The sequence below is a fragment of the Copadichromis virginalis genome, linkage group LG13 (assembly GCF_057382275.1).
Source record: "Copadichromis virginalis isolate Kocher_CV1m ecotype Utaka linkage group LG13, C_Virginalis_male_GT1.1, whole genome shotgun sequence".
NCBI lineage: Eukaryota > Metazoa > Chordata > Actinopteri > Cichliformes > Cichlidae > Copadichromis > Copadichromis virginalis.
This window is the reverse complement of record NC_140630.1, coordinates 30,266,916-30,411,094: the sequence shown is the minus strand read 5'-3', so window position 1 is coordinate 30,411,094 and position 144,179 is coordinate 30,266,916. Positions and strand designations below refer to the sequence as shown.

At 41.4% G+C, this 144,179-nt stretch overlaps 2 protein-coding genes across 16 annotated transcripts in view; both read right to left on the bottom strand.

The window, feature by feature from the left end:
• Positions 1 to 55,615: 55,615 nt before the first annotated feature.
• bcl11aa (BCL11 transcription factor A a) lies at positions 55,616 to 109,160 on the bottom strand. Of its 2 annotated transcripts, none has more exons than XM_085478454.1 (3): positions 108,791 to 109,160; positions 104,272 to 104,721; positions 55,616 to 61,459 (listed from the first exon to the last, which is right to left on the bottom strand). In XM_085478454.1, exons 1-3 carry the CDS (start codon positions 108,843 to 108,845, stop codon positions 59,217 to 59,219), a joined length of 2,748 nt encoding a protein of 915 aa, XP_085334580.1. In that variant the 5' UTR covers positions 108,846 to 109,160; the 3' UTR covers positions 55,616 to 59,216. The 2 variants fall into 2 exon arrangements, with proteins under 2 accessions (XP_085334580.1, XP_085334581.1); XM_085478455.1 differs by having other exon boundaries at positions 104,272 to 104,718.
• A 10,366-nt stretch (positions 109,161 to 119,526) lies between these two features.
• Positions 119,527 to 144,179, bottom strand: part of rims1a (regulating synaptic membrane exocytosis 1a) — a 117,996-nt gene continuing 93,343 nt past the window's right edge. For 5 of the 14 annotated variants that reach the window (XM_085478439.1, XM_085478437.1, XM_085478442.1 and 2 more), the window contains 21 exons: positions 144,138 to 144,179; positions 143,814 to 143,961; positions 143,519 to 143,575; positions 140,587 to 140,752; positions 140,038 to 140,142; positions 139,531 to 139,590; positions 137,440 to 137,517; positions 135,446 to 135,535; positions 134,199 to 134,282; positions 132,546 to 132,602; positions 132,174 to 132,239; positions 128,359 to 128,468; positions 128,150 to 128,268; positions 126,667 to 126,827; positions 126,255 to 126,469; positions 125,425 to 125,457; positions 124,281 to 124,446; positions 123,735 to 123,847; positions 123,540 to 123,641; positions 123,261 to 123,400; positions 119,527 to 121,921 (listed from right to left, as the gene is read on the bottom strand). The exon at positions 144,138 to 144,179 is cut by the window's right edge and continues 130 nt beyond it. In XM_085478439.1, coding sequence (XP_085334565.1) covers positions 121,703 to 121,921; positions 123,261 to 123,400; positions 123,540 to 123,641; positions 123,735 to 123,847; positions 124,281 to 124,446; positions 125,425 to 125,457; positions 126,255 to 126,469; positions 126,667 to 126,827; positions 128,150 to 128,268; positions 128,359 to 128,468; positions 132,174 to 132,239; positions 132,546 to 132,602; positions 134,199 to 134,282; positions 135,446 to 135,535; positions 137,440 to 137,517; positions 139,531 to 139,590; positions 140,038 to 140,142; positions 140,587 to 140,752; positions 143,519 to 143,575; positions 143,814 to 143,961; positions 144,138 to 144,179 — 2,331 coding nt within the window. In that variant the 3' untranslated portion in view covers positions 119,527 to 121,702. The remainder of the gene's footprint in view (positions 121,922 to 123,260; positions 123,401 to 123,539; positions 123,642 to 123,734; positions 123,848 to 124,280; positions 124,447 to 125,424; positions 125,458 to 126,254; positions 126,470 to 126,666; positions 126,828 to 128,149; positions 128,269 to 128,358; positions 128,469 to 132,173; positions 132,240 to 132,545; positions 132,603 to 134,198; positions 134,283 to 135,445; positions 135,536 to 137,439; positions 137,518 to 139,530; positions 139,591 to 140,037; positions 140,143 to 140,586; positions 140,753 to 143,518; positions 143,576 to 143,813; positions 143,962 to 144,137) is intronic. The other 9 variants (XM_085478438.1, XM_085478446.1, XM_085478444.1 and 6 more) reach the window with 9 other exon arrangements.

The following is a 144,179-nucleotide window of genomic DNA, read 5'->3' as shown; positions in this document are numbered from 1 at the left end:
AAACACATCAGCATTGGTAAGAATTTGCTGTCGCACTTGCATCTGATTGTCAAATGGGGGTGTTGCACGTGTCAGCCTCATAGACTGTGTAGGAAAGATAAGCATAGCAACCATGATGTCACTGATTGGCCAACTCCCTGTTATTCATGGCAGCCCAGAGCACCAGTATTTGGAATGTGAATCTAAAGGTGCAGCTTGGTTGTCAGATTGATGCAGAGATTCAGATAAATGATATTCAGTCTTAAATAAAGAACTATTAAAATGCTATGATTTTACTGACCACAATTATTATTGTAGGGTCTACCTTACAATAAAAAGCACACTGAGGCAATTGTTGTTGTGATTTGGCGCTGTATGAATAAAATTGAATCAAAATTGAATTCAAACCACTTGAATAACATGTATCACACAGCAAACTCACTGGTTACTTCAATGGGTAAGTCTCCTTCCACCAAATCACAAAAGTTGGATTAAATCCTGGTGATCATGGAGGTCAGCACAATAACTCAGTGTCATATTCAAGAGCCCAGTTTGATATCATTTGAGCTATTTGACATGGTGTTACCCTGCTGGATGGACACGGTAAGCATCAATACTTAAGTTGTGGTGCTCTCAGGAGCCATACCAGGTGTGGTCATCTGCTGCTGCAGCCCATCTGCTTCAAGGTTCAGCAAGATGCTCTTCTGCATTGCTGGGTTGTAACACGTGGTTATTTCTGCTTCACTTTTCAGCCCCATTGTTTGCCATTTAGTTAGTGTGTGTTAATAGATATATGTGATGTTTTATGTAGTGTAATGTAACTGTATAAATAAAAAAATCTTCATTTTTGGATGTAAAGTTTACAAAGGATTTTCTTTGTGATGACAAAGAGTTAGCATCATTTCTGCTCCGAACACATCTTGTGCATATCTCCAGTTCTAACAACAGCAGTGCTTAAATGAGAACAGGTTTTCCTGATCCCAGGCAGATGGTGACCATCTCTTCAGAAAAGAAAAAGTTGTTTCAATTTACATAAACCAATGCTTCAATCTAGATTTCAAAAGTTGACCTCAGTGTCTTGTTTGCATCCATGGGAAAATACTTACTCCTTGGATTTTGTTGTCCTGAAATTGCCTAAAGATGGGAAACTTACAGGACAGAACATCAGCTCCAACCCAGCAATGTTGGTACTGGGCTTCAAAAAGCCACATTAGTCAAAGAGAACTGGTAGTTTACCACAAATTTACTGTAACTATGTAATCATAATGACCTTGAAGGCATATATTAGCGTGTACACGCCTATGTCCCCCTCCACACACAGTACCCTAAACACACACATAAACAGGAATACACATGCTAGCGATCATTATGGTCTTATATTTTGTCAAACCTCAGATTGGGCCTGTTTGCCTCTAGCTGACAACTGTGTGAGGGGAGTTGTTTTTTTTTGCCTCATTTTTGGCAAATGATCAGACAAGAAGCACAGTGGTGTATTAAAATGTCAGCTTAAACTGAAAATAAACAACTTAGGGGAGGAAAAAGGTTTGGCAATACAGCTAATATCAACCCCACCCCCAGACAGACTTGGTATGGCCCTAGGGCAGAGTGGAGATTGACAGGTGGGGAAGCTGGATCTCACAGCCGCAGGGGGGTTTCCCTGTTTGAACGGCAGGAGCTTTAGGTCTTTAGTAAAAGACTCTGGAAATAAACAGCGATAAGGCGCAAACTTTATTCAGCCGAACACATACAACCTATATATTACATGAACATAAATATATTCTTTATTTGTTGCAGCATAAATGTAAACACGCAGAAACATAAAAACCAGAGCATCAAAGGTATCCTAAAACGATATTTGACACTCTTTCTGCTTTTCTGTGTAAAACTGTCAGTTTGCTTCAAAAGATGGCCTTACTGCATCACCATACGTTGGTTCTGACTTTAGAACTGGGGCAGTGGGTATTTATTCCTTGATCTGCAATGTCTGTGCTACATCTGCTTCTCAGTCAGGGGGGTTTCCAAAACTTGGTGGTGTGTTGGAGCTCAGGAAATGTGAATATTTAATCAGAATTTAATACATCACCACTTTGCTGTCTTCTGTCTGAAGGATATTTGTTTCTGGGAAATTCATGCAGAAAATATTGGTAACAATTTGCATGCACATTCTACTGCCCAGTTAAAGATGGCACTGTGGTTATGTAAAAGTAATCATACTGCTTAAGTAATTGTACAAATGTCGCAACTTGTGTTGGGTGTAACGTGTTATTGTAATCACATTACACTTTTAGAGTAACACTGTACTATGTTCAGCAATCACATTACAGTCACAGTTATATATACATTGCATTGCAGGTGCGACAACCGAAAAAGAGGACTAAAACTAAATAGATTTTTTCAGTTCTGTCACTAGTTAGCTAACAAACTAATGTAAGCCTGTTAACCGCAGCCAACCAACCTGGTGACATTGCGTTCTGTGCTAGTACAAGATGGCACTAAACATGTCCTAAAAACGTTAAACATGTATTTCAGTAGTAAATCTATGTCAGTTTTGAGAGCAGGGATCCACAGTGTAAATTAGCCTTTATAGATATAATGTTTCATGTCCACTTTAAAAGGCATCCACATGTGGATGTGACTCGCAGTGACGACACAACCACTGTGTGTCAAACAGTTAAGCAACAAGTACAAGCCACCGATCGTGGCTCAAGAGTTGGGAGTTCGCCTTGTACTCGGAAGGTTGCCGGTTCGAGCCCCGGCTTGGACAGTCTCGGTCGTTGTGTCCTTGGGCAAGACACTTCACCCACTACCTACTGGTGGTGGTCAGAGGGCCCGGTGGCGCCAGTGTCCGGCAGCCTCGCCTCTGTCCGTGCGCCCCAGGGTGGCTGTGGCTACAATGTAGCTGCCATCACCAGTGTGTGAATGTGTGTGTGAATGGGTGGATGACTGGATATGTAAAGCGCTTTGGGGTCCTTAGGGACTAGTAAAGCGCTATATAAATACAGGCCATTTACCATTTACCTGAAAAACAACTATTCCATGGCTCGTTTCCATCACACAACCAAAGACTCAAAGCTGAATAAACACGCTGCCTCCAACGTTCTGTCATGCACTCCCAGCTGGACATTTTCAGAATAACACCTGTTATTTTTTAACTGGCAAAAAATGGCTTCTCACAGCAAATGAAAGCTAACCCGTACAGTAGGCAAATGTGTTTTTGTACCTATAACAGAGCAGACAAAGCAAAATATGGTTATCAGATTACTGCAATAATTTTTTTTAAATATAACAACAAGAAAAAATTAGGACATTTACTGCTAGTCTTATTAAACATTTTTAATATTTTTTCCGTTTTTTGAAGATCAATGTAAAGTTTATTTAACAATTTGAAATCTGCTAATGGCTCTGGTAACCAATTTCATACTTTGTCATTATATCATGTTGTCCATCCACAGCCTCACTTTGTCCACTTTCAAATTGTACATCCTATCCTATTAGTACATGTGGTGCCTGCTCGCTCTACCCTGAATTTTTCCCTTTGCCTCCTATTGTATAAATATACAATTAACTAAAAAAAGACATCATTTGTTTGGCTCGGTGCGGTCCCCGAGCGTGTTGTTTTGGCCTCGTGTACAACACGGAGAGTGTTTGTTGGCGTTAACTAGCACATGTGTCGAAAATAAACACCTCGCTCGACAATGCTCCATTAATAACACGCCTTCGCTTTGTTGCCCGCTTGTTTCTGCTGCTGCTGCGTTTTGTTACTTTGCTGTCTTACTTTCACTGTCTTTTGTAGTGCCTGTGTGCGTGTGCGGGTGTGTGTACAGTAGCTTCTTTGTGCATGGGTGTGTGTACAGGAGTGTATTTGTTGTACATTGCTTGAAGTATGAATACAGAGATGTGAACAGATAGGAACAAAAACATGTTGAGAGTAATCAAAAGATGATCAGATTTTTAACTTGAACTGCGGAAAAAAATAGAGTGTGTGTGTGTGTGTGTGTGTGTGTGTGTGTGTGTGTGTGTGTGTGTGTGTGTGTGTGTGTGTGTGTGTGTGTGTGCGCGGCCTCTTGCTTGGTTGTGGCTTGAGCAGAGAATCACCGTAGCTTCTATATGTAGATTATGCGTCTGTAGAGGTGTAGCAGGACCAAGTGTCAGCTCTGAAGTTCATAAAAGGAAAGTCTTGCAGAACAGAGGTTTGCATCATTGCACATGTAAACTGTGAACTCGTACATATATATGTTTGTATTACTTGGATTATTTTGTGTAGTTGGCATTCAGGAAAAAACACCCAGAATGTCACAAGAAACCAATAACTCACCCCCCTGCAACCACAGAAGCATATGAAACAAAAAACCCACAAAAAATAGAGAGAGAAAACCTTTCCTCATGAATATGCAAATATATCACAGAGGAGTCGGCACTTGTTTGAAGAACTGCTGCATTTGTTTCCAGCATTTAATGGTGCAAACAACTATCCTCCCTCTCTCGCTGTGTCTGTCTCTCCGCTTCTGTCTATCTGTCTATCTCACCCAGTCTGTGAGTGTGGTAAGCAGAGAGGATACAACTCACTCCGCACCCAGGTTCCCCAGATGGATTGAGATTAGCAATGGAAATGGAAAATACATAATGCAATAATAATAATTCCAGTCAGACTGACAGATTTTGAATAACCAACTTTTTAAAAAATGGAAAAAAAAAATGGTCAACTTTTGAATTGCTGATAACTCCCGCAGTCTTCAAAGATCTCTTCCTAAACCATGGTAAGTTAAGAAACTTTAAGAAAGTTCAAACTTAGAAAGTTGTTCAGTTGCAGTATGGCAGGGCAGTGTGCATTGTGTAGTACGATACGATACAAGTACTAGTTCATTTGCCATGTACATGACATACTTTTACAGAGTTAACCATCATAACATGATGCCCAAAGAAACGCCCAGGCTGACAAGACTGCTCAATGTTCGTCGTATCATCAAATGTCAAAGGTAATCAAACCTTTTATATTTCAGGTCAAAAGTATGTGTACCGAATTTAACTGCAATTAATCTGAAAGCTTTTGGGACACTTAGGCTACGTTCACACTGCAGGTGAAAGCGCATCAAATCCGACTTTTTTGACCCTATGCGACCCATATCCGATCATGGAATGACAGTTTGAACAGCACAAATCTGATATTTTCAAATCTGACCTAAGTCAGTTTCATGGTACTGAATTCGATACATATCTGATGTTTTAGAAAGCGACTGCTGTTCAAATGGTCTGTCGCATTAAATCCGTCTTTTACGTCACTGACACAAGACAGACGGCACCGGAGAAGACAAACGAGAAAGCATGGCAGCGGAAGCGAGTCAGTGGACAGAAACTGAGGTTTTGGACTTGATTAGCATATGTAGAGAATTGATAGACTGCTGTAACAACACCTACTAGCTCTGTAGCCGCCATTTTTACTTCCATAAACAGAGCGCGTTGCGGGCCGCTTTGAGGACTTTGAGGACTTGAACCGTTTGCTGAAGCGCGTATGCTGTCACATTTTATTTGAAGTGTGAACAACCAGACAAAAAAAATCGGATTTGATCAAAAATCAGAATTGAGCATTAAGACCTGCAGTGTGAACGTAGCCTTAAATCATCCAGTTTTTCTCTAATAGTTGATTCTGATCAACACAGATACAGAGAAATGAGTCATTACCATTCAGATGACAAATACTTGTGTAGCTATAGCTAATCAGAAGGTGCAACGTGGTGGGTTTGTTTAGCTAGCCAGAGTTATACAGAGAAAAGCACATTAGCATGTTCATCACATCATACTGGTAACTAGATACAACCAAAAGTCTTCAATGCATCTTAGCACCATTATTTAATCAGAATTTACATTTCAGCCGCAGAGTCATAATGTATGTATCCTTCCGCAATTTCTTTCTGATAAACTCTAGCTGAACCTCGGTTCCCCCTGGTTTAGACACCTCAATCCTCATATTTCTACAGAGGTGGACGAGGACAAGCCCTGTCACATTTCATGAGTTGCTGTGTGCTGAGAGAAGAGGGCATCTGTCCACCCAGCACAGGCTATTCCTCAAATATTAATAATGATAATGAGGCAGGGGCCGACCAGGGCCCGGGGTCCACAACTACCATCCTCTTATTAGAATAACCCCTGCAACTCTCTCTCACACACAGACTCACACATGCACTCAAGTGAATATGTACATGAACTTGTGCACATGACAATATGATGGGCAATATGCACATATATGCACACGCAAATGCATTCAAGCCAACAAAGACATGTTATTCAAAAGATGGATAATGTGAGAGCATGCAAACACACATAAATGGGACAGACATGCAAATGAGCACCCACTGGGACCGAGGAGAGGATTCCCCTCTGGCCAGAGAGCTCATACTCTCAATCACCCCACCCCGCTCCAGCTCTACCCTCCTGACCCATGTCACACACAATCAGCCTCCCAGTCCAACACACGCACACTTAAATTCTCGCTATCTCTTTCCAACGCACCACATCATCTCCCTATACACACTGTCTGCGTCTCTCCCGCACACACACAGACACACAGACATGGCAGGTGCCCTACCTCACCCCTGGACCCCGTTGGTCATTAGTATGGAGGCCTGTCTGTGTTTGTTTGGCTTCTAATGGACCATTTAAATGCAGAATATTCACAGCAGACAGGGCCATCCTCGGGGACAGCGCACACTGAGGCCTGAATATGCTTCGGCTCCATTATCCTGGAGGAAGTTATCCTTATTATCATCACACAACCCCACACTGACTGGCAATGAGTTAGAGCGCTCTGGCCCTCAGCTGCCTCTGTCTGCTCTTCATGTGTTGCTGAGAATGGAGGGCTATGTTTGACCACCAAAACCCACGGCGCCTGCAACACCACACGCGTTTCATATTGTTATCTGGACCGTAGTAAATGGTGTTAAGATTGCCTTCAGTGTTCCTGTTGTACTATTTTGCATTTATGGATTCTTCCTTTGATATCACAGATTTACATCACACAAAGGGGATTTTACTGCTTTTATTCCTTTTTTCCACACAAGTAATTTGAACTTTACTTTTCTAAAACATTAGCTTTGATTTTAATGTTTTTCGGGGAAATCATTCTTAAAACATCTAACATTTTGCTTACTGAAAATACCATGACATTTATAAAAAGATCAGCATTTGACCCACTTATTTGGAAGAGGAAAGGAGAAGACTCAAATAACTATTCACTTGGTTCTTCATTAGTCAAAACATTATGACCACCCTTGTCTCATGGGGCTACTGCAACGGCTCTGTCCAACTGAAACACAGATTTCATAGAAGTGTCCTGTTGAATCTGGGTACTAAGAGCAGATGGGTTCTTTAATACCTGTAAACTGCCTGTGGAAATACAATAGTATTCTATATAGTATATGTGTGCAATAATAATAAGCAATAACTAGTAATTCAATTTGATTCCAATCAAATGTATTTATATAGTGCTAAATAACAACAACAGTCACCTCAAGGCACTTTATAATGTAAGGTAAAGACCCTACAATGATACAAAGAAAAGAGTCAAACAGCTCCCTATGGGGAAGCACTTGGTAACAGTGGGAAGGAAAAAATCTCTTTTAACAGGAAGAACCAGGCTCAGGGAGGTTCAGCCATCTGCTGTGACTGGTTGGGGGTGAGGGCATATTTATACTAATAAGAACAAGGCTATAATATTAAACTTCATGTAAGAAAGCACAATACTAAGATTGAGAGTAACATACTGTATTAACTCACTGGATCTCAAGAAGTAAAAGCATATCATAAAGCATTAACATTATTGGTGTCTAATTATGTTTTTATTGTGCATCCTATTGGGCTTCTGTTCTATTTTAATAGAAGGAGCACCAGTCCATTTGACCATGCTGGCCTGTTTGGTTTTGCAAGACTCAAACCAACTTCCAAGGCTGAACGATACGACTCCTTTTCCAGAGGCAGGAAGAGATTCCCACTGAGCAGAGTGAGTCTCAGCAGTCTCAGCTGAACAAACCGAGAGTGTTACAATTTTCCCCTGTTACAACTGGGGACTGCTGCTACCCTGGGGGTCTCATGGTTTTGTAGTTCCCTTACCCCAGTCAGGATTTAAGTTGTCAAACATGCTCAGATCTTTGTATCTGCTTATTTCTGTATTTCAGGAGCATCAACTTAACTGTCCATGTATCATCGAATATACTGCTCAGAAAAATTAAGGAAACAATTTTTAATCTAAGTATAGCATCAAGACAGTCAAACTTCTGGTCAGTTAAGTAGTAAAGTAATGCTTTTACAGGTGGAGGCCACTGATATTTTCCCCTCTCATCTTTTCTGACTGTTTTTTCACCAGTTTTGTATTTGGCTGGGGTCACTGTCACTACCGGTAGCATGAGGCGATACCTGGACCTGCTGCGGTTGCACAGGTGGTCTAACTCCCCCAAGATGACACATCAATATGTGCTATTGCCGGAAGGTTTGCTGTGTCTCCCAGCACAGTCTCAAGAGCATGGAGGAGATTCCAGGAGAGAGGCAGTTACTCTAGGAGAGCTGGGCAGATCGTTAACGGATCAGCAGAGGAACAGGAGTAACATAGGATGACTATACAAAAATATTCATGCCAACTTTCATGGAATTTGGCTCACGGCATGACAAAAGAAACATATTCAGCTCTTACAAGACGTTGGTCTTCTAGACTTATCCTGCTATTCTTTTCTTTTCAATAACCCTCTCAATTCAGATATCTTTATTCTCCTTTTATCTAAAGTTTCAGTGTTTCCCAAGAATTCCAGGCTCATTCATCAAGGAACCAAAAGAGGAATAAATTCTAGGGGGAAAAAAATCTGAATTTTTGTCATTTATCAAATCTTTCCAACCTCATGGATTGATGCATGGATGTTCTTATTTCACGTCAGCTCACTTTCTCTCCTCTTCTCTCAGCTTCACTGTGTTCTCCCTGAGCAGACATACCTTTAGTGCAAGAAAAGTTTCACAAGAGATATAAATCCATCTGAAATGCCTGGAAAGATTCAAGAAAGAAGCTTACGGGGAAACACACCATGAAACCGTAGCTTTGTCCAAATTCATGGGCTGCATCCTCCTGAGAACCCGGCCTTCGCAGTCTATGTGGGCCGGTGTTCTGGGAATCCATCCTACCTGAAAACACATCCTACCCAATGTTTCTGCGCAGACGTGGCACATGCGCACAAAACCAACGCCGAATTAACTTCTTTTTTTCTCACCCATCCAGAATACTTCTTAAGGTTATGGTTAGGGTTAGGGTTATGGTTAGGGGTAGGGTTAGGTTTAGTCGCAAGTCACCGTCAAATTATAATACGGGTAGGAAGTTTTGTCAAAGTAGGATGGTTTTTCAGAACACCGAGTCTCAGGAGGTGGGGTAGGCCGGAAGTAAACGGCTGGGGAAATTGGACGGTCTAGCCTTCTGGTTAGCGTCACCGCTGTCTCGGTGGAGTTTAATAAACTCGGCCGTCTGCTCCTTGCTATCTAAAATATAACAGGACACTGGCGTAAATTCTCGACCGTCTCACACTTCTGTTTAATCAGTTTTCTGTTTGACCTTTATTCAGCTGTGTGAAAACCAAGGAGGAACCCACCCGGGGGATTAATAAAGTTTTATTTTATCTAATAACTTTAATCTCAGCCAAACCGATTTACTCACGAACAAATAAAACACTGAAAAAAGCCCAACAATAACATTTTTAGGTTGTCTAAGTGATATGTCTGTGAAGGTTCTCAGTCATCCAGGTCATCGTAGTCAAAGGAGTTTGCAAAGAAAAGCGTCTGGACTTTGAGATCCCTCACCAGACTTTGAGATCCCTTCCCAGACGCCTTAACGCCCACTCACATCCTGGGCCATCTGATCTCAGGAATTCGCATGATAAGGTGGGGCCGGGTTTCACAATGAACTCACCCGAAACTCTGGCTGATTGGGACCCACACCCAGTTTCACACCTTGGCTCAGGCGATTAGAGGATCATCAGGGGGTCCTTTTGTCCCTCTATGGGGGGAAACTCCCACTAGGTTTATATCTGGGACTCTCCACCATTTGACCTTAGAACTGAAGAAGCTTCTCGGATGAGAGGTGAAACGTCTTCAAGCAACTTAAAGAAGTCCAGACGCTTTTCTTTGCAAGCTCCGTTGTCTAAGTGACTTATATATTACGTTTAACCTGAGTAGCGAAAGTCTGCGGTGATCTGAAAATGATGTGCCGGGAGTTGTGCCGTTCTCTGCGGCTTCAGTGACCCTCGAGCTCCCGGCTAGCTATCGAGCTGGTGGGTAACAGACGTCTCCGAAAACGTCGAAGCACTTTTGCAAATATGCAATATCTTGATAAACCGACCAGATATTTGAAGTTTACACACCCACATTCTCGCCTAAAAATATGTTAAAAGTTTATTTTGTGACCCAGAAAGATTAGTAAGAGTAATTTTAAAACTTAGTAGCGGCCGCCATTGCCGGAAACTGGAGTTTGGCTGGGCCGCGCTATGAATTCTGGGATATGGTGGGCCACGAAGGACACACCCAACCCATCCTTCAAATTCGGGGAAAAGGAGGACGCATTTGTCGGCTGCATTCGGAGGAGTCTACGAATTTTTTAACTTTGGAAAAAACTTGAACATTCAGGGTTATGAGATAAAGTATACCAAGGCAAAAGGAATCACAGAGTCTGTGAGATTAGGTTACATGCAAAAAGAGAAGAAGTTTTTTAGTTACTTTACTGATATGTTTTGATTATGGCCTTCAAAACCCAAACATCACTCTGCACCAAAACATAAGCTGAATACTTCAATTTTAATTATTCTTTGCTACATGGAAAGATGTCTGTGGATCCCGGACATGACCTACAACCTGGATGTTTGACTCAACTGTTTGGATGTAATATGAATTTGTATTACTGGACGTGTCTGTATGTTTCGCAGCGTCCAGTTAACTTCTCTTATTGCAGCATTTGTCTCTCACGTTCTCTTCTTTCTCCTGGTTAATCTTATAAAAATGAAAGGTACTTTGGCATGAGGCTGAGCAGAGTGCAATCCTCTGCCGCCGGCTGTAGATTAGCATAATGTTTTAGAGTTTAATGTGTGTGCCTCTCGGTCGTGTGTCTGAGTCATATAGGTATGGATATGCGTGCATGTGTATCTCAGCACATGCATGTCATTTTAAAATGTGTTTGTGCGTGCAAATTAGGCGTTTAAGACCACGCACATGCACATTTTCCTGTCAGGGTGTGCATTTATGCTCAGTACTCTCTAGGGAGTGGTGGTGGAGGAGGAGGAGGGCTGGAGGCTGCTGGCCCAGTGGGAGGCTCCAGATGTGGGGCTACTGAGCTGACAGGCCTGGGCCCCTCTGGGCGTATGTATGCCAACCACAACCTCTCTGACTGAGCAGCAGCCCCTTCTGTGGTCTGGTTTTGGTGTATGGACAGAGAATAGAGCAAGAGAGCGAGAGATACTGGACCATAAAAATGAGAAAAATAAAAAGGGCGAAGAACAAGAAGGGATGGCGGGAAAAAGGAAATAAGAGAGAAATGGTGTCTTAATGCCCTGGCTGATATTTGCGTCTTTAGAAGCATTCAGAATAAAAATGTAGAGAATGTGTTTTATTTGCTTTATACCTGGATGGCTCGAATCCCTAGGAGCTGACACAAGTACATCACATTGCTTTTCTGTTGCTCAGTACATCTTCAACAAAGCTGCCCTTCAACAAATCCAAAACCTTCACACTTACATGTGCTGTGTATTTAAATACTTTGACATTTTAGCAAATGTACAGTACTATTCAATTCCTAACACATTCTATAAATCAAAAGACAGAAATTGCACTATTTAACCACATTTGTAACATTTTCTGAAGTTTTGTTTGGTTGAAGCAATTTTTTTTCAGATGGTAAAAAAAAAGGATTCTTTGCTAAGTTTGAGGAAAACTTCAAGGTCTCAAAAGCATTTAGTTACAACGTGGAATAATAATGGCGACACGAAAAAGTCACTCACCCTAAACAACCAAACAAGTTGCCTGTTGGTTCCCTGTATAGCAAAATGAATGTTAATAAAGGGTTAATAATCACAGTTTAACAATAACAATATGATGTGGCAAATGTGGTAAATGTTTGGCTTACTTTAGAAAAAGTTCAGGTGTTCATCTGAATCAAGGTTTAGGTTTAAACATATACTTTATCAGCATTAAAAAGACTTCAGTTGTTACCATAATTAAAAAACTGTGGTTATGGTTCAAGGTAGGTCATGGACAAAGTCAACTCATTGGTGCCATCTACTCACTCTGACTTTCTCCATATATATATATATATATATATATATATATATATATATATATATATATATATATATATATATATAACTATGAGAGAGCACTGTTATTAGCATGTGGGGGCATAAGTAGCTTTTGGAGCATTTGTTGAGAAGGCTGATGCTGGAACACTTTTTAATGACCGTTTGACATTTTCTTGAAAGATGAAAGTAATGTATTTTTTAAAGAAGCTTGCTTTCTGCAATAGGAATGAAACCCAGCGACACAAATGAAAGTCTACGAACGACTTGTGCGTACATTTTGGAGTTTTTTCTTGGTAGGCTAAGAAGACAGAACATCCCAATAAATCATTTTCAGTGTAGGCGGACGCACTGAAAAAGATGAGTCTTCAAGCTCAAAAAACGTGTTTTTTTGAGGTTTGTTATAATGAATCATTTTGGAAAATGTGCTTGGTATATTCTGAATGTACCATAGTTTTCGGGTCATAAGCCGCTACTTTTTTCCCACACTGTGAACACCGCGGCTTATACTGACGTGCGGCTCATGCATTTTTATTTTTTTTACTTCACACACAAAGTACACTTTGTACTTTGGGGTCATTTTTGTCCACGAGGACCACAGGAGTTATAAAATCCAATAAAAACCCCATAAATAAATCAAATTACTTAAAACCTATTTCAATCATGCATAGCATAGTAATGAATAACTTCTGTTATTTTCAGACCATTTGATGTATAAAAAACACTTTTTTGATAGCAAAAGATTTCTTTAGAGGACAAAAATGACCCAAGGACAACACAAGGGTCAAGCTCCTGCTTGACCAATTTCCACTCAAAGACACTACTAAATTAAAAATACAACCATTTACCCCGTCACAGAATAAAAGTAATCCAAGTATTGTGCCCTACACTTTAATATAGTAAGAGCGCATTTTCCCTTTGCACAGTTAATCAAATGCTCCTGCTTTTCCAAAGAGAATTTTTCTGCGACAAAGCTGTTTTTTCTGAATCCACACCAGCAGAGAAGTGTAATGCCAATGACAGCTGAGGGAATGCGAGCTGGAAAAGTGAGTGCATACTCCGGCTCTTAAGCAGAGCCCGTTAAGCAAGGTACTGAACCCCTAACCCTTCCAAAATACTTGCTCCATCATCACCAGTACAGGCTGCGGCTTTACTGGGCAAGTCCAAAAAGTTTAAAAGAATGCAAAGTAGAAACGAGCCAGTGTTGAAGAAGCGTGTGCTGCTTATTTAAAATTCCCCTGGAAAAAGAAAACGAGAAGAAGAAGTAAAAAACAATAATAAAAGAAACACACTCAAAGCGATTTATGGACCGACTCCTCCATTGCAGAAGTGCTGGACTGCTTTATTGAATCACGAGAGTGAAGGCGAATCAACAGCACACACAAAGGAGTTCTTTAAAAGTTTTTTTTAACGGTAATAACTCATAATCTTCTGCAAAGATGCACGCTCACACCCATGTGTAACAACAAAAACAAATTGCTCCCAGACACACAGATGCATGCAATTTAAGGGACTGTATATTCACGCACAAACAAATACAAAAAAATGCATCTATGAAACACACACAGCTTTGTGAGGTGTGTGTTGCGTGGAGTGCTGTGTCAAGCCTGCAGCAGCTCTTCCAGTGAATGTTATCTGCTCTTATCTGTATGTGTGACTGGCCGGGTAACACTGTGCCTGCTCCATACGCCTTATCGCTGGGACAGGCAGCAACCCTCTCTCACACACACACAAGCACACTCACACATGCATACACACAAATATATATGCACGTACCATATACAGCCAAATGTGCAGCACATAGAGGATATGGCCATCTTGAGTTCATGCTTTAAAGAATGGTAAAGTGCTGATGAAGGTTTCTTGACTGAAAAGGTTAGCTGCACTTTGCGTCTGTTAGCAGGAAAAAAATGGGTCCATATCTCACATTTTGTAGGCAGCCGTCACGTCAGAGTGGCTTCCTTGCAGCACTATCAGAGGTGCAGTGTGAATACGTGCATGAACTGTGCTCTCCGACCGGTGAAAATAAGCAGCATCTTTAGGACAAATCACCAGCAGCTTTTCCCCCCCTCTCACTTCCTCAAAATGTTATATATACATATTAAGAAGTGATTAAAATTTCTGATTTTTACACTTTAATCCAAATGTTTACTCCATTTTTTGCAGGACAACAACATTTTAGAAAAACATTAAAGTACCAGTCTACTTCAATTAGACCCAACCTATGCCTTACTTCACAGCAACCACAGCCCATCTCATTCTACGCACTGAGATTTTGAAACTTCAAAGTTCTTCCTACCTTTTTTAAATCCACAAGGTCACCTGCAACATGTGTAGGGTTAGGGTAGGTTTTGTTTTAGTCACATGGTAAAAAGAAAAAATGAATAGATGTTAAAACAGTTTCTGGTTTTCTGTCTTAAAACTTGTTTAAGTTTTCCAAATGTTCCAAAATTCTGTTATTCTGGATAATTCTGCATTTTTTACAGCAATGGGGTCGGGGTGGGGGGGTTAATGGATCCACTTATTTTTATCATTCCTATATGATAAACGCTGTTTCCTTTATCTATCACAGATTTTGTACAATGTTCCAATGTAATCAACTACAGCTTTCAATGATGTTTGTTAGTCTCAAGGCTTTTCTTGCAGTAATTCTTGTTCCAGCACAGTATTGATTAGCCACTACTTTCCAAGCAGTGATATTTTCATTCTCATGTATGACCCCTCACAACTTACAGTATCCTTGCTTTACCAGTGGGCCAAAATGAGAAATGACAAGTTTTAAGAAAAGAAGAGTTTTTAAAGCGCTCATAGATGTGTTTAGTTGTGCTGTTTTCTAAATACAGGCAAATTGCAAATTGGAAAAACATTTTACTATCAAGATTAAAAAAAAAATACACATGCTTTGTTTTTTTACAGCACAGCTAGCAGTAAATTGCATGTCACGAATAGTGAGTTAGTAAATCAGTTTGTCCACATGACTGAAATATTCTCATTTCATACTTATACTGACTTGAAGCTAAGGTACTTGAACACAAACCCAAAGCCTACCCGGAGTCATCAGTAGTAATGATCCAAACCAAGCAGAAGGCAAAGTGGACCACCTGCTGACGGTCCTCTTTGATTGGTTGGATCAGAGGGAATGACATGCAACATGCAAATTAGCAGCCAATTTAACTGAACACATGTAACAGACAGATATCTAATACAATTAAAAGCATTGCCATACAAAACTGCACGTATCAGCATGGCCATATTTGAGCATTTACCTCTTTCTCTTGACTCTTCCTGTCAGATGGCAAAGCACAAAATTAAAGTGCATTCTTCTTCACATAAGCAGAAATGTTGGTTGATAATCAGATTCTTCAAAGCAACAGTCTGATGAAATTACAAAATACTTTAATTTATGTGATATATTGTCCACTATGGCTACTAATTCCAGAATGAACCTTAGTGCTTTTTATATGGCAGGCCTTTACGTTGCCTGAAACAGAAGAGAAATTAAGTGGATGAGTAGGCTTTGAGAAACTTGTCTGGTCAACCCAAAACTACTTTGTTCCCTTTTCTTCACTTTCACCCACATTATGAACTTGAGCGTGCACGCAGACACACGTTTAGCACGCTTGGTTGCCCCTTGGTGTGCTGGAGGCAGGTTGGGTAAGGGCAGGGAGTTGGGTGAGGGGGGCAGTGCCTGGGGCCATATGGCAGAGACACACACATTTACATAATGTCATATTTTATTTAATTAGCCATTCTAAATGCAATCAAAAGCTGATGAGGGCTCCGAGCTGCTTTGCTGATTGGCAACATGATAGCGCTCTGACCCCATACGCAGACGTGCCGCATCCCAATGATGCAATATTGAAACCATCCCCGTGCTCCTACACAAACCCAACACACAACTCTAGATGCAAGTCAGAGAGAGAAGGAGAGAGAGACACAGAGGGCAAGTGGGTGTCTCTGTGTGAGTTCATTGTTTTTGCTATTGCGCTCTCATAAAATGTGGAAGTAACTTCATCATTTAGTCATTGAGAAGGGGTGGGGGTAAAAAGAAAAACAAAGTTGTGGTAAAGTGATAAAGAAAAAAGAAAGGAACACATGCGTGGAGGACAGGTGTGAAAGAAGGATTCGGTCAGCCAGTGTGTGTCACATGGTTTAGGTTATATTTGGGGAATTTGCCTGGCATCATGATGCAGGTGTGTTTCTGAGAATCAGGAACTACACTGATAGACTACTCCTCTAGGACCACCCTGCTCAGCCAAGTGTCAAGCACGAGTACAGACAACACACACACACAGACACACAGGCTGAAACTGTCATCCCAGAGGAGTGAAGCGTTGGTGGCTAAAGGTACCCAGTTCACTTGAACAGGAAGGAAGGAAGCAAGGCCTAATGCCAGTGTGAACACACACAGACACCAACACGGCAGAATGACTGCACAAGCTTGAATGCACATGTATAAACGTATCAAAGCGCAAACACACACATACACACACAAGTACAACTGGGTGTTCATGCACGCGTTCTGCCTCCACACTCGCAGCAATTCTCTCAGCAGCAAGTCAAATAAACAGTTTGAACAGGGCGGTCAGGTACTGCATGGTTTAACAGGGTTAAAAGTGTTTTAAAGAGCCTGCTGAAAGGCGCTCGATAGGGAATGAGATATTTTTTTCGGAATAGGTTTTTGTGCTCATCTGCTCGCAAATCCCCTGCGATAAAACCAAGTTAAACCAGAATGTATCATGTAGAATTTGTCCCGATGCTGTCACTGCTGCGTTGTGAAAGCATTTACTCTTTTTCTTTTTGTGGAATAGAATTTTCGTGTGTTTGGAGCACATAAGTTTAAAATCTTTGAACACGTTAATTGCAATAGCAAAACATCTGACGCCCCGTTTACTCCACGAATGAGGTCACATTTTCATGTACATCATTCTTGCTGTCTCTAAACATGATAGCTCAATGAACTCTGGCAAAACTTTGTAGGGTGTAGAGTGGGGTCACGTTAACGATCCGTTTAAATTTAGCCTATGCCAACCAAAGTCTTCGAGGTAAATCTTAACAATTTATTGACCGAAAACAGCTTTACAGCCTCAAACCTATGAGTCGTACAAATGTGGTGTGCAGTGTCAACATATAGAAAGCACCGTATAAATATTTAAAATATCCTGTCATACACCTCTGACCTGCCCTTCAAGGGTAATAGGTTGAGCTGAAGGACAAAAAGATAATAGTGCTGTATAACATTCATCTTTAAAGACAGATATAAGAATAAATCCACATAAATAAAAAATAATTGTAATCAAAATTATGTCCACTATATTGAAACAAGTGTCACTAGGCCATAAAACCAACACCTGCACTTTGGTTGGTTTTTATTGCACTACAGACTTTTTTAGCTCATAGTTTAAGTGTATTTAACAGTAACAAAGAAAGCAAAAGTAATAACAGAAAAGCAATACTTTTCCCTTTAAAGGAAACACTGAGCGAGCTGCCTCGGTGGAGGTTTGCACTCTCCATATTTTGCATGTATCTAAAGACCCAGTCTTAAAGGGTTGCCAGTAAAATTGAGGGTGGTGATTAAGCCCTTATTAATCCTTCTTCACAGCTTTGACCTTATGACATTTTCTATTATAGCCAAGAAAAAGTTAGGAAAAGACAAGCGAGTTACTTTTTTTGACTTTTTGATTGCAACCACAACAGGGTCAAAGGATGTCTTATCTTATTTTGTGACTTACTTACTTTGACCTAGAATTTATCTTTCTAACTCTTAGGCTTCTTTCATTCAAACCTATTTTATGTACTTCTTAGACATACAGTAGTTATGTGGTCGGGTGGGGGGTTCTTACATACAGCATTTCCATCTGTGAGAGGAGCAAGCACTTATTGGAGATTATGCATCGACCACGCCTCCAAACACGCTCCTTCCGGTTGTCATCTATATAGGTTCCCCCACTTCTGCAAGCTGTTCATTCTCGTTTACGTGCCCCACCCTCCCTGCCTCCTTGTTCTCAATTCTTTAAATTCTTCATTTCTATTTAGTACATGGGGATCTGCCAGGCCCGGGAGCCATCGCCAGTCCCCTTCGAGGCCTTCCCCAAACCGCAGCTCAATTCACGTCAAAGCATTCACTTTTACCTACTAAAACGCTGTCAAACCTAAAATGAGGACGTGGGCCCAGCTAGTGAATAAAGGGTACAAATGCCTGCCCTCCTCGTCATTTCTGTGACTTCACCTTTCAAAAAACATGCCGAATTTTGCATAAGTGCAAGTGCAATTGTGACAACACACATTATTTTCCTTCCATCCACCTTCTGCTTATTTAATCAGCATGGGGGCTGGAGCCTATCCCAGCTGTCATAGGGCAAGAGACAGGGGTACACCCTGGACACTTCACCAGTCTTTTGCAGGTAGGTACTAATGGCAAAAGGAAAAAAAATAAGATAAGATAAGATAAGATAACCTTTAAAAAAGCAAAACCCGGTATGGAAGTTTAGAGATGAAAAACATAACAATATTTTATTTGAATGCCATAAATATTTAAGACCACAGAAAAAGTTACTGAACCTAGGCTATAAAGGAGACAGTATTCAATTATGTCCATGTGCTTCGTGTTAACTCTAGCCAGAGTGTGAAAAAGCACTGAATCACGGGACACTAAAACCAGACAGATGAAATAGTTGTAGGTGCTTCAGCACCTTTTTAGCACAGGGTGAGAGAGTCTTTGCTTAAGTTTTCTACTGTGTTATGTAATATCCTCCCACACCACCACACTGGACTGATTTGTCAGACATCTAATGAAAGAAGCAGACTTCTGCAGACTGTAAGTACTTATGGTGGGTTTATTAAATATATGATGCTTTCAGTCAGACAACCTTGCATCTATATAGATCATCTTTTCTTATTATTATTTCATTTGTTCATTTGAAAAGGGTTTCATCTTTGCACTTGGGGTCATCACCAATGACGACTTAGACCTCAGAGGGTTAAATTCAGTCTGAACTAAACCACTTCACTGATGCAGCTCTCTCAGAAAGGGTCAAATATAACTCCTGCTAACAATAAACAAACTTAGGGGAAACAGCCTGTTCTAACACTGGAATTTAATAGAATAAGATTTTGCCTCTATTTGGGATCACTTTTCCAAATCTTTTAATAAAACTGTCACTTTTGGTTTGGTGAAACTGCTGTACATGCTGGCCTCACTGATTTGCAAACCATTGAGTTAACAGAGTGAGTTTGGTGGCATCATAAAGGTTCTTGGGGCAGACCTCCAGTTAAAGTTGCTTCATTTCAAAATGCGTTAATTCACTAGAAATTAGTGCCTGAGGACGTTTTTCCATCATACACATCCTTCCTCCTTTATTAAACAGTGTTGAATGTGGTCATAAATATTGTGGTAAGGTCAGTTCCCATAGACTCCGCATTTAAATGCCCAACTTTACAGTATTTAATAAAAGAAGTTCACACCTTCCCTATAAAAAGAAAATGTTATTTATGTCATACCCAAAACTGAAATCTTATAAGAACTGCAAAATGCCTAAAATACATGACTAGATGTGAAAAGTAACATCTTCAACTTTCTTATCTGTGGTTTAGCAAATGATGCTTTGAATGCAAGACTTTTCTCACTTTCCCTTTAACGTTATAATTTCTGAAACTTTCAGTCAAGCAGAATTCACAGTGACCACAGAAGATAAACAGCTGCGAATACGCAACATTTCTTCCATCTAGAGTTCTTTATGTTGTGACACCACCCCGTCAATCTGTGTTAAATATTATCAATCTCTGGCCTGGTTCTACCAGAGGTTTCTTCCTGTTAAATGAGAGTTTTTCCTTCCCACTGTCACCAAATGTTGTTGATATTTGGTGCTGTAAAATAAAACTCTCTGAAGTATGCCATAATCAGTGATTATGTGATTTTTTTGGGGAGGCATCCTCTCAAGTCTTGGCAGCCATGGAAGAAAGAAAATAAAGATTCTGACATTTATTAAAATGTATTTACTTTTTTTTTCTTAAAAAGTACTATTTTCCTGTCTCCAAAAAAACAAAGGATGAGAGTTTTGGGGAAGCACTGGGACTGACAATGTCTACATCTCGGAGGGTTATTGCTGTCCATTTTGACTAATGTGAGACAATAAGACAGGCCCGTCATCATTTGAGACCCTAATTTCTCTTTAATTTCTAATATATTATATGAATCGCTTTCACTGATCTCAGTTTGTGAAATCTCCCATATAAATAAACGTACTTTTCCTTTTCTTACCTTGACCGGCGCCAACAGTACATCACCGTCCATTTGGGTTTAAAGTGTAAGGAAATGTGCCTCCTTACACCTTTTTCCCTTTCACACAGCCATACTGACACACACTCAGTCTTTTCAGGTTCTTGAGGCCCCTCCTATTGTTCACAGAACCAACAGCGGTCTGGTCATTGTGTGTGGGGAGTGAGTGGCGGTGTGGCGGGTTTCTGTCTGGTTAGGCATTGATTCAGTCTGGGACTTGGGTGGAAGGTCGCAGCCTTGACGGTGACCCCACCACCAGCCAAGGCGTTAAATGTCTGTGAACCTGTGTGTGGGTTCTTATTCTTATCATTATTTTTTAAATGGAAATATATGAAAAAAATGTACTTTTGGTTTTTAAGAAGTCTGCTGCGTTTTCACCGTTTTAAAAATGTTTAAAATGCCCTTACGTTTCAGAGAGCGTATGTGTGTTATCCCCATGACAAGCTGTGTCTCATTAGGTCCCGGAGGAGGTGCAGGGTCGCTCCAAAGGTAGAGGAGATCGATCGGGAAGGATATACCCCTCCGACACCCCGCTATGCCCATCACCTGCTGTACGCACAGCTAACAGAAACATAAAGACACAGTTCCATCAAATCCCAGAAAACACTTTATTGTTGAAGCAATTTTAACACAGTTTCTTACCTTCAGCTTTCACTTCCCTGCACACTCACACACGGACACTGTTAGCAGCCACTGTTTAGTCCGCTACTGTCGGTTTCTCTGCATTGACACGTGACAGACAGGCGCATTAACAAGTAAATGAATACAAAAGAGATGTAGGCACACAGTGAAGGACAAACGCAGTGCAAAATGACCTCAACACACACACACACACAAACACAAACACATTCCAATCTAAATTACGGGTGCAAATTGGGTGAAGGGGGAGACGCAGGAGGGGGTTGGAGGCAACTGAAATGGAAGAGCCGGACTGATCAATACTGCTGGAGATTTTCCTCCCTCCACTCTCCTCTCAATTGTCATGCTCCCTCAAAGCAATTAAAGGCACTCTGTCTCTCTTTCTCAATCTGCCCTCTTTCTTTCTTTCTTTCTTTCTTTCTTTTCCTGTCTACATGTATCTCCCTGTCACTTCTTTCTTTCACATTTTCCTTCCGTGTCTTTCTCAGTCCTTCATCACCACACTTTCACGCCCTTCTTTAAGCGCACTTATCTTGTGGTAAAAGCATTGTACATTGTCCTGTGCCACATATATATCTTATGCCTAAGTAGGTTAAAAATAAAGGCTTAAAAAAGACCTGACCCAGTCCAGCATTCTGCTGTGTTTGTTTGCCCAACACCTGCACTTAACAAGGTAGCTCTATTTAAGACAAAAAGGGAAAAAAGAAAAGCATTGAGCGTATACGACATTGTAATAATATGAGATTTATGGGTTTGCTTAATAAATGTTCCAATTACGTATTACACTAATCCAACATCACTTTTTTAACATAATCTTTGTTTGTTAGTATTAGTGTGATGTGTTCAGTGTTATTTGTAGCAGTGTGTATGATTTCATCTTTGCCCAAAAGACTTTGGTGCCTTTTGTATGTCTTTGTAGTCTGCAGTACACGTTTTCAGATATTTTCTCAACTAAAAGGCATTCATAGTTTGCACTCATGTTTCACTCAGAGGTGTAGGAAAAGCTTTAGATACAACCACACATCTAGCCAATCGCTGTGCACTCTGGGTGTCATTGTTTGCTATGTGATGAGTAGAAAAGGGTTCAGGGTTAGCGAAAGCAGCATTTACACTCACAAAGTTTGCAAAATGTATTTTTGATGTTTGATAACTAGAATTTGATGTAAGTAAATAACTGCAGGATATACTGCAAAACTATGTTAAAATATGGCAATCTCTCTCCTTTTGTTTTCTTTTTTTTTCCGCCTGTCCCGTTTGGTTCTTTTGCCATCAGAATTATTGTCTAAAGGCAAAGAAAGATGCCCAATGGATTTACTTTACCAAATGTTCTGGCAATATCTAATTCTCTTTAAGAGTTTTCTGGACTTGGTTAGATGCTCTGAAGCTGTTTTTCAAACCAACTTTCTTTTTTAATTTCCGCCCTCATGGATTTTAGTCATCTTCTGCAGTCTTTCAGGACACTGTTGCTGAGCCACCCAGTGCATGCAATTTTTTTAACAATGAACCAGATTGTTGCTATTATGTCTGCTTGATTTATCATGAAATGACAAAAGAGCAGTTTCACCTGACCATGAAACTGCTTCTCAGTCAATCGTCCCATTAAGTGTGAACCTCAGAAAATGGTGTGTATAAAAATGGCCCTAATTTTTAAATGCTTAATGTAAAAACAATTTAAAACCCCTTGAATTAAAGCTGAAAGTTTACACTTCGGTCACATGGAGTTCATTTGATTTATAACCTATTGTGGTGGTGTACGAAAGGAAAAACGACAAAAATTGTGTCTTTCTGCCTGATATTACTGAAGGCACTATATGACTCTTGAAGAAAGGACCTTTTATCCAACATAGCCTATAAATTTGCGATGGTGCATGAGCTGAAATTACAATTAGATCACAGCAACAACTGTCTTTCTGATTATAGCCTTGTAGATCAAAAAAACATAGAGAAAAACAAATGTATGAGAGTATGTATTAAATGCAATACAATAGCATGAAGAAGTCAGTGCATCAATTTCATGTCTAACAAGCCTAACTCTTGTCCACTACCCCAATGACAATGAAAGTTCTGAGAAGGGAACTGTTCAGACATTTTTGGGGTAAATGTTATGTTTTCCATCACTATTGCAAAAAAATACTTATGACCTGTGGATTTCCTCCATGTCCACCAGCTACAGAGATCCAACACAGAAGTGTGACGAGCTTTGATCAGCTGCTCTGCTGGTTATCCACGTATCCATTTGAGCCTGGCTAAACTGCTCCATGAATGCAGTAAATGAGAAATGTGTGAAAAATCATAGTCTACACATAGAAGAATGTCTTTGAAGGAGAAAATTAAACTGTATATTTGTGCCAATTTTCACATGCTTGGCACTATTTATTTCTTTATTTATTACATGCTTTGAGGTCAACTCTGCATTAATATCATGATTTCATTCCTGTTCCATCTGTGACCTTGCTGTGAAATGGGAGAGATTGCCCAGTGTGTATTTGAGACACACAAACACATTTATACACTAACATTTACAGGCCAGTGTCTATTTGCACACACACACACACACACACACACACACACACACACACACACACACACACACACAGCAGGTGGCCACAAACAGAAGCATACAGATGCTAGGTCAGGCTGTACACAGCAGGTCAGTGTTGGCTTTGTGTAACTCAGCATGGTACCAACATAGATTAGCACCAGTGTGTTGAGGTAACACTTGGCTAAAGAGCCGGTACATGGGTATTTTAATTAGTCATCGACCTTAGCATACACCAAAGCCAAAGCATAAATATGCGTACTACCGTGTGGTTGTTATAAGAAAACTTCTTGATAGCACTTTCTGTTTCAGCTGAGTGATAAAGGGATAATAGTAGGGTAACAAGGGAAAACATGTTATTACCATGCAATAACCAAAGTAATAACCACTTAATATCCAAATAATTTCATGGTAGCAACCGTGGTTCTAGTTGAGTAACGTTTATGTAACTTAATAATTTATGTAACTGAATAATAAGGGCCCCTAACTGAGAAATGACCCCATTACAGTCTTGTTACCCTATTATTACCCCTTTTATTACCGGTTGTTGGGGTGGATGGGTGTACCCTTTCATGCACTGTCCCATTTATAATTATTTTAGATGGCAAAACCTCAGTGCTAAAGATTTTTGGGAGAACTAGAGTGGGCTTTCTGCTGCTTTCTAGAAAACTTTACAAAAAATGTCTTTTTCAATCTTTTTAATGTATTTTTTGAGAAATCCAGAACACATAAGCTATTCATTTAGAAAGAAAAAAAAATAACTTGTCTCGGAAAAATGCACAATAGTTTCTTTACTGACTTGCAAAACAACTTTTTGTTTCCCACGTTTCCCTGATTGAACCGCAGATTGTGACATAACAGCCAAACTGATGGGAAATAGCAGACACCAGGTTCAAATATAAAGGACCTACTGCTTGAGGTTAAAAACAGAGCATGGCCTTTAATAAATGTGTCTGGGTCTTATCCCTGTCAAACCAGAAGCATGAAATAATTTCCAGAAAATGTAAATTTATAAAAATTAGAGAAAATGTTAAATTTGTATCATTTTTTTGTGCAATGCATTGATTAATATTTTATTTTGCAGTTTAATTAGGTTTTTCAGGGAAAAAATCACAGTGATGTGTTCGAGGTCTCAAGAACTTGGACATTTCATGTATCAAATATGATACACTTTGCGTTACATGGTTAAGTAACAGCTGCCTTTTTTTGAATTAAACCACACCATGGCTGTTCACTATCTTTAACCAAGAGCTGCAACATGCCTTCACTTAACCATTACAAATGTTCTGCTTAAATCCACTCCCAAATGTACACCCCCACATCTTTTAAAATATACCATTTTTGCATTATTGCCAAAAATACCATTGTAGCAGTAACTTAACTGGCATTAGTCTTGCAACGGTAGTGATAACAGCATTGTCTGTAGTGGTTGTAATAATATCAGTTACACTGTGTTGCTGTTGGTGGTGAACTTAAGTGTCTTCCCATTCTTTATCCCAGTAGAAGAGTCTCTGTGTCACTCGGGCTCCCTTAGGTGTTTGGCGTGGGGGTGCAATGTCACTAAGAGAGAGCAAGAATTGCATTGTGGTGCTCTGAGTGTGACGCTTCGCCTTCACAGACAAATCGATTAGAGACAGTTCACCGCCGTGGATGCTTGAGGCATTTCACATAGAGGAAGAAAGGGAGAGGCAGAGGAGGGAGGGAGCAACGGTGAGCGCTGAAGTTGGCCCTCCCCCAACTCATTTTAAGGCAAGCGGGTCCTGCCAAAAACTGAATGCATAGACACGTGACAACAATACATTGTATATTGTTTTGCCTCTAGACTCATACAACATTTGATGTGACATGACATGGTAACAACATTGTTTGGCTTAAAAACATATGTTTTTCTCCTTTATGAGAACATTTTAAATATGGAAGGGATTTAGGATTTTTTTTAACCCAGCTAACCCCTTATTATGTGTGTAGGTTGGAAATACAGACCCAGATCCCTGCTTGTATTATTTCACACTGTCCTAGAATCCACAAGCCTCTAAGGCCCAGAGTTTGTTTAACTTTTAATATAAACCGTTTCATCACAAGGTCTATTAAGTTGAGGATAATCTCCAAGCCTTTCAGAATTTTCACAACAACTGGGGAAATTAATTTGATCAAAAGCTCCAGAACAGCTGTTTTACATAAAGTTAGCTTTGGGTTTCCTTGTAGCCACGCACAACATTTAGAAAACTAGAAACAATACTACTTGTTGGCATCAGTGTTTCTCAGTAAAATGTTTTTCATTTGGTTCCTAACAGGAAAAAATCTCTAACATTAATGGACCTGGTCTGTAAATAACTTTCTTTGCTACCCATCTACAAGAATACACTTTCAGTCTTGAACTGAATTTGGATGAAAATATTTGAAAGTGCTTAAAAGGTCACAAATGAAGCATACATAAGAAGACCTTCTGCTCAGATAAAGGAAAATTTGGAAATTCCTCCGTCTGTTAAACTTTTATCCCTCTGAGGTCTGAGTCGTCTCCGAAGATAACTCTTACTCTAGGGCTGGGTTTATCACCGATGATGACCTAGAGTCTCAAAGATCAAGGAATGTCCATGTTACTTTCTGCTCTGTTGATGCATCTGCTGGCAACTGATCTGTAATTGCAAAACCTGGTTGCACAGACAGATATTTCATGTTGCTTTTACATATATATGGTGGCCAAAGGTCAAATGCACGGCAACAGAAAGAAAGAAAGTGTTGCAAAAGTACACAAGACACCAGTAGTCTAATAAAAGACAATTGAAATAGAAAAAAAAACCACAAAGGAAGTAAATATCCGAAAATATCCGAAACACAACGGAAGACATGAATATGGCAGAACAGCTGTGGAAGAGACGGAACTCTAAACATACAAAGGCTCGCACTGAGACACAAAAAAGAGAGGATTCAATGGTGTTGTAAGGGGGAGAAAAAGATGCAAGGTAACGTGTTTTAACTGCATGATTCATGAAGTACTTTAGATAAATTTCCTATTAGCTGTTTACTGTTAGCTTGTCACTTCTACAGCTGTTCCATCTCATTATTGTCTCCCCAAAACACTTCTGCTGTTGCAGCCCCCTCCATTTATGTTGTGTTTTATTTAACTTTCATTTTGTTTTCTGTGCTTTTTTTACTATTTGCTAGTGTTTTCTTATGTTGCAGTGAACTGGACCTGTCAGGTTCACCATACACATTTTTAATATATTGCACTTAAGTTACAATCACAGTGTGCAATTCATGAAAACCAAGCTCTGCCAAAACGTACACAAAGACAAATAGTGGAATCATCTTTCTGTTGTCATTTTTTGTATGATAGTAGTTAACTTTGTATTGACAGGATTTCTTCACATTGAGTTGGGTTTAATGCATTATACTGAAAACTACCTATACAAGTATGTGTTTTAGGTGAAATTATTCTTTAGGATAACATCTTTTAACAAAGGTCCTATATTCCCTTTTATGCTCTGAATATTAAAAAGTTAATTTATTATAAACACATGCAGACACCTTCCTTGTCTCCCCCATCGCACACACACACACACACACACACACACACCACAAATCGCGCCTCCCCTTTGCCCTGTCTGGGCTGAAAGGTCAGAGTGTCTGGGAAAGCCTTCCTGGGATCCCCTTAAGTCATTAAAGGTCACTTGCATTGAGAGCAGACATATAGGCAAATATATAGACACTAGCTACACTTATAGCCACACGTTTAAACATGGAGATGAGCTGCGTAGAAACGCTCGTAAAATGAAAAATGGCTGTCCCATGTGTAAATTAAAGGACACCACACTTTCAAATGAGCCTGTCAACATGCTCTATAATAGCCTGAGTTTAGACAATAATGGTGAAGGATATTCAAAAGTGATACTGACTGAAGCCACACAGTGTGAGCTTCAAGTACTGGTGAATGGCAGCATTTTCATTGATGAAGTTTGATTTTCCTTAAATGAAGTCAGCTCATTTCAAATTAGTGCCACCACTGACATGACAGGTGAGAAACTTCTATTGTGATAAAAAGTATAAAAGTGGTGACAACGGTAACACTATTTAAGAAGAGAAGTGTGTAAGACTGAAATGACACCTGTCATGAACATGGTAGAGTCTTTATCAACGTTAATTACTGCTCTCATTAATTGTCCTTCCATAATAATTTCAGCCAGACTGAACTCAGAGATGACTTTTGTAATGACAGCTTGACACCAGAATTATTAGAGTTCGCTAAAATTCAACTGAAAAATAAATGTAGGTGTGAGACAATGTTATGTACTTTCAAAACCAAGTAAAATATAGAAAAAACACACAGAAAATCTCTTTATTTTAGTCTTTGTCAGTTTAGTTGAAATTTCAACACAAGTGACCTAGTGGATGCTGAGAGGTCAAAGAAACTGGTATGTTTCTATTTGTGTATTACCAGCACATTTAATATCGTGAGACTCATTTAAATGTGTTACGAATATTCTTTAAGCTCAACTACAGTTGTTAAACTGATTAAAACTAGTCATTGCTTGGTTGGTGTTGATCTCTCAAACTAAGTCAAACCTTTAAAATAAAGACACATGAATGTCTGAAATACCACCTAAAGGCAGTAAATAAACAGTAATAAAATCCCCCCAATGGTGTTGTGAAGTTTTAGATCAGTTCAGCTTTGATGCAAGTAAAACTGTGAAGCAACTTGAGGTGACTGCCATGGTAAAGACCCTGTCATATCACTCCTATGCATACATTTATTTATGTAGCATCAAATCACAACAGGCGTTGCCTCAAGGAACTTTATTATCAGAATCAGAATCAGAAGACTTTATTTATCCCCAAGGGGCAATTAACAAACATTATTGTAAGGAAAAGACCCTACAATGACACAGAGAACAATACAACAATACAGAGACAAGCACTTGGTGACAGTGGGAAGGAAAAACTCCCTTATAACAGGAAGAAACCTCCCACGGAACCAGGTTCAGAGAGGGGCAGAGACAGAACAAAAAAAGCCTGTGAAGAGACCCAGAGAATACATATTGATTAAATGCTGAGTGGTGGAATAGCACATAGCAGTATCGATGGTTAGCTAATAAGGATGGAGGATTTGTACATCCTGTGAAGTATGCTGTTGTCCTGCATTTATGTTCACTTTGCCTGAATGTAATACATGTAGTAATGTAAACTGAGACCATATAGTTACAGAAAGTAATCCTGCAGTGTAATGTGCACCCACTCCTGTCTCCCTCTCATAAAGAGTCCTTGATTTAACTGATTGCAGACCAGGGGCAAGAGCCATGCTTGCCGATTATGATAATGGCAGTCTGTGTTAACAAGAGGCCTGATCTGAAGTCTGAGAACGGACTGTGGTGATCCAAAAACTGACCCCAGTTTAGCATGACAATGGAGTTGAGGCCTTGTTGTGTTCGTCTTTCTCTCTTTCTGTCTACTTCTCCTTTGTTCATTTGTCTGCAGCTTGGAGTAGGATGGGAACATATAGAGTATTTTTAGACTGGCCTGTTGGTCAGCGATGGAACCACTCACTCCAAAGTCACGCCAGTGGATCAGCTGCTATTTAAGTTCTCCACGGTAACACATTAATGGTTACATGATGTGTCATTCAACTGACATTTAACCTTTTATGAAAAGAAACTGCTTGTTGTTTGATTATATATAGGACCATAAGTACTTGATCTTTAGAAACCGGTGAGCATGAAACATCTATGATATACAGTTAGGGTGCTCAAAACCATAAACCTAATACTGGGTTGATCAATAAAGAGCTTGTATGTGTTAATATGTCTACAAAATACATTGATATTTTGAAGCTGGTAATTTTCTGAGTAGTTTTAGGCTAACGTGCAGCATAGTTATAGACAGTGAGCTGCATGAGTCAGAAAATAAAATGCTAATTCTTAGTATCATCTACCAAGATCATTGTTTTACCCAGCGACTGCTGGATTTCAATGCTTCTGCTATTGGTTGCACTTGAACTGTTTAAACTAGTGAGGTCAAGTCTATGCAGGTTTTTCCCTAAAAGTATAAAATATAAAGGAGATCTATACTGGGTGACCTATGACCTGGGTTAGGTTTGGTTTGCATTAATGTCAGCTTCATCATATACAATTTTAATTTTCACCTGTTAGGAACACCACAATGGAAAAGAGAAAAAATTATATTTTGTGCAAAAAGTTGTTGCGGTTGATGAAAATAACTAATCATAAATGACGAGATTGTTCTAACAGCTAACCTCTGAAAAGAAGAAGACGGGCAATTTATTATTTTTTACCTAAAATCACTGTCACACACTTGAGTACTCACACAGACCATCACACTAAACTGTCTGGGGATTATTCGAATAATTATGAATAATACATGAGTGTTTCCCCTCCCCCTGGCTCCCACTGCTGCCTCTTATTGGCTTTGGCACACTGCCACTCATTCACTACTGTCGGCCAGTCGGTATGTCTGTCTATCTAGCTGTGGGACCTCGACACAAGACACGCTTCCAACAATCAGACCTCATTTTCCCTCATAAAAAGAAGATCAGTGCTGCCCATGACCACAGCAATCACATTAGCAAAACCCTTTCTTATGAAAACAGGCCAAGTTTATGGAGCAGGGTAAAATATGGGGTAGCGCTCAATCACCAAAACAGAAACATATTGTTCCCAGTTTTTGTCGGTATGAGCTTTTAAAGGCTGTAATATTTTAGAATGTAGCTGCCTACAGGGAAGAATTTGTGCCAGTATATACTTTTAACAGCATCAGTGTTACAATAAACCATTTCTTTCTTTTGAGGTTTTGTTTTCACTAAATTGTCACATTTGGGTCTTTACACCTGTAAATTTCTTTGACATCTGGCAAGCTGACTACAAGAAACGACTTCCTTTTTGCCATCAAATATATTCTAAACCTTGATATCCAAAGATATAAGACATTCGCTGTTAGTCTGCAGTTGATTAATCAGGGTCAGTTTGCCAAATGAAACAAGGTCTGATTGTGGACTGCTTATCAAGTTGGTCTAAGAGGCAATATCTAAAATACTCACATTTTGACTTTCAGTTTTTCATTTTCATATATATCCGCAACAAATAGGCATAAGATTGTGACATCTAAAAAGCTCATTCCTCCCTCGTTGTGTGTTAATTGTGAACTTTGTTGTCATTGTTGATGCAGTCTCAAGAAAAATTTGAAAAAAGCACATTTTTAACTAATATTTACAAGAAAGCATCTAGAAATCTGTGTAGATTTAGTAAAGAGATATTTACCACACAAATGTCACTACCTTTGAAACAAATGGGTTTATTCCACTTGTACAACATGTGAAGCTTTTTCTAATAATTGAAAATCAAAATTTACCATTTCCAATTTCTCTTTCATTTGGCACAAATTGTTTTAAAAGCCAAACAGATGACATTTGAACAGAATACTACTTTTTGATAAGTGCACAAAAATCTGAGTGCTAAAAGAGCATCATTGCTCTTTTTTTGCCCAGCAAAAAGCTTGTGTGTGATCGCCTGGCCGTGTTGCAAACAAGCAGGAAAGATGAAAGGTTGGAGGGGAAATCAATAGCTCCTCTGAGGACATCGCCTGACACAACCTTGTCAGACCGGGGCAAGGATATTCTAGGACACAGAGAAGTAAGGAAGGAAGTTCACTGCCAAATGTAAATACAAACACAATTCACAATGTTGAGATTGAAATAGTTTATCTTTTACAAACTGCTAAAGGGGAAAAGTCTCTCCTACAAAGACTACATTACCCATTAATACTGTAGGGTCCTTTCACAAAGAAAGATTTATGCCTCATCGAGGAAAAAAAAAGCCCTTTGTCTTTCTACCATCTGCTGTTGCCTAAAATACTCCAAGTTTTAGTTGCGTTTCTGTGGTTCGGCTGTTAAACATGCACCACATTTCTTCCAATCCATCGTGGCTGCATGAAATTTTCAATATGGTCAAGTAATGTTTGCGTTCTGTATCTGACAACTGTTGGATAAAGGAACCATTAAACCTTGATCCCTGAGACCTACTATCCGTTAATCGCCTGGACATCACTGTAATTCCTCCCATTCCTTCGTCACATACGATAATAACATTACGGTGAACTGACACAATGTGCAGTGATGTTGGGCAGGGATGTGCTAGGACTCACGCAATTCACTGGCTCAGACAGTACCACATGGGGGATTTGTTCCAAAATCTCTATTAAGGTGAAAGGTGAGCTGGGGTCACCAGACTGCTTCTGTGCCATCTAAAAGAGTGTATGCTGGCGTATTGGGAACAGTACAAGCTTGTGTACAAGTATGCTCACCCTTAGACAGTTGATTCTGAGGCTTTAAGAAGGCGAATCAGGTCATCAGTGTAACCTGGGGACAACCACCAGTCTGCTGTCTGCATAGAAACGCACACACACACGAACACACACACACCTCTTGTCCTCCTTTTTCCGTTCTTTTTTCCTTTATACCTACAACCCTTGTAAGAGAACATCATTATACTGCAGGATCTATCTTATGCGTTGACAGGACCATGTAAAATACATGGAGCTTGTCTTGGCTTAATGTATTGCTATGGAAGCAGAGGAGACCAGCCTAATGACCACATGGGTTCATTATTTCAAATATTAATGTAATTTCCCTCCTTTGTGTTTCCTGCACATTATAAAGCAGACCACCATCATGGCAGACCCACTGTAGGATGTAGAAAAAGAAGGCCATTTAATGTGCATAATCCACATTTTATCTGTTCAACACTGTCAAATACTACAACCATTGAGACAAAAAATAAACCAGTGATTATTCTGATTTAATCAATAGAAAAAGCATACTGGTATTAACAGCCAGTTAATACCAGTATTAACTGGCTGTGGGTCCTCATGCCCACAGCCAGTTAATACTGGTACTTCCTACCATATATTCGTTTTAATACATTTAAGTCCTGCATTATTGCTTATTCTTAAGTCAACACTAGTCAAAAAAACAGAATTTCTTTAAATGATGTGTTTATAAATTAAAGTTTATTATGCTGTAAAAAATATATATCTATATATCTATAGATAGATAGATAGATAGATAGATAGATAGATAGATAGATAGATAGATAGATAGATAGATAGATAGATAGATAGATAGATAGATAGATAGATAGATAGATATTTCTAAAATATAGGTCTGAAAGTTATGATGCTGACCCAAATTGAAATATTAATATAAACAAATAAAGAACAATAATTAAAGCTAAATATGCTGGAGCAGCGGACACTTCACTGCAACTTAGCTAGCTAGTATATTAGGCTAGCTGTAGGTACAAGCAATTCAATTCAATTTTATTTATACAGCGCCAAATCACAACAACAGTTGCCTCAAGGTGCTTTATATTGTAAGGTAGACCCAACAATAATACATACAGACAAAGCCCAATAATTATATGACCCTCTATAAGCAAGCACTGGCGACTGTGGGAAGGAAAAACTCCCTTTTAACAGGAAGTAACATCCAGCAGAACCAGGCTCAGGGAGGGGCTTGTGGTATTTTATAAAATACATGGATGAATATAAAGTTTTACATATATAAATATTAGGGGTGCAACGATATTCGTATCGATATTGAACCATTCGATACAGTGCTTTCGGTTCGGTACGCATATGTATCGAACAATACAACATTTGTAATTTATTTTATCAACTTTCCTTCTGACGATGCTGTCTGTGTGGAGCGCTCAGTGAATCTGCGTTCGACTACTCCGCCTAGGCTGCACTGTCGAGCGCAGATCCACTGAGCGCTCCACACAGACAGCATAGACAGAAGGAAGAGCACAGGGCACCTCCCCCACCCTCATTCAGATCTGGCGTTTGGAATTATTTTGGTTTTCATGTGACTTATGACCCTGAAGGTAAGCGCGTCATGGACTAAAGTAAAACAGTATGTTGGATGTGCCATGCAATGCTCAATTACATGGGTGGGAACTAGTGTGTTAGCGCAGTTAGCTCGTTAACGTGTTGGCCGTCTAGCCCCATGCACGGGGCGATCGGCGGTAGCTCGTTAACGGAGATTTGCCGTGTTGTGGCGTTAAGGTCATTTCAACGAGATTAACCTGAAAGCACTAGTGGGAACACAACGAATATGACTGCACATTTACGCCGACATCATCCTAGTGCAAAAACAAAAACAACAAGCATGCTACTAACTTTAGCCGAGTCATTTAGACAGCTGTTAGCACATGATTCTCCTTATATGTTTAATATGCTGCTGAGAATATAGCCCAGAAGAAGCGGATAGTATAGCTTTTATTTTGGAAAGAGACATTTCTCTGTAATAAACTCTCTTTTCCAAAGATGAGTGATTCCTCAATCAGATACAGGGCTTGCAATATCGCTAGCCCGACGTCCCGGAGCTAGCGATTTTTTCAGTCGGGCTACCAAAATCTATCTCTTCCCTGCCCGTCGGGCTATTGTAGGAAAAATATATGTCAATGCTTTTGCATTCTTTCAGAAATGTAGCTGGGTAATTATGTCATTGGCATCGGTGAGCCACTGTCAATATGTGACATATTGAAATCGCGTTTGAATTTGCGCTTGTTTTTTTGCTTTCACTTTGCAATCGTGCGAACTGTGTATAGAGAGCGACAGCACTGATCTGTGAGTGATGATAATTTGCGCACCAATTCCTCTGACATCATCTTATTAATTGTTAGCTTACTATGCAAACATGACAAGTGAAATCTCCCGCAGCAAGCTTAAACATGTGAGAGGTTGGTCGCGCAGAGAATCGCTGAGCTTATGTGAGTCCGTGTGTAAAAGCAGCAGGATATATATTTGACTACGATGACCTGGATGACTGAGAACCTTCACAGACAGATATATATTTTAGTTCTGCTGAGCCAAATAAGACAGGTCAGGGTGAAGAAGTGACAGCCAAAGAAAAGCTTACCACAAAACGGAGAAGTTATGACAAATCAGACTATAAGGCAAAAAGAAAGTGCAGCTTTATGGTTTCATGGACAAAAGAATTTCTGTGGCTGCAATATGATGAGCTAAATAACCAGGGCTGCACATAAGTGGTCCGCAGGTGCGCATTCGCTGTCAAAATAAAAAACACGCACAAGGGTTAGGGTTAAATTTAAAAACTGTACTTTTGAGTTAAAATATATATTTATAATTTTAATAAATGACAAATTAAAAAGGCATGAACATTTTTTTTGTATCGAAAAAATATCGAACCGTGACACCAAAGTATCGAACCGAACCGTGAATTTTGTGTATCGTTGCACCCCTAATAAATATATATATAAATAAAATTGAAATGAACTTAATCAACTATCTTCAGTTTTTTCTTCCAACTCTTGTTTTCTTCCTCTTGTCAATCTTCAACCTCTCCTGCCATTCATAATTAGACTGATACAAATCCTTTCTTGATCTTTTCTCATTTCAGCTTCACATATCCGTTGCATACCTTTCTTTCTTCTTTGTTTCTTTCGCTTTTTTCTTTTGCTTTTCCTTCAATCTTTATTCTCCTTCTCCTACATGTACTGATGCCTCTATTATTTTTTCTTTTCACCTCCACTTCTCCATTCATTCATTCTTCCTTCCTTTCCTTCTTCCTGCTCTTCTCACAGATCGCGACCTTCTGCCATTTTTCTTTTTCTCCTCATTTCCTCCCCTTTGCCAGAGAATCAATTTCTGCCCTGGGCATGGTCGACATCCCTTTTCGCTGCCACACACACACACACACACGCACACACACACACACACACACACACACACACACACACACACACACAACTTTTCGCAAGGCAAATAGGAATATGAATTACACACATCCACACACACACACCCTTGGTGTGGTCAGGCGACTTGGGCTGACCTTTTCACCGATTCCCATTATTAGAGAAACTGACATTCAAACCTCCTCAGCCCCCAGGACACTGAGACCACTCCTGTACCACACAAACACACATATACTTTCCCTACACTTTTTTGGTCTCGGAACCTGACCGTTCCATCTCTCAAAATTCAACCGGCCGGCTTTCAAACATCCATCTGTAGCTGCTGGTATAAGGTTCCTTCATTAAAACCAACAGGAGTGCCAGAAAAGTCCAAGTCCATCTAAATCCAGGAAAGGAAAACTGATCCCTCTGTGGGGTATGCTGATCAATATGTGTGGTTTGAAAAAAAAATGTCTTAGCGTGTAAAACAGTTTTACCACTTTTACATTCCACTGCCAAAAGATTTATAATCCTATATTGTTTATGATCCACTAAGTAAGTCAGGCAACAACTCAACATTTTCAACTCTAAATTAGTTTCATTAAAACATCATCACATGTTCTGTGTGCTTGATTTGTAGGCTGATTGCAGGCATGTTGAGACTTCAGATGAAATACTCACCACATCACAGATAGTCCACTGATTGAGATGATTTGTATGCACTGTTCTGGCAGCACAAGGCAAAGCAAGCATGGAGTCTAAGCACTTTTTTTAAAGGGGAACTCCAACGATTTATGCATGAAGGTCAATTTTCCGCTCTTGGGGAGTACCCCTGGGAAAGGTAGCCTGTAAACATATCTGAATATCCAAGGCTACATCCCCAGTGATGTCATGCAAAACTAATGTCTTGAAAGCCCTTTAGTTAAGTCCGTTAAGTCACTGGTCTGCACCTCAAGCACCTCTGCTTTGAGAGCCTGTAGAGTTTGCAGATCGCAGTATGCATGTTGTAACTGTGTACTGTCACCTGAGGGCACTGTCAAAAATAGGTGGAGCAGCTAGTAATGTGGGCTACTCTTGTTTATGTTTTTTCCTTTTGATTTGATTTGATTTGATTTGATTTGATTTGATATACCTTTATTAGTCCCACAAGGGGAAATTTTGCTGGTTCTTTAGCTTAGCCCCAGCAGCAAGAAATACAGAAGTCTTATTACACAAGGACTTCCTTTGTAGTCAAGTAAAACCAAGTGTTAAAAACAATAAAAACTCTCCATGGATGGCATTATATGTGCTTTTCATGCTTCTTTTTAATGTTTTTGTGCTTCTCCTTCCTCTGGTTCAAGCCATCTTTTCAACTAGCCGTCACTTTATCTTCAAAATGTGCCATAGCAGTGGTTCTCAAGAAGAAACATATGATGATTTATTTTATTAACGGACAAAGGATATCCATGCTTACATGGCTCTGTGAGAAAAGGATCTCACAGCATTTCATAAAGAGAACATCATACCAACAGTTAAACATGGTGGTGGTAGTGTGATGATCTGGGGCTACTTTGCTGCTTCAGGACCTGGACGGCTTGCCGTAAATGATGGAACGATGAATTCTCCTCTATTTTAGAATATTCTAAAGAAGAATGTCCAAGTGCATTTGCGTTATGCACCAGGACAATAATCCAAAAACACACCGGCCAGTCCACCTTTGAATTGTTACAAAAACCAAAATGAATCCAATTGAGATACTTTGGCGTGACCTTAAAGTGCCGGTTGAAGTTTGAAAAACCTCCAACGTGGCTGAATTAAAACAATCCTGCAAAGAAGAGTGGGTCAGAATCCCTCTAGTGATGTGAAAGACTCAATGTCAGTTATCACAAATGCTTCATTACAGTTCTTTCTGTCAAAGATAGCAAAAGCAGTTATTAGGATTTGAGGGCACTTACTTTTTCATTAAGTTCCAGGTTTGAATACCTTTTTAAGTTAAATAATGAAGTCATTATGCAAAAGACAGTATTAGGGCCACTGCACACTGACATGTTGTGAAAACACAAACTGAAATTCAAAATTTTTTAGATTTGAATTTAATATGTATATACCAGACACGTGATGCAGGGGAAAAAGTTAAGTTAACATCAAATGATGATGACAAACAAGAAAAGGAAGAAACCGAGATTTTGGATTCACCCCATTCCCATGAGAAGGCATCAGTCAGGAGATCCAGAAGTTGAAATTGTATTTCAGGGTGTCAATGCCTCAGTCTGAGCTCTTGTTAGCAGAGTTGGGACCCAAATGGATTTATTTTACTATTTCTGTTTCCAATACTGGTGCACATTTTGAGCTACAGCACACTTGCTGGCAAATGCAGTGGTCTGACTGGTCAGATCTTTTTATTTAGATCTGAAAAGCTGAAACAATAATCCTGGTTAAAAAAAAAACAACTCAAAATTGTCCAGATTTCACAGTCATTGTGAATGGCTGCATTAGAACTGACGAGTCCTAAAAATACTTTTAACACAGGAACTATTGACACAGATTTTACCTTTAGGCTTGATTTTTGTTTTGGCTACTAACAAGATCTAGACTGGTGCCTGTTTTAACCAGTATCAGCTAATTTCCAAAAACTAGAAGCCTTTACCTTATAAATGATTTCTGATACATTGTTTTCCCATCTTGGTGTTCCAAATATTCAAAGAGTCTATGCAAAAAGTTGACGTTAAACTGATCCATGCCCTATTCCTTACCCTAGATAACGTACCAGTGGCCTGGTGGATGTTAAGAAGTTGAAAGAAGTTGAAAGAAGACTCGACCAACCCAGAGTAGAGAAGGCATTATTCTAATGTGTCAATCTAATGTGATTATCACAACAGCTTGTCATTTGTCATTTATTATTGCATCTTACTTCTGAGGTGCCAATTCTATGCATTACAATTATGAATAGATTTCTTTATTAATCTTTTTTTAATAAATGAAGTCTTCCCAATCTTTACATTTGTCCAGACTGGTGAAAAGCATTAATGTACAGGAATTAAGTACATACACATGTAGGCATTTATTTGTGCATGACCTAACTACAGGCAGTAATTGAGCATAACAATACCCTCACTTTGGTCTTATTTAAAATGGGCTGAACTGATTACTGTTATTACAGTGAAATGGTGCCTAGTTTACTGGAGCTGGCCTCAGCTCATTTCAAGTACACACACTCACATACACATGGATGGAAAATAAACACAATCAGCTCAGCCTGTGATCAATCTATCATTACTTTGTTACTGTTTTAATAGGCCCAATGGGTGGATGAATGGAAAGAAGAGATGAAAGCAGGGAAATGTTCACATATTGTCTGTGTGTGTGAGTGTGTGTCTGTATGTGTGCGTGCGCACACCTCTGTCTACAGTTTGATAATCCTAACAAGTTCCAACATGTGGGCCCTTAGCAGCATAATGGACTCGGATTAAAGCCATCAATCACCTGAAAACTGATTGCACCTAGCAACTACAATAACCTCACACACACAAACCGGTCGTGGAATGACAGTAATGCACAAATCTGCTTGACCGATCCTGTGTGGACGAGTGGCAAGCTATGAGCAGTTCTTTGGTCATTTTAAAAACACTGAATGTCTATGTGAGATGCACATGAATGCGCATGTTTGCTTTAGCAGACAGCCTCCCTGCAGTTTCACTCAGCACTTCTTACCTGTGGGTGTGGCTGATAACAGGTGTGTGTGTACCTGTGTGATCTTGTGTGTGTACAAAGGTGTGGATGGGCCAGTAGAACAGGTCAATCATATGACCGGTGCTTAGGGGCATGGAGTGCGTGGGTGTGTGTGTGAGAGAGACAGAGAGACAGAAAGTAAAAAGGAAAGAGAGTTTCTTTGTGACAGTTTCTGGGAAAACAAAGAGATGACTGGCATAGAGCCAGCTGTGTATGTTCAGCTGTGTGTGTGTGTGTGTGTGTTGAGGTGGAGGGGGTTATTCTGAACTACACCAGCCGGAGGCGATGGGACAGATAGGATACTGTACATGTACACCTCTTTTCTTTCTTTCACTTATCACCACTTTGCCTTTTACACTTTTTTGGCCCAATAATTTGATCGTCTTTGCATTCAAATATGTTTCAAAACATGAAGAGAGTGATTAGTGTTCCAAAATGTCAATGTCTAAGGTCTTCTTAGAGAAATAGTTCATTATTTATGGCAATCTATAACTCTCCCATGTCCATAGACCTGATAGCTTTAAAGAAAGAATACAAAGAAGAGGACTGATTAACCTGCTTGAGGATTTGGTTGATTCATATATTCTGCTACTGCAGCTGTCACCTCCTTGGACTTTCTTAGGCCTTCAAGCAGCCATACTTGGTATTTTGGTTGATAGCATAGCTGGACTGGCCATCGGGCTGATGGTGATTTTTCGTTTTTATGGGCCAATGGTTTTTTGTTTTGTTTTATTTTGTTTTGTGAGGGTTTGTAACGGTATAAACAATGAAAGGTTGTGGATTGGCCAGATGCTGGCAGATGTGTAAAAATAACTCAGTTGTTTGGTGGTGGCAATGGCGGAGCTTCCACAGAGTCCAGCACGTGGATGAGGGAAAGGGGAGGCAGGAGGAGGAGAGACCCGAGGCGGCCGCCGGTGCGAGTGTCAGGTGAACTGAAGTTCAGGTAAGAAGTTATGAGCTGCAGTCTATCTGGGTCAGATATAAACCAAGTTTAGGTGGAGTTTATTTTCATTGTCCTGACTTTTTACAGTCAGTTACAATAACTGGTACTGTGTACTAGCTAGCATGACGGAGTTTCTACACAGCTGGGCGGGTGCTATGATGTTACTGCTAGTGAACTTTATTTTATTCATAAGGTTAGTGAGTAGAGTTGCCAACCGTCCTGTAAAAAACGGAATCGTCCCTCATTCAGAGAAAATATTACGCGTTTCGTATTGAGATGAGAAGGAACACAGTTTGTCCCGGACTTCAGCTAGAATGAAAAAAAGACACAAAGCTGGAGTTATTCTGGTCTTTATGCTGTCAGCTGCTTCTTCTTCTCTCATTCTCTCCCCCTACCTCTAATGTTGACTTCAGTCATGAAACTGATCAATAATCAGCTAATCGGCTTTTCTGTCGCAGGTCCCGTCTCGCTTGTTTGCTTATCGCGCACTTTGCGCCAGAAAGAGGAAACCAGCGGAGGACGCGCTAAACAAGAGCAGCACGTTTAAGCTCAATCAGCCGTTGGTAGAATTTATTTAATATTAATTTCTAGTATCAGCTGATTTTTGCTGGAGCCACAGCTGTAAAAGCTGCTGGTCATGATATGGTTTGGTTATGTGGTGAGAGGGAAACATGAAGATGAAACCAGGAGATGTCCTTACTGAATCAACAGAGCTGATGGAGAAACAGGTTTACCTTTAGGTGACATGAATGAGTTGAAGGGAAGTTATGATCTGTTTCTGAGAGACAAATAACACCAGGATCCTTTTCTAAGTAGCTGACAGCTGGTAACTGTGCAGGGGCGGGTCTAGCAAAGTTTTGCCAGGGGGGCACGTTGGGCCAGGTAGGGCATTAACAGGGAGAGGGGGGCACAAAGAAATACTTTTCTTTGTTATTCTCATTTAAAATGTCTAGCTTTTATTAAATAATTATCTGAATCTTACAACCAAAGTTTTTATTTGACGTACAACATATAGAAATATATATATATATATATATATACACCATATACCAACAAGACAGTGTACATCACTGTCACAACCAGTGTTGGTCAAGTTACTTGAAAAAAGTAATCAGTAACTAATTACTGATTACTTCCCCAAAAAAGTAATCCTGTTACTTTACTGATTACTTATTTTCAAAAGTAATTAATTACTTAGTTACTTAGTTACTTAGTTACTTTTTAAAAACACGATTTACAACCTGAAGAGGTGATAAAGCGATAGATCTTTCAGCCCAATTCTACTTTTTCTGCATAATCCATCATACAATGGAATCAAATGGAAAAGTCTCTTTTTTTAACTTGTTTTATCAGTTTTAATCTTTTAACTTTATGCATCAAGTAAAAATTAAACTATAAGCAACATTCTCTGACTTGAATAAATTAGTTTAACATTTAAACCTATTTTCTGCACATTCCAGCACATAAAATAAAATATTTTTTGTGTGTGTGTTTACACTCACTCTTTCAAATAGATGCAAGTAAAACACAGCAGAAAATAAATAAAGTCAAAGACTCAGCGTTCCTGTTGCTCTAATTTCACCTGTAAAGCAGGACTGAGGTAGGCGGAGGTTTACCCTGGTGCAGGTGTGCCGCGGTCAATGGAAGAATCCGCGAGTTTCTCTGTGAATTTCCCATTACGTCATAGCGCACTCGGTGCTTGTTTAGGGGTTTTTTTCGCTGTAAAAAGAAGTTTTCTTCCCACGCACGATGGACGCTAATGTTTTTGTCACTTTTTATGGAATCAAACTCAAAATAAGGTCAGTACTTCCACGCTTTAAACGCTGCACGCTCATGCTCTCTCCCGCACTCGATATGTGATCCACTGTTGATCTGCACACAGCTGTTGTCACTAACGGCGCACTCGCTTACGTCACTGTCGTGAGACATTCTCGCAAAAAAATCACGGTTTTAGTAACACAGTAACGCAGCGTTCCTACGGGAAAGTAACGGTAATCTAATTACCGTTTTTGCAATAGTAATCCCTTACTTTACTCGTTACTTGAAAAAAGTAATCAGATTACAGTAACGCGTTACAAGTAACGCGTTACTGCCCATCTCTGGTCACAACAGCGTCGGTTTTCATTCAAAGGCTTCATGGCTTTTACTATAATACCTGGTGGGCCGGTCTCTAGTCAAATGTGCACCAGTCCAGGCCTGGATGATAGTATGTGTCTGAAGAATAATGAGCTAATACTAGGTGTTTAATTAGCTTTTAACTCACCTGAGTACAAACTTCTTGGGTGGTCTATTAATATTTAAACCCTCAAATCCGAATATTTGTCATATAAATAAAGTTTTTCCCTTTTTCTTTTAGCTTCCTTATTTAATGCAGTAGGATTTGCAAAGACAACAGAGCCAGGAGTCTTCATTGGCCTCCCACCACCAAATTACAGTAAAGCACAACTTAAAAGGAGGTTCCACAACCACTAACAGGGTGATGGGAAATGTATCTACTTCTGTCAGTGCTGCTTCTCAGTCCAGCTGTCCATTGACAGCTTTTATTAGTCTCTATGAATTTTTGATTCAACAGAATTACTGTAAGAACTTTATCATACCAGAATCCCATACTGGCTGTAGAATGCCTAGATAATTTCATGGAACTTTTTTTGTGTACATCACTCCCTCTCTCTCTTTCTCTCTCTAGCTCAATCTCTCTCCCTTTGTCTTTTTGTTTCTCCTCAGTGACCCAGAAAGAGAAAAAGCCAACTCATCAGGTTCACCCTCCACCTGTAAGTCAGAAATAGAGCTGGTTGAAGAGACAAATACACTTTCTGTTCCAGGAAAAAAGGAAGTAGTGTAAGATACAAGTAACTTTAGTCAGTGTCAGTGGATTTTAGAATTTCCCAAGCCAGCTTGACCCCATTTCTGAGCAGTGCAAAAAGTTGGAAGTATAGAAAACACCAATGATGACAACTTGACCACCAAACCTGTTTAGGCTGCTGTCTGTCTGGTTTCATTTGTCACTCATGAATGCTTGAGAGATAATTTTACTTGTGTGAAAGTCTGGAAAGTTAGTGATGAAGCTGTTAATGAAGGCGAGCAGTACTTCCACAAAGTTTCTTTTGTTTGTTTGTTACCTGTTGAAATTAGTTTTTCATTTACTTTAACAGACCCGACAATAACAGTGTACGTTTGTATATAAGTAATTCAAAAAAAAAAATTTTTTCCTTGTCTGATTTGTACATTTTTTTACTAGTCTTTACAGACCTGCAAGGGTTTATTCAAAAACTTTGGTGGGAAAAAATTATATGAAATTACAGGCAATTCCAAAGGCTTGCTTCAGGCTTTGTGAGCTATTTCTTAGGACACTGGTAAAATCTAGCATCAGGGTCCTCAAATGTCCACAGTAATAATGTTTCCATAAGGATGTTTAGTGGCCATAATACCTATCATGTTTACCATTTCAATACAGCATACAGACAAGCTAATATTTGCTCATTTTAATTTTTTAAAAACACCAAAGCTGATGCCTTTGGCAAGGACTGGATCATGAGAGTTAACATCTGGAGGGGAACATGATTATGTGTAACAAATTCCATAGCGTTGCATCCAAATCTTGATGAGGCATTTCAATCAAAGCTATAAATGTTAGGGGATTTCCAAAGTTGTTTTGATCTTTATGAAATACAGATCTACCAAATTCAGTCAGTTCACAGAATACCGTAACTGGACCAAAGAGGTGGACCAAGCAACCTACGGACCAATACTGGCATCATACAATGACTAAAAGATAATTAATATATATATATGTTTTAGAAACTTTTCTTTGCCTTTAAATAACTTCTCTTTAAGATTTAGGCAGCAAGTGGAGTCAAAAACAGGACATAAATCTGTAAGCAGTTGAAAGGTTTTACTGAAAGAAAAATAAAGAGTCAACAAAAAGGTGGAATCTGAGGCTGGTTCTTATATAGCGCTTTTCTATTCTGTCTGAGCACTCAAAGCGCTTTATACAACTAATTCATTCACCCAATTACACCCATTCACACAAGCACGTTTTCTAAGTTGTTAAGTGTCTAACATTCATACGCATTCAGACTTCAATGGATGAGCAACATGGGGTTAGTATCTTGCCCAAGGATATTTGGTATGCAGACTGGAGGAGCCTGGGATCAAACCACCATAGCGGTATGTAAATGGTTCTTTCTAAGTAAGACACACAACTACAACACGGGAAAAGACCAGGGAAACTGAGTTAACAATGAAAACCCTGAAAACCATCAATTTCACACACCGCCCGGCACCAAACGACTCATGGACCAGTACCAGTCCGTGGCCCAGGCTTTGGGGACCGCTGTATTAGACTATAACTGTGGTTGATGGAACAGTCTGATAGAGTGGCTGGAGAGGCTGGGATATACATGTAAAGTGTGGTGAGATGATAGGGTGTTGGTGTTTTACAACATAACACATACAGAGTTGATGGTAATTAAGATGATTGCTTGGGTCAAGGTATCCTTTAGTGGCAGAACTTGGTACACTATGGCAATTTCAATAATCTTGCCATTATCCAACAAGCTTGGTTGTAAATCGCAGTATTTTAACCCAACTCAGTCACATAGACATATACTGTGCCTCCAATAGTGGACATTGTAAGTTTTGTATGTAAAACTTTATATTGAGCCATGTATTTTAAAATTACCGGTGCTTCTTTGCCCATTACTTAAAAAAAAAAAAAGAAGATTATTTTTGATGCTCCCTGTTTTATGTCCCAGGACCAAAATTAATTAATTAATTAAAGTTGGAGTTGACGTTTTGATGATTCTAGTTTTGATTCCAGCTTTTGAAATAAAGATACTAATTCCCCCTAATTTTTTTTTTAAACCACTCCTTTAAACAGCTTTGTGATTGTCATGGAATATTAAAACAGTAAACCGGTGTAAAAGAAACTCTTTCCATGGAAAGGAGTACCTGAAGGCAGGGTGAGGCTGGTTTCACTGCAGGTTTTACCAACTGACACCTCTTGCAGCTGTTGGGAGTCTGTATGTAAGTCCGTTGTGTGTATTGTGCTTGTGAGGCGTTCACACGCTTCCATGCAGTCCCGTGGTTTTAAGCAGACACTGAAACCTGGACCTGGGTGAAGAGGTGGGGCTGGAAGCTGTGTGAACGTTAACTAGACGCAACACACTAGATACACCCCCACCGCTTCTAAGTGTACCCACACATGTTTAGTCTTCCTCCTGCAACCAGCAACAAAGGTGTTTAGTCATGTGAAACCCAAGCCTCAAACCCACAGGTTGAACTTTGACCTTTCACACACACAAATGAACGCGCAGGAGGAAAATGAGTGGAAGAGATTAAAGGACAGAATGGCTGTGTGTGTGTGTGTGTGTGTGTGTGTGTGTGTGTGTGTGTGTGTGTGTGTGTGTGTGTGTGGAGCTGGGTTATAGATGTGTTGTATATATCCACACAGGTTCCAGACATAACATCGCAATATTTTTTTTCTTTTCCAACAAAGGTGACTGCCCCCCACCCCTCTCATCTGTGTAGCTGCAATTAACCTCCATAACCTCGGTGTGTATGCGTGCATGTTGGAGATTTTGTGTCCTAGACTTGGTTACACAAGATGGGCATGAGTCTCCAGGGTCATCACACACACACAGACACACAAACACACATATTCACACTGATAATCCATGCCTTTCCTGGACATCCTTTTATCCAGCTCAGGCCTCAGGGATTTTCCGTTAGCCCAGCCAGGCCGAGAGGCCTCTTTCTAGGGTCAGAGATCAGAGACAGTCCTTAATGACCCTGGAGGATCCGAACCCAGTGTAGCCCTTGCTGCCTACTGCTGCACTGTGAGGTCGAGAGGGGGGGTTAGAGTACAATCGGGGAGGATGATATAACGGAGAACATTATCAAGTGCAGTCAATGAGTGAGCTTATTCTTTTCATCTTTCAGCCACACTGCAAAAGGGTTATTTGGTGTTTATTGGCCTTTACTGTTTTACAATATGAAATCCCTGAAAAATAACCAGCATTTTAAACTGTCTCTGAAGTGGCACTCATAACATATTAGAAAGGATCATAAATGCTTTATAAGCATTGCAGTTGTTTCGTAATTTTTCTAACTGGAGAATGAAGCCATAAATACAAGCAAATGATTTAAAGTGTACATCATCTGTCTGACACGTTTAAAGTTAATGATGTGGGTCCTGATTTGTTGTTTGTCACAAACAGCTCATTTTAATATCCAGTTATATTTAAGGAAAATTGGAAAATGCTTTTCCTTTGCTAGCCCCACATTGACACATGTTGCTCTGTTTCCTCTCTGACCCTCCCCCACCCCTTCATTCATTCACTCATTCATTCTTTCATTCATTCACTTTGACAATGAATTTGAACTTCAGACTGGGTTCGAGGGGTGGGGTGAAAGAATGAAAAGAGGAGAAAAGGGAGGGAGGGTTCTCTCTTTTCTTCCGCTAAGCCTGCTCTCTCACCTTGCGACCCTGCAAAGGGCCAGACGCCCTTCCCCCTTTCCCCCAGTTTCCTCAACCCTTGGCATTCTCAGTTACACCCTCAGCATATGCAGTTTTTGAAGTGAGTACGGCAATGTTGGAGGGGAGACAAGGGGAACGCAGATCAACACACCTGCTGTTTGATTTGTCTTTTCTCCACCTTGCATTCCTTCACTGAAAGGCTATCAATAGACTTTGACCTCTCATGGCTCAGCTTAGCTTTGTGTGTAAGCATGTGTGCACTTGTGTAGGCTGGGGGTTGACTAACTGCTACACCTAAAACTGATTCAAATAGCACTGTATAATATTATCAGCAAGCAGTGACAAAGGAGCCACACATTTCTTACTAAATCAAGAAATTTGCAAATAATCTTCTCTTCTAGGAACGTATCAGAAACACAGTCAAAGCATGGGCAGTGGGGGCATGATTATAAGGCTCGACATGAGATTAAGTAACTTCGAACGCCGCTGTGTTTTCCATGGTGTTCTTTGAATAGTCTCAACAATTCCAGCAGCTACACCAAGGACAGGTTTTGAAAAGTAAAGCATTCAACACAGTTTTATTTGTGGGAATAAAAACCTTTTGGTGCTCATGAAACACAAAAATCCTCTCGTAAGAATCAATAATCTCATCAAAACAAGGCACACGGTAATGACACAAGTTGGTGAAATCACAGCGTTTTAACAGCGGAGCTTAAGATGCTGTTGTTTTGTGAGTGAGATACACAGATGTACCTGCTTGCTTTTGTCTGTCGGTTGATTTATCACAAATGCAAAAGGAATCTGACACCTACAACTATGTGAGTGGATTAAAATGGAACATTTACCTGTGACATAGACATTGTGCCCTGTGACTTTATCATCAAAGCCAATGCATAACGACAGTTTCTTAAAATAAATGTGTGTGTGTGTGTGTGTGTGGGGGGGGGGGGGGGGGGGGGGGGGGTTCAAAATCAAATGGTTCATAAAGTATTTGTTATAAATTAAACTACCCACTGATTATTGTTTGCAGTGGTTATAATGTTGAAGTCCCACTCTTCTTGGAACTGACGATAAATCATAAAGACACCACACTTCACTATTATTACCACAATTAGCATTATTGTTTTCTAATCATGCATTTAAGCTTTTATTTCTAAACATTTTTACAGTGCAGTATTAGCATTTTTCTTCCTGCACTGCCTCCACCAAATTTTTGCTCTGTTAACACAAAATAGGGGTACCAACACAAAGGAATAGTTGAAGAAAACATGGGGTTTGTCCAGCAGTCTGCTGAGCAGTTTTTCCTAATGTTTGACAATCAAAAGCCGCATATATGCGCATGCAGTTTGTACTGTGGCCCAGGGAGGTCAAACACACTCCAACTTGAGAAAATGGAAAAACACAGGTTTGCACTTAGACACAAGAAGTGGAAGATTCTTCAGTGTTGTAAGGGAGAAACAAATACAAATTTTAATCATGTGATACATATAATACTGTTGATAGAAACGTTTGCGATTAACTTTTGCAGTGTTTGCATCACTTTTGCAGAATCAGTGCTCTTTGTCATTGAATCTGTTATGGACAGAATTTCTAGGCATAGTCAAGTGGCAAAGCCAAGCAGTGGAAGGCTTCATCCATTGTGGCCTCAGTAAAGCAATTTGCAGCTGAGTGTGAAGAATGAGGATGAGAATTAGCATCTCCAAGTCCGAGGCCATGGTCCTCAGTTGGAAAAGGCAAGGCAAGTTTATTTGTATAGCACAATTAAACAACAAGGCGATTCAAAGTGCTTTACAGAGACATTAGAAACACAAACAAATAAAAATCATGATTTAAAATTGATTAAAACAAGCAAATAAACAAACTAACTAATTAACAAACAAACAAACAACAGTATATAAAATCAAAACAGATAAAATCAGAACAGTAGATAAAATCAGTAGTTAAATGTAAGTTTTGAAATTTAAGCTTAAAGTGTGGATTTGATGTTTTATTCAAATGCAGCTGAGAACAGGTGAGTCTTCAACCTGGATTTAAATAAACTGAGTGTTTCAGCTGATCTGAGGCTTTCTGGGAGTTTGTTCCAGATATAAGGAGCATAAAAGCTGAATGCAGCTTCTCCGTGTCTGGTTCTGACTCTGGGAACTGATAAAAGACCGGATCCAGATGACCTGAGGGATCTGGATGGTTCATACTGGGTCAGGAGGTCACTGATGTATTTTGGTCCTAAACCATTCAGAGCTTTATAGGCCAGCATCAGAACTTTAAAGTCTATCCTCTGACGGACAGGCAGCCAGTGTAAAGACCTCAGAGCTGGACTGATGTGGTCCACTTTTTTGGTCTTAGTGAGGACTCGAGCAGCAGTGGAATACCCACTCCAGGCAAGGGAGCATTTGGCGCCTCAAGTAGAGGAGCTTAAGTAGCTCAGGGTCTTGTTAAGAAGTGAGGGAAGCTGTAGACTGAGAGATGGATTGGGGCTGGAATGCAATGATGTGGACACTGCATCAGTTCATCATGGTTAAGAGAGAGAAGAATATAAAAGCAAGGTTGTCGATTTACAGGTCGATGTAAGTCCCCAACCTCACCCACAGCCATGAGCTCTGGGTAGTGACTGAAAGAATAAGATCCCAGATACAAACAGTGGAAATGTCTAGTCTCCGAAGGGTGGGTGGCCTCTTCCTTAGAGATGTGAAGAGCTCAATCATTCAAGAGTAACGCAGAGTAGTGTCACTACTCAAAAGGAACCAGTTGAGGTGATTCAAACATATGAACACCCAGGCAACCAGGATGCTTCCTTGGTGCTTCATAGGCAAGGTGTTCTTGGTTTGTCCTACTTAAGAAGGCTTGGAATAGACCCAGGGATGCTGGAGAGATATTTTCCAATTGACCTGGGAATGCATCAGTTTCCTCACTGACTAAAGAGGTGTCTGTAGAGAGGGAGTTCTGGGTTTAACTGCTCAGGGTGATGTCTCCTGTGAACCAGGCCCAGATAAGCAAAAATGGATGGATGGATAGTTCTGTCAAAGAGTATCTGAAGCTGCCACAAAAATGGAGGCTATGTGAACTTTTGCATCTCTTTGTTTTGCTCACAGACAGTTTGGTTTCAACTCAAAACAATGCATTGTTGGTTGTGATGGGTTTGAGTCTTGCCTAATCTTATGGTGAGTGTTTTGTTATGACTATAAAAGCCGTTGGTCAAAAGGGCAGAAAAATACGAAGACGATAAGAAAAATACGTATCTCTGCAGAAGCTGGCTGAATACTTTTTTCTTTTCCTTTCACATGATAGATTAGCTACCTTTTATATGTTTCAGCCATGCTATACAGGTTATTCAAGTTAATCAAATGGCATCACCACCATGAACCAATAACTCTATTTTCACCTCAAAGGATGTGGACAAAGATTTATTCTGTGGTTCTTAAGTCAGTGTGTTAAACTGGAACTCCTACACAGCAGCGTTAAGTGTGCTGCGGTCAAAGGCAGTCATTATTCCTTTACTGGCTTTGATTGCATTTTTCTATATAGTGGACTGGCCTTGTGGTCATTATAAGTGCTAAGTAATGTTCAATGACTTTCCATTATAGTAAAAGGCATTTACTTTGCTGCCTTTTCCTATAGATTACGGGGGTCAGTGTATAATAAACTGTTTGATATGTATAGACATAGCTTCTTCTTCTATGTATGGCAGAGGGAAGCTGGCCAAGACAAAATGCACTTCTGTGGTACAGATGCCAACTTATAATGAGTTAGAAGTAAGACAGACAAAACACATTCATGCACACACATAAATTCCTTTTCTTTATCAAGATTCCATTGGAACACTGTCATGTCAAGGCCACACAGTGACAAAAGCAATGTGAAAACATGCTTTTGAAAGTCTTTGGAGAATCTCTTATTGTTGAAATCCTACAGGCCAAAGACAAATCCACAGGAGTTTATGGAGGACTGCAGGTCATGGTCATATAGATTTTATAATGGTGACAAATAAAGTATACTTTTCACATAAACCAGCACAGGAGAGGCCTGCTTGAGCAGAAATGACTTGAATGCTTCACACATTTATAACATGAATTTATCACAGAAAGAGAAAATGAGCCGGCAGTGGTAGAAAGAAATAATGGTGCTTATTTGTTTTATTTGCCCAGTCAGTGGTGCTGGTGACCAATTCTTTAGTCCTATCATGTCAATATATACTATACATATACAAGATATATATATATATACAATGTCAATATACACGAAGCATTCACTCGTCTGCCTTCACAAGTACATGAACTTGAGTGACATCCCATTCTTAATTCACAGGGTTTAATATGATGTTGGCCACCCCCTTCTCAGCTTCAACACTTCTAGGGAGGCCTTCCACAATGTTTAGGAGTGTGTTTATTGGAATTTCTGAGCATTCCATAAGTTTTTCCTTTCCAGTCACCTTTCTCACTCACTATGTGTTAACAGTGCATTGAATCATATCTGTTATTAACCTCTGTCTCTCTTCCACAGCATGTCTTTTATCCTGTCTTCCTTCTCTCACCCCAACCGGTCGCAGCAGATGGCCCCGCCCCTCCCTGAGCCTGGTTCTGCCGGAGGTTTCTTCCTGTTAAAAGGGAGTTTTTCCTTCCCACTGTCGCCAAAGTGCTTGCTCATAGGGGGTCATTTGATTGTTGGGTTTTTCTCTGTATCTATGAAGTGCCTTGAGGCGACTTTTGTTGTGATTTGGCGCTATATAAATAAAATTGAATTGAATTGAATTGAATTGAATTGAATTGACATTTGTCCTGGTCAGACACTGATGTTGGATAAGAAGACCTGCCTCACATTCTTATCTCTAATTCATCCCAAAGGTGTTCTGTCGGGTTATGGTCAGAACTCTATGTTGACCATTCAGCATAGAGTTCCAAACTCACTCATGCATGTCTTTATGGATCTGGCCTTGTGCACTGATGTAGAGTTCACACACGTTATACCACTGCATCCCATCCTTTGTATAGTGCTTGGTGATGTAGAGCTTTGATACAGCTGCTCTGCCATGTGAACCCATTCCATGAAGCTCGCTACACACTGTTCTTGAGCTAATCCGAAGGCCACATGAAGTTTGGAGGTCTGTAGCGATTGACTCTGCAGACAGATGGAGACCTCTGTGCAGACTGTGCCTCAGCATCCACTGTGATTTTAAATGCCCTACTACTTTGTGCCTGATTTGCTGTCATTCCCAACCACTTCCACTTTGTTATAATACCACTAACAGCTGACTATGGAATATTTAATAGTGAGGAAATTTCATGATTGAACTTGTTGCACAGGAGGCGTCCTATCGTGGTACCATGTTGGAAATTGCTGAGCTCCTGAGAGCGAACCATCATTGTTTGTATAAGCAGTCTGCGTGCTTCAGTGTTTGATTTTATATATCTGTGTCCATGGTAGTAATTGGAACATTTTAGAAGTGAGTCTTCTAAAAGTCAGGACATGAAAGTAACTTAGCAAACTTAGTTGCACAAACTTTGCTTTTTAGTTTGTTTTCCTTGCATCCCTTTGCAGCCTTTGTTGTTGTAGGGAAATCTGAGGCTTTTGCACCTGAGGGCTGCCCAGTACAAGTGACATCTTTAAATGCTCTTCTCTGCACCAGCTGAGGTACACTGCCTTGGTCAAGGGCACCTGAAAAGCAGGAGAAGTTGTTACTCCCCCAGCAGCAGTGACTGCAAGATGTTAGAAACCTGCTCCCAGTCCCAACCAGAGATCCGATTACTTCCGAGTAACGAGTAAAATAAGGAATTACTATTGCAAAAAAAGTAATTGGATTACTGTTACTTTCCCATAAGCACGCTGCGTTACTGCGTTACTAAACCGTGATTTCGTTTGCAAGAGTGTCTCATGACAATGACGTAAGTGAGTCCGACGTTCGTGGCAACAGCTGTGTGCAGATCAAAAATGGATAATATATCGATATATCGAGTGCGGGAGAGAGCATGAGCGTGCAGCGTTTAAAGCGTGGAAGTACTGACCTTACTTTGAGTTTGATTCCGTAAAAAGTGACAAAAACATTAGCGTCCGCTGTTCACTGCGTGGGAAGAAAACTTATTTTACAGCGAAAAACCCCTAAAGCACCGAGTACGCTGCCACAGGAATGTGAGATTCACAGAGAAACTCCTGGATCCTTCCACTGACAAAAGTTAAAGATCAGAGATCATCTCTGAATTGCGATGTTTTGTGCAAATGTATTTCAACCTAACATAACTCTGTCTTTTAAAGATAATTTTGGTTCTGATTCAGCAATATTTCCCACTTCTTGTGGGGTTTTGAATCACTTCTACTGTTTAGGTCAGTAACAGCATGCCAGGTTTGGATAGGATCTGAACAAATCATAAATTTGTTTTTGACCATAAGTCTTATTTTTATCATAATGCAGCATGGCCACATTGCTCGCTAAAGCTACAGTAAATAATAAAGACAAATAATTAACAACATCACTAGTTGATGTGCTGCAGATAAAATCTGGACTGGTTAGGGAATGGAAAATAACAAGAAACTTTAATAAATAACTTACTGATAACAGCACTGTGTGGAGTAATGGGAGAGTCCAAAACAGTGATAAAATCTATGCATGAAATCCAAGCTAACAGTAGCAAATGGGAGAATAAAACAAAGGAGAACAGAAACATGAGGAAGATACGACAAACTGTCAAAGACTGAGGGAGAAAATGGCATCTAAATACAGACAAAGGTGGAAAATGTGGCAGGACGGCAGTGCATTGGTTAGCACTGTTGCCTCACAAGCTGGTGGGTTTCAATGCACCATCTGACCTGGACCTCTTTGTGCATATTCTCCCTAAACCTGCATAGCTTCTTTCTGGGTACCCACAGTCAAAAAACAATGCAGTCAACTGATGATTCCTAACAGACAATAAGTGTGAATGTGAGTGCAAATGGTTGTCTGTCTTTCTGTGTTGGTCCTGCAACAAACTGGTGACCTGTCCTGGTCATACCCTTCCCCTTGCCCTATGGCAGCTGGGAAAGAAACAATAAGCTCTGGACAAAGATGAACACAAAAGGTACAGAATTGAAACTCAATACAAACCCAAATGTAATAAAATTCAGGATGCCGCATAGATTAAATAACAGATTAAAAGACCATGACACAGGTTTCATTTAATGTCTTAGCATTCACTAGTTTACCAGTGACCTGTCTACAGCAAGAGTTATGTTTTGTGTCAAGCACATTAGAGTTAATTAAAGTTTCACACATCATAGCACTAGTCTTTAAACAGGAGTGTTTAAAAGCTTTTTAACTCCAGACAGGTAAAAAAAAATCTATATAAAGGACTCAACATTAACCAGATACTAATCCTAACTCTAGATGGCTCACATGAAGAAAATGTTGATTTTGTGATCGGTATCCACTGCATGCATATGCTAAAGAGTGTGTGCAGTGTTGATCAATATTATAATAATAGCTTTGAAAAAAATACCAAACAACAGAGAGTGTACACATTTCTGGACTGTTTAAAGATGTGTTGATTTTTTCTTATGCTGCATTAGGTGATCGGGGAAATCCTTTATTACGTTTCCTGATTTGAATGATTCCCACACTAAATGAAATTCACAATGACTAAATCTTACATGTAATAGCAGGTATGCGGGTGTTTTATAAGGATGCTCAAGTGTGTGTGAGAGCTGGATAGAGGGGTGTGGTGTGTGAAGGACACAGTGCTGATTGATCCTGACAGTTTTATGAGCCTTTGTGACTACTGAACAAACAGAGGGGTAATGGTAGATAATGATATTTACTTAAGTACATTCTGTGAAAGTATATGCATTCATACGCTGTATGTATATACACATGTGTGTGTATGTGAGACTGAGGTCCCATAAGGGACATCTATTATCAGCAACAGACACTCACTGTAGTCTGAGGAGTGACAGCATAGCGCACACATGTGCTTTAAGATAGTGTGCAAACTAAGTGGAAATAGTACCCACGTGCACTAAAACAGCTAAACAGCTGGACTGTGTTGACCAGCAGATAGGATGGCACATACACCCCCCCACACACACACGCACACACACACACGCACACACATACACAGAGCAAGTAATATAGTGGCCATAAAGTACTTGAGCAAAGGCTAGGGTGACTTCTGGGGTGGAGAGCTGAGTTCATTAGGTTCAAGGAACAGTGTGAAGCAAGTATGTCAAACATCAGTCCATCAGGGGCTAGAACTGACCTGCCAAATCACTCTAATTCAACCCACTGGATGTCTTTGGAAGATGTGAAGATGAGCAAAGATTTTGGACTTTTAACTGTAGCTTCATAAGTTTTTGAGCTTCTCCTACTGATAGAGACAGCACACTGATAGCTACACCAAAGTAACTAAGCAAGAAATGAACAATTAAAACTGACAGAAAAAAATTACAGAAAGGTTCATGTTCCTTCACTTATATATATATATATATATATATATATATATATATATATATATATATATATATATATATATATATATATATATATATATATATATATAACCTACTTAAAATGTAGTCCCAAAGAGTCCATATGCTGACAGATTTCTTCCATGACCATTTCTTCATTATGCAGACAAACAGTTGAAATCTACTTATTTTTCTTATATTCAATGTGTTGTTAAACTTGTTACTGACAGAAAGAGGATTTTCACTGGTCTGGCCCACTGGCCCAGATCAAAGTGGGTTATATGTGGCCCACGATGTAAATGAGTTTGGCATCAATGGTGTAAGCCTTGTATGTTAAGAAAATCAGATCAGACACTCGCTCACTCTGTTGGGGGAACTGAGCGTATGGACTTGTTACAAATGGCTTTTAATGGAAGAGTTTTGACCATTTTTTAAATAGGAGATTCAAAAAGATACAACAGTAATTGCTTGATGACGAGTTTGCAACTAAAACATAGCTGTAGGGTGGGGTGGGGGTAATTACATACACATACATGCATGCATACTTGAGATAACTTGACACACACACACACACACACACACACACACACACACACAGTGGAGATAAGCAACAAGTGCCATTATACTTTCATTTTTTTATTAATTGTTTTTTGATAAAGGGACAAAATGGGTGTGTGAACAGGATTATGCAGACATCTGCCAGAAAACACAGACAGTGGTTTTCCCAATACAACTGAACAGAGACCCCAAACAAGTACAACAGAAATTAAAGAGCTCCAATGACCATCGGCCACCATTACAAAAAAAACAAATTAAAATTTAAAAAATTAAAATTATAACATAACCAAAAAAAGTAAGAAACCAAAAAAACCAAAAAGAATCCATTCCATGTCTCTGTTTTAAACAGAGCATATAGGTAATAATAAATAGTAACTCCCATAGTAAAAGATAAAGTTCAAGTTCAAGTTACAACAAACAGCTCTCAGAACAGGAATAGAAAAGGCTGATAACAAAATATTCCGCATTGCCATTTACAAAAAAGTCTCAACTCAAGCAGGCTTCTCCACGTCCCCCGGGTCATTTTTAAATATGCTTTGCATATGAAAGTATACCCAATCTAAATATAAAGCACCATTTAGTATTTGGCAATGAAAAAAACTGCAAAACATTAAATTTGTTTTTCAACGTATTTATTTTGACGCTTTTTCGTAATCCATGTACTGCATATGAAGTTTTTTTTTCTTTTGTTTTTTTCCCCCCTAGCTTCTTGATGTTGGAATGTTGTCAGGTGGGAGGGGTGAGAGAGACAGAAGCACACAACAGAACAGGCCGACGTCAGCTTGCATTACTGCATACAAGAATGGCAGCGGGGGGGGGGACAAGGGAAGGAGGTCTGAACCAAAAAGCAAACATATGTACAACCACCTCTGTGGACAGGAAACAGCAGCGGCCATCTGATGGCCCCACGACGCCTCCCAATGCCACATATTTTAGCTGCTTTTTATGTTTTTTTTCTTTTATTTCTTTAAACATACAAATAATTCGCACTATATTATCCTGCCAAATTAAAAAAATATACCGTGGCAGCTTGGGATTTTTTTTCCACTACCAAAAGAAGGTATGGTAAATACCTTTAGAGAGAACAAGCAACAGTTAAAAATACGAGCCTCAATATAAATACTATAGTGCCTACTCTAAGTGAACATTGAATTCAAATACAATTCTAGAAATACAGAAAAAGTAGACCATAAATGTGTTTAAGCATAGGAATCGACATGAGTGTGCATTTTCCTATATTTTAAGTTCTTTATTATATATTCATATATAATTTTAATCCTTTCCCCAATGTATTTCAACCTGAAGAGCTGTGAAGAGCCAAGGCAAAACAAAATACGGAAAAAAAAAAAATCACAGAGTTTGTTTTTTTTTGTTTTGTTTTTTGTTTGTTTGTTTTTCATCTTTTTTTGTATCATTTCATATATACTGTGATCGGAGTCTTGAACACCACCAAGACGCTGAGGAAAAGAGAAACGACAATTAAACTTAAATACATCTTCCCCTAAGAGAGCGTGAAGTGTTATTTGAAAACAAAAGTTTATTTTCATATCTATAATTAAAGGAAGATTTATACAAAAAACAGATTCTTGCAGTGTGGGCAACACAACTTGGAGTGTCAGTTGACAAGCCAGTAAGGTCTATAGATTATTCAGGTACAGACGACAACAACAACAGCTCCTTTAAAATAAAGAAGAAAGAAAAAAAGTGGATGTTACAGTGGCCAGCAGGAATGAAAACTGTGTCCATTTGACGGCCGTGTAGGAGCATCGGTTACTCGCTGTGAACCTTTGAATTTACAGATCTTGCTGACAACAATGAAATATCAGCCCAGGCTAAATGTTGGGGATTCCAGGGGTAACAATTTGACAAATGGTCAAAGGTGAAATGGCAAGGGTACAGAGGTCACGAGGGTGGAGTTACAACATATTATGTGTCTTATCTTTTACTGTTCAGAACAATGGGACCCTCATTGTCTGACAGCATTTCAGTGAGGTTTTCGTCCCCTTTGACGTAAACTTGTAAACAGGAAAAAAAGGAAACAGTGCACTTTATGTCCTATAAATGACAATCTAGCTTTTAGACTCAACCTGCATTGGTGTGGCACAATGCACGAGAGACGTCAGTATGTACCCCAGGTGGAGTGACAAGTGAAAACTGTGAACGGCTTGAATGAAACAACAAAAAAAAAAAAAAAATCTGCCTTTGGGTTAAAAAGCAACAGCAAACAAACAAAAATGCTCTGCATTAGCCTATACACACTGATTAAAATGATCTCATTCTGATTTTTTTGAAAGAGCCCTAGAGTACAGATAGATTTTTTTGCAATTCTCTATTTTTTTCTCTGCAATAATACTTATGACCCTGTTTTGATACTGGAAATGTAAAGTGAAAGACATTGCCTCTAATCCCCGTAATATGTAGCTTCCAGTTCTGTGTAGCTTTCTGTCTGTCTAGCTTGTAGTTATTTCAATGCTCTCAAATAAAGTTAGCCTCATTTGGAGCTCATATATTACTTTATGCATTGTTCCACACACTGACGTATTGAAGCAGCGTTGTAGGTTTGTGCTAACGCAGATACATGACACTTCTCAGCCATGCGTTGTATCCCTCAAATTCAGGATTGTACACTACAGGTTACCTTTGTTTTAAAAGTACCTCCTCACCAAAAAACAAAACTACAAATAATTCAGATATACACAATACTGCTTGTACCATGCTTGCCATGAAATCCACATATTAAAGATAGCCTATTGAACATGTAATAGGTAGCTAAATGATGATTAAAGAGAACTCGCTGATCTTTCATCATGAATCATCACAGTCCATTTGAGCAGTCAGGTGCTTGATGCAAGGACCTTCGCTGGGTGGCTTATGTGACCCCAAACTTATGCCAGATAAGGTTATGGCCGATGCAGTCTAAAGATATCAAAGGCACTCTTTCTTATTCTACCGAATGATAGTACAAATTGAATTCTAGCACACCCTTGTCTTTTTTAAAGAAATTTCAAGGCCCACTTACAGTTTAGTCCTCAAGCCAATGCATGTTGGTTTTTTTAAACCCTGTCTGAACATGGTATCTTTTAGAAAGATCAGGATAAGTGCATTTCCAGGGTTGTAAGAAATGGATCAAGTCAAAGAATGTTCACTTTCCATGTTACAAAACAGAACTGTACATGATATGTGTTACAGAATGTATGCAGCATGGATGTATCTTTCTTGTCTTTTCTCTTTTTGAAGAATAAAAAGAAAAAAACTGAACAAGAGAAAAACAGCAACACATTTACTCAACAACTAACCAACCAGGGACAAGTTCTTTTCTTTTTTTTTTTTCTTTGATTAGCAAAAACATACTATGCATGCTGACTAATTCTTAAAAATGGAAAAGGAAAACTCATAAAAGAAAATAGTACACAACATGTAAATTATTGCACAAGAGAAAGGCTCGAAGTTTTGCGTCAATGCAAGAGTATTGCCCCGATACAGATCATGCATTCAATGAGTAATGGAAACAGGGTGTGCTGGTGCAAAGCACATGGTCTTAAACTTCTGCCAGATTGGCAAAAGTGGTGTGTTGGGATTGGGGCAAATCTACAAGGGGCAGGGAATAAACCGGGGACTGATGGTGGACATAACTGCGGGGAAAAGGTCCCATTGTTCGGCCTTCTACTCTGACTTAATTTCGGTACTCAAAGGACGGTCACTGTGCCATTTTTTCATGTGTTTCTCCAAGGTGCTGTAGACACTGAAGGGCATCTGACAAATTTCACACTTGTACACGTCTTTGCCCACCTGACCATGGGTCTTCATGTGGCGAGTAAGTTTGGAGCTCTGGGCACATGCATAATTGCACAGCTCACACTTGTACGGTCTTTCCCCTGTGTGGCTGCGCCTGTGCACTGTCAGGTTACTGCAGTTCTTGAACACTTTGCCACAATACTCACAAGTATCACTCCTGCGGCCGTCCTTGGAGCTGGGGCGCCCAGGACCACCGAGGTGTGGTGTGCTGCCCCCACTGCCTGTACCACTACGGCCTGACATCCCACCATCCAATTCCCCCGGAGGGGTTGAGAAACGCAGGCTGCCGTTCTCTGAAGAATGCTCCGATGAGGATGCAAAGGGCGATTGTCTGGAATCCCCAAAGTTCAGAAAAGGGTCCTTGAGTTGTCGGGAGGCAGCATAGCCAGCCAGCCACTGAGAGTAGACATTCTCAGTGTTAGGGATTGTAGAAGTGGGCAGGTCAAACTCCTTTTCCAGCTTGATACGTTTAGAGAAAGGACTGAGTGGACTGGGACTACCTAGAAGCAGTTTCTTGGAGAGGCCGACGGAGGCGGATTCATTAGGTGATGCTCCTCGACCGTTGACCGTTGAGACTGAGCCCTCCTCCCCACGATCGGTTTCCAGCACTGAGTCTCCATCGCATATCTCACGATTGTGGTGATGGTCTCGGTTGAGGTGGTGGTGCAGGTGGTTCTCTTGGGCCATGGCATTTCGTTTGTGTGCATTTAGGGCTTCACTGAAGTGCTGCATGCTCGCAGCAAGACCCATTCCCTGCATCACCTCAGGCAGCGAACGAGGGATCGAGCCCTCATCGGCCACTCCTCCCAGTCGACTTCCGATGCTGCCGTTGTTTTCATGCTGACGTGCCGTTTCAAGGTTCAAGCCAAAGTGATAGCTGTTATTGTTTCGTCTTGCTACCCTCTCTCCATTCTGCTCTTCCTCCTCCTCCCCCTCCTCTTCCTCCTCCTCTTCTTCTTCCTCCTCCTCCTCTTCTTCCTCCTCCTCCTCTTCCTCCTCCTCCTCCTCTCCATTTTCACGTAGCATACGGTCATTCTCACTTTTCAGCTTGGCCACCACTGACTTGAGGGCATTGCTTGCGCTGCCCACATGCTCACTAGTTCCAGGCTCCGGGGATGAGGCTGTAGAAAGCCCGTCTTCTGACTTGCCTGTATTTGGTGAGGACGATTTATGCATGTGTGTCTTCATGTGGCGTTTCAGTTTGCTAGCCTGTGTGCACGCATGATCACATAAGTGGCATTTGTACGGCTTCTCTCCTGTGTGGCTACGCCGGTGCACGATGAGATTACTCTGAAACTTGAAGGCCTTGCCACAAAATTCACAACACTTTGATTTCAACTGGGTGGTAGAGGAGGGTGTAGCCCCTGCTGAGGGGAGAGGGGTAGTGGGCGTGGTCTGAGAGCCCACAGGTGACTGCATGGAACCTGGAAGAGGCGGTGGAGTAGCAAGATATGGAGGTTTGCTGCCCCCTGCACCTCCTGTGCCTCCACTTCCTCCTCCTGTCTGGAATGGCTGGAGTAAGCGTTGCATGGGGCTTGGCCGGCTTGGGGACAGCGGGGGAGTGGACCCTGAGGTGTTGCCCGCCAGTTCCCGAAGCCGCCTTGAGAAGTCCATTGTTGGAGGGGGATCTAGAGGCAGAGGAGGATTGAGGCGCAGCACCCTGTCAAAGGCACTCGGGTGGTGGGCTGCCAGCGCCAGCTCCTCTGGGCTCAGGTGGTGGGGGTCCAGGTGGTTCCTTGGAGGGGGGCTGAAGAGGGGTGGTGTTGGGGGGAAACGCTGATGATGGCCACCACCAACAGCGCCAGTGCCAATGCCACCTCCTGCTCCAACACTGTCCCTTCCACCTGAGCCCGAGCCAGGGATGCGCAGGAGGTTGAAGGGACTTGCATCAGGAGGCAGATGAAGGCCATGAAGTGGAGGCTGAGAAGGGCAGTCTGCGCCTCCGCCAAGGGAGGAAGGGCCACCCATGCGTGGGGTCAGAGGACTGCCATGTTCACTTTCCAGGTAGATACGGAAGCCGTGGGTGTTCTGAGCATGCTGCAGCAAGAACCAGGCGCTGCCATAAGACTGCTTACATGTAGTGCAGGTATAAGTGGTAGGCTCCTCCTTACCTGTTGTGACAAAGAAAAAAGAATGGGGGTTAGAAGAAATGATCAGTGACCTTCAACATGATGCAGACTTTGTTACATCTGAAACAGTTAATGTTATTGTACAGAAGCTGAATTCTTTTAAACATTTAATGCATTTCAAATGCTGCTCATTTAGTGTCATTTGACTCATTTTCATTGAAACAGCTGTACATGAACAGTGCTATATACGGAACGAAACACATGAAGAGCAACTTTGTTCTCAGCTGAACCAGTCTTTAAACCTAAGGCCTAACTGTTACAGCTTTTAAAAGTGGTCGGCACATGGTGTTGAGGGCTTTGCAAATACAACAGTAGCTTTTATTGAGGTCATGCCCCACATGAGTAGCATGTGAGAAGTGTGTGTGTCTCTCTCTTTTTCTCCCAGACTGCTTTGGGACATAATTTCTCCCTTTAGACTGACTGTGAGTCCTCCATTGTCAGCAGGAGAACAAAGAAACGGGGCTATCCCAGCGGACGACCACTTCCCACTGATCTACCAAAACAGAGGCTCACTGACAAACACACACACTCCCGAACACACAGGAGAGACAACACAGAAGAATCCTCCAAACTTGTAATTTACTACTTCCTTATTTCTCCAGCAACAACCTAAATACATTAACCACCTGATTCACTAGGTCATTGGAAACCTGTCTGGGGTTACAATTAAGAGTAGATCCATCCTGTTTCATAGATTTCTTTTACCTGCCAGGCGGTGTACTGCAATGACAAAATATGTGACTTCATTCAAAATGTAACATGTTCTCCCTTCTGAAAATTTGCCTATCACACATACGGTTAAAGCAAAATTCAACCGTCACTCATGGCAGGCTCTGGCAACCTGGAGGTTGAAGCCATGAGTAGTCAGAAATGCTTTTCTATTTTTATCTCAAATGTATGCAAGTTCATTGACATAAACTGTATTTTAGAGTCATATGTACTGCCCACACTTAAATGTGCATGCACACCCTTATTCACACAAACACAACAGAGCAGCTCAATCGCCCAAGGATGGTATAACAGTAGGAGTGCGAAAACATTTAGGCTCCAACTGGAGAGGAAAAATAACCCCTTCAGTCTGCTTCAAAGCATCTTCTGTCAGTGAAGCATGTAGAGTCACTTTGAGACAGCAACAAGAGGAACATCTAAAACAATAATTGCCTTTGAATGGCCCTGGTGACGATGACCTGTGGCAGGACCCGCAATGCATGTGTAATCTCATTAGGGCACTGATGGACGGCCATCAGCTCGTTTACAAGATTAGATGATAAACAAACCCCGCCATCACTGCCATTCAGAGTGCCTTCCACTATTAAGCACTGTGCAGCAAGGGTACATTAAACAAAGTGAACATGCAGATATGCACATTTTATACATTAACGAGTTTATGCATGATCAAAAGCCCAAAGCAAAAGAGAAAATATTCAGATAGACAGCTAGTGTGAGGTCAGTCTGGAATTTTAATTTACACTAAAACAGAAAGTAGCTATAGCATAATAGCTCTATATGTGACTGTACTGAATGACTAACACCATAGCTTTGTCCCTTTCACTACCAACAATCGTAAAATATCTCATTTAATGCATAAAATGCTTGAGCTGTCTTCAGTGTGTGGGTAGAAATAGAGTTATTTATGGAATAACAACAACTGCAATGAAAAAAAAAGTCAAAAAGTTGTAACACATAATAAGCTGAAACAGGCAATATTATTTCAAAAGCAAATGGGTGTCATTCTCGGGGTCGTAATATTGATGCTAATTATCTCAGATGATTTTTTGGTTAAAAGCTATTTTGTTGAATCGTGTCGTGGACAATAAATTACAAAACACCCCATTAATATGTAAACAGGTTAGGTGGGTTGTAAAAATACACACTAAATTGGGACGTATCACCTGCTAATTACTGGCAGAACAAATACGGCAAATTAACAGTGATACTAAAAGGATGTCATGGTTTAGCGGAAGCTTTTAGACGTCGGCACACTGCAATTTACCTCTAATAGCCAGAAAGAGAAAGTCAAAGAGGTTTTAGGGATGGAAAAAATACTTCAACAAATACATGCAAAGAGAAAATCTCTGTGTACGAGTGTGTGTTTAAATGAGATCTAATTTTACTGACAGTACAGAGCTTACAGACAGCGATTTAAATTGACAAAAGAAATGTTTTTATTCACATAAACGACAATGAATTGCGACAGAATAGCTTGTCGTCATAAGGAAGACATGATTGAGTTAAAGTGCGTGTGCGCGGGGGTCTGTCTGTCTGTGCATTTCAGCATCTGGTCGAAAGATTCGCCTTCCCTTTTCCTCTCCCGGCTTCTCTTTCTGTACACACACACACACTTATCCCATATGACCAACCATTTGCAAAAGCAGCCAAATTATGGATCATTAAAATCGGCACAAATTACCACTAATTGTAGGCACCTGCAAAGGATCTAACCTGTGAATATCATTTGCATTATCAGGACCAGGGAGGATTCATTTATTTATTCATGTTTTTTCCCTTTGGTTGATCTGCTCTGGTCTTGGACACTGACAATAAAACTGCACTTTTTCTACCTGGACATTATTTGGCCTTCCCCTTATTGACTAGACAGTAATTTCAATTAAAGGTGAATCTATTTTTTGTTTTGTTTTTTTCCCCTGCCTGCCACAACTTTGGAAAACAATTTAAAATAATACTCTAATAGCCCAGAACTAGGGTGCGAGTTGAGGTCCTATTAGCTTAGAGCCAATAGGTTTAAAGGCATCTGACATCATCTGTCATCGTCCCCAGTTGGTTACCCCTCCCTCAGCCTGGTTCTGCTACAGGGTTCTTCCTGTTAAAAAGGAGTTTTTCCTTCCCACTGTTGTTGTTAGATCGCTGGGTTTTTTCTCTATTATTGTAGGGTCTTTACTTTACAATATAAATCTCCTTGTGGCGACTGTTAATTTCAATTTAATAGAATCTGTAATAGAATCCTCTAAACACTTGGTTTCCGACAAAAGCTGACTTAAAGAGATGGGGAAGGTGCCTAAAACTGCTTGTTTCATTCAGTGGTTGAACAGAGGATGTACCGAGGCTCAGTACAAAGCTACTCGAAGAATCCAAGCATAAGAATATGGAGAATAATAGGTCCCCTTCAAGCAGTTACAGTTTCAAGCAGTAATTCTGAATACAATCATCAAGGTGCCGGTCTGACATCTCTATTTTCATACACACAAAATGAATGAGTCCAACAGAACAGAAAAAAGGTACAATGTGTACTGAGTTAGCACAGTGTGAGCAAGTATAAGAACAAAAGCTGCCCTGTATCTCCCTGAAAAATGTCACTCTATTACAGACTTTTCAGGCAGAATAGTATCTGAGGCATGTTTTGCAGCAGTCAAAATACGACTATTAGTAGGAAGGAAGTCTAATATTTGTCTTACTTGCTGTGTAAAAAACAGAAACGCTTGTTATATAAAACTTAAATGGAGCTTCTCATGAGTTCCAAAATGTGCATATGATTTAGTCCAGTGGGACTGGGAACCCTACAAATAGATGCAAATCAAATCTGACAAAATAGGAAATATGTTTCTCATAAGGAATAACCTTCATGCCTTTGCTTCTGACAAAAATGCCTCTTTGGCTAAAGCGGTCACATGTGCAGATCATTTCATTTGTGCAGACGCTCACAATAAGCTTTGTTTTAAGACATCTTGTGGCAAAATGCTTGGGAATCACTGGTTTATCACCTTCTTTGAGAAAAGTTTCTCTCTATATGTGTGGTTCTGCTCAAACTGATACTCCTACAACACTATACAGAAATCTTTTTCTGAGGAATGTGGTGAATGTGCACTTAGTGTAAATCTTCAACTATGTCATTAAATCATGAGTATCTGCATATTCATAATTTTTGATTCATTCTGTGTCCCCGGGAAAGTACTGTCATTTGATTAAAAAAAAGACTTGTATAAAATGTTGACATTACAAACTGTCTGAAAACAAAAGAAAAAAAATGTTTCTCTCTCTGTGTATAAAGATGTGTGTAAAGTATTAAGTAAAACAAGTAAAAGGCACAATAGTGTAACTCTTAAGCTAATACGCGCCTTTTTGACTCGTAGCTCAGACTTGTCTGCATGCTGATTGAAACTGTAAGGTTAATGGATTTTAGAGTAGGCGACCGCTCCACTCTGTCTCCCTGTAATATACTCCCATCAGCCACTTCATTAGGCAAACTCTCCACCACTCCAAGGTAGAAAAATGAAGTGAGAAAGTGGAATGGAGACGGTGGAATGAAGACAGATCGAGCCAGAGAAAGAGAAAGAAAGAAGATGCAATAGAAGTAATCTCTGTGGTTTAAGTTTAGATAGAGGTGACAAATACCTCGCACAACTTTAAAGTTTGGCTGCACGTGTGCACCAGGTATATGGAAGGAGACGGGTGGGCAGATGGGGGAAATAATAACATCCGCTTCTTTACCGAGGGTAAATGTCAGAGCCGTGTGCCTGCTAGTGAGACTCCAGAGGACACACACAGTTTCAGAAATGTCCTAGCACTCAATACCAGCCATGCTACAGTGACAAGCGCAGGCATTAAGCCTTATTAAGCCAAGGGCATTGCCTGGACACTTATGTGGTGCTAGATGGGAGAGGGAGGCAGTAAGACAGCTTGGCTCATGTTTCACAACTCCTTTGTGTGTGAGAGAGAGAGAAGGACAGAGTGCAGCAAGTTCCCCTGGCTCTACCCATCCCTCTCAACAACGAAGTGTAACACTCTGAGCCAATGGCTGTGCAAGGGGCTGAAATAAAGCCAGCGCACCAAAGCGTACAGCGACAAAACGGATAGATTGAGACCAAAATACACCAGAGCATCATATGTGGTTCAGGATTATTGAAATTGTTCTCCCAAGTCTTGGCATTCAGAAGGTGAAAAATAATTATTCTAACAGACACATCAAAAAAAAAATTGAACGCATTGCTTGGTGGTCAGGGTTAGGGTCAGGGTGCTGCACTTTGATAGTCTCTCTCTGAAGCTAATTTGTTTTACTTCACTTTAATTTTCAGCTTTTCTTCTGCTGTTATCAGCTATTTTTTTCCTTTGCTTTATAGTTTTTATGTCAACTGTGCTGTAATACTTTTTTTCTTTTTCCCCAGTCATACAGATACAGCCACTTAAAATGGTCACCTCGTCCCTGACAGGACCAGGATGGAATCCTGACCAACTGCCAACTGATAGATGCTCGTAATGATACTCCCCGCGTGTGACGTGGACAGCGCAACCATGAGTAGTGATGCCCCTGAGCATCATCTCTATCCTGTCGCTGTGAACACATGCAAATGGTATTCCAGGAATCACTGATAGAAAGCATTTACAGAACAATCATCTTCTTTGTATTTTGTATAAACTTTATTACAAAGTTCAAATGAGGAATTTTTGCTTTTCTCATTTTAGTGTTTGTTGTTCAGCTGCTGTTCTTCATTTGCATATCGTCAGCTTTTGAAATAAGAGCCTTCTGCAGACAAGCAGCAACCCGCATGTGACAGTAACACAGAGTGTGTTACTGTAGCTAATACACCTGCAGTCTTTGAATTTATAACTGTAGCTTAAAAAGATGCAGAAGTCATTTCTACTTGATTGAATGATCTCACAAGTCAGAACATGCCTGTTTAGTTTATTTAGGCCTCAGTCAGAGAAACAGTTTTCAGTGCAGAGCTGCGTTCATGAAAACTCCGACATCAGAATATTAGTCTTTTTATATTGGGGTAAATGTTCTCACCTCCTTGAAACAAATTGAAGATTTCAACAGAAACAACAAAAACTAAATATCAAGTAGGAAAACCCTAAATTTATGGAATTCACATAGTAGTATAGACTGCATTTTTTTGGTAGTCTTATAATGTTGTCGGCCACAGTGAAGACATAATGTCGATGCATGTAGTCACATTTTGAAGGTTAAAATGGCAAAAAAAATCTTCTTTTCTTTAAATATTCAAAAAATAAAAACGTACTGAACGATAGATGCTTACAGCATTTGAAACTGTTTTCCACAAGTTGCTGCAGTGACACATGACCTGTTACCTCCAAATGTTTCATGCATGTCTGTGTAACCAGAACAAGACATGTTGGTGGCACTAAATTAAAAGCGTCAGTGTATCTTTAAGATGGCAGCACATTTACAGTATAAAATGATTTTTATTGAATCCACCTCAGAACGTCAGCCAGCATAGTGGTCTGTCCTTCAGCCAGAATTCTGGCCTGTAAATTAGCTGGACTGCCACCATTACATCCCTCCACAACCAGCTGGGAAACAAAAATGGATGCCAGGTCTTGGCTACCTTCTAAGACAGACCTACAACTATCCTTGTAGCTTTACATGAATTCTTTTAATTCTCTATCATTTATGATGATTTCTCCATAAATCTATCCTCCTTATTTCCTTTCTTTTCTCTTTTCTCTTTTTTTTGGTACAAGCTAGGACTCTCCTCTTTATAGCCCTCCCCTCCCTTGCTCTCTCTCTCCTCCACCCATCGGTAGTTCTCTGGTGGTGTCCTTGGCTGGGTCCACCTCTGGGCGAGATGATAGTAATTGAGGTAATGGAACATCGCTAAAACAGGATTAGGTACGCATACTGAGAGTGAGGGACAATGTCCCTTAATACAATTTGGGATTTCCATCGGAGCCTCAGGCTTTCAGGATCTGCTGCTTGTATTTACATCTGGGCATCGCCGCTCACCCCTGATGAACCCCTGCTTTACCTTAAAGGGATACCTCAACATTTCACTAGAACTTCAGTTCTTTCCTTATGCTTCACCAAGCATGTCTTGCAAAGCTGGGGTTATGTTCATTTATTGTCAGATTAATTGTCTTTTCCTCTTTTTTTTAAAGAACAAAAAAGAATGAGGAATGTGCCAAAGCAAATAAAAATAGAAATAATTGAGCTGTTACATGTTGGTAAAAGGTAAGCCAGTCAGTGCGGGTCAATCTGATTTTCAAGGAATTTAACAGAATGCTATTAGAAGAATCTGCAAAAAAAACTGCAACAGCTAATGCCTATGATTGAGTTCAGTGATAAATATGAATAACTAATAAACCTAACAATTAATAGCTTTAATATTTTCAATGATTCGTTTGGTTGGGGCAATAAAAGTTTGCAGAAACATCATGGCTTGGGTTAAATGTTCCCCATCAAACAGTCAATTTCAGGGCTGGTCAGACTGTAACTTTAAAAAGGGCTCATAAATATAGGCAATAAATCTGTATTGCAGTGATGCATACATACATCTATGGAACATCTAGCATATTTTATTATAACGAGTTCTGCTCACCCTTGGCCTCACTCTCTCTACACATCCTCAGTGACTCAGATACTTCGGTCTCATACTTGATACACTGACTTACTTACTTTACTATATAAAAAGTCAGTTGTGGCACGGGGAGCAAACCATACCAAAGAAAATGATTTTTAAATGGCTTCAACAGGACATTGAAGTTATTGACTCCCCTATCATAAGCCATCCATCGTCTTCACCTCCCTTCATCTTTCCCCCATCATACAGCACTAAAGTGTAGCAGCTGTGGTTTGCTGCTTCTTCCAGCCTACTATACGTCTCACAAGCACTTAGCCATATCATTGTTGTCGTGTGAAAATCTTGCTACCCTAATTATAGTCGCGTTTCAAGTTTGTCATCTCGGAGCAGCATGTTTGTTCGAGCTGAAGATCAGTGCCCTCTAAACGAAACCATCTTGAGACCAAGTGGGTTTAATTCAGAAAGATGAGGCAAAAACAAGGCAATTACCAAAACCATGGTAAGAACAAAAATAAGAGTTTGGCTGCACTGCATACTTGAGTGTCATCCTATTATAGTGTCACTAAATTCCTCTAATTGTTATTTTGCCATCATTTGCTGTCTTGCCCTTGTAGCGAGTTAAATCCTGCAGCTCCTTTCTGTGCAGTCCATAGAAAAGCGATCTATACAATCCTCCTGTCCTCCAATTATTTTCCCCTTTATGCTCGGGCCTTCTTACTAACTGGATGGCAAACAATTGGAATGCAAACAGTGGCAGCTGGTGTCCTGTCCGCTCACTGAGGGGAACGCCGCAGTCAAATAATAACATGACAGAAACTGCTCAAAAAAACGGCACTATGCTTGGAAGGAAATCAGCCACCATTAGCAACTATGAGTCACCAGCTAGCTCAAAGGAACTTCCTCAAACACTGCACTTACAAGGCAAGTATGTCAATCCTATTGCAAAGTTGTGTAGGCCGGGGGGAACGTACAACACCAATTACCTTGCAAGATAGGAAAAAGGTTCAGTGTTCCTCCTTCTTGCTGTTACACCGCACCCTGAAGTGTTTGTTCCCTCAAGATGGACTCAAGGACTCGACTTCTTTGACAAATGTAATGACTTTATTTCTACATCCATACATTTTCATTGGCGTTTGCATCTGCTGGTCCAGGAGGCCTTTGACCTCATCTAGATTCTTTTCCTTACAAAAAAGAAACAGCTGTGCAAACACACAGGTAAGGAATGTTCATCACAGCATTGCTTTGACCCTATCTGACTGTTCACAAAACTGTTGTGTAAAACTAAGGCAAATGCTTTTAGTACCACCCATGGCACTCAATGCCATAACTGCATTCATGCTTGAGTATGTTCATACACATGATGCCAATCGTCATACTATACCCCAGTTAATCTGAGAATGTCTTGATAAAATCAATATATATCCCGTGGACTATCAGCTTTCTTTGCAACAGAATAAAGTTTTCCAAAGTAAAGACAGAAACTCTGCAAAATAAAAAATATATATTTTTATCTTCAAAAGAAGGCAGATCAATCAGCAATGAAGTTGCCGGATTTATAGATGCTCAATCAAAGTGAACATCCAAATAAAATAATACATAAAAACACCTGCCAATGGCAAAGACCCACAATCTGAACTTAAAATAGCTGCGAACAAAAAGAAGCCTCCAGACCTGACAATAATGATCTGGTATTTTTGTGAGAGAAAGAAGGTAGAATGCATTTGAATTACCAAAAACAACAATGAATTATTGAGCCAGCCTGATTACATGCTGTGTGTGTGTGTGTGTGTGTGTGTGTGTGTGTGTGTGTGTGTGTGTGTGTGTGTGTGTGTGTGTGTGTGTGTGTGTGTGTGTGTGTGTGTGCCCGAGAATGTGCATGTCAGTGTGGTCCTGCTAAACAGCCATACACTGTAGGCTGATGAGCAAAAATACCAATACCGTCTGTCACTGTGTGTGTGTGTGTGTGTGTGTGTGTGTGTGTGTGTGTGTGTGTGTGTGTGTGTGTGTGTGTGTGTGTGTGTGTGTAGGATATATCAATACCTTCTGTCTCTGTGTTTGGAACCCCTGCTGGGCTACAGACTGTGCGATCTGCAACTCTCTCACCACTCTACTCGTGTGTGTCTGTGTGTGTGTCCATCCAGCCACCCATTATAGCTGCAATGTGACAAAGTTTCCTTTTCTTTCTCCTTATGGCATACACAAACACACACCACCGCTCGCTTGCTCTCTGGCTCTCATGCACACACACACACACACACACACACACACACACACACACAGTAATGTATCTCGTAAAGCCTGTTCTAATGACACAGCCTGGGCCCTTAAAACTGTGTTTATAAATGTAATTAAATGCACCGGCCTTTGTAGAAGCATCCAAGCACACTGTAGCAATGATCCAGTGTGTGTGTATGTGTGTGTGAGGGAGAGTGTGTGTCCATTTAGAAGACCAGTGCTCATGATGGCAGGGACAGCCTCCACTTAACCCTAAACCGCCATGGTGAAATTACAGAGCATCCAAATTACAGCACTTATGTGAGCAGAGAAAGAGAGCGAGAGACTGGGGTTTGAAAGAGGAAACTTGGTCCTGACACACAAACACACACACAGTACTCAGTGACTCAGTGTGTTGACTTATACTTAAAACCCATGATGTAGAAACTTTCCTTCATCTTCTAATCTGTTGCAGATTGCTGACCTTAATCAGATTTGGGAGAATCGTGCAGATATTTGATCGATTACATCCTTTATTAAAGCCATATCCTTTACAGAAATGATGGACATTCCCATTGGTTTGTGGAGTCAGGTTTGTTTGCCAGATATGGTATCAAAAAAAACAAGAGGATGACTGCCAAAATGCAAAGGTTTACCTTTGACTGATAAACCAAGGGCACTGTCCACTTATACGATGGCAACTTATCAGTCATAAGGTAGTCACACACTCGAATCATACCCTGTATTCAAAACTACACCAACTGCAGGCTATGTCTGTGTTTCATATAAAGTCTATGATCAGACCCTTTATTAAATGATGTAAAATGTTCTGTAGCATTTTTTTGTCTCACTTCCTATAGATGGAGTAAATAAAATACATCACGTACAGTTGTAGGCTACATTTCTTAGGCAATATCCAGGCTGACAGGCTGCTCACTGATTTGACTGCAGCAAGACTGAAATGTGCAAAATACTGCAACAATTAGAGTCCTGTCCACACAAAAAGTAAAAACAAGTTTGGGCATGAAACCTTTGCTTCAACTCAATGCAAAATTATCCAGCCACTGCCCTGGCACCAAGTGTTCATGAATATAATCGATGTCCTGTTCAATAAACCAAACGGCTGTTATTTCAGCCCCTAAATGGAAACCTCTTGATCACCAGTATAGCTCACTAGTAACTGTAAGCACCACCGAAGGGCTCGCTGTGGGGAGAAGGTTTTACTGGCTAACACCAAAAGCCACAGAAACAATCACTTTTTTGGAAATAGGTCACATTCAAAAGCTTACATTATGTAACAGTGTTATGAATGGTGACGCTAACTTATGACATTCACCAGGTGAACCAATTAGAGGTAGACTGCATTTAACAGAATGCTAAACACGGATACTTTCAGACACTAGAGTCACCTTTTAATGAACTGTTAATGCAGTTTGACTTTTCAGTTTTTCTGAGATTTCCATGACTATGTCAAACAGGTAAAAAAAAAATTTAAAAAAAAAGAAAAGAAAAGAAACAAACAAACAAAGAGAAACAACATAGTATGGTGACCCTGACAGGCCAAATGCACTGTCAGGTATCAAGCATGTACTTCTGCTGTGTTTTCTGTGCTTTCTGAACATGTCTGCAGCTGTAGTGCATTTGACCTCTCAGGGCCACCATACTCCCCTTTGGTGTCTGAAAATCGATAACATGTGGATAAAGCAAATTCCAACCATAACCCTGGATTTGGTGAATATTAGGAGGTTCACATAAAATCCATCAAAAAAATGTAGGGAAGTGCAATCTAATGGATATGGTGTCAGCTGGTTGTTTATAAAGTCACTAAATGATCTGAACTAAACATTTAAAACACTGTTCAGGGAGTCTGACGACAGCGGGAAGCTGTAAAGACAATTTAAAGTCTCTCTTTCACAGGATCTTCTGTCAAATATTCTCAGTCATTCAGTGATGTGCAGCTGTGATTCAGATACAGTAGGTTAACATAAATGATTGATCAGAATAGGTTGATGTACTTTTTCCTAAAAAATACACATGCTTTGTTTTCCCTAGAAACACACACACACTCATGTGTAAAATCTCTGATGAGATAAGAGCTCATGCTGAGAAGAAGCAGATTTTCTCTAGTGCCACAAGCAAGAGGTTGGTGGTCACTAAAGGCACACGCACACACACACACACACACACACACACACACACACACACACACGTGTATATACACAAAGCCAGTCTGGTATTGAGTGATCTGAGGGACCTGCAACAGCTGCCAAGTAGGACAATTCAGTCATCAGTGTGTGTGTGTGTGTGTGTGTGTGTGTGTGTGTGTGTGTGTGTGTGTGTGTGTGTGTGTGTCTTGCGGTGACCACAGTGGGAGATCACTCTGAGCCGAGCAAACACCTCAGCTGGCCGGAGGCCCTCACACACAATCACACACACAACACAGCACTTTGCTTCCTCTCTTCATCTAATCCCTCCTATGTCCAGTTGGCTTCATCCCTCCATCTGTCCATCAACACTGCATACAGGTGGCTGTCCTCACTCTTTCTACCCCGTATCACTCGATCCCTCCATCCCACTTTTTCATTTTTCCTACACCTTGATTCCGTTCTCTGCCTCTCTTCTTCCCGACAACATCAAAATAAAAATTAGAAAGGGAGGGGAGGGCAAAACCATGGAAATTAAGGAGGTGGTGTGTGAGCAGACACAAGAGGAGCACGATGAGAGCCTAAAACACAAAGAGCCCCACACACACCCTAAGCGCCCACACACACAGACACACACACAAAAATTTACGCAAGATGTGGACGAGCTGTGACTCGACCGAAGAAGCTGCCAAAAACCTTTCGCTCACCTATTCTTTCACTCCCTTACACTTTCCCTACTCGATTTCCTCCCTCTATCCTTCCATCCTCCCCTCTTTTAATCCCTCCATCTTCCCCTCCCAGGTGGGAAGCACTCAGCGCCGTCTCTTTAATTGTATTCATCCGACAAGGCCAATCGATAGAGGACATATTTAATACAAATTTATGACTATCAGCCATCAGCGATAAAAAGCCTTTTTTTTCTCCTTCCAAGATAGCTCTTGCTTGTGGTGAAAGAGAGAAAGGGGGAGGAGGAGGAGGAGGAGGAGGAGGAGGAGGAGGAAGAGGAAATACAAGCCATCCTGCTTTTAACACAAACAGCCTCCCACAGTCTCACTGTCCGACCTTGGAGAGATACGGTTTAAGCTGTAGGAAAAAACATGAGAATTCAAGATTTTTTTTCCTTCTTCTTCCTTTTTCCTTTTCAGAAAAAGCTTTAACTTCAAGAGGGTCTCGGGTGTATTTGGGAGTTTTTTGGGATTTTTTTTTTGTAAAGGCATTTGATTTTTAGTGCACAGTTCACAAGAGGATTTCAGAATGGACTCCGGCGCAGCAGCAATTTTTGGCAGGCACAATAAATAATTATATCGACTGGTTATTTTCAGATTTGAGTGTGATAAACTGCTCCTCCACTGGGGGAAATTACAAAAACAGAAGCCGAGTGTGCCATTAAGATAGCAACATGATATACTTTACATTCTCAGGGTTGAATAAGTTGCGTTTTAAAAAGGCCATTTCTGGCTATTTCCACAAATTGCTCGTGAAAGAGGACGAGTCGTGCGTTTGTGGAGAGTTCAATATTACATTGCCTATCAAAGTTTCAAGGTTTGCCCACTGTTCTGTTACTTTCAGAGACAAACAGCAAAAAGGAGTGTTGCAATGAGATAAAGCACGAAGACAAACTCCCCTTCAGCACTCCTTCACAGCCCTGTCTACTTAACAAACACTGTAGGCTTGATTCATTAGCGCTGCAGTCACTACACCCCGAGAGCCCTATCGATCCCCCCCAGACGTTTTCTACAGGCTGTTGGGAAAAAAAGACGAGCAGAGAAAGATGGAGAAACCGAGGAAGGGCAGAAGAAGAAGGGAAAAAAAGCCAAAGAGACAGGCTGAATATATGGCTCTGTTAATACGGAGCGAGCAGCAGTTTACCTGCCTCTTTAAATTCATTCTAGTGTGCGAGGCGACTGTGACGGCTCCCGGACAGAAAAGCCCCTCACTCGTCGCCAAAGGAAATCTTTCTCTCTCCAAGAGAAACAAGGTGTGCATGAGCTGGAACTGAAGTCAGAGGATGGAGAGATTTTGTGGGGTTTGTGTGAAACCACCAGTCAGATACATTGGAAACGCAGCGAGGGTTAGTATTTTGGGGGGGTTGACTCATCCTCAGTGAGAGAAAGTTTGACCCTGGTTCACACCCCCAAAAAACTTTTTTTTATATAGCATAGTGTCAGCTTTCAATCATCAGAGGAGCTATGGTAATCCTTTAATGCACACATACAGGGTGGGTTTTACAAACTGACCCCCCCCCCCCCCCATCCCACACACACACACACACACACACACACACACACACACACACACACACACATACTTAGTGTGAGTGTGAAGACAGAGTGACAAAAAAAATCTGATTTCTGTCGAGTAATTTATGGCAAGAACAACCAACATATGCATTATTCATTACAACGTTTACCACCATTTACCCTGTTTTAGACTTTGCAAGCTGCATTTAATGCTTCTTAGCTTTTAAAACATTATATTTGCGACATTTAATATATAAGACTCTATGAAGTTGTTGTAAGCAGGGGTATACACTTCTTCTATTTTCATAAAGCATTAACCTTTGTTAATTAATAACAAATTGATAGTTAATTAAACTGTAGTTAAAAAACCTTTTTCCCACTACTAACCAATGGTGAAATAATCTTTTATAATTCTTACTTATTAGTTATTAATAGTTTGTTCAACCATGTGACTCACAGGACACAGAGGCCTGTTCACCTTCTCTAACTGTTTGGTGTAAGCGTCACACTTTCTTGGTTGGACTCTGGGAAAAGTTACAGTTTGGGTTCAAAAGTAACCAGTAACAGAAAAAGATCCCTCTGAGTATCAGACAGGCTCATAGATCTGTACAGTAACATTTAGTAATAATTAACAAACACTTCAAATTATATCATCTCTTATTGGCTTTGACACACAGAAATATCTTGAATTGTTTTTATACATGCAATATAACATTACTTTATGTATACAAAATATCTATATAAACAGTGTTATGTTATAAGAATATAACTGTTTGTCACCTAAATATAAACCTATAGAACTGCATTATTATTTTGATATTTTATATTTTTAGTCCAAAAACTAATAACAAAGGTAAGCATGAGTAAGACTATTGACTATTAGCACAACAATAAGCATAATTATTATTAATTAGCTTTTCACTGTTTATTAACACCAAAGTAACAATTTAAATACATTTAATTAGCTATGAGCTTTCAATTTATAACTGAGGATTATTATGAAGTGTTAGGGTTATGAAAGGCTGCTGTAACATATAATGTAATAAGGGTTAAAAAGCCTTGGAAATATTAATATGTTGATGAATTTCGATATTCATGTATTTTTGTTAAATAATTATAGTTACAGTTTAATACCTTTCCCCATAATACAACGCCTCACCTGTTCATTTACATGTGTAATGTAAATGTGTACGTAAAACCATATTTTTACAAAAGGAGAACGTGAGGTTGCAACCCTCTGAAACTTCTGTCATGTAGGATGTAAATGTGCATAAGACACTTATTTTTATACGCAAGAATTGAAATGCAAAATCAGATGTTATATCACAAAAAAAGAATACATCTCCGAAAGCCACCACACCGTCTCCCATATTGTGTCACCACTGGGGCTGTGAAAAATGGTTCCAGCATGCCGGTGACCGGTCAGCACCTGCGTGAGCATATGGTACAGACAACATTTCTGAATGATAAAAGACTTCTGTTAGTGTGTGAAACGGTATTCATTTCTGCATACACAAACATGCTCACACACACACACAATGACATATGCCTGGGGCCAAGCCACCAGCGGTGGACAAAAAGGCCAGTAAATAATTGAGAGGTGTGAAAAGCAAAGCAGAGTGGGAAAGGAGAGGGCGATGGGCGGAGCTACAGTACACGTGGAGCTTTTTTTCTGCTGATCTCGTCAACTTTGAGCGAAAAAAGTGCAGTTCAAAGCTAGTTTCTCGTGTCTAAACATCTTGTTGTCTGCAGCTTTGTGTGTGTGTGTCTAGGTGTGTCTGTGTGTGCTGTGTTGGGTCCAAAGATGCTCCATTAGTGATTTGGAAAGTGGTGTGGGGGCCTGGCATTCCCATCAGGCCCAGTATGGCCTAAGTGCTGCACCACACACCCTCCCAAACCCTCACCAACCCCACCCTCATGGACACAGCCTGGATATGGGAGCCACCCCAGCCCCCCTTCCTCCCAACTCTCCACCAACCCTTATCCCACCTAGTGGGACAACCTAGTAGCGCCTCTCAGTCCAAAACACCACACACATACACACACACACACTTATTCATGGTCCACTAATGACCAAACCCAAACAGCTCCCAAACAACTCTAAAAAGCTATTAGGAGAGGGCATTTTGATGAGGAAGTGATTTTTTTATATGCCATTAAAAGCCATGGATAAAATGGGCGTTCGCGTAAATACAGCCACAGGTCGGAAGGGGATAGCCAAACAAGGATAATTGAGAAACCATACTTCCCCCCGAGATAAAGGTAAAGGAGTGTCCACATGTTGCTCTCTGTTAGTGAGGAGCAGTTGGCCAGTAGTTTCCTCTAGTTTTAAACATACTTTTTATGACCTTTTATTCTTTTTACCAATTAATTGTGAACTTGCATTTCTTTTCTTTTTTTTTTAACTCTTAAGCTCGCTTTTCTTTACTGTTGCTGGGAGGCCTTAAATACTTGCTCTCCATGGCCTCATAATTCATGAGATTTGTTAAAGTTGCCTCATTATGCTCATTCCCTGCTGTATATTTGGGGGGGGGGGGGGGGGGGGGGGGGTTAGGATTGGCTTTGCATAATTCACAGTTGCAAACAATCCTTATTTAGTTTGGTGCAACCCCTTTCATGAAACAAGCTCCTTTAGCTCCACCCCCTTTCCCTTTAAGCTAACTTCTTTCTGATTGGCTGTGTCCTCAAGATGACCATATGACCACAGTGTTTGTTGGAGACGTGATAAAGGACCTCAACACACTTAAAATTTGCATTTGACATTTTATAATTTCCATGGATGGATTGTAGTGATAGTGGTGCATAATTCTGCATAGAAATTGTCCTCACCTTTTAACTGTTCAAGTGAAGAAACTCAGTCACAGAACTGAGTCTGTCATTCAACTCAATGACAAACTTAAAAGTGAAGTTCCCATGCACAGACACACCTGCACTTAACACTAAATGATTCAAAGCATTTTAGTGGCGTTTTTAGAAACATCTGTCTGTTTGTCGATTCCTTTGGACTTACTCTATACACAGGACCTTGAACATCTGTGTTTTTTCCGGGTTATGCACCCCTCCTTTATTATGATTTGTTTTATTTTGTATGAAGTTTCACCAAATTTGGATTATAGCATTTTAAATCCTCTATAAAAGGCATTGTGTAATTGTAGCATTTAATACCATGTAGTTAATAAGCTGTCCATCTAAACCCAAGGCGCAGCAACTACAGCAGCTCCTGACAGGGAGAAAGAATTCTGGTTCCAGGTTAAACAGGTTCTGTTCCTCACAAGTGGATAGCTTTGGGAATCTCGTCAGCTCATGCTCAGACATGATTTAAGGCTGAACTCTCCACGACACAACTTTTTCCTAGAAGGAAATGGCGAGCTTGGTGTACCCGTTTATTGCTATCCCTCCTCTTCCTTTTCTTTTTGCACCTTAAGATTTTTTAACCAGTTTTTTTCTCTCAACCATCTCCTTTAGAACAGATGAGGGGCGAAAGAGGAAGACAAAACACTGGTCATCATCAAGAAAATACACCTACACACACCTACATGTTCACACACAAACATACACACTCCTGGCTTATTCAGCTTTATCAGCAGGTCATTCAGCACTTCAGCAGTATTTGCACGGCCTCGTGATAAAAGAAAGAACACAAGTGAGAGAGAGGAAACATTCAAGAAGCCTCTGGGCTCAACACACACACACACATACACACATAGAACACACAACATTAAGGGTAGGATATCTTTCTCCTTCTTGTTAGCTTTTAATAACCCACAAGGCCATCATATTCATAACAGCTATTAGGCAATCTTTAGAAAAATGCTTCCTGATGAGAAGGTCAGTCAGCCTATTAGAAAAGCCTATTGCTGTTTTTCTGATCATAAATCCAGCAGAGTGGCCACACGTGAAGAAAGAACTCCTCATTAGAGCCACCAGTTGCTACCCTGAGTGTCATAATGACATTAACCTCTATTACTGCTCTGAAGAGTCAGTCACAGTCTTTGTGCTTTACTTGTGCACACAAAGCATATGAAGAACATACAAAACATGAGGCCTTCTCATAGATTAAACTCCCATACAGGTTGGGCCATGTCTACTTACTGTCATTTTACCAGAGTACTGCTAATTTTATAGCACTCAACACCAGTGCATGAGTCTGAACAGGACCATGTTACCAACTATTAAGCTGCACAAATATTACTATTACTTTAAAGTAAAAAGTGTGAATATCTTTTTATTCAACACAAATTATATTTAAACCCTTAAAAATTCTCTGCACTGATTTTTATTTCTGATTAAATATTTAGATTTTCCTACAAAAACTAACATTTCCACTTCAGAATATCTCTAAACTTTCATTTTTTATTTGTCACAGCAGGAGCGGTACATGTGTTGGCTCATCTTAACAGGTTTTTCATCTCACTATTAATGACACCTGATTTCCTCGCTGTGACAAATGTCTTTAATGAAAGAAGCATTTGAAGAGTAAACTTTTCATTTGAACTGTTTTCCATTAAAGAACAAGTTGCCGTGAAGCCTCCTTGAAGTGTGTTGTTTAGAGTAGAGTGACAAAGACACTGCTCACAGAGGGGGAGTTTTCTGTGGATTGGATTGGAGGGGAAAAACCCTCAGATCTTATATAGATATCATAATATTCTGTACATATTGATCCCTCTTTATTTAACCTACATGCCTCTTTTCTATATGGAGGCCATATAGCAATGTGTCAGGTACACAAATTAATATTTCCTTAACGACAAACTTTAGTTTTACTACAGGGCAGAAGCTCCCTGACCTTGTAAAATCATGCACCACTTCTCTTTAAATCAGTTATACAATTGCTATATTTTCTCAGACCTGCTACCTGTAAGCCACACTCCTCTCTCTCTCTCTCTCTCTCTCTCTCTGTCCATCTAAGTCCCGCCCTCTTTTGCTTTTTTCTCATTCCCTGCAGCTGAGATACTCTGCATATGAGAGTGTGTGTGTGTGTGTGTGTGTGTGTGTGTGTGTGTGTGTGTGTGTGTGTGTGTGTGTGTGTGTGTGTGTCCATATACTGCATGCTGCCTACTAACCACTGCCAAAAAAATTTGTCCCAACCGCCCCCTTCTCACCTCCCTATATGTCTCTGCCTATAGGAGGAGGAAGAGCCAGAGGGGACGGAGGCGTGCGTGTATGTGTGAGCGTGTGTGGGATTAAGTTTGGCGCTATCTGTCAGGGTCACACGGGTTGAAGGAACATATCCTGGACGCTTATCTCGAGTGGTGCAGAGAGACAAAGTAACCACACGGTCTGCAGGTCTTCATGTAGAAAGAAAGAGTAGTTGAAAATAAACAGCCACTTTATTTCATCGTAGGAGCAGCTGTAAAATTCCATCTGAGTATTAATCTAAGTAACATCAATCTCTTTCAGCAAGTTAGGCACTGGTGATGGATAAAATAACCAGATCCAGCAAATTACATACCTAAACAATAAAGGTATTTCATATTAATCAATCAAGTCCAATAAGGCCATAAAGCAGTTTCCACACTCATTTCCAAGAATGCCCAAATTCCCTTAGTCAAAGCATTAAAATCCTGCCTAGAACACAATTTTCACAAAAACGTGCCCGCTTCAGTTTTGCTAAAGAATGAGGCCATGTCTGTTTTCTCCAGTCTGCAGGGTAGACCTGTTTGATTTGAAAAGCCAACACAACATACTGCAGCATCGACTGAGTACAGGATTAAAAAGCAGTAAAAGTGACTAACACAAAATAAGTGGAATTAAGTTTTTAAAGACAGACTGCTGATGGTGTAAATTGCACACCAGAATTTATAAAAACAACGACACGTGACACATTTTCTGCCGTCATACCACATAACCCAGTGAGAAGTGTGCTGTAGCAGCAGCTCTTGAAAACAGATATGCCATTAGCTTGAAAGTGCCACAGTCCTGAAACATGGATAATACACATTTCAGGACTACTCTGTCTTTGTCAGAGTGCTCAGGTAAAGGAAGAGGAGGCTGGTTCAGGTTCTTTTAGTAAACATTAAAATTCTCAGAATCACATCCTGTTATGCGACAATAGGCTCGCCCATCCATGGTGTAGTTTTTCTTCTTTGAATGTTGGCTCATCAGAGCAACGCACAGGAAACCAAAATAATAACCAAAAAGGGGGCTTTTAAAAGTATCAAGCAAGCAAATAAATGAATAAATAGGCTATCTTTTGAGTTCACTTTTCACCCCCTTAAAAAAACACTGTATGTAAACCAAAATGTTTAAATGCTGAGACAGATTTTTTAAAAATTTCATGACCTATGTAAAAGTATAATTTCAGACTACTTGTAAATGTTGGATATATACTACTCTGTTGAGTTGTTTTGTCATTTTTTCCCCCCACTGTGTTATAGTTTTTACATTTATGATAGAACAGCAACGCAGTAACACCTTGAGTGAAGTGGGTGGTTGAGTTATTGATTATCACTGAAGTAGCATAGATAGGAGTGAGCAGAGTAAGAAAGAAAAAAATAAACAGATCGTAATTTTCTTGCCGGGTATTAATGTATTTGTTTTATAAACAATAAGCACAACGAACAGTTACTGCAGCATTTACTGTGAGGTAAACGCTACTTCTGAGTGCCTAAAACAACGGACACACGGTGCATAAACCCCACTATGAACAAAGTCGTGACTAAAACAAAATTGGAGCAGACTTGATAATCAGTGAAACTGAACTGTAATAAAATAGTGTAATCAGAAACCTTTGAATTCTAAAAGACATTTGAATTTTAAATCATCAGCTTAAAAAGAAAAAAACAAGGACATCAATAGCCTCAGACAAGTTGAGTTCTGCCAAATTCTTTGGGTTTACAGTGCGGTTTTGGAGGCCCCTTTAATGCATTTGGCTCTTCACCTTGTGCCTGGTAGTCCTTTTCAGTAATCAGTCTTTCCCTTTGTTAGAAGACTGTAAATATCACAGCTTGTGTTTACTGAGCTTGCACTGCCTGACTGACTAGTGTGCCGTGTACGTATAAATGTTTGAGAACTTCTGAGACTGAGTTCTGCTTCGGTTGCTGCTGTGGCATCCCTCACAGCTCGCAATAACACTGCCACTGGTCAGTTTTTCATTTTTTTCTTTTTTTTTTAAATGTCATACAGTCAACAGTGTCAAAGACGTGAGCCACAGTGTTTCTGTTACTGTAATACAATGTAAATGTAGTGTTCTGAGAAAGACTAATGTGGTGTCAACTTGTGATTACAGCTCTCGTGTTAAAATATGGTAAAAAGAGACCAGTTTTAACCCGACTCTGGCACGACAGAGCTGAGCAATTTTTATGCAGAAACAGTGTGAATGTAGCTATATTCTTTATACGTTGCCGAAACTGTGCGAGAGATAGAGTGTGTGTGTGTGTGTGTGTGTGTGTGTGAGCGAGGGGAGAAAGTGTCAAAAGCATGCCATATTTAGGCCAGACTGGCACAGAGCGAAGACACCGACTAACTGTTGCTTTTCACACATCGTGCCGACTCTTTCTACCATCTGCCCTCCCTCTTTGTCTCACTGAGCGTCTGTATGTCGTTCTCCTTTCCTCTGTCGCTCCTTCCTAAACTGACGCTCTCTATCTGGCTGATAAAGTCTTGGCTATAACCTCCCACCACCTCCTTTCTTTCTCTTCTGTCCATTAAAAGAGCCTCAAGGTCTCAACAAGGCAGCAAATATATCTATTAAAAAAAAAACTGACGGCCATCATAGCTCTGTTAATGCACTCTCTGGCCTTAAAATGGTTCCTATTTGAATCTTTTCCCGACAGAAATGGTGTTATATCAGGAGTGAAAGGCATCGACTAAGTGCCAATATGTGTCAGAGGGCTGGTGGCTGCAAAAAGAAGAAAGAAAGACACTGGGAGAATTGTTCTCATGGTCTGCTGGTATATTTAGACTAGACAACCAGAGCACGGAACACAAACCACCGTGACTCACACACACAGCGGAGAGATTACAGACACACACATGTGCACAGACACAAATACACTCATTCATACACAAATCATGCTCAAATCAATCCCGTCGCAGACAGCCACGTTTCGCCTCAACGGCCTTTCGCATTTCTCACTACCCGTTTTCGTCAGGCCTGCAGCCAGATGTTCACGCACAGGTGAAAAAGAGGAAATGACCAGTATGAGTGATAATACTTGGTGGGGCAGGTGTCAGCAGTGGTCTGAAGGTGAAGTGCGGCTGAAGTTTAGAAGCTCACTGGTACATTCGGGTTCCTAAAGCAGCTTGGACTTTACATTATTTCCTTTCAGGCATGGTGCAGGGATACAGTTCAGACTGGCTTACCATAATTGGAGCTACAGATCCAATATATGGACGCAGTTACCATTTTACATATTTTAAATCATAATTTCCCCTCTAAAGCACCCCGTGTTATAAATTTATGCTGTTAAATGCTCAAATTTAGCATCAGAGAAAATATTACTGATGACATCATCACAGAGTTATTTTCTCCAATTTGATGAAGCTCCTCCAGACACGCAGACGTAAAAATCAATTTATTATAAAATGTAAAATAATTGATCTTAGTGTTCTTAGGGACGGCACAAAGTCAAATTCAGCTTTAGTTACAGCCGATCAACTGACCTCAGCGTTAGCCCACATCAGCTCACCACTGACACAACTGGCTCAGATTCGGCTTCTATTAAAACTGCACATCTGCAAGCTGCTTTGCAACCCAACTAAAGTGGTCCGAACTAAAATACAGTTCTGGTCCCAGTACCACTCTTCTCATTACTAATCCACACTAACTAGAAGCAGTTTGTTTAGATTTTCAACTCCATCTACTAATTAAAACCATGAGGTGAAGCTGGAAGCTTTTTGAAAACAAGTAAGTGGACGTTTATGAAGGTTTTTTTTTTAAGAAAAATGATTTTTCAGGAGCTAACTACGTTTTGACGTACTACCCAACTGCAGTCCATTTAGTGTTTGAGGCTCAAAAACACAAGCATATGGAAAGTGCAGATTTCACTGAAGACATCATAAACATTAGCCTGAATGGTTTTCTGTATTTGTCCGACCTTTGCTTAGTGCAGTTTTTTGTTACTTATCAGTCTGAATGTGGTATCTGTGATCGGGATGGGCTCTAACTCAAACTGTACTTACATTATGCTCCACTTACGGAACCTGAAGGTGTAGATTTGGCTCATTAGCACCAGCAGAGTGGAGCTCAGCACCAGTCTGACAGCAGCGGTTGAAAACATTAGCATTCCACATGCTAACAGCAAGCGCTCCTGTAACCGTGGCCGGAGACCGACGGCCAGCGGTTGGGGGGCCGTGTTGAGCTAATAAAGTCTGTTAATTTAATTGGGCATTGGGTCAGTATGTCTGTCAGTGTGTGTTTGTGTGTGTCTGTGTGTGTGTGGCTATAGCTGGCTAACCCCACCAGATGAGCCTTCACCCCAATCACAGCCCCCTTTTCTGCTGGCAGCCTGCCGTTCGACTTGGCAGACACACACTCGCGCGGGGTCTGGTGTGCATGTGTGTGTCTGTGACTGTGTGCGCACGCATGCATGTGCGCTTGAGCCCGTGTGCGATTGCACAAGGGAGAGAGGATTATAGATGTTGAACATACACACGCAAATGAGCACAGGGCCTGACTGGTCTGCATGGCGTGTGTGTGTGTGTACGTGTGTGTGTTGTAATAAAGCCAGCAATGTTTTACTGGCCCGCTGACACAGTGCATAAAAAGATCAGTGGGCCAAATCCATTAGTAGTATAATTGCATTACATGGTAAATATTCCTAAAAGGTCAATATCTCCATTTGAAACATCACCATCATCACAGAGGGCTGCAAACGAAACAGGAATTCTGGGATTTTACAGAAGCTCGGGCCACAAAATTACACTTCTAGGCATCTATTATGGAAAAGATTTGGCCGGCAGGGCCGATTTTCCACCTCAAAATGAGTGAGCGTCAGCTTGTGGCAGTCCAGCTGATGATTGTTTAACATGTTGAGGATCTGAATTTGATTTTAATACTCCGAAATTCAAAATTTTATAACCAATATCGCCAGTGGCGCCCGGTCGCTTTTTACTCGGGGGATTTAATTGAAGTGATCTTGGACTGAAAATGAGCACGGGAAAGAGAGAGCGTGAAGGAGACAGAGAAACGACGGGAGTGTGGGCGAGCGCGAGACAGCAAGCGTGTGTGAGGAGCTGAGAGTGAAACTAACTTAATTTGGTGTTTATGTAAAGTAAGTCTGTGCATGTGGAGCGTATCACAGATCTATTTTCAATGACAACGAGGAATTAAGACGCTGTTTGGGGGCTGTATGCAAAATCTTTTCCTTTTTTTAACTACTCGGGAACTCACTGTATAGCTACATAATTTTCCACATGCATATGAATGAGATTAATGATAACAATGAACCAATGAATAACCATATCTAGTAGACAATTACAAGTGTCACAGCCCTTTTCTAATTTCCAGATATAACACCCTATGACATAAGAGTATGTGAAAGCGGGGGATGAGTGAAGTGATGTTGAGGAGACCCTGCAGAGTAATCACTCGCTCAAGCAGGAATTGAATGCATAGCCTCAGCTTGATAGTATTCTGTCCTGACCAACAGCAGCGAGCTGCCCTGTGCTACTATATGAAGCAGAGGCTCATGTTTGGATGGCAGGGGGACCATTGTTACACACTGTGACAGGCTTGTACTAATAAACTGCAAATTCATATTTGAGGACAAAAATAATGCGTGAACAAGGCTTCCTGAAGATGCCTGCTAAGAAACGGCTATATTAAAGCAGCTGCTGGCTAAAAATTTGTACCCACACTATTATTTGGTGTAATTTCCACATGCTCGAAGGGCATTTCATACCAGAAAACATAAAACTAGAGTGTTTGCAGGTGCTACGCCATGAGAGACAAATGAGAAAGTATTTTTAGTTTTGTGAATAGGCACTTTATATTGTAAGATTAAATCCAACAGTATTAGAAAGAAGCCCCAACAATCAGATGACCCTCCTCCCCATGAGCAAGTGTTTGGCAATAGTGGGAAGGAAAAACTCCCCGTTAAAAGGAAGAAACCTCCAGCAGAACCAGGCTCAGAGAAGAAGAAACACTCAGTGCATCATGGAGAGCTCCAGGGTCACCTGATCCAACACTAATTACAAGCTTTTAAAAAAGGAAAGTTCTAAGTCTCATCTTGAAAGTAGAGCCTCTGTCTCTGAATCCAAACTGGGAGCTGGTTCCATAGAGAAGGGGCCTGAAAGTCTCCCATTGTACTTTTAAATACCTTATGTAAGTGAGCCAGCAGTCTGGGACGTGTCTTTAAGATAAGATGGGGCCTGATCGTTCAAGACCTTGTATGTGAGGAGAAGGATTTTAGATGAAATTCTGGAATTAACAGGAAGCCCCACAAACCATGTTTATTTTCACAGGCCCACTGTGTACTGATTCGAGCACAACGGGCTTGACTGACTGACTCGCCAACACTGTCTATTTTATTAAAACCAATATCTGACATAGTTGCATCATCGACTTCAGAAAGTGAGAAGGCAGATGGAGAAGAAAGCAGAAAAAAGAAAAAAGAAACAGGAACACAGAAACACACAGAGGCAACAAAAAAGACAACACATACTGCACGGTATGTTCACTCAAACACACACATAGCCTCCAGGCTATTGTCCTCCACATTTAGGTCACACCGAAACTAACAGCTTCTCACACACACACACACACGTTCCCCAGGAGGTTCCCCTCACCTGCAAAGAGGCCAGTTTGGACACAGTGTCAAAGATTAAACCTGTGTTTTATCTCAGAGAAGGGGGCTGCCTGGGGGGGGGGGTGCGTGCATGTGTGTAGGTGTGTGTGTGTGCTTATGTGTGTTAACTCAGTCCCCGTTCACTAGAGGGCAGAGGGTCACTGGAGAATACACTTTTTCACTGACACACGCGCACACAGCTGCCCTTCTCTGTGTGCGCGGTCAAGTAGAAAGGTGGATCTGTGTCAGGTAGCAAGGGTATTTACTGTTACTGAGACAAGCAGGCCGAGAAAACACAAACACAGCAGGGGGAGAGAGTGAGGGCGAGTGGGGCGAGCGACTTAGAGGAAGACTGGAGGAAGAAGCAAAGGAGAAAGTGGAGAGGGAAGAGGACGGCTCGCGATGCTTCTCGAGCCTTTCAGGGGCAAAAAAACAGCGCAGTCGTGTGCAACATCAGAGACTTAAACAGGTGGAAACAAAGCACATCAGACTACTCTACACTGCACTTTAATAAGTACACATGTTAACGCCAAAAAACACACTCAAGCAGCAGATGTCTCACAGTGGTGGTGCAGGAGAAGCAGGTGGGAAAAAGTGTGAGCAAAGATCTGACACACTGCAGTTTTAGGGAGGAAAGCTGGGTTGGACGTCCTGGATGATGAAGCAGACTCTATCACAAATTAATTAGAGTGCGACCCAAAAACAGCACACAAAAAAACCCTGCACACACTCCTCACCGCTCTACCATGTGCACCGCTTTCCCATCCAAATCAGCTCTTATATATCAAGAAACCACGCTCTCTTAACCTCCATTAACAACTCTGTCTGCTTACCGCTACACTTAATTCACTCCTCTAATCTTTGCTGAGCCTTCATATAAACATTTTATTCTACTTCTGTTGCTCTTTGCGTGCTTTTGCAGCGTTTTTCTTTTTGCTGGTATTTTCTTAAGTTGCAATTCGTTTGATCTCTCAGGGCCACTGAAAATAAATCTGCTTTTATAGCATTGAGCTAAAATTATTAGTCAAGTAATAGATGGATGTTTGAGCACAAAAGCAACGTGCAACAAATGAAAATGTCCAAAAAGCATGTTGGGCCTAGCTTCTCAAACCGTTCTAGGTTGGTATAAAGTCAGATGAAACATTAAGTATTTCATTTTAACTTCATATGTCAATTCAATTCAATTTTATTTATACAGCGCAAAAACCACAACAACAGTCACCTCGAGGCACTTTATATTGTACGGTAGACCCTGCAATAGTACATACAGAGAAAAACCCAACAATCATATGACCCCCTATGAGCAAGCACTTTGGTGACAGTGGGAAGGAAAAACTCCATTTTAACAGGAAGAAACTGGCAGAACCAGGCTCAGGGAGGGGCGGGGCCATCTGCTGCAACCGGTTGGGGAGAGAGAAGGAAGACAGAGAGAACATTATAAATACAGAAAACAATCGGATGAACCAGCGCTGTAAATTCTCCTTCACTGCATCGTGAAATTAGCTGGACTTTCATGTCAATGGTGAAAGGCCTCTCAAAACAAGGCTGCCAACAAAAATCTTCCCTGACTGCTGGGTTTGTCTTATCTGTGCAGACTCACAAAAGCAGAGACTCAACTTGGGTCAAAAGTGGACAACAGAAAGGTGGTTAAAGAAAAGAAACTTATTTCATTTTCTGTTTATGCATAAAAAAATAAGGTTGTATCCTGAACAAGCCCTGGAGACAAAAAAAAGAACTCTGCATCCCTGAAAGGCCTTTTTATTTATCTCTCACTTTACTTATTTATTTATTATTTCTGCTTTCCTGCCATGCAGCCGGGGGAGAGAAGGACCACAGGTGCTCGGGTGAATCCGATGGACATCTGCAATTTATCATTCATACGCCACTGATGGCAGGCCGGGCCGAAATATGGCACGCTAAACACAAACCATAGATCATTCACGGACACAGATACACACAGACAGGCGCCGACGCACACAAACACACATCCGTGCGCATGCACGTACCTAAAATGCATCTTTGAAGACAGATGCTTTTATGCATTCACAGAGCTGGACACGGGTCACACTACAACATGTTTCTTGCAGCGTGGTGTTGATATCTTTTTCTTTCCATCTCCTTCCGCTTTATCTTTGTCCCTCTTTTGGGAGCGCTCGTCCCCCTCCTTCACTTCTATATCTCCTTGTTGATTTCTGGCAGGCCAGACACTTAAAAGCGTAGTCCCACCACCCTCCTATTAGTAAAATAGTAGTTTTGGCTTTCTAATTTGCTTTGTAACGTGTAAAGAGCAAGATTTTATTTCTCTTGAACAATTACTGCTTCCTTCTCTTTGGAAGTCAGAATACAATCCAACTGACTTCCGACCTTAGTTCCGTCTTTCCTTTTGTTTAGTCATGCATAAATAAAGAGATGATAGCATCCCACCCAGAAAAAAAATAGCTCCTATATAAACTTTCCTCCCTTAAATGCTCCCTGCCTCCAAACTTTTAATCCAGGCTTTAGAGGGATATATCACAGTGGGACATCACTGCTGGCCTGCATCTGCCAGAGTGAGCTTGGAGCTGATTTCTGTGTTTACATAAGATTAGAGCACAGGGAGAAAAGAAGGTGGCCGATATGGTAGCTCCAAGCCAAACAGCTCTCATTTCTAATGCAGCAAAAGCTGCCATAAACAGCCTGCAGGAGGGAGGGGGGCTGAGGAGTGATATAGCCAAAGGTAGGACCAGTGAGTAACACCACTTCCAAGCCCGAGGGTGTGTGTGTGTGTGTGTGTGTGTGTGTGTGTGTGTGTGTGTGTGTGTGTGTGTGTGTGTGTGTGTGTGTGTGTGGGCACGATGGCCTGCTTATTCTGGATTTGCAGCAGTGGTCACTGATCTTAGCCACACTTCCAACACGGCGATATTAAAAACCCATGAGAAAAGCCCCACTCAGGTGTTTTTGTCAAAATAGCATTTAAGGGTATAATTGGAAGGATTTAAGAAGTGTACTTTTTTTGTGAGAAAGAATTTACTTGTGATGGATTAAAGCTGAAAATTCCAATGTGCATCATTGGCAGGGAGGTGTATAGAGGTGGGGGTACTGTGACTGCAGCTCAGCCACCAATTCAAAAAGGCAACAAATTAAATGCTCACAAGAACAGACTTCTGCAACAACTCTTGAGAACCAAAGAAACAAAGCGGCTTTTCATAGCTGGGCACTTCCTCTCTTGGCAGTGTTTGCCAACAGAGGATGCTAATGCGTTTAATGTGTACAAGCTAAGATGTGGAGACACCTGAGGGGTGTACTACAAAATGAGATTAATGGCTTAGCGAACTATGTCAACCTTAAAGTCAGAGTTTCTGTGTCATGAAAGTGGCGCTCTTTTTACCTGACAAAATCAAAGGTGAATACATGGTCAGGAGCAGAATGTGGAAACTTTGCATCGCAATTCACCAGGTTAACAATTTTCTGCAACACTAATCTCTTATCTGAAACGGTTACTGTTCATTTTTTAATGTCCTTTATATATTTTTAATCACCATTTCATCATTACCATCTAATAAGTTCCCTGATTGGAGCAGGTGACTCTCATAGGGATCATTTTGTGTGGAAGAAGAGACACATGACCTGCTCCCTGTTATCTAAAAGGCCCAGTTTCAAGCTCTGTAACATGGTCAGGCTTTCTGTTTCAGTCTAAAACAGAAATCTTAACAGAGAAAGTTGATAAGCGCTGTTGTGATTTCTGTTATCTCTAACTGGGGTTTTAGGTTTTGGTTCACCCAACAAAGAGCTCAGAAAGCCTCAACAAACTGCTCCTTGGTTAGTTAGTAAAGTCTAGTCTAGTTTAGGTTAGTCTAGTTTTTAAGGTCAAGAAATAATGTATAGTGTGCCTGCAGGACAGCTTGCTGTAAAAGACGCTGCAGCATTCTCAGCATGTATTTCAGTATATGTGTAAAGTCATGGGGTCCAGTTTACAGCTGCACTGAAGGTAAGAGCACACATAGATTCCACATACCACCTGGCCTATCATATGTCGGACATGAAATCATACACACAGTATAGCTCCACCAACCAATGATAAATGACACAATCATGTGACAGCCCTGTCAGAAACATGACTCCATATCTATACAAAATAAAAATCATAAAGATTTCTTGGTCATGGCTTTTAAAACTCTCATGAGGACCAATGATTTGTGTCTCTCCAGACGTACATATTTACAGCAAGCATTTCACCAGAGCACGGCATCTTTCTACACAACTATGTGAGGTTGAGCTCCTGCACGCTCCTACATATCATACCTGTCGTGTATCAACCATGTTTCTCCAGCTGAACATGCAGCAAAGGAAAATTGCCTTTAAACATACAAACAGCCTTGCAGAATTCTGTGGATGTGTGAAAGAGGAGCAAATGATATAAGATATTAAGTTCTCTTTTTAATAACGCTTCATGAGGAACTTCTACACGTGCTTGACCTGCTGACTATAAAAAGCTTCTTTTCTTTATGTCAACAACCATTTTACAGTAACGCAACTCAGCTACTCCCGTCACCTCTGATCCTTGTTAGTGATGGGTTGAGGTGAACATGCCGTACTTTATTATACTGGCAGAAAAACACAGCAAAGCACATCCAAGTAGAGGGCAGAGTCTAGAAGAGTCAACATTCCTAACGCAGCCATTTTTAGAAGAAAAATCGACAGTATCAAACACCTGTCACCTGATCCCAAAAAAACAAGAGTGCTGCAAATATTCCCAGAGCAATACAGTAAGAAGAAGTAAAGAAGCACAGGATAAAGTAAATGCATCTTAAAACAAACAACAACCCCCATGACAGTTACAGCTAAAAGCTCTCCTCTTACTTCCTATATTGCAACCAGACAGCCAACTGACGTGAACGTGCCCTTAAGCAAGGCATCAAACCCACTGAACCTGCTGGGCAGCAGCAGCAGCAGTGTGAATTCACACACAGTGCGTAACCCTCCCTCCTTCCTGCTGATCCTCCTGACCCCGGCTGTTGCTGTAAATATCTGCGTGCTCCTGCACTGTCAACTCGCGCTCAGTTACACAAGCAACAGTTCCACGGAGGTTAAAACTGTATATTTTACTTCCTCCTGCTTTCCCTTTGCCTTGCCTGCATCTGTCCCATCTGTCTAACTCTATGCGCGGTTTTCCTTGTTTTCAGTCTTTCTGTCTCTTGAAGTGAAGGGCTCGGCAGGTCAGGGGCATTAGTGGAAATTCTGCTGTAAATTTCTCTGCCTGTTTGAACTTTTTTGTTGTTGTTGTTGTTTTAATTGTTTTATTTTTTTTATTTTTCACTTTTCTGCTTTCCTTCTTTAACCCTGCATGGCACGGTTTCCATGCCAGCAAACCGGTCTGAACTAGTCCTGCTGAATTATGAGCGCACACGCATGTGTGTGTGTGTGTGTGTGTGACAGAGAGAGAGAGATACCAAAGGCTGTGTGTGCAGGTAGATAAAAATGAGAATGAGAGCTTACATTGAACACCAGGAGAGGGTTAATATGCAGAGCAGGAGCAAGGAAAGACGGTGTGTGTAATCACGTGTGCGTGTGCATGTGAAGCCCCCCCCAGCACACACACACACACACACACAGCCTTATGACACCAGTCTCATCAAACAGTTGGACGTCGGCCAAGTTCATCTGTTAATGGACAGTCGCCACCAGGACCCAGTCTTCTCTACCTCGCTCCCCTGCGTCTTTCTCTCTCTTTTTCTCCCCCTCACATCCCCTGTCCCCCTAGGGCGTTCTACCCCTATGCCCTCTCCTCCTCATAGCCCCCATGTTTCTGTCTTTCTGCCCCCTCACACCCATTCCCTCCCCTCATTTCTCTCAACACCTCTCCCAGCATTGCAGATTGGGGCCTGCGTTTCCCTCGAACAGCAAAGATAAACAGTGTGTGTGTGTGTTTGTGTGTCCCTTTGTCTTGTCTGTCTGTCGGCAGACGGCGCTCGGGGTGTGTTGCATGTACACACAGACACACACGCACGCACACACACCTATGCAGTGGAGAGTACCTTTGAACAGACAGTTTTCAACAAGCTAGAAACCAAAAAAATAAGGACGGAAATTACACAAAGGCCAAAAGACGAGTTAGCTTCCATTAATTTAAAGGAGACAGACTGTACCTGTGTGTCTGAGTGTGTGTGTGTGTGTGTGTGTGTGTGTGTGTGTGTGTGTGTGTGTGTGTGTGTGTGTGTGTGTGTGTGTGTGTGTGTGTGCGAGTGAGAGAGAGAGATCAGCAGTGTCAGCTACAGTCCTGAGCGTGTTGAAACACATCTGTATTCCTGTGGAAAACTGCAGCACGGGAGAAGAAAAAGTGAAGAAAAAAGGGTGAAGACTGACAAAGAAAGTGAAAAGCAGGGAGAGTAGTTCATCAAAAGCAGGTGAAAACGTTTAAAACACATGAATTTTTTGCAGGGGCAGGAGCTCAAGGAACTACTTTCACACCTCTTCATTTTTTTTTTTTACATTTAGAAAGACGTCTTCATTTTTAAGCCCACTTTATTTTTATTTGGCGGAGGTGAGCATTAGCAAGTGTTAAGTGCAGCTGATGTGACGCCCGACGTAATTTGGAGGGCAATTTTGTCATCACAGCGGAAGTTAAATGATTGTGTGATTCTGCTGCAGGCTGGGAAATCTTAAGGACTCTCGAAGATTTTTATGATTTAAAAAACGTTCCCACCTTCACAGGAGAAAAAAAGAAATGAGTTACTTTTTGTTCTTCTTTACGTCCACCTTAAAACTTTGTGTTCTTAAACAGTTTTATTAAACATCTGGACAATAATGACTGCCACTGCACTGAAAAGTGTTTGGAAAGCAGCGACTGTTTCCACACTGACCACACACACACACACACACACAGCAAACAAGTGTACTGCTAAACACCCGCGCACACCGAGACAAAAAAAAAAGTCTAAGAACTAGATTTTAATGGTTCTTTATCTGTTTTTTGGGGGGGATAAATTATCCATTAGATTTCATCATATCTTGCTGGGGCAATTACATCAAGAAAATGATAGCGGGCACAGGATCAATTATGCATGCCCTTGGCCAAAGACCAAGCATCGGGCAGAAGGAGAGGGCATGTATACACACACACACACATGAAGAAGAGGAGGATCTCATAGATGTGGCCCATCAGTTCATCTTACTGCCTAAAAAGTTCATACGCTTAATAATTTAGCTGTGTTCTGGATACAGTTTCCCAGCTGAATATTAACAACTTTGAAGTGAGTAACAGCAGCCAGAGGTATATATATAGTGTGTGTGTGTGTGTGTGTGTGTGTGTGTGTGTGTGTGTGTGTGTGTGTGTGTGTGTGTGTGTGTGTGTATTTGCAACGGGCTAAAAGAGACCTCAGGAAACAGGCCTCGTGAGTCCTACCAGAGACAACCCCTCGAAACACACACACAAACACACACCTTCCACTCGACTGCGTCCATTACACCACCGTTTGTAACATTGCTCATTTCTGGGCAATTAAGAATTCCTTTTCATCGCTATGTAGGTTCACATATCTCCCTCACAGCACTTGTACACAAACTGGGAAGACATGAGGAAAACGAGGTGTGTTTGTGTGTGAGGCTGAGAGAGAGGCTAAAAAGATGAGAGGAGGAAAAGCAACAAAGGGAAGCGGAGAAGAAAACATGAAGCTTAGCGCCCTCGCGTTAGTTCTTCTTGGTTGCTGTTCTCACTTTCTTAATTGTCCAGCCTCGTTATTTGATTTAAAAAAAATGGCTTTATTTCATCGACTTTCCCCCCCTTTTGTCTTCCTCTCACAGGAGCCTTTTTCAGAATGAGTTTCTTTTTGAAGGCGTGCGTACAGGTGCTTGCATTTTGTGTGTGCACGTTTTTCTGCTGAGTGCAGAACAATGGAATTCATTTTCTTTCCGTCTCTTTTTTTTTAAAGAGTTTTCACCGATGTTTACAGAGAAACTCACTTAGCAAGACGAATCGCTGTCTCCAAAATGGCAGCCTTAGATGGAGCTGGGGAGGGACGAGGAGAGAGAGAGAGAGAAAAGAGAGGTATCTGACATCTGTTTGTTCAAGGAGAAACAGAAAGCAGTAAGAAGGGGAGGGCGCTAAAAATGAATAGGCTGACAGAACGAGAGAGCGAAAGAGAGATGAGCATTGAGAAATCATTTTACCATGTCAGGACCGACACGTACAGGAGCGAGCCAGATGGTTTGTATTGGGTGTGCTTTGTAAATTTGTGTGTGTGTGTGTGTGTGTGTGTGTGTGTGTGTGTGTGTGTGTGTGTGTGTGTGTGTGTGTGTGTGTGTGTGTGTGTGTGTGTGTGTGTGTGAGACGAGCAGTGTAATGAGGGAACAGACGAGACATCATGTAAATTAAATATGTCCAATCTCTGGCTCGCCTCTCAATCTTCACACAATAAAAAAAAATGTTACTTTCATTTATATCAGCCTAACAAACACACCCAGCTCACACAAACACACACCCACATATCTCGAAAGCAAGGCACGAATGAGAACATACACACGCACACACAAACACCCGTTGACATGCCAGCTCTGACAAGCGTGGCTGATGTGTGCCACGAATGTGCATGGTAATAGGCCAATCAAAAATGCAAAACAATTGGCAATTACTGTGAGGACCTAATGGTCATTAGAATTTACAACTAGGTAATGAACTAAAGTCTGCCCACTGCATGCATATTCATAAAGTCATTTGAGCTTTGAAGATTAAAGTAGTGCTTAAAATTCAAATGAGCCTCCGCAAATTATCAGGAAAAGTCAGTGCCGCCGCCGCCGCCGCTGCTGCTGCTGGTCCTGGGTGTGTTGGTGACAGCGATGGGGGAGTTCCCCATATGTGCTGTTTGTGCGTTTATGTGTGTGATTTTTTTTAAAGTATTATTAAGCGGCGTGTTCCTCAGCATCTCAAGATGGAACAAGAAAAATTACAGGTTTGTTTGTTACCTGACATATCACATGAAAATAATTTTCTGTGGCAATGTGATGGTTTTTTTAACTCATGAATGGAAATATTCAATTACAGGTTTTTAAACGATACCAAATGCATCTGAAATGTATTACAATTCTTTTTTTGTAATTCCACACCAACAGTCATGTTTTTCTTCTTTCAAATAATCAATATTAAAAGAGCAAATACTGCCAGAAACCGTGGGATCAGGTGTTTTCCTGGATTATGATCCAACAACGCTGTCTTATACAGAACTATTACGTAATGTAAAGGATTCAGAAACGTAGCCAAAATTCGACTATATGCCACGATACCATTTAGTTGAGGACAGCAACTACTGGATGGCCGCCCCTCCCTGAGCCTGGTTCTGCCGGAGGTTTCTTCCTGTTAAAAGGGAGTTTTTCCTTCCCACTGTCGCCAAAGTGCTTGCTCATAGGGGGTCATATGATTGTTGGGTTTTTCTCTGTATCTATGAAGCGCCTTGAGGCGACTTTTGTTGTGATTTGGCGCTATATAAATAAAATTGAATTGAATTGAATTGGAACTGTTGAGCGTAACAATATGCCATTTGGTTTTTAACAACTCAGTGGTTCTGGAAAAAGAAGAAGAAGAAAAGATGATACACAGTTCTGCTACTTGTTAGCACTGTCGCTCATGAGAAGAGTAGGGGGCATCATCAAACCTGATAACAATATAATTTTTCCAGAATTTTGCCATTCGTGGATAAAGAGTCAAATCTGTTTCAGAATTTGTGACAAAGCATTTTAGGAGTAAGTTTTTATTATCTTTTATTAATTGTTCATCAATACCGATCAATAAAATAGCTGTTTGGTTTGTAAAATGTTAGAAATTAGCAAAAAAAAAACACATCTCTCACATTATTTTTGCCTACAAGAATTCACATTTGCGGCTGAAAATGCTGATCAGCATGTCTGGTTACTATGATACTGGCTTTGCAAACTAGAAGAGCGAGGCTCATACCTGCTGGAAGTGGATGAGGGAGCGTTTCGGGCTTCTTGTATTTCTGGTGATTTTAGACTGCAGGAGTCAGGCAGTTTAAGGTTGTCTACTCTGTTGCCGAGAGTCAAACGTGTTAAACAAAAAATGGAACGACATGCGTTATCCTACTTTGAAGAGGACTTTATTTGGCACTACGAAATGCTTTCAATTTGCTGACGAAGGACAGAAAGTGGAGGGGAAAAGGTGGCGGGAATGACAGAAAGAAACAGACTGATGCACGTAATGCCAAAATAAAAGATTAGACCCACTCATACAGAGCTGTGCGTGTACAGTAAACACACACACAGTCATAGGGTGTGTGGTGTGTGTGCACGGCCCTCTGCTGCAGTTGTAGTAGCAGTTCAGCCAAGCGGGGAACATAAAACCAGAGCGAGGAGCCAGGCTCCTCCACACATATGCACACACACACACACACATGCATTGTCAGCTCTGGCACACTTCACAAAGGGATGTCCTGCATCCACACTGCCAGTTCACACACACACTTGTGCCACAGTCATGCAGGCCTGTTGTAATGACAGGTACATCTGCATGTACATGTGAATATATGCATGCGTGTGTACGTGTATCTGTGTGTGTGGTGTTTAGAGCCAGGCTGTAATCCAGTGGCCTATATAAATAAGCTTTGTAGTGTATAAACAGTTTTATGAACAGCCCTTCAACTGGCTTCAACATAATAAGAGAGCTGCGTTACATGTGCACCCCCCGAGCAGACCGAGCCGAGTGCATGTGGAATAAACACACACACACACACACAGAGCGAGCAGCGAGTGAGCCAAAAACAGCAGCTTTCCCTCTCACCACGAAGAAGTAAATGCAGCATGGATGTCGAATCATTCGCATAAACACAAAGAGCCAGATCAATAAACAATCCTCCATCACAGAGCGCGTACAGTAGTGGGCTTTGACGTCACGGACGTCGCGGACACGCTGTCACCGCTGTAAATACAGCAAACTGCTTTTTCTTTTCTCATCACGCCTGCCGCTGTCATTGTTTTGGAACGGGGTTTTGCCGGCCATGATCATCTGGAGGTGGTGGGGGACGGGGGTCTTTTTGTTTCAACTGATCTGTCGCTGTGTTTGGCCGACGTCGCTGCGGCAGAGTGTCTGCGCCGCACTTCCCAGGGATCAGCTGTCAGTCAAAGTGTGTGGGCAGCGTGACGTCTTTCCCTCTGATTTTTCTTCTTTTTTTCACCCTTTGATGTTGTTGTTGTCTCTTGGTGGCGGTGGTGATTGCTGTCCATGCCCTGTTCTTTTTATATTTAGTCCAAACCCACTGCACATATAAAACTCATCACTTCCTGTGGAAGCAGGGTTTTTTGTCCCAGGAAGACTCAGCAGACAATGCTGTAAATAAAAAACGGCTCTTGTATCCATTTTAAATCATTTCCCACAGAGCTGACAAAGCTGATTTGCACTGTAAAAAATAAACAAAAAAAAAGAGGCTTCCATGTTTTGATCTTCCCATTGCACCTTATGTAATTTCCCACTTCATAGACAGTTCATGCTCTTCTTCTGATTAATTCAAGTCAATTCAATTCACAACAGCAGGCACTTTCTACCCCCCTAACATTCACGAGGTCACCAGCAACCTGTTCAGGCCTAGGTTCAGGTTCACGTCTAGCCTTTTGTATAATATCAGACATACTCAAAAGGAAATCGTACAAGAGAAGTAGCATGAAATACCTGTTTTGCATGAAGCTGAGATGCATTTTATCCCTGACCCTAAACAAGTGGTTCACCTGGCGGATGTGAAGAGGTTAATTAAAGTAAAAACTAGGCGACATCAGAGCGAGATTCCCAATGATCCCTGTGACCAAGCACCTGACAAAAGTATGAAAGAAAGAACGCCACATTAAGGATTCTATTGTGTGATTTTAATCTATTTGTTATTAATATAATGAGCACTTTTTATTCTACATTGATTATGCCATGATCCGTGTGCAGAGGCATACTCAGCACATGTGCACACGCTCTCTACTCGTCTACTTACTCCAAAACCACCGTAAATGTAAACAGTGTAACATGTGCAAATTGAAACGGACGCTTCCTGCCCAACCGGGCGATGATTTGGAGGAAAAGGCTCCAGCTACTTTTGCAAAATGTTTTGCATAAATAGTAGAAGCCAGCACGCCTTTGCAACAATAATACATCTGCTTTGCATTTCATTGAAACGCTGCCATCTTCTAAGAAGCACTATAACAAAGTGAATCTGACGGTGACAAAGAAGCTCAACAGATCAAAGGTCACAGCAGCCGAGGTCAGCCTAATATGCGTCCAGTGTTTCAAAGAGTCTTTGCTGGAATGTCACTTTACTTTCCTTTGTTAGTCCTACTTCAGTCAAGAAATCAGCTGTTTAATGTCCCCTAGGGGAGTCACAAGTAACCCGGCTGATGTTTCTGTGATGTCATCAGGGTTACCTCACGAGTCAGCCTCACAAACCGCAGCAACCGGGTTTGAAGGATGAGGGGAAATTCTTCTAGAAGCAACTCTCGCTGCAAGGGCCCCCCCTCTTTTCTAGGATTACGTAGATTTACTGTCATTTCAGTCGTCTGAAGGACTCACAAACTGCACGTGTACAATCAGCAGTCAGATCTGATAAAGACTGCTTGGAAGGTTTGCCCAAAATAAACCTTTAAAAAAGTTCTACTTCTCCTACCATCTTGGAACTCTCCACTACATATAATGTGCATGACGTAGAGGCAGCGAGGGTTACAAACGTCAGGACACATCGTGCTTTTGCTGTGTCACCATCCAGCTTTGCAGAAGTTCAAGATAACTAGAGTGGCTCTGTAAATGAAAATGCAGGCTACGTTTTTGTTCAGCGCTGTGACTTATGTAAAAAAACTATGAGCATTATAAAACAGGATAAAGGGCGAATCAACAGGCTTGTCTTTGTTTTATTGCTACTCTTTAACACTCAGCACCAAAAGGCTTTTTTTTCCTTTGCTGTTGTCCATATGCAGAGCTTCAGTTACTTAATCATGAATTTTTTTTGTGAGCATCAAATAGAAAACATTAAGGCCTCTCTGAAGGATTATGAACTTTTCCCACTCATCTCAGTGTGCAGCATGCTCTACCCTGCTGCTGATGTTTCCTCGCACACACCGGCAGCGTTTGCGTTCGGCAGGCTTCCTTCAAGACAAAAGCCACATTCCCACTGTTCAAACGCTGCACTCGAGGCCGCTAAACAAAACGCAGTGAAGGGAAAGAATGAAAGAAAGATGGACATAAACAGAGGGAGGGGGCAGCAACAATAGATTAGTGATGGCAGCCAGCGTGTGAAATCTCTTTGTAGGCTCGCTGGGATGCGCCACAGCACAACACACATGGCCGCACACGCACACACATACACCGAACGTACTGTAATTGATTCAGTATCAATTGGCTGTCTTGGATTTGCATTGACTGCTAATGTTGCAGCGAGATCAAGAGAGAACGAAAGAAAAAGATAGAGAGACACCAGAGCCAAAACAGAAAAAAAGAGAGGACGAGGACAGACGTGAGATGGAGAGCGAGCGATCTGACACCAAGCCAGGCAATGAATGGGTGTTAAAAATGCACTAATGTGTATTGAGGTGGGCAGCATTAGCCGGTGATGATAAGCTAATTGCTAATCAGTAGATCATAGACTAACATGTTACGAGGCTTTGAGCCAGGATGGCTCCTCAGTGGGTTGACTAGCATGAAGAGCTGCATTTGCCTTTTTTTTTTTTTTTTTTTGGAAGGAAGGAAGGAAGGAAGGAAGGGAAAAAATGGGAATGATAAATTTGTCTCAAGAAATGTAGCGATTTATCATCATGTCCAAGCGGCGATAATATCTGGGTTAATGAGCTAATATTGATAAGCTAATTCAGCTTATCAGCCAATAATTCTCAGTGAAATCACTGGTCAGTAAAGACGAGCAATTCTCCGCACTGGCCGTGTATCAATTTGAGCTCATTAACACAAATATTAGGACTGGTTTTCAGCCCTTTGTGCTAATTACGAGAAATCAACTGACAAATCAGGACAGCGCGGGGAAAAAATGCATTAGCCGTCGAAGTAATCCACGAAAAATTGATGCTAAAATTTCAATTTTCAAGCCTCTTTTTTTTTTTTCAATTTGAGTAAAAGGAGCAAAGATGAAGACGCAGCCATTCACACGCAAATACACACACGCACACACGCACACACGCGGAAGCCCCACTCTTTTGAGACATTAGCGATGCTGTTTCTGAATGAGGGATGCCTCAGGGATTATAATCAGAATTTTCATCTCAGTCAGGGATTAATAGAATAAATGGGCAAGAGAAAGAGAGAGAGAGAGCACTAAATATGTGTGTGTGTGTGTGTGTGTGTGTGTGTGTGTGTGTGTGTGTGTGTGTGTGTGTGTGTGGGTGGGTGGGTGAGCGTTTACGCTGGCTTTTTTGCATCACCGATCGGCATTTTGCCTGTACAGTCCTCACTCTCTCACACACACACACACACACACACACACGCACACAGGTGTGTGTCAGCTCTACTCGGTCGGGGCTGTTTGATATGTAAATAGCAGCGTTCCGGCACAAGTCGGACGCTTTGTGTTCCTCTGAGCCTCACAGCCACTCTGTGCTTCTCTGACCACAGACATATTTTACAACAAGCAGTCGGAGCATCATTATATACATGAGAAGATACATGCAGGAAAAAGTATGCAGCGATTAAAAAAAGGGAGGAGGGGGTGCTGTAAAATAATTCCTCCAATGTGAGATGAAAAATATTTGGTTGTTTCTAAAAGAAAGCAGATGGAGACGGAGCAACAACAACAAAAAAGGGGGAAGGGAAGGAAAAATGAAGATGGTATGGTCCTATTTTATCTGATTTAAATGAACAGAGTAATAATGAGGCAAAAACTAAACCCCAGTAGAAATTCTGTTAGACTGAAAATACTGAGATTAATGACAAAGCATGTGTCTACAAGTGTGTAGATTTTTTTAATGGCATTAATTGCATTTCTGTTTTAAGGCCTATCTGTGGGAGCAGAGGCCCCATACACAGCAAGGAGGAAGCAGCAGCCCTCACCTTGCTTTGCTTGTGTGTGTGTGTGTCATTGTTTTTGGATGGCAATAATCTCGGCTGAAATTCCAGCAGATTATTACTTTTTCTTTCACATATTTACTCCACCGTGACAGTTTGAGGTCAATTACGATGAAAGCTATGGGTTTGGTCGGGATGGGAGGGATAAGAGAAAGAGAAAGAGGAGGAGGAGGAGGAGGAGGGAAACGCTGGCTTTGATTATCGGCTATCAGACTGAATGTGTTGCGCAAATTCAGCATGTGAGGTTTGTGCTGGTGTGGATCCAGCGGCTGGGAGAAAAGAAAAGAAGAGAAGGGAAGGGGGGAAAAGGAGAGCGGACAGGGTGTAAATAAAGCAGACGGACAGTTTAAAGGCTGGGGTTTTCCTTTTCCAGACGAAAATTCCCAACATTTAATAATAATGCTCGGCCGGTCTCCCGTCCACCTCGACATCGACATCAGACAAGATATATAACGCTGCCTTCTGAGCGTACAGCTGTTCCTACCAAGACGTTCCCACACACAACGCTATTGAAGCCACCAGACGCCGGTATTATGATGTAAATCGCTCTAATAACCCAGTTTAACTGGTGAGCGTCTGAGTGTGTGTGGGAGTGTGTGTATGGGGGGAGTGTGCAATCAAACATGCAGACGCTACAGAAAGTGAAAAAAAAGTCTTTCTAGAGCCGTAGAGACAAAGGTCAAAGGTCAAACCCATCCCGTTTCCTCGCCTCCACTGTAAATTTTGAGCTGGTGGTTTCGATCACGTTTGCTTCCTCAAACGCTGAAGCGGAAAAAACAAACTGCAACATTTAGGATTCCCGAGTTACGTTCAAGCGACAAAGTGTGCTGCGTTTCAACGCGAATGCGTTTCCGCTGCTCCGTGTCATCTCTCTCTCTCTCTGTAACAGCTAATTTAGTACAGGCAGCCCGCCACTAAAAACTACTGCTAATTAAAATGCACGAGAAAAGAAAGAAAGAAAGAAATGGCGCCGCAACAAATAATTAGTGGCGTTAAGACGCTTTAAATAAACGACTTTCCCTCCATGAGCAAAACTTTTTTTTCTCCCCCCCTCCCTCGCTCTGCTCGCCTCTCATTTGATTCCTGGGAAAAGGAAGAGAGGCGGAGCGGCTAAAGTGGAGGAAAAATAGCCAGTTTTACCTATGAAGTCTGGCACGGAGGTAAACTCAGAGAAGAAGAAGAATGAAAGCTGATGGAGAGCTGGGCTGCATTTAGTCGAGTAAGATGTGGCGGTGGGAAAGAGGGGGGTGAAAACCACACCAAGAGCAGGACACATCTGCTAGGGCCACATGAGAGGGAAAACACACACACGCACACACACATTTCATGCACACAGATTCTCTGCACCCAAACTCAAAAAGAGGCCGCAGCTACTCCCCAGACTCAAAGTCACACACAAACACACAACTAATGCTGACCAGTGGCACCACAAAGTCAAGGTCACCCTTAGCTCTTTGCAACTGGCCTGTGGGATTCAGTCACTGTGGCCAAGCTGGGCAAACTGGGAAAACACTCACATTCCATAACACACAGACACACACACTGGAATTTTAGGGGAACTGTAGAAGGGGTGCACACACGCTTTTTGTTGATAAAAACACACACATGTAAAAAAAAATTTAAAAGAAAAGAAAGAAGAGAAAGACGCCCTAAATCAAACCACAGGGCGTCAACACTGGTGAACCCTCGCCACACCTGTGTTGTTTGTCTCACAAAGCCCCCCCCCCACACACACACACACACACACACAAACACCTCACACGCTCCACCCCCTTCTAACCACTAACAGCCAATCAGATTTCTGTCACGTGTGTGTGTGTGTCTCAAAAAAAAAAACCCAAACAAACAAAAAAGCTTCCTTGGACATAAAATGTGAAATAATGAAAGCAAGAGCTCAGGCTGCAGAAAGCACACACATCCGCTCATCTGCAGCAGTGAGCGCATCCAAAACACTGAGGAAATAATCTCGACAGTGAGCGCGTTAGAACACCTACGGGTGACATTTCTGACTGTGTCTTGGTCACTTTCTGGCTTCTGTCTGATCTGAATGGTTTGTTCACACTTAAGCTGATACTGAGGGGTCCTCTGGGGATATGATCTTGCCACATGGTGGCTGTGCTTGTATCCAGAAAGAGGTGATGTGTGTTGGTTGGTGTGAAAGCAGTTCTGGTTACCTGGGAGGGGCTCCTGTTTGGGGCAAATGCCCCGGGGTGATGAGAACCGGTCATCATCTTCGTCTGCCAGTGTGGCCTGGACACCCACTTCCAGCCTCCGGCTGCGCAGGGAGCCCATTGCAGGCGAAGGAGTGAGGGCCAAGCCAGGGGAGGGTGAGGGGGGCTTGTCCAGCCCCCTGCCCACAGTGAGGCAGGGCGGACCGTGGCATCGCTTCCTCTTGTGCTCAATGAAGAGCAAGATGTCCGCCAGGGGGAAAGTGGCCTGGCACTGGCCGCAGGTCAGCAGGTCCTGCTCCAGAGACGGGTGAGCGTCATGACCCAGCCGGGCCAGCCGGCCCACGTTCGAGCCCGGGTGGTGCCCGTTGAGGCTGCCACTCTCCTCCGAGTTCTCCGAGCAGCGCTCCGACAGCTCCTCCGACGAGACAACAGCCGTGGAGAGGGGCTCAGCTGCTGGCGAGTCAGAGGGGAAGAGGGAGAGAAGAAGACAGGGGTGGGAGGAAAGAGGGAAATTAGAAGGCGATGCTTACTCAGAACAGAAAAGCAAAAACCACATGTTTATATTTTCCTTTTCTCTCTCTCCTGTAATTCGAACCTATTAATACAGTTGTTTTTTTGTTTTTGTGAGAATTGATGACAAGGAAGAATCCACAAAACCTCTCTCAGTGTGGATCACAGTTAGAGAGACACAAAGCTAAATAAAAGGTCGGCATGCGGCACGCACAATAAGGGGGGTGAGAAAATGTGCCTTGTAATGATAGAAAAGCATGTAATACAGGGGAAATGATTACAACGCGAGCCGGTGTGGATCACAACAATAAATGGTGGGAAATTCTATCCTGAAAAGCTGCAAAGCTCCAATCAGATTGCTCCAAGATAACAATTTGGTAGCCAATGAGAGCTTAGAAAATGATGCTTAAACACAGTATTCACCGAAAGAAAAAGAAAATAAAAAAAACTAAAGATGTGGACGAGTTTGACTTGCCTAACCTTGTTTGTAGAGGGTTTGATCCTGTAATCAGCAGAAGGGAAAACTGTCACAAACATGTCCAACATATGTGCCGGGGAAAGGGAAGAGAGGGCAGGCTGCACGAAGAGAGTGCGTCTGTGTGTGTGTGTGTGTGTGTGTGCACGCGTGCCCGTGTGTGTGCATGTATGCGTGTGGGCGAAATAAAACTCTTCCCTCAATCCTCGGCCTCGATTACATGTGGCTGACTTATAGTTCTTAGATACCAGGCTCTTGTACAGCGGGAAAATCGCCCCAAAATGAGCCGTTCAACCCGATTCCTCACCCCTCCGAGGCCGGATTAACTCCTCGCTGCTTTTTTTTTTTTAAGAAGCCTTTTGTGGAGGCCAGACTCGTCCTGCAGCAGGAGGGAGAGGAGCGGCGCAGTCGGCCGAATTAGGGAGGCGAAACGGGAGAACATAATTCACCGTCCCTCTTTTAAAGAAAATCTTCCAGTCCAAGGTGAAGAGTGTGACTCTGCACTAGCCGCCTGATGCGTGTTGACCTTCTTTACTCAGCCGCCAATTTCACATTTTAATGAACTTAAGACCACAGAGAATCAAAAAATAGATTTTAATTTTCACTGTCTGGCTGATTGGTACAGATTTTGTCTGATAACAGGGATAGGTTAGAGCTCCTGCGTGTGTGTGTGTGTGTGTGTGTGTGGGGGGGGGGGGGGGGGGGTCTAAACGTGGACTACATCCCCTCAAGGAAATATCATCAGAATGCCGCAACCCTGCGCGACATCTGTGCGCAAACTGGGACATGAAGATAACATGGTAAATTCCACCAAGACCGCAGCCGCTGCTGCTGCCCCATCAACACCCCCCCCCCCCCCACCCCACCCACACACACACACTCACACAGTCACACTTCTCTTTGATTTAACTTGGGTCAACACAATGCCACACAAGTTACACAACAGCTCCCAGGAGGAGGAGGGAGGAAGAAGAAGAAGAAGGGGGCATTAAATTCTCCGGATAAAACAACAATAACAACAAAATCTAATGGAAGCTGCATAAGCCCCTCACCTCTAAAGTTGAACTTGAGAGGGGATGTCTGGGGTGTTTAGCAGAGAATGAGGAGAGGAGGGCGAAAGACCTTAAATAAGATTTGATTCAAAAAGCATATGAACGCTAAATTCAACAAAACGTGTTTAAATGAGAGCCGTGTGTCTATTTTTAGAGCAGTGCAGGTAGATGAAATAAACAGGCAGAGAGGAGCAGAGAGGAGGATTATGTGTCTAAATCCACATGTCGGAACATGCACAACAAAGCTATCACATTTCCTAAAGGAGGGGGTGGAATAACTGTAAAAAATAAAGTTATAAATGTTTCATCAATTAGAAAATCATTTCAGCTAAGTCCACCGTTAAAGTTCCACCTCTCTCATCGATCTGTAAAAGTAGATGTTTAAACTGCTGGCTGACTGCCTCCCAGAATAATTTTTTTTTTTTAAATACCATCTTGGCAAAACATGAAAATGACTGATAATGTAGTTTATTCTAGAGGAGGAAACATCACTGAAAAAATAAACAAAACAATAAAACCCCACTGTTAACGTTTTAAATCCAGGCTGGTCTGTATGTGTAAAAGCAAGCACTGGGGCTGCGATGAAAATGATGTTCTATAAAAAACTGAAATGTAATAAAAATTAAAGAAGAAGAAGGGAAAAAAATCGATATTAAAAACACAGGTGCTAAAACTGAAAACTGACCACACGATGTTGATTGGGTTTTTTTTCTGAGGCCAAAAAATCTGAATTGCTTTAGTAACAAAATTTATGCAAAAATAAAATAAGCGTGTGTGTGTGTCAAGTGAGAGCTAAAGGGTAGGGGGAGGGGTCAAAAGTCTGCAGAGGTGATGTATATTCTGAGTGTAAATAAATGATGCACAAGAACAATAAAAAAGAAAGTAGGTTTGAGGTGATGAAGAGGAATTCAGGATGGGGATGTATGGTGGAGGTGGTGTGTGTGTGTGGGGGGGGGGGGGGGTCTCCCTGCTTTTCTTGTTTTCTCCCCCCCTCCCTCTTTCCTTCCCCATGTCTTGTACACTCTCCCTTTATTCTAAAGAGATCGCCAAATAGTAGCCCGTGCAGATAGGGGCGGCAGTGAAACTCATCAGGTCCAAGTCGAGAGCCGGATTTTCTGATCGCACTCTGCCTCCTAGCGACGGCACGCGGTCATTGTGACTGTCACCCAACTGGACACACACACACACAGACTCATACAGAAACACACACTCTGTCTCACTCCAACAGCCTAACACGGGCTACAGCCAGTCAACATACCGAAACACCGAAGCGTAAAGATGCCCAAATTCCCTCGTTTTCGTGTTTGCGGGCACTTTCCGTCGCTGAAAACGCTGCGAGGCGGCGCACCGTGCGGCACATGGCGCGGTGATAAACGCCACTTTGCCAATTGCCCTGCAGTTTCTCAGCACACTCATCTGCTCTCTCTCAAAATATCACGCTGAAATAACTCTGATAAAGTGAAATTAATTAAAAGATCCGGCGATAAAAGAACGCCGTGCGTAAAAGTAGATTGTGTCCACGGAGTTCAAACAATTTTGTCAGTTTTTTCCCCCTCACACACGCTGCAGCTCCAAAAACCCAACGGGCTGGCATTCATATCTTACCTTAGCTCTGTATAGCTTGGGAATCTATTTTTTTTTAAGTTGGTCCACATTTATCTCTGTGGAAGGAGAGAAAAAAAGACGAACAAAAAGACCGAGCTGGCTATGCTGCCGTCCTGTTGCTGTTTCTTGTCTTTAACTCTGAACTGCAGGAGGATCTGCACTTTCAGGAAGAAAGCCTCTCATCTAAACTAAACATCAATAAACAGCTTTTACACGAGAGGCACAAGGATTTTTTTTAAGTATAAGAAAAATATCGATCTGTGTCGTCCGTGTTGCTGATACAGAGACTGTCAGACACGAGATTTTTGTCCCCCCCCCCCCCCCCCCCTCCACTCGATCCAAAAATCCACCTCCAAGTTTTTTTGTTTTTGTTTTGGGGGGTTTTCTGAAAATAATCCCAAAAAAAGAAGAGATGTGAGAGCGAGCAGATGAACAAGCAGCATGCAGAACTAGCAGGCAGCGATATTCCGGGGTGAGTTCTCCACGAAGCTCCGCGGAGAGGACGCGCTCTGCTACCGGCAGCCCTGCGCGCTTCCACTGACCGGAGCGACCGCGGGGGCACCGGAGCCACAGCGAGTACATTTAACAGCCCACAGAAGCGAGAAGCTGCGGCGGGTTTATACCCACACACGCAAAACTTTTTCTCTGTGACAGGCTTTGAGGAGGAGGGGGGAAGAGATCTCCGAGCAGCTTTTACGCACGGAGGTGTCGCACTTTCTCGCCACGCTGTTTAAGTCCAGATGACCGCGGGTCCGAGCGGTGCGTCCGGTGTCCAGGAGTTCCAGCTTCGCTCCCGCCCCCTCCCCCCCGAAAAATCGTAGCTGAATGAAGTGAAAAGGGACCCAGAAATGACATTTTGTTTTTCTCATCTTTTACTTACGCGAAAAATCCCGTTTGCTTAAGTGCTGGGGTTTGCCTTGCTTGCGGCGAGACATGGTGGCTGGCGGCGGCGGCGTTCAGCGCGGATCACATCGGGGAGAGCCAGGGTTAGAGAGGAGACTCCGGTGGGGCAGGAAAAAAAATATCTTCATCCAACGCCTCTGACATCCACGAGAAGAGGAGGCGGAGGGGCAAGGGGAGGAAAAAAAATAAAAATAAATTAGAAATAATATAAAGATGGCGCGGAGGCGAAGATGGATCGCGGGATCGCCGTCATGGCTTTTTTGAGAAAGGAGAGCAGAGAGAAAAAAGAGAGAGAGTGAGATAGAGGTGGATGGAGAGAGAGAGAAGGGGAGAGAGATGGAAAAAATGGCAAAAGCCCCCCCTCCCCCCCACACACACACGCCACCCCTCCCCTCAACCCCCCCTCCACCCCCCACCCCCCTCTGAGCCGTGCAAGTTCAAGTGCACGGACGTGACGTTCCCGGCGAACTTGAACGTCAGGCGATGGACAGACACCCGACATACAAAAACATGGGCAGGGCCGAGGCACCCGAGTGGGAGTGGGAGTGGGAGGAGGGACGGACGGGACGCGCAGTAACAACACCAATGGACGGTCATTAGAGAGAGAGAGAGGGAGGGAGAGACAGAGAGCTCGGAGGGAGGGGGCTGGACATGAGAAATAGACCCGGTGGAAGCCAATGGACACAGAGATCAGGGGGGCCGGACAAGAGGCACTTGGAGGGAGGGAGGAGTGTGTGTGTGTGTGTGTGTGTGTGTGTGTGTGTGTGTGTGTGTGTGTGTGTGTGTGTGTGAGCGAGAAAGAGAAAGAGAAAGAGAAAGAGAGGCAGAGATGTCTAATGAAAGCAATATGCAGAAAGAGAGAGAGAGGTGGACGCAAAACAGGGCAAGGGAAACCGCGGACAGGAGCTCACTGGAGGGGGCGGATATGATACTGCTGCATATATACAGGAAGAGAGAGCGCGCGCGCGTGTGTGTGCAAAAGTCTGTCGCATGTAGCGGCTTCTGTTCAAGAAAAGCGCGCAAAAATAAGAAAAAGAAGAAGAACGGACACAAGCTCATCTGGACCGTGGACGGCATGCGCACGGACACGCATGTGTCCTTAAAGCTCGGAAGGTTTTGTTTTTTGGTTTTTTTGGGGGGGGGGGGGGGGGGGGTATCAGACAGAGAGATGCGTGTGTTAAAATGACAGACAGCAGCTATCCGGTTGCAGTGAACAGGACAAACTGGTCGGGCAGCCAAAGAAGCACAGGCACCGTCTATAACCTGGGTGGCTTCACATGCGCAAAGTGGGCTGTATCACTGCTGACCTCCCGCAGTAATAATAATCACAATAATCATAAAACACACACTCGTGTTTTGGAACAGTGTTAAAGTGTCAGACTCCAAAAACCTAAAAAGTTTAACAAATTATTTACACGAACGTTGTTTTATGACTCTTTAAGTGAGTGAGGCAGACTGTACAGCACACTGATGCGCGATCATTTACACCAGCCTGACTTAACAAGGTCAGAGGAAATCAAAGCCTTCACTCCAACTTACAAACAGGGTTTGATTTTTAGTACTGATTGGTTTTAAGAAACTGCTTCGTGTCCTGAAGATCATGCCGGGGTTATTCACGCGAGCGTCACGCACACTGTGCAGAACTTTAACAGAGACATGAGCGTGTATTTTGAGTGGGGGTGTGGGGAGTATGTGCCCACACACGATGAGCACTACAGGGTCAACCCATTGCTTTCTTTCTCCCTATCCAAACTGAAGCCTCTCGCCACCGGCGGGACAGTTAGTGCCCGCTGTAACAACTTTGAGATGAGCCTTAGGTTCGAGCTGCTTACGGTGCGCAGGGGAGGGTGTTTTGCTGCTGCTGGTGGTGGTGGAGGGTGGAGAAGAGGAGAAGGAGGAGGAAGAGGAGGAAGAAAAAGAAGAGGAGGAGGAGGGGGGGAGAGCTTGTAAATACTCTGGTAATAAAGGGGGTTTGGTGATAGAACGGCAGCAAAGACGCGACTCCGCCGGTTTGTTCGGAGGACGCACAGAGGAGAGAGTACCGCCGGGGCCGGGCGGAGGAACCGGAGAAGGAGATCGCTGCGGTATACCGGGAGGGGGAAGAGAGGCAGACGGAGAGGATCTCCCGGGGAAAAGAAGCTCGCGAAGCACCAGCGGCTGCTGAGCGGGAGGAGAGAGGAGGATCCGGCGGCTGCTTCTGGAGACCCGGAGATACGCGCACTGACCGCAGAGGACGCGCACTTAATACCGAGGGGGTGGTGGAGGTGGAGGGAGGCAAGGCAGAAAGGAGGAGGAGGAGGAAGAGGGGGGTGGGGGGGGGGGAGAAAAAGAAGAAGAGGAGGCGGAGGTTCAGCGTGACCAGTGAGTGAAAAATTTCTGCAGGTTGCAACTCGCTGCGTGGCTTATTAGACCGACCGGTAGCGAGGCGAGAGTGTGTGTGTGTGTGTGTGTGTGTGTGTGTGTGTGTGTGTGTGTGTGTGTGTGTGTGTGTGTGTGTGTGTGTGTGTGTGCCGGGGGCGCGTGCACGACGATTATCCCACATAGGGTGATTATCCCGTTTGCGAGCGTGTGGTGAAGTTGAGGCAGATTTAAAGCTGAGCGGAGCAGACGGGTTTGATTTACTGCTCAGAGTTTGATACGAAACAGGAGAGCAGCAGTAAACTACAACATCTGCGTTATTGTTTAAAAGTACAATAATAATAATTATAAAATAATCATAATAATAATCCGTGTTACGAGCTATTCTGTGTGAGTGTAAATAAGAGATTTGTGGATTATTTAATCCAGCGTGTCAGATTTTAACTGTAACCCGTGTGTGTATGTACGTTTGCGTGGATTAAAATATCACAGTAAGTGACATTTAGTTATTTATCTATTGTAGGCAGGCAGTGAAAAGCAAAGGAATTCAGTGACGACGGAGAGAGGCATAAACCTTTCATTCTTCTGTCTTCACGGAGCGCGTTTTGTTTTGTTTTCTTAGGCGTTACGTGGACGTTCATTGTGGATTCCCGGGTTTAGTTTGTGCAGTTAGGGAGACGTTTGTAGCGATTTGTTGTTAGAAATGTACTCTTTTCCCCCCTGAGGTGTGCATTGATCATTCAAAAGCTGCGTTAAAAAACAAACAAACTCCGTGCTGAATGTTTCCTCTCTGAAAGCGTTAAACACGGGTTAAAGGTGCCTCTCATTTGATAAATGACTTGGTCCGTTTCAAACTGGGATAAACCGGGCTGGGTGGAGTTGGGGTGAAGTGGGGTTGTTTCGCTCTCGGTCCGGGGCATCTGGTATCCTGGGTGGCCTGTTGCTCGTGCTGGCGACAGGCGGCCACCGCTTCCACTAAACCTGATCCTGTAACTGTAGAAGGTGACACGCGGAGGTGCACCTGAGTGAGAGAGAGGAGCGGAGAGAGAGAAAACATCCAGGAGCAAGCTGGGAATCTGTCACGTGACTGATCACTGTGGACAGGTTGTTCTAACTTCCTGATCAGCGTCTTTTTGTTTTGTTTTTTTGTTTTGGGGCGGGAGGGGGGGGGGTGAAAATTGGCTCCGTGTGATAAACTCTTCGCTTCAGGTTTGCGCGCACAGTGGGGCACGAATGTGACGTTAAACGTGGTTGTAAACAGGCCCGGACCATCAGCGTCCTCTGTCACCCGCACTTATTTAAGAAGGTTTTGTTTTTGTGTTGTTCATTACCCCCGCGCGCAGATCCGAGAACGCCAACCTTGACCTCTGTCTACACCCATCTCCATCTGTCGGCAACAAAGAATGTCTCTTCCTCTTCCTCCTCCTCTGCTCCCGTACATACACTCTAAGTCACGGTGGGACATTGATCAAAGCCCGCAGCGGTGCTCGGACTCGGGGAGTGAGCCGGGGGGGGGGATATGTAAATGTTCGGCGCGTCGCCTGATTCCGTCATAAATCAGTCAGGCTGCACGTTTAATGCTGCAGCAAGAGAGTGTGTGTGTGTGTGTGTGTGTGTGTGTGTGTGTGTGTGTGTGTGTGTGTGTGTGTGTGTGTGGCTCACTGAGGTCCATATTTAATCTTTTATTACATCTCTGTGTTTAAAGTAAGTGTATGTGTGTGTGTGTGGGGGGGGGGGGGGGGTCAGGTGCGTGCGCGCAGATAAAGAGCAGACAGCAGGATGTTAGCTGCTCCGTATGTAGGCCACACGCCGCCTTTTTTAACTTCACAGTTTCGCGCTCAGCACTTTTATTCTCCGAGCACACCTCAGTACGCACTCTCTCACACACACCGGGTGACCGGACACTGGAGCACTTTGACGGGGAGAGGGGGTACAGGGCGTCAGATCGGCGGTGGTCACATGCGCGCCTTCCTTTGCACGCACGACAGCTCCGGGAAAATTGAGGTACTGGGGGCGCATTTCAATATATGGAAATGACCGGGGGTGGGGTGGGGTGCGTGAGTGTGAATGTGGGGGGGCTCCGGAGATAAATCAGCTCCACACACACCCCCTCCGTCCTTTTCCACGCTCCTTTTTATCCGTTTCTCTCCTCCTCTCTCCTGCTTTGATGCTTTTTTAAAAAACAATCTTAATTATCCAGAATCCTGTGCGTAAGAACGTGCGATGTAAACCGGCCTCACACACACTTACAAGGTTCCACCGGACACGTTCCACACGCGTATGCGGCCTAAAACGCTCCCGCTTGTGTAAATGAAAGGATCCGATCTCCATCCTGCCAGTAACACGAGCACACACACCCGAACAATTCGCGCTCGGCTGTTTCCTGAATTTACACACAAGTGCGGAATTATTTAGAGAAGTCAAACCTTTCCATTAATTTCCATTAATTGTTAACTCGGTTAGTACCTGCAAACCTGCTTCTCTTATTCGTTCTGTTCGTTCCTGAAACCACACACCAAACACGACAACAAACCATAAGAAAAAAACACAGATAAAAAGCTCCAGATCCTGTAATTCTTTTTTTCTTCCTGTCCTTCTTTCTTTCTTTGCGGAGGAATTTCAGGCTCCAGTCCCCGCACATCCCCACGTATAGAGAGCATGCACACACACACACACCTTATTTTTTGATCCCACAAAGCTTTACAATAAGGCGAGCGGGTTGGATTTTTTTCTTTCCACAACGCGCCCATTATCACATCTGGAGATGTGCGCGCACGCCGTTGCGTCGGAGCGCTGGTATTAGATTAAATCGGGCGGGATTACACGGCTATAGAGCAAATTATCACCCCCCCCCCACACACACACACACACACACACACACACACACACACACAACTTTAGATGCTTTCGTCCTCCCAATCTCCTTTTCGTGTGTGTGATGAGACGGTGAAGGTTCTCAGTCAAATTAAGGAGAGATGAGAGATTTTAAACTTCCGGTCAATGTTTAGGAGTCTGTTATTAATGTGTGGCTCACACCGGAAGCAGACATTTAGTGTGAGTTTTGCCGACCGATAAGGTCAACTGGGAACGCCTCAAAGGACCACAAACCATCCATCCACCTCCATTCACCCATCCTTAGCATACACAGGGGCGTTGATGGTGGCTAAGCCTAAATTGTTGTTAATTTTTCCCTAAATTGGTTCCTTTGGGGATGAACGACAGGAGGGGAACTGGGCACTCGGGACAGCCGAGTATTCGTCTGTCTCCGGGCCTGCAGATGCAGGGAGGGATGTCAGTAATGTCAGACTAGCACCATTTTAAGACTCGACTGCAGAAAGCTGACAAATAATCCAAAATCATTTGGAAAGTAATTTAGGACCAAGTATTATTGGAAACAGCTCACTGACTGACTCACACTGGAGGAAACATGCAAAACTAAACTCCAACAAACTTCAAAGCTGCTTTAAATGAAGAGCTGTATGGGTGCATGGTGTGTGTTTGGATGGTGTATGGACGGTGCTGATTAGGGTTCAAACAGCGACTAGCTTCGTCAGTCTCTGACACTCACCTTTTCCTGATCAGAATGAGCCCGGCAGCGCATGCGCTTGAAGTGAACGAAGCCTGGCTGATGTGTTTTATGTCGGGGTGAATAAAACCACAAACTCCATGATCGCTGTGACATAACAGCATAAAGACCGCCATTTAAATCAACAAGCTTCCAGTTGCGGTCGCTCGCCTTCTTTATTGTGTCCAAACAAGGACTCGAGCGCCCCCTTGTGTCCAATTGCGATCAGTATGAGAGCGAGTGAGAATATATAAGGGACCCGCGCTTTACAAAGCGCAGAGGGCCCGGAGACTCAGGATAGAAATATAATGGAGATTTATTTCAAATGAAAATAAATAAATACAAATAGTATTTGCTTTATTTGTTTTTGTTTTTTATCATATTAATAGTAGGAAAATACGTTTTGGACAAATAATTAGGTGATTTTACTTTCTGATAAAAACAGTTTTATTCATGTTTTTTGGATTTGTTTTTTTTTAACGTAATATAAATATAAATTCACTGATGCCTCAAATCAATGAAATCATTCAAAGATTAGAAACTTAAGAAGAGAAGCAGCAGCGTGAGAGCTGCTGTTCAAGCAAGAACAAAGAATCTCAAATGTCGTTTTTGTTTAGTTTGTTTTTCAGGAATTTTTTTAAAGAAAAAAATAATAACAATAAAATAATAATAATAATAACAAATAAAACCTCAGAGCTCAGAAATCTGGAAACAAAACCACAAACAAGCTCACCTTTCTGCTATCTGCTCATCTTCACTGAAAACACAGCTTAACGGTTAAATGAGCCGTTTATGATCATATTATTCTTATTAGATTTTTTAAAGCGCCTAATTTTAATTGTTTTGAAGGTTTTATAAATGAATATTTCAAGTAAAGGTATCTGTGCAGTGAGCTGTCAAATTGTGCTCTGAAAAATCTGTAAAAATATTTTATTATTATAATAAAATATTTTCAAATCTTTTATATACATTTTAAGTCTTGTATATTATTATTATTATTATTATTATTATTATTATTATTATTATTATTATTATTATTATTATTATTATTACTAAGAAATCGTGATCAGAGGCTAAATGATAGCATACGCCATAAATTGGGCCGCTCATCGGAGAGCTTGCAACGATAAATCCTGCTTTTTTCCTCTTTATTTTTTTTAAATGAATATCAATATTTTGCAAAAGCCGCACAGAAAGAAGGGGTGTGAGGCAGAGGAGGCCAGAGCTGTACCCACAGCGGCGGTGCGGCCCGGCTGAAGGAGCGGGGAGCAGTGCGTAAGGACTGATCTCACGGCACCGACTTTCTAATGAGCTCTGGAGCGCTGACACACAGTCCTCCACGAGGGGTGGGTGGGTTTCAAACCATTACCACCGAGGGGAGCAGTGTGTGTGTGTGTGTGTGTGTGTGTGTGTGTGTGTGTGTGTGTGTGTGTGTGTGTGTGTGTGTGAGAGAGAGAGGCTGGGGCTGGTGGAGTGAGGCTGCATGACAAATCTAATGTGACATGACACCCTTCTGTTTCAGTGTGCCTGTTAACCAGCGGCCGTCACACTTCCCCAATCAGCTGACTGCGAACACAAAAAAAAGAAAATAACTTGTGTGTTCGCAGACTGCGTCTCAGAGGACGACGCGCCACGGCTGACAACATATCATTATCAAAAGTGCTCAATTATACGTTATATTGTAACATTCCACAGGCCCTCCTCCTCCTCCTCACAGCGGAACTGCGTCCAGCAGAAGAGGAGGTGACCACACTCACTCAGGTTAGAGCAGCAGATGGAAGCAACCCAGTGTCCTGGTTATTACGGTGTGTGGCTCGTGCTTATCAAGGCCGAGCACTTTCCAAAATAAAGTCACGACGTGTTCAATAAAAGCATAGAGAAACCACAATTATATTATTAATAATAAAGAAAAAACAGGGGGGGCACTATTGGATCAGACCGACCAAATCTTAATATGTTAAATTTACACGTGGCTGCTGATTGGCGGCGTCATTTAAAAGATTGCCGGACAGGTGATCTGACTGGGACTTGTGATAAAGACATGAAATTTCACTCCTTATCTTTGGCTTCTTGTCTACATTGTTATTTATTTTATTACTGAGAGCCACAAACTTTTTTGTTTTTATTTGTGGAACCAGGAGCCCACCAGGAATGGAAGAATTTTAGTTTTTTGTCTCACTGCAGTGCAAACTGTAGACTTGTGTTTTAGGAAGCTAAATGGACTTTTCTCATCTGCAATCTGTATATGAGACCAGTTTGTGCCATAACACCACAGATGCAACACTCGGTCATTTTAACAGAATAAAATGTAATGAAATCTTGTTTCTCTTGCCGTTTTTATTTTTGCCTCTTTTTGTTTGTTTATTGCACTGAGTTTGACACATGCTAAGCATATATGTCATATAACAGCACAACAGGGATTGAAACTCAGTAAGTCTGTATTCCTCCGATCAAAGGCTCAGAACAGTGGCGCAAAAATAAAACTCACAAGCAAAAATGTTTTGCTTTTTAATGCTTTTTGGCTCCACCTGCCCCCCAGAGGTGAATCATCACTGCAAATGTGTACAAATTTGTTTGGAGCCATCACTTTCATCATTTCTGTCCTGATGGGAGTGCTCTCATCCAGGATGAAAATCTGTCTTCTGATGAATGGTGTTCCGTCCCTCCGGTGGACTTCCACAAACTTGGTGAGTCCGTTTTCACATTGTAGCTGTTCCACTTACACGTTTTGGTGATCAAAAAAAACCCAAAACAAAACAAAAAAAACCTTAATGAGAGCTTGAGGCGTTTTTTCCTTTAATTTGTCACTTGTTCGTGTATGTCACTATATGAGGCATTTAGTATTTTTGAATGAATTTTATGGGAGCTTTGGGATCGGGATTCACAAAGTAGCATTTTTATGTAAAAGAACAGAAAAAAATACTTTGCAAAAGAAACTATCAAAATGTACAGTATATGTATACAAGCTGAACGCATACTGTGTGTACTTTACAGGCATGGCATAATTTTCAAACTGTTTTCATTTATATTCGTCTCTGAAATATTTGTCAGCACAGTGCATCACCTGTCTTAGTGTAAACCACGCCTGACAGAGGGAAAATGATGAGATCCAATGTTTCTGCCAGATTTGCAAATTGATTCGTTTCAAGTCACCACTAGATGGCACTAAAGAGCTACGAATGTTGCACCTAGGGCTCAAGCGCTTCTTTCACTAACGTACACCGGACTGTATGTGTGTCAAGTAGTTTAGTAACTTTATGAGTTCAATTGTGAAATAAAAAAAAAAGCCAGACTATTTGTTTTGTGGCCAGTGAAAACAAAACCCATGAGAAATGAAAATGAAATCATGACACAGGCTGAGTGTAAAGACGGTATTTGCTCAGGAGGCTGGATGTATTGTTTGCTATCAATCAATCATAAATGCGTCAGAGAACTTTCCATCCTCTGATCTCGTACATGCACCTCCTTCATATCAGCTCACAGTTTAGTGTGTAACAAGGTTTTTATACTTAACTAACACTAAACTAAAAACTAGAAGTCAAAATAAATTTTTGTCAAATAAACTAGACTTTTGGCACTGTTACTGTTCACACCGGGTTCTTTCTGTGTGGATCGTGCATGTTCTCCTTGTGTTTCCGTGGGTTCTCTCCAGGTACTCCAGCTTCCTACCACAGTCCAAAGACATGCACCTAGTGGGGTTAGGTTAACTGCTGATTCTAAATTGCGCAAAGGCGCAAAAAAAAAGTTTTTTTGTAAAATGTGACGAGCCATGAACTCTCCCATTTTTGCGCTGACACTGACCATAGCTGAGAAAAGTGAGGCCTGAAGTTCTTTGGGTGTTGTTCTGGGTTCCTTTGTGACCTCCTCGGTTGGCCACTCCAGCAAAGACTCACCACTCTTCCAGGTTTTCTCCATTTGTGGGTAATGGCTCACACTGTTTCACTAGAGTCTCAAAACCTTAGAAATGCCTTTGAAACCCCTTACGGACTGAGAGCTGTCAATGACTTTTCTTTAGATTGTGACATGGTGCATTGCTTTTGAGATCTTCTAGACGGCTTCACTTTATCAGGCAGCTTTCTTTCTGGCGTGTGGCTAGTGAAAGTGAACTCAGCTTTCAAAAAAATGTGGTTAATGACAATTAATTCATCATTTAACAATGGGGGTGGCAATTAGGGCCAGGCCGCTGTTCTTTGCATCACTTCCACTTTGTCGCACTGTCAACTTAATGCTGACATCATTGGTCAGGTCCAGCCATCTTCTTGCCTGCCTTAGATGCCAATCAACCTGCACTCTGCATACTTTCTATCTCAGTGCTCCTCTGTCATTTTGTGCAACTCACCTCCTTCTCAGTTTTCGCCTTGCCCTGGTCACTCAGAGCTCCATCCAACCCTCCATCTTCATCTTCATCACCACCAATAACTGGACTCCAGGGGGTCCTGTCCTGATTCCAGTTACCACTGGCATTGCATTCTGCAGTGATGGGTCATCAGAGACTAATCTCCCAAAAGCTTAATTCATTTCTGCAACTCGAAAAATTATGCTCAATAATTCCAAATGACCTCCTTATTGAAGCATATTTATAACCACTTGGGGCTGGATCTAAAAGTGAGACAGTTAAGACACAAGTGTACCATCATGTTGCTCATTACCACCATTCACCAAGTTTGTGCTTCTGAAATTGTGAAGAAACCTATATAAAAAAAAAAAAATCACATTCAGCATATGACATGTGCCTTTAGTCATCAGGTACACAATAACCTGGGAGCACTGGGTTCAAAAAGGCCACGCTCTTCTTCCACACAGTCTTTTATTTGTAAATAATAAAAATGAACTCTTGAATATAAAACATACACATCAGTAGAGCCACATCTGTTATACAAACAAGAACTGTTGCAGTGAATACTTCATCTTTCGTCTAGTATCGTGGTTTGGGAGTGGGGAGCCATGGGCTGTAAACAATCAGTATTCCTGGAGTAATACTGACAAAGGAAAGGGGCAGTCGGCCGTACCGCCAAGTGCTTCAACAAAAAAACATCTGCAAAATATGTCTGCAAAACCAGGTTTCTTGTTGGCTTTAGAAGTCCAGTCCAAACCAATAAACGGGGGGAGAAAAACATGGTTTTCAGGAAGAGAAAGTAAACTTTGCTCCAATTGGTTCTGCTTGTTTTTCTGCAACTGGGACAAAATCAAAATAAAGGCCTATTGGCGCCCACTTGTGTCTCGTAGCCACTCAGCAGCTCAAGCACTGGGCGCGTATTCCCCTCAACAAGACCAGGAATGTTTGTGTGTCAGCGATGCGTTTGTTCGTTCATAACTTAAGTTCAAGCCTAATTTGTATGTACAAAGTGTGCATGTCTGCGTGTATTGGTGACGGGTGTACAGTCAGATACACTCTTTTTTTATATTCATATATCTATATCTTTATAATTTATATCAAACTCATAATGATACTTCATATACATTTAGCTGTTATACACACATTCTCTATCTCTGTCTCTAGCCCCGACCGTCATAAACTACAGTTTAGACACCTACATCCTCGGATACGCCAGGGGTTCGAGTATGCTCAGTACTACAGAACAGCACTGTTGTTCAAAGGGTTCAAAGAAAAAAATAATTCAGACAATTTCTTTTTTTCTTTTGGAGACTTCCTAATACGGATATTTAGACCCAGAGTGGTAGGCGAGGCCTGGGTGGGATTGTCACCCTCCCCCCCATTAGATCCGCTCTTGTTAGGGGGCGGGGATGGCTTGGCTTTTCTCGGTTTGTATTCATATTCAGTACGAGCAAACTGTACAAGAACATGCAACATACAAGCTGGCCTAAAAGTATGTGGAACTAACACACATAGTCTAGTCTTTTTTTCTGTTTTTGTTTTTTTGAGAATTGTTCCTTAATTTGTCTCGTCTTTCGATTTTACAAAAAAGTAGAGAAACGAACCGAAAAAACGAAACGGAACGAAAGAAAGAAACGTGCATGCAGCTTGGGGGCCGGGGAGGGGGCGTCCCCGAGTCATGCTGCTCCCTCCCACAGGGGGAGTTCGAGGGGTTTGGGGAGGGGAGGAGACGGGCGGTGGCGGTCGGGCGGAGGGTATTCAAAGAAATGTGGCCTGGCCTTTGTCATTGGCCTTTGGCATGCCATCGCTCATAAACCAAACATAGACATACACAGAGGGAGTCTGCACCATGTGGCACCATTCTGGACAGTGGGCAAAAACAAAGGCAGGAAAAAACAAAAGATCCAAAATCAAAAGTGAAATTCTAATCCGCAATTTGGTCTATGTTTTCTTTCCACACGGAAAAGGTTTGGCCTCGATTCGAATGAACGAGTCCAGCTTTTCCTGTCAAGGCTAAGAATGTGCGAGTGCATGTGCAGGCTCCCTTTCCATCACGGTTAAACGGGACCAACCCTCTGTCCCCTTGAGCTCATCACTATCGCCACGGTAAAACCTGAAGAGACAACAGCCAAACCTGTGAAGCCGCAACTATTTGCTACTTCCACACTTTTCCCTGTGGCCTGGCTGTAAGCTCTACTCTGATTGGCTGGAGGGTTACTAGGCAGAGAACCCCACTTTGTTTGGGTGCTCTGATAGTGGCTGCACAAGGAAATACGGAAAAAAGAAAACAATGTTGGACAGAAGCCTCCACTGCTGCAGGTCAGAGGAGAAAACAAAGAAAGCAAAACTTTGAACACAAAAAGGTGTAAGGAGGAGGGAGAGGGAAGGTGTGAGACGTGATTGTCAGACTCCAGCTAAGCTTTGATTGGCTAGTTCTATCTCTCCCTCTCTTTCTCACTCGCATTCCCTGTCTCTCCGTCTGGCTTTTCATCATTTGAAAGAGGGCTTCTCGTCGACATCCTCGGGGCGTGTTGTCACCCCTCTGCTCAGTAGTGGTCCAGTAGCTGTGGTCCATTATTCTATTTTGTCACTTAAGGGGTGTTGAGGGGTAGGCGGTCACCGTCCGGTCACTAGGACCGAACGCCCGGCGGCGGTCCTGAGCTGTCCAGTGACGTCTGAGACGCCAGCCGTGTGAGCGGAGCTAATGTAGGGTCCACCAGGGAGGATGGTGGAAAAAGTTTGTACCAGCCGATCACCGTACTAGAGAGGTCCAGCTCCTCCAACAGTATCTGTGCTACACCCATGAAACATTTGTGGTCCAATCGTCCATAGTCACCCCACACTATCACCTGGAGGAAAGAACGGCAGATGAATTGATTTAGGATTGACTGAAAAGACAAAGGTACAATCACCACAACACATAACCTTACAGATTTCCAGGTTCAACGCGCAAAGGAAAACAAAATGCTCATAATAAAAGATTTTAAAATGCTTTATGCATCACTTCAAATGACTTACTTACCATTTCATTTTACTTACAGTTAATTATTTCTTTGTTTCCTGTAAAAACCTGATTGCAACTAAGTATTTGTAAGCAAATCAAATCACATTCTAATTTCTAATAAAATACACTGAAATTCCTTTAATTACAGGGGACTTATACCCTTAGTTGTGGCCCGTATCATAGTGTTAACGTGTTCCGTTCTAATCCTACTAATTAAGTCAAAACAATAAAATAAACAGTAAAAACAACGCACTTTCTCAACACACTCGTTTTTGGGGTTAAACAAAAACTTGTAATTCCAGAAAAAAAGGTTGTCCACTGTGCTCACTGCGCCATTCAATGATGCAAACGTTCTTCTCGTGCCTGTACCCTGATCTGTGCCTTGATACAATCTCAGTGTCTCTGAAGCCTACAGACAATCTCTTGGACTTCATGGCTTGGTTTGTACTCACATGCACTGTCAACTGAGGCTGAATTTACCACCCCAATTTACCACATTTCCGATTTACCACGTCCCAAGCCTTCCCACGTGAAAGGTAACCTTCCACGTCCCTATGATACGCACCGGATTGTGAATGGACTCCAATGGAATGACGTAATAATCGTATGAGACAGTGTTTTCCAAAGCGATTCATGACAAAATAAAATAAATATACAAGTGTAGATTCATTGCAAACGGTTCTCATGTTTCCGAACGCGTAACATACCGACGATTTGTCACATATCGTCGGTAATGGACTGCAATCAATCAAACTGCTGACAGGTGATCACTGGAAACAGGAAAGCGTCTCGGAAAAGCTTGTGAATGTACATGTTATATTTTGTTTTTTGTTTTCAGTAAAGCTGGAATAAACCTTATTTTACTTTGTAATTATGGGCATGAATCTGAGGTGAAAAATGAATTTAATCCATTTTAGAATAATGTTATATATGTGACGTGTACAAGAACATAAATGTGGAACACGTTAAGCACTGTGAATGCTCTCTGGATACTCTGTAAAGGCTATGGACTATTGGAAAGTACCATAAGTCTATTGTTCCAAGATATACAGTCTATGGCAGTTTCACTGTAATGTCCCCAATAACACTCTGACCTTTCACTATTAATACATTTTTAACTAGAGCTTCTTCTTTCAACGAGTTTTCCCATAAAAAAAGTGATCATGAAAAAATGTGATCATTACCTGAAGCACCTTGCCCTGGGGACTCTCATCGAAGAGCAGGTGCTGCTGGTAGAGCGGCTCCAGGGTCTTTCGTGCAATCTTAGTTTTCTTTTTGGCTTTACATGTTCCATTATCCAGCAGGTACACTTTTACATAGGGAGCTGAGAGAGTGGTCAGGAGAGGGTAAAAATAAGTTTTATGGGAAAAAACGGGGACAGTATGGAGGTTGCTTTAGGTTGCATCCACCTTAATTTAACTGTAAGTGCTACAAGGAATTAGTTTTGTATGAACGTGTGTTACCTGGGAGGGATTTAGAGCCTGGTTTGGGGGTAAGGCCTCGTGCCCTGATCACCTCCACCTCCAGCTGGCCTTTCTTGTCCATCAAACCAATCTGAACATCACCTGTTTTTAAAAACAGACCATTTCAGAGAATAATGTGCAACACACAAAATCTCTCTTTCTCAATTGAGCAGAGCTGATGAAGCTGTGACTCACCCATAGCTGGTGTCGCCAGCGTTTGTCTGCCCACTAGCTGACCGGGGCCTAATCCATCCAAGAAGTCGCTGAACTGACTGTCAGCACCCAAACGCATCCCTGAGAAGATCAAACTGACATACACAAACACAAATGAAACCTGTCCTCAGTTTTTGACTCCATCTAGTTTTTAGAGAATCAGTAAAAACTTTTTCCAAAAATTCTTAACAGCATTTGATGTTTGTTGTTTAGAAAGATAACTTTCTGTTCCCTGCAGCCAACAAAACAAAACAAAAATGATCTATTCTGATTGCTAAGAGTGCTAAAAGTAAGTAATAGTCGCAGAGTAGTCACTGATGACAACTCAGACCTAAGAGGGTTAACAATCAATTTAATCATTATTCAGAGAGCTAGTATGTTTGTTGGAGTTGGAGTTAAAATGAAAAAAAGACCCCAAAAATTGAGCTCTTAGAGGTTTGATAGGGAACATAAATACATCAGAGGAACACTGACAGTGCCCTCTGTGTGTTGTCCTGTGTTTTGGCAATATTGTCAGCATGTACGTACTTCCCCTCAGAGCTGTAGCTGTTCATGCTGCCGTCGGTCGACTCTCTGCTCGCCTGTCGGTTCATGGCTGACCCTCCTCGTGGATACTCCACCGCCATGCCCGTCTCCACACTCCTCTGGATGCTGCTGCTGCCGGCCTTACCCACCTTCTTACCTGCTGACGCTTCTGTTGCAAACACAGGAAAACGGGCTTTAGCCACTGGTCTTTGCATGTGTCATTCAACCCTAGGTCCTAATCAGTTATCAGGCATCTCTGATGGATTTCTCTTTTTTTGTTGCAAAAATTCAACATGATAACTACAGCCTAAGATATATCTCTTCAGGCCTTCCCATGCAAAATAACATCCCACGGTGACATCACCAGCATTTCAGTAATACACTATTGTACGACAGACAAATCTATGCAAATCTTTAGATGCTTTTATTTGGGAATTGTAAAAAAATTTTAATGGTACTTAGGTGATGAGGTCACTGCAGGAAAATCTGACTAAAAATCAAAAGTCAGTCCACTCACACCTCAAATGTTTAGCAGGGATGGAAAGGCAAAACTCAGAGGGTTGAGGAAATAACACAGTGTGTGCATCAAAAAGGAAGAGTTCAGTCATTTTCAAAAGCCTGCTGTTTGTTCATTTGTTTTTATCATAAACACAAAGTTCTTTCAGACCCACTTTAATTTTAAATGTAAAATTCAAAGACAAATATTGTATTCTCAGCTCATGAGAACACTCTGAATTCACTGAGTCAGGCTTCTTCCACGACCGAACCAGCCTTTAAGCATAATGGTTAAACAAGAGGGTGGAGTAAGGAAGCGTGCCGGAAACAGTTCAGGAACGGTGTACGGAGTGCTGGGAACATTCATCATTCCTAACTGAACCACTTCTTATGCTTTCTGTGCCTGACTTTGCCCTATTCTGCCTGCGTCTGTGAAAGTGGGACGTGAGTGTGATGTTACATCGAACTGCTGCTATACAAAGTACTTAAGGACTAATGCTCCTCCTGGTGTACAATGTGGGGTCACGCTCTGTTAATGATCCTGTATTTACTATTCTGCGTGAGGCAATGACTAATCAATTACTATTATTACACAGTTAACCTTCCTCCTTGTTGTATCCTACAGTCTCTGACTTCCTGCCTTTTGCTTTACCTTTCTGTCTGTCCGCCGCCTTACCCGCCGCCTCTGAAATAACACACATAACAACAACAAAGCCAGTAAACAACAGCAACATCAGCACACTGGTTACACTGGTAAACTTGTACATTTTTTAAAACTTATTCTTCAGGATTTAGTGACCACACTGTATTTATGTATGTATGTATGTATGTGTCCTTTATAAAATCAAAGTACCACTTATGAAATCCAGCTTGCTTTGTGTAGATAAAGAAGCATCAGATTAAGGAATCAAGTTCAGTTTAAAATGTTATAAATGTGTCCTTGAATTGTGTATTGAAGCGATATCAACTAAAAATTAAATTAGGGCTAAGCCATACTTTTGTGCAATGTGCACCACAAGATGGTGCAGCAATTCATTGTAAGTCCATTATTAAGAATCTGTTATTTACAGTAGTGCCTGGGGAAAGGCAAAGCCTCTCGAGGAAAGCTGGGGCACGGCAAAAAATTAAGAAAACCAAAAAAACCTTCCAGTACACCCACCAGTACACCCACCAGTACCCCGCTGTCGTCTGGGGGTGAAATATTTAGCAAAATTCTGCAAAAGGGTAGTCGTGAAAAAATCCTATTAGTAAGTTAACTTTTCTTGATGAGTTCTTGAGTAAAATTGAATTTTTATGTGAAAACTGTTATTTAACATTTTTCAGTTCATTTTTTTAATGTGGAGATGTATTTTGGTCATTTTTGAAAGTTAACAGACTCACAACACAGAAAGACAGAAAAAAAACAACATTCAAAAGTTTTTCCTTCTGGACAAATCTTTGCACGTCGTTTTTCTCGGACACTTGGTCAGTCTGTTGTCTGACCTGTCTGGCTAAGCTGCGAGGTACTTCGACTCCTTCTGGACGGCAGGATGGCGACAACACGCTGGCTCAGGCTTGAGCGCCGCTTCTTGATCCCGCTACCCAGGCTCCCGAGTGCCGTGTCTGACTGGCTGCCGTCAGCGTGCTCCATGCCGTAGATCTCACCACTGATGCTGGTGCTCTTCATCATGTGGCGACCCGATGCGCGCATGGCTCGGCTGATGGTGACATTATAAATGATAACACATGTTGTGATACCCTATTTCAAAACGTTTAAATGACAGTGTGTGTGTGTGTGTGTGTGCGTGTGTGTGCGTGTGTGTGTGTGTGTGCGTGTGTGTGTGCGCGTGTGTGTGTGTGTGTGCGTGTGTGCGTGCGCGTGCGAGTGTGTGTGTGTGTGTGTGTGTGTGTGTACCTGAAGCGTCCCCGGGGTCTCTCTGACTGGATGGACATGTAGCTGGTGCTACTGATGCGAGAGGCACTGCTGGTTCGAGAGATGGCTGAGACGTCGCTGACATCACTGTCTGAGGACTTATGGGAAACATTTTCACTACTCCTCCTCTGGTCCTTATAGAGCTGCATGAACCACACATCATCAAACAGATATTTTAGAAAACTGCTGTGAAAATGAAGCAAGTAATTCTCTACCTTACAGTATAAAGCGCCTTGAGGCGACTGTTATTGTGATTTGGCGCTGTATAAATAAAACTGAATTGAATTGAATATAAAATGCTAGCGCTCTGCTGCTGCATCCTGATTGGTCCATTTGCTGATAGCACAACACGCTGATTGATAGAAAATTGCTGTTAGTTACAGAAAGGGATTTTACAACATTACATTTGGTGTACAAGCTATTAAAAATCTAAAACTTGAACCAGGTGTTCTCCATATAGACTGTGCATCATGATGCATCTTTTGGTCTGAAAAGTGAGGGTGAAGAGGAAGAACTGCAATCTTTCTAATGACCAGCAGAGGGCAACTCTGAGGTTTCCATAAAGAAGTCTTCTTGTGTGGACCGCTAAAGGGAAAGAACACATTTCACTCCATTTTTCATGGCCTCAGGAAACTTCCTGACATGTTTATGGTCTCAATCATTAGTTTTAAGCTGGTTGTTTCGTAAATCATAGTACGCATTAGAGTGAAAAGGGGTGACAAAGCAGCACAAACCTACTGTGTGCTACCATATGTCTCCCTTGGTTTGCCAGTCAGATGTGCTACTTGGGATCAGTGGGTGACATCACCTTAGCCATGCCCCTCTTTTAAATCTTTTTAAAGTCCATGCAAGCCTGAGTTCAGTACAGTGACAGACACTCATGCATTGCCATATAGGAGGATGACAAATTACAGGGCAACCAGCAATCTGAGTTGTTAGGTGGGACGAGACTACTGTACACTGGGAACTCCAGCTGCTGCTAATGTTTTTAGATGCTTAGATGCATCCAAGCTCTAATCACCTTCCACCTAAATGTTGTGTTTGTTCTGTCTGCTATATTAAAACATGCTTTATTTTCTGATTAGCCATCTGTAATGCATCACACAGACAAAAAGAAGAAGTTAAACTACTGGCATGTACATATTTTTAAACATCACAATATCAATATTAAACTATTTTCTCTAAGGGAAAAAAAAATAGAGAAAGCAGACGGTATGGATTATACATTTCAAGATTCCAAGCGTTAACTCAGTTCTTGAGTGGCTGCCCATTTGGAAATGATTCATTTTATGGAGTGGTCTTCACCATTACTGTACTGTAATTTATTACTTTCTCAGACAGTCAATGCAATTCGCTGCGATGCACTTGAGCAGCATTATGGTTCATTCTTTCTGTCTGGCTGGAACCTGTATTGTCCTCCTCCACTCTCCAGACAAGCTTGTTTTAAAGCGAACGGTCAGGCTACCTCTCGTTTATTCTTGAGCGCTCGGTCAAGGTCCTGTTGGCTGGAGGTGGCTGGAGCTGAGACCCGATTGGAATGAACCCTCATCTGGAGCTGACGGACACGCTCCTCTGCTACCAGGGCTGCACGGTGAAGGAAAGAAACTTGAAAAACTAGAACTTAATCGGACACTGCACAAAGATGACCCTATATGGGTCAACCTTTCTTTGTACCTTGTTCTACAGTGCTGCTCTTGGGGGGAAGTTGTGGGAGTTGCCTCACTCTGCGAGTTGATGAGGACGTCACCGAGGAGGAAAGAGACCCACCACTTTGGAGGTGTCCCCTAACACAAAACAACATGACGGAAAGCAGAAAACAGAAGGGAGAGGGGAAGGGGAGACATGGTGGAGAGAAGAAATGTGAATATAAAGGAAGGATGAAAAGTGTGAAGATGGGAAGAAGGGAAAACGATATTAAAGTCATCACATTTGCAGTCGAGAGTGCCATTCGCTGGTGGAATTTGACGTCTTCACGTCATCCCATTCACACAGTGAACAAAATGTTGACAAGTACTCGACATTGGATGAACCTGCTGCAATTTCACATTTCTTGACGTTAGGCGAGTATCACTTAACATAAGGTTGCAAAACAAAGACATGACGACAGAAGCTATAGGAGGAACATCGACGTTGGAAACAAGACAACAGCAGCAGCAACATTTCGATCAAACATCATATTCACAGAGTGAAGCAAAGTGAGGCTTGTTTGGGGTTCACAGTGAGGGACTCTGTTGCCAGTAAGAGAAGCAAATCAAGATTTAAACAGTGAAACAACACACTGAGAAAGTGAAAGCCTTCAGGCACAAATCCCACCACGACTGTACACATCCATCCATTCTCACATAACACATATTCCCTCTCCTACTAGAAATCTTGAAATTTGGGGCTCCTTTCCACTGCACTACTAATAACAAGGGTTATTCATGACATTTTGTCATTTTATTTGAATATAGACTGCAAAGAAGTGGTTTGTAGCTTTTGGATCTGAGAAGTGAAACAAATGTATGAGTGCCTATAAACCAGCATTATTTCTAATGGCCAGCAGGGGGCGACGTCTCTGATTGCGAAAAAGTCTGGCTGAGTAAAAGGCTGTTTTGACAATTGGCCTCCCTTTCACTCAATCTAAACATTTTCTTGATCAGTCTGTGGTTTCATCCTAGTGTCGTCTTCTTGAAACCTTCAAGTTTTTAAGTTTTGTAACTTGGATTTTAGGAGACCTGGAATGTAAATGGAATGATTGAACACATTTAACACAATTTATTGGGCTATGTGCTGAATTTAGAGGTTAGAAACAAAGTATCATTCTGATACCAATACCAGCGTTGGTATCAATACAATACACACCTCTACTGGGTTTGTAAATCAGAGGCACCCTTAGCTCACCCGTGAGCAGATATATTCCTGGTCATTGATAAAATTACTGTTAAATGAAGCTTATTCATTGTCTGAGTATTAAAATGTTGAGATATGAACACTTACCAAAAATTTCCACATCCACTCAGAAATTACACATACAAACAATGACTGCAGAGTCCACACAACACATATACAACAACTACACAAACAGCAGCAGCATCTGATGAGATGCAGCAAAGACATTTCACCAAACACACATACAAATGCTGACAGAAGCAGCAGCAGCCCTGTGTCTTTCCTCTCCACGAGTCTCTACAGTGAGCAAACAAGACTCTGCCTCTGGTTAAATGAGTTAGAGGAAGGCTGATTTAAGATGAATCCATTTACCAAGGGGACACAGTGGGGCTTTCTTTCCCCTGGAGCCCATTTAAATGGAGGTGGACTTGTTTCTGGTGTACATCGACACGAGTGCCATAAAAACCCAGAGCCCAGCAATACAGTGTGTAAGCAGCAGCATGCAGGGACAGAAATGAGGTTGAGGAATGGGAAAAATGGGGGGAAAGGAAGAATCCATAAAATATACAAGAAACGATGTTAAATGAAGGCAAACCTAAACAGAGTCGTTTATGAGTAACATTAGTTTAAATTTAATTAACATTTTAACAATACAAACTTCATAAGAAAAGCATGAAAAAGTTTTGCACTAAAGCATCACTACACTTTTAACCATGCCTCCAAACACAATGAGGACTATTAATAGTTTTATGCTTCTGTGTTCACAGCCTGAAGTCGCAAGTGATTGCATGTCCCTCAGATAGCGCTAACCAGCATATGTCAGCTTGTGTTTATGGTAGTAGACTGCACACTGGACCAGCTGGACCCAAATATAGTAATGGATCTGGATGGAAGACACAGCAGTTTCAGTCCTTTACCAGATTCAGTCCCAACATTAAAACCAGGCAAAACAAGTAACACACTGATTTCAGTTGTTACAGTTTACAATACGTTTATATTGTAAGGTGACAACCCTCTATGAGAAAGCACTTGGTGATTGTGAGAAGAAAGAACTCCCTTTTAACAGGAAGAGACCTCTGACAAATCTGGCAAAGCATCAACAGGAAGTAATAAAGAAGCAAACCAAAGGATGTGATGCCAGCATCCCAGTGCAACAGAACAACTGTCGAGGCATGCAGACTCCATGTCCCTACAGATCTCTCCCAAGGTGTCATAAAATTTTACAGGGTGGTTTTAATGTTGTGGCTGATTGGTGTCTATATAAACATTACAGAGGGCAATGTTTAACGCAGATGTTCTTATAATGAAAAAGTGTTTGCATTATTTTTTAAATATGTTTAGCTGGCTGCGCAATTAAGGCTTTGATTCACTGCATATTTCCATGTGAACAATGAAGCCCTGACCCCTGGGTACTCTACTCAGTGTTAATAACTGGCATTTTTACACATTATCATGTCATTATCAGCAGCTCCAATGTTTAAGAAAATATTAAACACAGAACCTAATTTCCTTTTTTATAAGCATTTTAGCACTTTCACTTTGGAGATGCTAATAGTAGCAATTATTCATTATATAAAAAAGTGACTTTTCCTACTACTTAACTAAAAGTCTTTAGTATCCTAAACAAAGGGGCATCTCTATAGTATACATGCAGTGGAAGAATCTAACACTTTTATAGCACTGTCTAAAAAATAAAGCCCTACAAAAGATATGTGGTAAAACCAGCAACATAAATTCCTGGTGTGACACATAACATTTGTATCAGAATGTGTGTATCTTTCATGCTTACAAGGACCACATGGAGCCCTTGGGAAACACGTACTGACACTATGTTCCATATCTCGATCATTTATTGCACGATGATGTACTACACTGTCACTGCAGATCAGCAGATACATTCATCTCCACTGAAATCAATGTGCACTTACAGGCTCTTTCTGACCACGACAACACAGAAACAGCCAATGAAAAAGGACCCTAAGTGATAACTGAAATTAAACTCACTAATTAGCTTGTGCTTGAAATTAGACCGTGGCAACCCCTTAAACTGAAAATCAAAGTGTCAAAACTGCTGTTCCTGCAATGGTTCCTTGCATGTCCTACAATCTCCACAGACTCTCATATATTAAAATGCTGATACAGGCAACTTTACTCAATCGGACTAGTGTCATTTGTGTCAGTGACCTGGTTCTCTTCATCTTGTTTGTCCTATTGGTGCTTTTTGGGATATTTTTAGTATAATTATATGACAAATAAGATCACCTGCTGTCTGGTACAGTCCATTAATGCTAATTTATTAGTCTGCTTACTTAGCTCTAATTAGCAGATATATATGATGCAAATGTGCCACCTTCTGGCTCTAGCAGCAAAACACAGTAGCAACCAAGGTGCTAGCATTGTGACTTCGAAATTTTAGAAATCCATGCTAACTTTCACAGTGGTTGTGCCTAACTGTGGCTAAGCATTAAGGGCCTCAAAAAATACTTGGACCTATTTATAACTACTATCTGCTACCAAGTACTAAAACACAGCTTCTTCCCAGCTGGTGAATGCATCTAAGAAGCTTTGTGTGTAAACAAGCCACCTGAAATACGCTGAGCGTGCCGCACACGCCTTACCTGCCACTGTCAAAGAGCTTCCTGCCAAGAGTGTGGCTTTCAGGTGTTTCCAGGGTCCGAGGCTTCCTGGAGAATGGTGGATGAGTAAAAAGGACAATACACCACAGAACAAAAAAAGATGGATGGATGGGTGAATGAGGGGATGGAAGAGAGCGTGATGGTGGATAAATCATTTCAATTTAGAAGGGCCTGACTCTGTCTGGAGCCGTCAGCGGCCTTATAAGTTTATGATCTGTAAAACAGGAAATAGGAGGAATCCTGTGATGGATGGTATGACGATGATAGGAATAAGGGGTGTTATACAGTCATGCTTCATCTGTAAGTGTGCCTGTGTGTGTGTGTGTGTGTGTGTGTTCATAAATGTGTGTGTACCTCTTCTTTGTACTGAGGTGAATTAAACTCTCTTGAGACGGAAGTAGCATCCATATTCTCCATTCACGGACATGAAGATGACAAGGATGATCCATGCACCGCCCCACGCACAAACACAAACACACCCACAGAGACACACACACACATACACGATCACACTTATGATATGAATTGTGGATTGCATGAATTTTATACCACTAATGAGCAATACGCCTTCAAAAAAAGACTTCTCAAGACTAAGAGGAGAAGGAAAGCACACATAAGCTGCGGATGCAAATTCCTAAAACAAAAATGTGACTCGGAGAGACTGTGGGAAGCAAATGCAAAAGGGCAGGATTTCACACCAGAGCCAGTACAAACTACCTTAACTTCAAACAAGCACAAACCTGATACTAAAAATCACAAAGAACAGAAAGTCAACTAAACAAAGATACAGCAACAACAATCACGACCAAAAACTGCTGCTACCACTCTTTGCATTAAAGGGCAAGCCAGAAGAACACAACCCACACACTAAAAGCCACACAAATAACCCTTTACACAATGTGAGCGACAAAGTTAAAGAAAAAAAATCAAACTTGTATATGCCTAGAGGACTTTTTTTTCATTGGGACAAGTTCTACTTTGTAGATCGTATTCACTCTCACTGAGATCAGCTCATCTATTACTAAAGTTTGCAGCAGAAGGCTAAATTGCCAAAAGTGATAATAGATTGTGATTTTATCTTGTATTTGTTCAAATAAAAATGCAGTCAAAGTAAAAGGTAAGTCAATAGCAATAAACCTATATTTCTTGTATATATTCTTGTCTGCTTGATGTGCAACTACAACTAGAAGGTGTTAGCGTAGCCTAGCATGCAGTCTTAGATTAACAAAAAAGCTAGTCTGGCAAAGTCCAACCAAAGTATTACTGCTGGTCATATATTTTCATAAATGTTTCCTAAAATATCTTTTGTAATTGATTTATGATGACCTCATGAAATTTGAAAGCCAAAACCTATTGGTCTAGCAATGAAGTTGTACTACATGCTACAAGTGTTGCCAAATCTTTAGACTTTTTCCTCTTTTTGATTTTGGAAGTAGATAAAGTCATGTCCAGACTTGCCCTTTACTAAGGATCTAAACCTTATCCACCCAAACCTCTAAAGCTCACTAATCAGTTGGCATTTGTTATTTATTGCATCATTAGGACAAAGTCAGGGTAGTTATTACCCCATGTACTGAGTTTAGGCTAGTTTGTGCTATATTTTGTACTAAAATTTGTTTAATTACACTTGTTTTATATGATACAAGATAAAGTCACTTGCCAAACTTGCGGAGAGCTGACGAATTAGAAAGTTGAAAAGGTTAAATTGTAAAATCACTACTAGTCATTCATAGAAATATAACAATCTGGCAAAAAGAGCTTGGCATTTGCCTCAACCCAATAGGACCCAACTAAGCCAAGAATATTTCCACTGGGTTTGACAAAAATGTGTTTCTTATTAAAACTACTGTAAAAAAAAAGAAAAGAAAAAAAGAAAGAAAGAAAGGAAAAGAAAAAGAAAGTAACTTGGCAAACTTTAGTGTTTGGGTCATAATGGCGTGAGATTTTAAGGCACAAGTCAAGCTCCAACAAGAAGCAATTGGGTGAGAATGGTCCACAAAAGGGTACCTGTCATCTTCAGGGGAAGCATGTTGAATAAGAATCCTTGGACTTGCCGGACGTCTTCGGGGCAGGGAATGGGACAAAGATTTTCTATGCGTACACATACAAAATACATCACCCATAGGACCAAATCAGCAAGTCATTAAAAATTCAAGAGATTCGCTTTTCCAGTGTCAGGAAAGCGCACAGTAAAAAGTTGATTTTGCTTGCCATTGCTATGGGTACATTTTGACTACCTGGGAGTAACAGAACAGGCTGTAAACACAATATTAGCACGCTATCACCTTATAAACTGAATATGGCAAGTTTGTTCGCAAATGTTTCCCCATTTTCACATTAGCTTTATTTTGTGTTGTGTTTCTAGACACTTAAACGCAAGTCTATATTTTTCTTTTAGCTTTAGCTTTTCTTCTCATTTTCATGGACAGCAAAGATCAATTGTTTGGGCATTTCTTTTCTGCATTAAAACGTGAATCCCACCGTTTACAGTGCAGTTATGTTATCACTTTACAACCAGAAGGAACAACATGAACGACACAGTGACTCTGAAGTAAATGGACAAATGCCAACAGGACTTTTGTATTAAGCATTGAAAAGACAAAAGTAACTAAAAAAGACGGTCTACTGCGAAGCAAGTTCAGAAGACCCAGGCTTTTTTAATCTTTGCTTGCAGGGTGGGTCTACCTTTGATTAATGCTTCACCTGAGGTTTTACAAAGGGATTTCACTAACCAACAGGTGACATCACAGTGACTACATCCATCATTTATTTGCAGTCTATAGGCTCAAGAGGTTTACTTATTGTGTCTCTTAGAATTAGTAAAACTGCATCATTTAGCCTTACTTTTGCTAACCAACTGATCTTGCTTCGTAGTACATCCTTTCGACCGTCTAATGTTGGGAATAGTTTCAAGGAAGTGACAAATCAAAAACTGTAAGGTACAAGTAAGGTAAACTGATTCCTTTGTCTGATAGCTGGTTATGAAGTTGTCTTTAAACTGACCCGAATACTCAGAATGCTGCTTGCCAATGAGACTTTGCAAAAATCACAACATCATCATGAACAACCTTGAGGACAGAGGTAACAAAGGGGATTTGCTGGAATAGTAGAGTGGTGCACAATAGTGGTGTAGGTGGGGTGAGGATGATATCAGGCTAGTGTAGGATCATTCAGAGGTGAAGGAACTACAAAGACCAGGGAAAGCTGAAGTGCAGGAGGACTACAGGAAGGGGGTTGGGTACAGAGGCTGGTACCTTTCAGTCTCTGGTGAGGGGGCATGATTGTTTGGAGCCAGACAGTTGGCACTAGCGCTCCTAACCCTGTCCAGAGAAGGCTGCAGATCACTAGAGGCACCACAGCACAACATGCCATCCAATGGAGGAAGAGGAGGAGGAGATGGAGAGGAGACAGGGTGGGAGGACAAAAACAGACACAAAGAGAAAAACAATGGACAAACAGAAAAAGTCTTTTAAAAGAAAGTCTGGTTAGATTTCCCTAATAATGCTGTTCTAAGAAATTAAACCATGACTGACCCAGCTGGTGTCAGGATGGCAGTGTCTGTACATTGCAATGGTTGACATGGAGATGGAGTATGGAGGAAAATGTGTCTTCTAGCTGTTACTGCCAAAACTAGACTGATTGATCTCTGCATTTTTCCCAACGCGGAACACTTAAACATCCATGTTAACCATAAACCATCATCAATGTGTGTGTGTGTGTGCCTTACCGATGTGTCACCTCACCATTAGACCACAGATGTGTGGTCGAGCGGCATGTCGCCATGACCATTTTCAGTCTCACTACAGAGTTACTTATTTAATATGCAAGCAGCGTGGAGCTACTGATGAAATGGAAATTTCAAAAAGTGGACTAAACTAAAGAAATGAAAGAAAACAGGTTGGAAACTAACCAGAAGCCCCTGCTGTGATGGAAGGACTGAACCGTTAACCAGTCCAATATAAGTTGACACTGGTACTACAAATTGTCTGATGGCTTCAGTATGCTTCAAATGGAGCGCGAAGAGCAAGAGCAACATCTAATAGCACCTCAAAGAACTTTTCTGACAATGAAAATGTCATCTGACTCAATTCTTTTGTTGTCTTTTTTCAAAGTCTTACAGTCATACTTGTTCTCTGTCGCTCTTGGCTAGGAGCGCTCAAGGTATGACAGCAGACAAAAAGTAGGCGCCATTTTTTGTAATCAAGTTCACACAAGGTTCTGCAGAAACCCTTTAATAACTGCTGTTAATAAACAGTAAAATGATAGAAACTTTTATTAACGCCTTAATGACAGTGAATGTTATGCTACATAACATTATACTGAAGCTCTTCTCGTTGTTTATCCAGTTATTCAAAAACTGCATTAGATCAGTGATTGCTAAAGTGTGAGTTCTGCAAGAGGTCATTTAAAATAAAAGCTGTTGATAGTGAATCAATTTCAGAAAATGAGCCAAATGAATCTATAAAAACAAAAAGATGAATAATAGAATGTACTCATGTAATAACTTATGTGGATGCTCCTGAAGAAGACATCCATGCAGGAAGCAACAAGGACTGATGAGGCAATCAGAGAACAAAAAAGTCGTCGGGATTCAGTAACTTGAAGCGATGAGTCAAAGTAACCGCTGGTAACGAGAAGTGGGCGGGTCCAAATGTAAACTTTCTCAACTTCAAGGCAAGTGATTGTATGAAATACCATAGAAGGATGCTGTTGGCTGGAATGTGACTGCATATTAAATACAATATAGCGTTACTAAGGCAACTAAAGCCTGAATTGTCCTCGATTAAATGCGATTAAATGTCTGCAACAAAGCAGCAGGTGACGAGCAAATTGTTCCCTGTGCTGTTGCCCCTTTGGTATTGTGTGCTGATAAGAGATACTGCATTCTTTAAAATGGCCAGCAGGGGGAGACACCTGATGTCCATTTGAAAACAAACATGGGGAAAAGAGCAAACACATTCAAGAAAAGATCTTTCTGAAAACCTTATGGGCTCAATTAAACATCTGAAGTACTATATAATGCAATTAATATTTAATGGGCATTTTTTTTATCATGGTCCCCTTTAGAGGGATAACTTTATTTATTTAAAAAACAAAAAGCAAAATGTTCATCTTGAGGATTCACCAACAACAGGTGACAACTCTGAGCAGGTCAATCTTTTACATACAGTCTGTGATCTACCTTGGTAAAATGTCGACACAGATTTGGACACTTTCTCCATTTGAACCGATTGAACTGAAGACTTACCTATTTGCCTGTTTGCGGAAACTGCTGAACAAAAGTGGCATCTTAGGTGGCAGTGTGTTATTGTGCCTAGTAGGTCTCCTGATGTTAGCATGCATGCAGCAGACACAAGCAGGAAAGGAAGCCGGAAGGAAAAGGAGGAAGAGCAGAAAAAAAGTATATAGGAGTGCATGGACAACCGAAAGATACAAAGGGGGAAAGAAGTGGCATCTTATCCAGTGATTTCATTGATTTTTGATTTGTTAATTATTTAGATTTATCTATCAACATGTTTCTAGATATTGTGGTCATTGCAAAAATCACTGGCTAAGATTTTAGGGTGTTAAAGCATAAGTAAGCACATTATCTCTGCATTAAGAGCGTACAGTCAGCAGCAGCCAGATCTCTTCTCTACAGACAAACTTAGCACTTTACACCCTCCTTTCCTCAAACACTTGTACACTTATACACTTGTGTGTATAAAAAGTACAAAAAGTGTCCTAGGTTAGATACTAACACAGCTACGGTTGTATAGGGGTTTTATATACCTCTAACAAAGGTATATATAGTGTAACTTACCTCTTTGGCTGTGTGCTCAAATGGCAATGTAAGAGTCACTACATTACACGTGAACTTAAAAATATAAATAATAATCAGTAAGAGTCATTACATGAAAACTGTCACGTTTGGGTTCCTAACATTTAAAGGGAAAAACAAAACCCCCAAAAATATAGTTTCCAGTGACCAAACACACTAAACCAAAATGTCTCCTGTGTCTCATGTAATATACGTAATAACTTTTTGGTATTTTGTTTATGTAGGACCAACACTTCTCTCTTAATGGGAAATGTAGCAATCAAGTGTGAAAAAGAAGTATTTTTGGATGAAATAATATTATTCATTTAGAGCCATGCAGTTTTACATAGGCTTACAAACAGCACTGTATATGTGTATATGTGTGCATACTGGTGTTAACGTTGACCACATAGAGAAATTCTGACACATCATTTTGAATTTTTCTATCCAATTAGATTTTACCTCATCTCAGGCTATAGTGTTGGCTGTATTCCTGTGACTGGGCCAAGCTAACTAACTGACAAATGAGCGTATTAATAAAAAAAAAAGATATTTGACGAGTTCCCGAGCTTTCAAATCGTGCATTATTGCAGGTTTTAAAATATGCTATGAAACACAAAATTCATAGTTTGGTTTTTGTCCAGAAACAGGAGGACCAGTACAGTTTCCATGGAATGACCCAAAAGCCTTCAGACTAAATAAAGATATTGGAGCATCATGCAAAAAGTGCCCTAAATTGTTTCAGTCAGAGACAGAATTGGTGCATATTCATCATTTGGACGTATGAAAGCAGGTGTACACTAAGCAACATTTAGTTTTAAGTCTAGCCTAGGGGTGTCGAACTCCAGGCCTCGAGGGCCGGAGTCCTGCAGGTTTTAGATCTCACCCTGGGTCAACACACCTGAATCAAATGATTAGTTCATGACCAGGCTTCTGGAGAACTTTGAGAAATGTTGAGGAGGTAATTTAGCCATTTAAATCAGCTGTGTTGGATCAAGGACACATCTAAAACCTGCAGGACACCGGCCCTTGAGGCCTGGAGGTCGACACCTGTGGTCTAGCCCCTGCAAGCTGTACTGTTGGACTGATTCTTGAAAAGCAGCAAAGTCTGAAACCATGCATGGTCCTGTAGTGTCCTCTTGTGGATCTGAGGCAGCAGTACAGCTAGATTACCACAGGATTTCAGCTCACTGGCCTCCTTTTTGTCTCGTTATTTAGACATGACACATTCTGTTTTTCTTACAGTTATTTCATTTAATGAACGGACTAAAACCAACTAATGTGTCTGTGTGTAAGGTCTGATATAACTCGGTTCTCTTTTATAATGCTGGGAAGTCAAAGTTTGCATGGGACTTGTTCACATTTCTTTTCTGTATACATTTTACATTACACAGGATTTTTTTTACCTCGATTTCAGAGGCATATTCGTTTCACTCTTAAATAACAGTCTTGAGCGACAGACTGCAATTAGAGACAATCTGACAAAAACACACCTCATCTACAACCAACATGTAAACATGTCACGATTGGCCAGTTTACCTGGTGTGCAGGCACTCAGCACTTTTGCCTCGCATTGATTGGTGGATCGTGAAGACCTCACTGTGGTAACCATGGGGATGGATGACATATGAGGAAATCAACAACAGTTAAAAAAAACCCAGAAGAGCAGAGGGGAGAAGAGAGTGAATAGGAAAGAGAGCTTTGGCTGGTTCCACACAGTCACACAGATTCAGAAATTCAGTTTTGCAACCGAGAGCTTTCAACCTAAACACTGAGGTCTGAGGTCACCTCGTGCAACATGAAACTCAACAGATAGCTACGGCATCAAACGCTTTTCAAGAAACAAAACAAAAACAGACCAAAAGCAGCAACTATTTAAATCTAAGAGACCAGTAAACAAAGTTAGACTTGGCAACACAGGCACTCACACTCTGTACACACTTTTTCAGCGGATGCGGATTTGCACAAAAAACTAGGGCCTTGTACAACATAAAGCAACTCTGATGACATTTACACTACAAGTGGTGACCAAACACAGGCACGCACCTGTCGTCCAGATACCCTTCCCCTTGATGGCGACCTCTACCAGCATCGTAGTAGCGGGACGGAGAACGAGAACGGTGACCGTGAGAAAGCTCATCATCCAGGCTCCTGAAGGAAATGTAAATAAATAAATAAATGGATGGACGGATAAATGAGAGACTGACTTGTGAGGTTAGTGGTCAGGTGGTATTGCGGCACACTGCTGCTCGGTTTCATTTAGCTCAGTCACTAAAAGCAGAGCTGGCAGCACTGCATGTTCTGAGCCAGACAGACATTTCATTAGTAGATGGACTCAGTTTGCTGGCTTCCAGAAACACTCATGTCCTGTCTGTTTTTCCTGAATCTTGGTTTTGCCTCTTCCATGCATTCACTATCGTCTCCCCAGGCCGATATCGGTCTTTTTAAGTAATCATCGTCAGACGTGAATCGACAGAGCTCTTTCACAGGACTCAGCAATCGGTCCAGGGCAGTGCGTTCAAGACAATTTATGGCTAAAATATAACCATTTGGACAAATAATGGGGAGTAAAATCCTGCCTTACTCAACCCTCACCTCTGGGGGGGGACATTGGGTGGCCGCGACCGGATGCGCCCCTGCTCCTCTCGATGAGGGGAGACGGAACGAGAACGTATGTGATGGGTGGGGGTCCTCTGCTGCTCAGGGACCTCCAGGGTAGATGTGGGCTCCCGCTGCCTCTCCCTGCCACGTCCATCTGCTGCTATGGAGAAATGGCAGCACATATGCACACGTACATAAACAAGATCATAGCAAAGTAAGTGCAATTCAGAGTGTATACTTTAATAGTGACAAAACCTTCAGTCTCTAAAATTCATAAGAAAGGAACGGTATTAAGTAGTACTATATAATCCATATACAGTCTCTTCTTGAGTGAATAATATTACTAAAATGGGTTTGTTAACGCTAAGGTTTTCCATATGATCCTGGCAAACATTAATGATATACAATAACTGTCATTATGCATACATGGGAAGATGCGTGGGCCTTGAAGTTGCAAAAATGTGCTAATGGCTTTAAAATATGGCTGCTAGTCAAGATCAGTAGTGGAACATAGCCAGTATAGCCAGGATGAATTAGAGTGAAATGCATTTTTCTACAGTATCTTTTTTTAATCTGCATTGTTTCTTATCCACCACCATATCTGCATGTCAAAAATTTATACCAAAGCCATACATTAGCTACAGTCAGGCCGAATTACATTTATCATTTGCCTGCAAGACAACTTCTGAACTGTTTCCACTTAAAAAGAATAAAAATCATATTAAATCATAACATCTGTGACTAAATCTTGTTAACAGTCTGCTGTTTTATACCATGTACATTTAATTTCATTCTAGTCACCTGCTACGTTCTGAACTAAACTAATGTCTATTACCCTTACAACATGCTATTAGCCTTCTACACTTTAGCACTAAAAATACAGAGGAATTCATGATACTACCTCATATATGATAATTAAATTCATGTTCATTTTCTGCTACCTTACAGCATTTGTTTATAACTAAGCCAATGTCTGCTACCCTCACAACACATTCTCACCAGAGTGATCATCGTGTAGGTCTGTTCCTTAACTCTTTCTCGATGCATTAATCAGTCTGGATGAAACTTATTAAATAAACCGCGTAGGGTTTGAAATAAATCTGTATACATGAGGTTTACTGTTATTAAATTTAGCTAAAAACCTTTTATTTCTTTGGCATTTGGTCACTGGAATGTATTGTCATGCATGTCTGTAAATACCTGTTAATCAAACAGTGATGCTAACACTGCCTTTAATTGATTTGTCTTATTACATGAATATGTAGCTTGCAATGAACAAGAAGAAAGAAATATATGTAATTTTTATTCATTTGGTGTTTATGTACAGAAGTTTTTGCATTCTCACTATATACACTGATATAGATCAAATAAAAACAACAACATAATTTAACATACACATCTGTGTTTTAGCGAAACACTGCAGGCCTAGCTAGTTTAAGTTACATTTTTATACCCAGAGAGGGTATAAAAGACACAAGAATTCATGCTACTGACCCTGCTTCCACTTATATAGTTTAAACTCATGCTCATAGCCCTCACAACATGGATGATTGACTTCATGTCAGTAACCTGTTAGATACAAACACTATATAAAAGATATAAGAAGTCATGCTAGTGGCCTTCCACCTCATGTGTAACCTGATTTAAAACCATGCTAATGGCCTTACCTTACAGCATTCCTCTCTATAATTATGTTAATGTCTGCAAGTTTAGCTTTATTCCACATGCAATTTCCTTATATGCCAGTAGCATGTTACCTTATTTTATGTTAAAATACTTATAATTTTTAAAAATCTTGCTAATAGCCTATTAAATTACATTACTTGCAAGTTTAAAATGGATGTAGCCTCCGGGTTGGAATAAAAAAGGCAATAGGTGCCTTTGCCTGCTTTCTGAAGGCCAATACACCAAGGCCAACTGTGGTTGTAAAAACACTTTATTCCTACAGAAGGTTGTGGGAAAACAACCTTCTAACTAAACACTTTCCTGATGAGTTTATGTGCTCAGTAAATAATTTTTAGTCATAAATAAAAAATATAATATATTTTGTAACTCTTGTTCACTTTGTTTCACAATAGAACAATATACAGGGCGTGGTCATTGGCTAATGACGTGTGAATGACTGATTGTTGTTAGCCAATGACTGAGACCCCCTCCCTGTCACAACACTTTTTCTGGAAATCAGTGTGGTGATGGTAAAAACGCTAAGCCCATGGCTTCAAAACAGAATGTCATAAACCTGTGGATGATGTCACAGTACACACATCCATCTTTTTTTTTTTTTTTTTTTTGCAAGTTTTGCAGCATTTTCTTTTTCTATTTCCACTGTGTTCAACTAATCTGCTGGTTTTTTCTTAACTTGCATTTGACCTCTCAGGGGAATCATAGTTATCTCCAGTATGATCCTTTCAAGCACACAGGCCCCACAAAAAAGCCCCACTCACCTCATCACCTGATTTTTCTGTTTAGCAGCCAGTAAGCTGGTTTTAAGGATGAGGGTGGTACCATATACAAGTATAAGATAAATGAAGATTATTTTAAACTGTAAATCTGGCAGATTTGGTAAAGTACACAAATATGCAGTTATCTTTGTACACTACTAAAGTACTACTACTATGTACTACTATCCATACTGGACTTATTGTGAAATGACCACAATCTGTCCCTATTAATGGATAATTAAAAAAAAAACAACAACAACAACAACAACATCTGGTGCAATGTAAGAAGTTTTGGGGTCATTTAGAATCTCAAGTTATCAATTTTTAACCAAATAACTTAAATTCTGGATTACGAACCAAGCCTAAATGTAACCACTCTTTAGCAGATCTCATTTTTTAAAAGCTATAGTTACAAATAACACCGAGAACAGAAGTGCAAGCTGCAGAAAACCTGCATGTAAAACTAAGAAACAGTCCCAACCCACCTTTAGATACTACTGCTGTACCCTCATCAAATTCAGCCTCTGTTACACGCTGAGAACCTAAACAGTAACAGACACACACACAAAGATACCCACAGATGTGTACACACACCACACACACATATATATGGATGCACACATCAAATGCAGTATTAGGGAAATGGAGTGAAAGCAGACATTTACATAGACACGCATGCTAAACTGCTTATGGACAGGACACTTACACTTACAAGCAGAAATATATGAAAGAGCTTATGCATGTCATGTTGCACACGACACGAGATCTTGACAGACTTACGCTGCAATTTTTTGCCAGGGGCGTCTATGTGTCGTCGGGGCAGGTATGGGGAGGGCTGGGGCAGTGGTATGGATGAGACATCATGAGTTTGGAGGGGATACCAGTGAGGCTTGTCATCCAGTAAGGCCGTCTCTAGCTCCACCAGGACCTGTTCAAGTCACCAACCACACAGTAAATATGTGCTTTGTAAAGAAGTTAAATGTTTAAGGGTTAGGCATTCATTTTTGATGGTTAGGGTTAGGGGCTAGGGAAAGCATTGTGTCAAGTAGATGTCTCCACAAGATATGAATACCCGGCATGTGTGTATGTGGATGTGTGTGCTACCTCTCCCAGAAAGATGCTGTCCTCCTCTGGAGACCTGGGTTG

Excerpts from the sequence above, each read along its gene's own strand:
- bcl11aa (XM_085478454.1), bottom strand. The coding sequence starts at position 108,845 with ATGTCTCGCCGCAAGCAAGGCAAACCCCAGCACTTAAGCAAACGGGAT. Across the intron at positions 104,722-108,790 it reads AAGCAAACGGGATTTTTCGC|CAGCTGAGCCCCTCTCCACG; the intron begins GTAAGTAAAAGA and ends CTGACTCGCCAG. Across the intron at positions 61,460-104,271 it reads CAAACAGGAGCCCCTCCCAG|GTAAGGAGGAGCCTACCACT; the intron begins GTAACCAGAACT and ends TTGTCACAACAG.